This window comes from Bufo gargarizans, chromosome 5, assembly GCF_014858855.1.
Source record: "Bufo gargarizans isolate SCDJY-AF-19 chromosome 5, ASM1485885v1, whole genome shotgun sequence".
Taxonomy (NCBI): domain Eukaryota; kingdom Metazoa; phylum Chordata; class Amphibia; order Anura; family Bufonidae; genus Bufo; species Bufo gargarizans.
Genome location: NC_058084.1, coordinates 222,508,366 through 222,652,544, shown reverse-complemented (window position 1 = coordinate 222,652,544; position 144,179 = coordinate 222,508,366). Strand labels below are relative to the sequence as shown.

Sequence of the window (144,179 nt, the reverse complement as noted above, 5' to 3'; positions counted from 1 at the left end):
ATACCTTCTTTCAGCCGCGACTCTGCAGAGTTTCAAAGAAAAATGTTTAGATTTCTCACTTTACTATCATCCTCAGATAACAGACCTCCCCTCCACCCGTAGTGCCCATAAGTATAATGCCCTCTGTTTAATTATAATATATACTGGCCCCTCTGTGTTATTTTTTATTCTTAAAGGGAACCTGTCACCAGGATTTTGTGCATAGAGCTGGGGACATGGGCTGCTAGATGGCCACTAGCACATCCGCAATACCCAGTCCCCATAGCTCTCTGCGCTTTTATTGGGTTAAAAAACTGTTTTGATCCATATGCAAATGACCGGATATGAGTCCTGTATCCGGAGATGAGTCAAGCGGAAAGGAGCCCAGCACCGCCCCGCGTCCTCCGAATCTCCTCCTTGCTGGATGACGTCACAAAGCTGGAGCGCCGAAATCGCGTGATGCGCGAGCTAGCGCATGCGCAGTGTCGGCATCATGTTCATTCCCTGTACTGGCATCAGCACAGGGAACGAACTACGCATGCGCTAGCTCGCGCATCGCGAGATTTCAGCGCTCCAGCTCTGTGACGTCAGCCAGCAAGGAGGAGATTCGGAGGACGCGGGGCGGTGCTGGGCTCCTTTCCGCTTGACTCATATCAGGTCATTTGCATATGGATCAAAACTGTTTTTTAACACAATAAAAGCGCAGAGAGCTCTGGGGACTGGGTATTGCGGATGTGCTAGTGGCCATCTAGCAGCCCATGTCCCCAGCTCTATGCACAAAATCCTGGTGACAGGTTCCCTTTAATATTATAATGGCCCCCTCTGTATTAGGCTCCATTCACACGTCCGCAAAATGTGTCTGCATCCATTCCGCAATTGTGTGGAATGGGTGCGGGCCCATGCATTCTCTATGGGGACAGAATGGATGCGGAAAGCACACAGTGTGCTCTTCGCATCCGCATTTCCGGAGCGGCCTGCCGAACTTCCGGTCCGTGGCTCTGGAAAAAAATAGAACATGTGCTATTCTTGTCCGCAGCTGTGGACAAAAATAGGCTGTTCTATGGGGGTGCCGGCCGGGTGTATTGCGGATCCGCAAAACACTACGGACGTGTGAATGGACCAGAATAGTAATAATTATGGCGCTCTTCAGCCCCTCCAGCATACAGTCCCATGTAAAATACATCACTCCTTGCCTTCAGCCCCTCCAACATACAGTCCCATGTAAATAATATCACCCTTCCTCTCTTCGCTGCCTGCCTTGAGCTCCTTCAGCATACAGTCCCATGTAAAATAGATCACGCCCCGCCTTCAGCCCCTCCAAAATACAGTTCCATGTAAAATATAAACCTCCCCCAGCCTTCAGCCCTTCCAGCATACCGTCCCCATGTAAAATAATATCACCCCTTCAGCCTTCAGCCCCTCCAGCATACAGTCCCATGTAAAATACATCACTCTCTCTGCCTTCAGCCTCTCCAGCATACAGTCCCCTTGTAAATAATATCACTTCACCCCCCTCTCTTCAGACCCCTCTAACAGTCTCCAGTGTACAATGATTATTCCTCCTCCCTTCAGCCCCTGCAAAAAGCCCCCCCAAGTCCATATAACAGTCACTCTTCTCCTCCACAGACTTACCTATGGCTTCTGCCCCTCTCTCCAATAGCCTGCTCTGTTGAATTTCCGGCATATCTTGAGGCCCCGCCCCCTGTATGACGAGACTCCGCCTCTTTCCCGACATCATACCTCCCTAGAGCAAATCCATTCTAGCGCTCTACTGTCTCATAGGCTTCAGACCACTAGCCTGCAGCCTATATGAAGGATCGCATCAGGAGTTGGCAGATGGCAGTGCAGCACGGAGGTGATGATTAGGGTGTGCCCAGGCACCCCCGGCACACCCCGTGCGCACGCCTATGCATCCAACAGTGATCGTCGGGGCCAGCAACATAGCCGGTACCTGCATTAAAGCACCAAGCGAGTGGCTTCCTGGGAAGGGTTAGGAGCGCCAGGACCAGAAACTCCTCACCACCGAGATCTGCACCCTCCCACCCCCTCTGTACAACACCAGCAGCTGGGACATACTGCATCAGCTAGAGAGGCCAGCGATCCAGCTCAGAACCCCCTCATGGAGTGAAGAGGCTACCATACCTGCAGCACAAGGGACTGTACTTTCAAGATGGCGCTTCCATGTCCATGCTAAAGTTCCACTCACTTCTCTCCACATAGAGACTTCATGAGCCAACAGTGACACCTAGTGGTGTATCACGGTATAACACCATCTACAAACCGGATTCCAAAAAAGTTGTGTCACAACCAGACAGCTGAGAAGCTCTGACAGAAGCCTTTCAGAACCTCCTCCTTGAGTTTTCTTTGTTGTGCTGTTCAGTTCCTCATCTCGTTAGCCTCTCTCAGCTGTCATGTAGTTGGACTGATTGCTTCCCTTTAAATTCCTCCCCATAATGCATTACTGGGCGGCTTATACTTCTTCCTGGAGTGTGTGTGCATGCTGATCCTATTTCCCAGTCTGCTACTAAGTTAAGTGCTGTACATTTATCTGTTATTTTCTGTTTGCTGGATCCCAGGTGACCCTGACGCCCTCCGTGTCTGGTGTAGGGAGCCGGTGGTCGTGTCCCCTCACTATTGTAGGGTGTTCAGGTGTTATATAGTCGAGGTACGTGGATATGCAACCATCCACCTCTGGGATTTTTGCATAGGCTGAGCAGCCAGGGAAAGTGCCAGGTTTTGTGCAGGGGTCTCCCTCTTGGTTCCTTAGCTTTGGATCCAGTGAGTCATATATGCATGTTGCATTGTCTTGTTTCCTGTACACCGTCCGTGACATTATAAGCCGCCAAAACCGTCTCAAGCATGGATCCGGTTTCACTTTTGGCTGAACGCTTCCAGGGTCTTTCATTGGAGGTAGCTGATCTCCGTAAGACTTTTTCTCAGCTTCAAGTGACCGGTTCAGCTGGCGTTCATGGAGTTTGTTCTGAGCCTAAGATCTCGCTCCCGGATACGTTCTCCGGGGGTAGTGAGAATTTTGTGCGTTTTAGAGAGGCTTGCAAACTCCACTTTCGCCTTCTTCCCCATTCCTCTGGTGATGAGGAAAAGAGGGTGGGGATCATTATATCGCTGCTCAGGGGTAACGCTCAGTCTAGGGCCTTTTCGCTGCCGGAGGGGGCCTGGCCTCTCCGTTCAGTGGATGAATTCTTTTTAGCCCTGGGTCAGATATATGATGATCCGGATCGTATTGCTCTGGCTGAGTCTAGACTACGTCTATTACGCCAGGGTAAACAATCCGCAGAGATATACTGCTCAGAATTTCGGAGATGGGCAGCTGATACTGGTTGAAATGATGCTGCACTCCGAAGTAAATTTTGCCATGGTCTTTCAGAGGGTTTGAAAGATGCATTTGCCTTTCATGAGAGGCCTATTTCCTTGGACTCTGCTATGTCTCAGGCCGTTCGTATTGACAGGCGTCTTAGAGAGAGAGGAGAGATATCTCCTTCCTGTCATACTCAGTCCCAGGACAGTGCAGCGGTTTCATTCTGTGCGCAGGGGTCTCGGTCGCTTTCAGCCCCTTCTGCAGCTGGGGTTGATTGCTTCTGACAATAGAAGATTCAGCTCGCATGGGAGGGTTTGTTTTTGTTAAAGGAGGTATAAATCATTTGGCAAATGTTTGTCCCTCTAGGAGATTCAGGCAGTTTTCTGGGAGTAATAAAGAAACAAACAGGAAAAAATCTTTTAAAAATGTTCCGTCTGTTACTATTGGCAGGGTTGAGGCGGATATTGAAGGTTTTCAGTTTGCTTGTAGTTCCCGTTTTGTCCTGCCTGCTAGGGTGGCGCTAGAGAGCAAGAGCATTTTTTGTGAGATTTTTGTGGATAGTGGAGCAGCTGTCAATCTCATTGATAATCAATTTGCAATAACTCATGGTTTCCAGGTGCGCACTTTGGGAAAGGATATTCCTGTTTTTGCTATTGATTCCGCTCCACTTTCTCAGAAATCATTAAAGGGCATAGTTCACAATATCCGTTTAATTGTGAGTGATGCTCATGTTGAGGATGTGTCATGTTTCGTCCTTAGCGGTTTGCCTACTCCTCTAGTGTTGGGGCTACCCTGGCTCACTAAACATAACCCCACCATTGATTGGCAAGCGAGGCAAATAAATGGTTGGAGTGACTTTTGCAGAGAGAATTGCCTCACGACATCTGTTTCTGAGGTTGCTACTAAGACTGTACCATCTTTTATCTCAGAATTTTTGGATGTCTTCTCTGAGAGTGGAGTTCAGGATTTGCCCCCGAACAGGGAGTACGATTGCCTTATTAATCTCATCCCAGGCGCCAAGCTGCCTAAATCTCGTTTATACAATCTTTCCCAACCTGAGAGGATCGCTATGCGTGCTTATATCTCTGAGAGTCTGAGAAAAGGACACATACGACCCTCGAAGTCACCTGTTGCCTCTGGTTTTTCCTTTGTTAAGAAAAAAGATGGTTCTTTAAGACCTTGTCTGGATTTCAGGAAGCTGAACAGTATCACTATTCGTGACCCTTATCCGCTTCCTCTGATCCCGGACCTGTTTAACCAGGTTGTTGGGGCTAAAGTATTTTCCAAATTAGATCTAAGAGGGGCATACAACCTGGTCAGGGTCAGAGAAGGAGACTGAATGGAAGACGGCCTTCAATACCCCTGAGGGCCATTTTGAGAATTTGGTAATGCCTTTTGGTTTGATGAATGCCCCAGCCGTTTTTCAGCATTTCGTGAACAGCATTTTTTATCACTTGATGGGAAAATTTGTATTAGTGTATTTGGATGACATTTTGATTTTTTCTCCTGATTTCAAAACTCATAAGGAACATTTACGTCAGGTCTTGCTCATCCTGCGGGAGAATAAATTATATGCAAAACTGGAAAAATGTGTGTTTGCGGTTCCAGAAATTCAATTTCTGGGGTTTCTTCTCTCCGCTTCTGGTTTTCGCATGGACCCCGAGAAGGTCCGCACTGTGCTTGAGTGGGAGCTTCCTGAGAATCAGAAGGCGCTGATGCGTTTTTTGGGCTTTGCCAATTATTACAGGAAGTTTATTTTGAATTATTCCTCTATTGTTAAACCACTCACTGATATGACCAGAAAGGGGGTAGATTTTTCTTCTTGGTCAGTAGAGGCGCGTAAGGCTTTTTCTAATATCAAGGAGAGTTTTGCTTCCGCTCTCAATCTGGTGCAACCTGATATTTCTTTACCCTTCATAGTTTAGGTTGATGCTTCTGAGGTGGGTGTGGGGGCGGTCTTGTCTCAGGGTTCCTCTCCTGCCAAATGGCGACCGTGTGCCTTTTTTCCTCGAAAAAACTCTCCTCCGCAGAGAGAAATTGCGATGTGGGAGAAAGGGAATTGTTAGCCATCAAGTTGGCTTTTGAGGAATGGCACCATTGGCTAGAGGGAGCCAGACACCCTATTACCGTATTTACTGATCATAAAAATCTGGCCTACTTGGAGTCAGCCAAGCGTCTGAGCCCGAGACAGGCCAGATGGTCTTTGTTCTTTTCTAGGTTTAATTTTGTTGTCACGTTCCGCCCTGGAGTTAAGAATGTGAAGGCAGATGCCCTGTCACGTTGTTTTCCGGGAGGCGGGAATTTTGAAGACCCGGGTCCCATTTTGGCTGAAGGTGTGGTGGTCTCTGCTCTTTTTTCTGAATTGGAGGCAGAGGTGCAGGCAGCCCAGTCAGAGGCTCCTGATCTTTGTCCTCCTGGGAGGTTGTTTGTGCCTCTCGCTTTAAGACACAAGATTTTTAAGAAACACCACGATACGGTCCTTGCTGGGCATCCGGGGGCAAGAGCCACACTGGATCTCATCACTCGGAGATTCTGGTGGCCTGCGCTTTGTAAGTCGGTTGAGGGTTTTGTGGCAGCCTGCGAGACTTGCGCTCGTGCCAAAGTCCCTCATTCACGGCCATCAGGTCCTCTCCTTCCCTTACCCATTCCTTCCCGTCCTTGGACACATCTGTCCATGGACTTCATAACGGACCTGCCTCGATCTTCGGGGAAGACTGTGATTCTGGTGGTGGTGGACCGTTTTAGCAAAATGGTGCATTTCATCCCTTTTCCTGGTTTGCCCAATTCTAAGACGCTGGCGCAGGCATTTATTGACCACATTGTCAAATTGCATGGTATTCCGTCAGACATAGTCTCTGATAGGGACACGCAGTTTGTTTCCAGATTCTGGAAGGCTTTCTGTTCTCGCTTGGGGGTTCGGTTGTCATTCTCTTCTGCTTTCCACCCGCAGTTGAATGGCCAGACAGAGCGCGTCAATCAGAATCTGGAGACATATCTGCGCTGTTTTGTGGCGGAGAATCAAGAGGATTGGTGTTCTTTTTTGTCCCTTGCTGAGTTTGCTTTAAATAACCGTCGTCAGGAGCCCTCTGATAAGTCACCATTTTTTGGTGCTTATGGGTTTCATCCGCAGTTTGGGACTTTCTCGGGAGAGGGGTCTTCTGGTTTACCTGATGAGGACAGATTCTCCTCGTCTTTGTCATCTATTTGGCAAAAGATTCAGGATAATCTAAAGAGCATGAGTGAGAGATATAAGCGTGTGGCAGATAAGAGATGTGTGCTTGGTCCGGACCTGAATGTTGGTGATCTGGTGTGGTTGTCTACCAAGAATATCAAATTGAAGGTTCCCTCCTGGAAGTTGGGTCCTAGGTTTATTGGGCCTTACAAAATCCTGTCTGTCATCAATCCTGTTGCCTACCGTCTTGATCTTCCTCAGACTTGGAAGATCCATAATGTTTTTCATAAGTCCTTATTGAAACCTTATGTTCAACCCATAATACCCTCGCCTTTGCCTCCTCCTCCGATTATGGTTGATGGGAATCTTGAATTTCAGGTCTCTAGGATTGTGGATTCTCGTCTTGTCCGCGGTTCTCTTCAATACCTTGTTCATTGGGAGGGTTATGGTCCTGAGGAGAGGATGTGGGTCCCAGTGACGGACATTAAGGCCTCTCGTCTCATCAGGGCTTTCCATAGGTCCCATCCTGAGAAGGTGGGCTCTGAGTGTCCGGAGTCCACTCGTAGAGGGAGGGGTACTGTCACAACCAGACAGCTGAGAAGCTCTGACAGAAGCCTTTCAGAACCTCCTCCTTGAGTTTTCTTTGTTGTGCTGTTCAGTTCCTCATCTCGTTAGCCTCTCTCAGCTGTCATGTAGTTGGACTGATTGCTTCCCTTTAAATTCCTCCCCATAATGCATTACTGGGCGGCTTATAATTCTTCCTGGAGTGTGTGTGCATGCTGATCCTATTTCCCAGTCTGCTACTAAATTAAGTGCTGTACATTTATCTGTTATTTTCTGTTTGCTGGATCCCAGGTGACCCTGACGCCCTCCGTGTCTGGTGTAGGGAGCCGGTGGTCGTGTCCCCTCACTATTGTAGGGTGTTCAGGTGTTATATAGTCGAGGTACGTGGATATGCAACCATCCATCTCTGGGATTTTTGCATAGGCTGAGTAGCCAGGGAAAGTGCCAGGTTTTGTGCAGGGGTTTCCCTCTTGGTTCCTTAGCTTTGGATCCAGTGAGTCATATATGCATGTTGCATTGTCTTGTTTCCTGTACACCGTCCGTGACATGTTGGGACACTAAACAAATTGTGAATAAAAACTGAATGCAATGATGTGGAAATGGCAAATGTCAATATTTTATTTGTAATAGAACGTAGATGACAGATCAAACGTTTAATCCGAGTAAATGTATCATTTTAACCACCTCCCGACCGCTGTACGCACGGATGCGTCCGGGAGGTGGTTGTTTAGTTCCTCCTGGACGCATCGGCGCGTCCTCTCGCGAGACGCGAGATTACGTCACAGCCGGCCCGCGCATGCGCATCGCGGGCCGGCATTTCGCAGAAGACTATTTCGTCAGCAGCCTGCCGGCCACGATCATTGGCTGGCAGGCTGCTGATTTTTAAAAAATCCAATCAGCAGCCATATAACCCCACATATTAGTAAATATGATGGGGTTATATGGCTGCTGTGCTCCTCTGCTCCTTCTTTTGGTCGGTTGGTTCCAGCAGAGGAGCAGAGGAGCACATCTTTACTGTGAGTACCCACCACACCACATTTAGCCCCCAGATCACCCCAATTAACCCTTTGATCACCCCTTTTATCCCCCCCTGTCAATCACTAGTGAAAGGAAAAAAGTGATCAGTGCAAACTGTCACTTTTTTTTTTCACTGTTATTGACCGTTAGGTTTTAGGTATAGTTTAGGTCCCTTGGTTAGGTAGTTAGCGATCAGTTAGCGCCCAGCCCACCGCACCGCAGTCCGTTATTCGCTGATTAGCGTATCGCTAATCAGCATTTGTACTTTTATAGTATCTGAAAGTGATCAAAACTGATCACGGTCAGATCTATAATAGTACTAGTGTCACTTTAGTTCGCCCTCCACCCAAAACGCAGTGTTTGCCCGATCAGGCCTGATCGGTCGCCCACACGTGCGTTCGCCCACACCCGCCCCACCGCAGTGACAAAAATTTTTTTTTTTTTGATCACTGCACATTCACTTTACACGCACTGCGGCGATAAAAAAATCAGTTTTGATATTTTTTATCAACCGCAGCAGCCTCCGGTACTTCGCTAGCCTCCCCTTTGTAAGACAGGCTTGCTTTTTTTTTCTTGGGTAGTCTCAGGGAATACCCCTAAATTTAGTTGCCCACATGTCAAACAGGGGGTATTCCTCTGAAGAGGCCTACAGGCTTCTGACCCAGTCGGATGAGGAGTGGGAACCCTCATCTGATGAATCCAGCGGGTCAGAATACGAACCTGTAGAAAGCAGTGGCTCTCTGACCCAAAGTTCGGACGAGGAGGCTGAGGTCCCTGATAGCACCAGGCGTACCCGGCCCCGTGTCGCTAGACCGCAGGTTGCGCAGGATCCGCTTCAAGAGCAGCAGAGTGGGGCTGGTGCTGTCGGATTACGTGGTGAGGCATACACCAGCAGCCCAGCCCTTCCTGGACCTAGTACCAGCACTGCCGTACAACCTGGTGAAGTAGCGAGCACCAGAAGGGCAGTTGAAGCTGGTACGGTGGCACGTGCAGTAGTGACCCCGTCGCAGCCACCGCAAAGACGTGCCCGTAGAGCCCCTAGAATCCCAGAGGTGCTGGCAAACCCTGATTGGCAGTCCCCAACTTCAGCCGCACCCGTAGTTTTCCCTTTCACCGCCCAGTCTGGAGTTCGGGTTGAGACGGCTCAGATCGGTTCGGCCCTGGGATTTTTTGAGCTGTTCTTGACTGCGGAGCTTTTAGACTTAGTCGTGGCAGAGACAAACCGGTATGCCACACAATTTATCACCGCTAACCCGGAAAGCTTTTATGCCCAGCCTTTCCGGTGGAAACCAGTCCAAGTTTCCGAATTTAAAACTTTTCTGGGCCTCCTCCTCAACATGGGCCTGACAAAAAAACATGAATTGCGGTCATATTGGTCCACGAACCCAATTCATCACATGCCCATGTTCTCTGCTGCTATGTCCAGGACACGATTTGAGGTCATCCTGCGTTTCCTGCACTTTAGCGACAACACCGCCTCCCGTCCCAGGGGCCACCCTGCTTTTGACCGGCTCCACAAAATTCGGCCCCTCATAGACCATTTCAACCAGAAATTTGCAGATATTTATACCCCTGAGCAAAACATCTGCATAGACGAGTCCCTAATACATTTTACCGGGCGCCTTGGCTTCAAACAATACATCCCAAGCAAGCGCGCCCGGTATGGGGTCAAATTGTATAAGCTCTGTGAAAGGGCCACAGGCTATACCCACAAATTTCGGGTCTATGAGGGAAAAGATCAGACCCTGGAGCCGGTCGGTTGCCCTGACTACCTGGGGAGCAGTGGGAAGACAGTTTGGGACTTGGTGTCACCCTTATTCGGCAAGGGGTACCATCTTTATGTGGACAATTTCTACACAAGTGTGGCCCTCTTTAGGCATTTGTTTCTAGAACGGATTGGCGCCTGTGGTACCGCGCGAACTAGTCGCGCGGGCTTCCCCCAACGGCTCGTTACCACCCGTCTTGCAAGGGGGCAGAGGGCCGCACTGTGTAACGAAGAACTGCTCGCGGTGAAATGGAGAGACAAGCGTGACGTTTACATGCTCTCCTCCATTCACGCAGACACGACAATACAAATTGAGCGAGCAACCCGTGTCATTGAAAAGCCCCTCTCAGTCCACGACTATAACCTCCACATGGGAGGGGTCGACTTCAATGACCAGATGTTGGCTCCGTATTTAGTTTCCCGACGCACCAGACGCTGGTATAAGAAGGTGTCTGTATATTTAATTCAATTGGCTCTGTACAATAGTTTTGTTCTCTACAGTAAGGCTGGGAGAACTGGATCCTTCCTCAAATTTCAGGAAGAGATCATCGCGAACCTCCTGTATCCAGGAGGTTCCGTGGCCCCATCCACCAGTGTAGTTAGCCGTCTACACGAGCGACACTTCCCCAGTGTCGTTGCTGGTACCTCAAACCGACCGCCACCCCGAAAAAAATGTCGTGTCTGTAGCAGGAGTGGAATAAGGCGTGACACCCGTTATTTCTGTCCTGACTGTCCCGACCACCCTGCCCTATGCTTAGGGGAGTGTTTCCGAAAGTACCACACACAGGTACACCTAGCATAGGGATCACATCTCACCAGGATAGGCACACAGGGCTATTAGGGCCCATTCACTCACAGCTGCTGCAAACGTCTCCTTTCACATGGGACAAAGTGCATAACGCACTTCGCCACATCTTTGGGCGATTTGCGCTTTGCACATTGACCCATGGGGAAGGAGAGGTTTGTTCTATAAAGGTAAAAAAAAAAAAAAAAAAAAAAAAAAAAAAACAGGTAAGCAAACAGGTTAATGTTTAGTTCCAAAAGTTAAAGTTACATGTTCTGTTCCAAAGTTAATAAAATTATTGCGTTGTGGCCTGTTTTTTTTTTTTTTTTTTTTGTCTTTTTACCTTCCAGGTGGACCAACCGATCTACTAGCTGCAGCACCGATGTGCATTCTGACAGAAGCATTGCGCTGCTGTCAGATTACACGCAAGTCGGTGTATGCGGCGCTGCAAGACGGGATTTTCTCCTCTGCAGTGACAGATACGTTTGCCAAGGCATACGAGCTGAGGAGGAGGCGGCGTTCCTATGCTTTGGCAAGCATTTTGTATATATATATATATATAAAAAAAAAAAATCCCGGCAATGATTTATTCATCCACATCGATTGATGTGAATGGAGAAATCTGGTTTGCCAGGGCATAAGAGCTAAGTGGGTATGGATGTAGGGCGGAGCTCCTATGTCCTGGCAGACGCCTTTCCCCTCCATTTTTTTTTTTGGCAGAGATTTTTTCATCCACATTGATCGAAGCGAATGAAGAAATCTGTGCCGTTCATTTTTTTCTTTCAGCCCAGAGGCTGAACGGAAAAAAAAATCTCATTACCTGTATGCTCAATATGAGGAGAATAGCAGAAACTCCTAATGCTGGCCATACATGCAATGATTGCGGAGACCCTCAAATGCCAGGGCAGTACAAACACCCCACAACTGACCCCATTTTGGAAAGAAGACACCCCAAGGTATTTGCTGAGGGGCATATTGAGTCCATGAAAGATTGAAATTTTTGTCCTAAGTTAGCGGAAAGTGAGACTTTGTGAGAAAAAACAAAAAAAAAATCAATTTCCGCTAACTTATGCGAAAAAAAAAAAAATTCTATGAACTTGCCAGGCCCCTCATTGGATACCTTGGGGTGTCTTCTTTCCAAAGTGGGGTCACATGTGGGGTATTTATACTGCCCTGGCTTTTTAGGGGCCCTAAAGCGTGAGAAGAAGTCTGGGATCCAAATGTCTAAAAATGCCCTCCTAAAAGGAATTTGGGCCCCTTTGCGCATCTAGGCTGCAAAAAAGTGTGACACATCTGGTATCGCCGTACTCAGAAGAAGTTGGGGAATGTGTTTTGGGGTGTCATTTTACATATACCCATGCTGGGTGAGAAAAATATCTTGGTCAAATGCCAACTTTGTATAAAAAAATGGGAAAAGTTGTCGTTTGCCAAGATATTTCTCTCACCCAGCATGGGTATATGTAAAATGACACCCCAAAACACATTCCCCAACTTCTCCTGAGTACGGCGATACCAGATGTGTGACACTTTTTTGATGCCAAGGTGGGCAAAGGGGCGCATATTCCAAAGTGCACCTTTCGTATTTCACCGGTCATTTTTTACAGATTTTGGTTGCAAAGTACTTCTCACACATATGGGCCCCTAAATTGCCAGGGCAGTATAACTACGCCACAAGTGACCCCATTTTGGAAAGAAGACACCCCAAGGTATTCTGTGAGGGGCATGGCGAGTTCCTAGAATTTTTTATTTTTTGTCGCAAGTTAGTGGAATATGAGACTTTGTAAGGAAAAAAGAGAAAAAAAAAAAAATCATCATTTTCCGCTAACTTGTGACAAAAAATAAAAAATTCTAGGAACTCGCCGTGCCCTTCACGGAATACCTTGGGGTGTCTTCTTTCCAAAATGGGGTCACTTGTGGCGTAGTTATACTGCCCTGGCAATTTAGGGGCCCAAATGTGTGAGAAGTACCTTGCAATCAAAATGTGTAAAAAATGCCCTGCAAAATCCGAAAGGTGCACTTTGGAATATGTGCCCCTTTGCCCACCTTGGCAGCAAAAAAGTGTGACACATCTGGTATCGCCGTACTCAGGAGAAGTTGGGGAATGTGTTTTGGGGTGTCATTTTACATATACCCATGCTGGGTGAGAAAAATATCTTGGTCAAATGCCAACTTTGTATAAAAAAATGGGAAAAGTTGTCTTTTGCCAAGATATTTCTCTCACCCAGCATGGGTATATGTAAAATGACACCCCAAAACACATTCCCCAACTTCTCCTGAGTACGGCGATACCACATGTGTGACACTTTTTTGCTGCCAAGGTGGGCAAAGGGGCGCATATTCCAAAGTGCACCTTTCGGATTTCACCGGTCATTTCTTACACATTTTGATTGCAAAGTTCTTCTCACACATTTGGGCCCCTAAATTGCCAGGGCAGTATAACTACGCCACAAGTGACCCCATTTTGGAAAGAAGACACCCCAAGGTATTCTGTGAGGGGCATGGCGAGTTCCTAGAATTTTTTATTTTTTGTCGCAAGTTAGTGGAATATGAGACTTTGTAAGAAAAAAAAAAAAAAATCATCATCATTTTCCGCTAACTTGTGACAAAAAATAAAAAGTTCTATGAACTCACTATGCCCATCAGCGAATACCTTAGGGTGTCTACTTTCCGAAATGGGGTCATTTGTGGGGTAGTTATACTGTTTGGGCATTGTAGAACCTCAGGAAACATGACAAGTGCTCAGAAAATCAGAGCCGTTTCAAAAAGCGGAAATTCACATTTTTGTACCATAGTTTGTAAATGCTATAACTTTTACCCAAACCATTTTTTTTTTGCCCAAACATTTTTTTTTTATCAGAGACATGTAGAACTATAAATTTAGCGAAAAATTTATATATGGATGTCGTTTGTTTTGCAAAATTTCACAGCTGAAAGTGAAAAATGTCATTTTTTTGCAAAAAAATCGTTATATTTTGATTAATAACAAAAAAAGTAAAAATGTCAGCAGCAATAAAATACCACCAAATGAAAGCTCCATTAGTGAGAAGAAAAGGAGGTAAAATTCATTTGGGTGGTAAGTTGCATGACCGAGCGATAAACGGTGAAAGGAGTGTAGTGCCGAAGTGTAAAAAGTGGCCTGGTCATGAAGGGGGTTTCACCTAGCGGGGCTGAAGTGGTTAAAGGAAAAATACGTTGATTCAAATTTTCACGGTGTCAACAAATCCCCAAAAAGTTGGGACAAGTAGCAATAAGAGGCTGGAAAAAGTAAATTTGAGCATAACGAAGAGCTGGAAGACCAATTAACACTAATTAGGTCAATTGGCAACATGATTGGGTATAAAAAGAGCTTCTCAGAGTGGCAATGTCTCTCAGAAGCCAAGATGGGTAGAGGATCACCAATTCCCACAATGTTGCGCAGAAAGATAGTGGAGCAATATCAGAAAGGTGTTACCCAGCGAAAAATTGCAAAGACTTTGCATCTATCATCATCAACATCATCCGAAGATTCAGAGAATGTGGAACATTCTCTGTGCGTAAGGGGCAAGGCTGTAAAACCATACTGGATGCCCGTGATCTCCGGGCATCCACCTACTGAGGAGGAGGTGAAGCGAGTCATCTCTGAATCCCACAATCGCAAAACACCGGGGCCAGACGGCCTAACGGCAGAATATTATAAGATATTAGCTCCAGAGATTATTCCAACCATGGCCACGATATACTAGCAAATATACAAAGAGGGGGTGGAGGTAGATAGTTTTACAGAATCGAGGGTGATAGTGCTTCCCAAGCTAAGATTATTGCAAATAGGATGCAAACCTTTATCCCGACCTTAATCCACCCCACCCAGATAGGTTTCACCCAAGGGAGGCACGCGGTTCATAATGTCCGCAGAGTAGTGGCAGCAACGGTTGCGGCACAGGACCCCACACGACCACAAATACTCCTTCTCAGCTTAGACGCCGAGAAGGCTTTCGACACAGTGTCCCTCTCCCCCATCTTGTTTAATCTGTCCCTGGATCCGCTCCTGTACCATCTTCACTCCACGCATAGCTTTCGTAGGGTGGTGATAGGTAACACAGAATTAAGAGCGGCGGCATTTGCGGACAATGTCCTGCTGATGATCTCCGATCCTGAAAATTCACTGTACGCTTTGTTAACTGAGATCCGGGATATTGGTGTATTATCAGGATATACCATTAACTTGGACAAAACAGAAGCACTGCTAGTGAGCGGACCCAGGAGACCGATGTGGACAAGGGCCTTCCCATTTTCATGGAAAGATGAGTCCATAACATACCTAGGGGTCTCTATCCCTAAAAAGCCATCCCAAATATATAACTGCAACATAGGACCATATCTCTCCTCTCTGGAGTCGACCCTGGCGAGCTGGAAGCATTTCACACTTTCCTATTTAGGGAGGTCAAATCTACTTAAGATGTCAGAGTTTCCCAAGCTATTGTATATACTCCAGATGCCTATCTGCCTTCGGCCTAAAGACGGGAAAAGGATAAACTACCTGTATAGAACATTTGTCTGGAATGGGAGGCGCCCTAGAATAGCTTGGCACACACTGCGACAACCAAAACTAAATGGGGGCCTAAACTTCCCTGATACCAGACTGTACAACAATGCGGCTCTAATGCGAGTGGTGTGGGACTGGTTGCATTCTACGTCAAAATATACTCTGGCTACGCTAGATCAAGCCTTTGTTCCACATATTGCGTTATTGAACCTACTGCATCTCTCGTTTGGGGATCTTCCACAAGCGGTTAAAACGAACCCCCTACTCATGACGACATGGAGGGTGTGGTACAGGGCAAGAGGTCTGTGCATCTTTTTTTTTCGGTGCATCTGACGTTAGTAAGGAATCCCACCTTTTCAGAACGGATCTTCCCACCCCACATTTAAATGCTGGCAATCGCACGGCATCACTAGCATTGACAAACTCATCAGCGCGCAAACACGAATGGTTAAACGGCTCCAGGACCTGCAGAAGGAATACCCACATATAGTTTTCCCCTTTTTCTCGTACTTACAAGCGAAAAATTATATCACTAGAGTCATTTTCGCCATGGCGGACTCCGAATGGAGCCCATATTTTAGACGATGGTTCTCGAACCTCAATAAGGGGAAGAAACAGATTTAATCAAAGTACCAGTTCCTCCATGTACCAATTGACTAGTCCGCATCTACAGCCCCTATGACTAGATGGCAGGCGGAAGTGCCGCAGGCTACCCCATTAACGATACTCCAGGCATTGGAGTTCTCATACAAACATTTACCTGTAGCAAGATACACAGTAATGATCCTACAAATCTGCCACAGGTCCTATCTGACGCCGAGACGGGGGTTTAGAATGGGCATATACGATTCCAACAATTGTTTTAAATGTGGGGATTCGGATGCAGGACTTTACCACTGTCTATGGGACTGCCCAATGATGCAACAGTTCTGGGACAAAGTCATCACCTTCACTAACACACACTTAACCACTTTTACCCCGCACGACCCGCTTTGGGCGCTGTTCGGTTATTTAGATAGGATAAATATAACTGTACCCCAGGGTGTAGGAAGTTGCTACATTTTGTGGCAGTAGCAGGAACTAAGGCGATCCTACAAGTCTGGATACAACCCACAATTCCCCCCTTCAGATTGTTCTTGGAGAAACTCTCCTATATCATGCGTATGGACTGGGTGGAGGCCTCGCATCAAAAAGACAAAAAAGTGGACCACTTCTTTCAGGTGTGGGAAAGTTTTATTAATATTCTGCCGTTGCACGTCCGTAAGGCCATACACAAATGCTTTTTAGGGACTACTTGGTTCCTGCAACAGACGGTATTGGGCGAACTACTGGTTATACTGTCATGAGCTGGGGGAGGGGGGGGCCACAGCGTCCAGATACTCCCGAGCATCTAGGTTCTTGTTTTGGTTTCTTTTTTTTCCCCCTTATCTGTTTGTGTTGTTCTATACATTACTTTCACGAGATATCACTGCTCATTAGGTCAGAGAAGATTTCACTGCTTTGACCCTGGGAGCCCACTAGGGACTGTATCTGGTTAGTATGTTCTGGTTTTCTTGGGGATATCTCCCGTAATATTTTACGGAGATGATTGTCTGATACTGTTAGTTTCGTTGGACTTCTGTTACTATCCGTATGTTCATGGAAAAGGCATTTCACAAATAATCATTTGCCACCAGGGTGACCCTCCTGTCCAAGCCCCTATGCCGGATATTATTAATGGCGGTGAGACATCGCTCTTGTTTGTATGTTTATTCATTTAAAATTAATAAAAAACAATACAAAAAAATAAAATTAAAAATTAAAAATTGTGCACTGCACCCACAAAAACACATTTGCTGTAGATCGCTGATTTAAAAAAACAGTTCTTGATAAGATTTCTCCTTGATCTCTCCCTCACAGCAACTGCAGCCTCTCCCTACACTAATCCGAGCAGAGTGACGGGCGGCGCTACGTGACTCCAGCTTAAATAGATTCTGGGTCACATGCTGCAGTTGGCCAATCACAGCCATGCCAATAGTAGGCTTTGCAGCCTTTCAAAATGCGCCATAAAAATTGCCGAACACCGAACCCGAACTTTTAATGTTCGGGTTTGGATCCGGGTGCCAAAAACCCTAAAGTTCGCTCAACTCTACTGCTGGATCCTCCTGCCAACACTCAACTGCTGGCATAGGGGCTTGGATAGGAGGTTCACCCTGGAGGCAAATGATCCCTTCATGGAGCGCATGGGGGTTAATTCCACGTGATCCCCCGTGTACAGAATAAGGCGGGCCTGGGGCAGGGTCAGGATAGGGGCGTTTTACAGACCTATGGCCTACGAACAGCTCCTTGCCGGCTTCCTCATCTGGCATGAAGCCACTGCCGCGCTCGATGGAGAACCATAGGACGGTCACTTGGTGTCTCTCCAGCTGTGGATTCCCCGGCCGTGGATGGTCCAGGACTTTTTGTAGTCCCACATCATCTGGGTGTGGGCTGTCAACTCCGGTGGAACCATAGGGTTCAGCGGGGCATCAGGCTGGCTCTTCCTGGGCTTCTGAGTTGATGCTCCAGCCGCTTCACTTGTGAGAGTCTCACTCTCCCAGGGCGGATTGAACTTCGGGCTCATCTCTCCCACGTTAGGCTGCAGAGGTCGTGCCATCTTATCTTCTTCTTGGCTACTGCAAACTGGTAAGGGAAGAGGAGTCTTAGGGGTGGAATCTTCTCTTCCTGCCATTGCACTGGGAAGTTCCCGGTGAGCAGGGCTGTCATTTCATGCTCTTGGGCTGGGCAGTTCTGTGTTTTCCCGCTCTTGTGGTACAAAAAGAACATACGCCATCACAGACAAAGAATCCTGCGCCTGTTGCTCCACAATAAACATAGTAAATACATTTTTAGGGGGTTCTTTGACAATTATGTAGGCCTGTAGCTTAGAGGCACACAAGTAAATCCTGTTCGTGACACCAAAATTGCAATGGACGCCTCCCCCCAGGGCCCTCTCTATAACGTGACCCAGGTGTAGGAATGCTGAGTGGTATAGTGCGGCATAAAATGTCTCTTTATGTGTATCACGGTGCGCCTACCTGGATACGGCTGGACCCCAGGCTTTGGCTCCAAAGAAATAAATAGAGAGAATAATTGAGGGATTTGAAGAAATAACTTGAGTCCAGACCTTGAGATGCAGTTCGATGGCAGCTTTACTTGAAAAAACATTTCTTCAAACAGTTTCAAGCTTTCTCTTGGTTCTAGCAGGCTTTAGCATTAAACTAGCAGGCAAACTCAACTCTGCTATATCTCTGTTCCTCTCTGACTCTGCTATACTGACAGGCTGGCTGTATAACTCAGCTTCTTCTGTATGCTGCACTTCTTCTCTGTAGTCTGACTCTAGGTTATGCCAGGGAATTTTCCTCCTGGCTTCTGAGGCTTCAAGCTTAGGCCTCCGTGTCCACCAGTATATCTTTTTACTGCCTAAATAAAGTACGCTAAAATTATTTTTATTAAATTGAATATTAAAATTATCTGCAACAAATTAGGCTTGGTAGGGTGAGGGGGGATATCTCAGACTGATGATGCTGATCCCTACAATCATCCCTACCACTAGAACTCCAAAATGTAAGGAGTCAATAATGTGTAGCGTGTTCCTCAACCAGCATGGGGCGAGATTATGACATCCATACATATGTACCTGATTGAAACAGTGAGTAATGTGACAGGTCTCCTGTAAAGGAGACACTGCACACCACACAATGTCAGGTAACACTAGTAGGATAGTCCAACCCTCAGCCGGTAATTAGAACACAGAAACAGGCCACTAGGCTCCTACAGTCAGCAAGTAGTCTGTAGCTGTAACAACAGAAATAATTTGCTCGACGCGTTTCTCTTGTCCAACTTGTTTGTTGGTTCATCAGGAGCAAGTTAATAAGACCACTGTTGTCACTGCATGTCACCCCCTTTTGTGGAGAGGCACGAAAGAAAGCTTTTTGAATTTTGTTTCAAGATTGAACATCAACTCTCTGGGTCTATTTTTTACATCAGAAATTGATGAAAAACGGCTCACCTTTCTGGATCTTACGATTGAGATTGACCCTTCGGGTCATATTGCAACGAAAGTGTTCCGAAAACTGACGGCCACGAATGCCCTCTTGAGATGGGAGAGTGGACATCCTTACCCGCTCAAGAGGGGCATTCCAAAGGGGCAATATCTCAGGATGAGACGTAATTGCTCCCAGTGGTCCGATTTTAAGGCCTCGGCTGATGACCTTAAAAAAACGGTTTACAGATAAAGGTTATCCGAAACCTATTCTGAAGGAAGCATATCAACATGCAGCAGCATGTAATAGAGAAGAACTTTTGCATCCTAGGAACAGAACATCTGAAGAGGCACAGATACGAATTATTGGTACTTTCGATACAGCAAGCAGCGAGATACGCAGGTTACTCACTGAAAATTGGGACATTCTTAAAACTGATCCGGATGTTGGTCACCTGGTAGGCAGTAGCCCTATGATTACATATAGACGAGGGGGCAATATCAGGAGTTCTAGTGGTAGGGATGATTGTAGGGATCAGCATCATCAGTCTGAGATATCCCCCCTCATCCTACCAAGCCTAATTTGTTGCAGATAATTTTAATATTCAATTTAATAAAAATAATTTTAGTGTACTTTATTTAGGCAGTAAAAAGATATACATTGAGTTAGTACGTAAACGATACTGTGAACAATTAGTTAATTCTACTCCATGTCCACCAGAGCAAAGGGTGTTCTGGCTGGCATGGGCACGTCCAGAAGAGACATGCCCCTGCACACCCTTCCCCTGTCTAGGGAAGACCTAGAAACTAACTAACTGGTCCCCACCCTTCCTGCAGGAAGTAGGACTAGCCCACTTCTCTCCAGAGGGGGGGTTTAGAATGGAATGGAAAGTTCCATTCTATCTAAGATAGCTCTGCTATGTTTGCTGCCACCTGCTGGTGAACTAGGCACATTACATGTAATAAACAGTTACATAACAAGATTAAGAATGCACAGTGTCGAGGACATGGAAATAAATAAATAAATAAGATGACATGATGTTAGACCAATAAAGACAGTAGCAGGGTGCAGGAGTGGTAACACCACTCTGAGGTGTTACAATAGTAGAGTTTCAGCTGCAGCACTCATGGGTGAATCGTTCTGCGGAACAGCACCACCAGCGGGTGGGCCTTCATGTGTGCCGAGTTGCACTGTTTTGAGCACTTCACCAAAATGGCCAGCTCTGAAGACGCCTTCATCAGTGTTACTATCCCACTTCTATGCTTTCTTGATAAAACGCTTTAGGAGATAATGGATGAGGTGGTGGCACATGAGAAAGGGGAGGAAGAACAGGGATCATTTCCCGGTTATTAGGCCAGTCATCCACAAGTTGCGCGGAGGGTGGGTTCCTGCACCAACAGAACTGTCCAGCCAGGGCACTGGTTTGGAGTATGAGGAGGATGGTGATGATGGGGAATAGTGTTCATAGCAGGGTGACAGCCAAACCAGCTCACAGGCATCACTGAGGTGTGGGTTCTCGTTACTTCTGGGCAGCCTGGCACACATGAGCGAGTACATGCTGCAGTGCCTGTGCAATGACCGCCGAATTGTCCTGATTGTTATCATTGCTAATTACTAAGTGGCCACCCTGGTGGATCCCCACTACAAGGACAACGTGCCATCCGTACTTCCGTCAATATAACGTGATTGGAAGATGCGTGAATACAAACGCGTGCTGGTAAACGCACCACAATGACATTCCCAGCTGCGGGCAGGGGCTCAGTGGAAGCACGAGGCGAAGGAGGAGAAGGATATCTCCAACGCAGCTGGGGCACCGGCACCACCTCAGAAGAGAGGGTTAAAATGGCCAAAATGTGGTAAAGCTTTATCAGCACTCCACAACATCCAGCACCACCATCTGATACGGACCATCTTAGCAGGAGACAGCGTTTCAGCAACATGGTGGAAGAGTACGTGTGGAAACGTCTGCATGTACTGACTGATGTGTCTGCCCCATTTATCTTCTGGGTCTTGAAATTGGACACATGGCCTGAGCTTGCTCTTTATGCCTTGGAGGTGCTGGCTTGCCCTGCGGCAAGTGTATTGTCCAAACGTGTTTAGCAAGAAAGGGGGTGTGATCATGGACAGGCGCATTCACCGGACAGCCAATGTGGACAAGCTTACATTCATTAAAATGAACCACGCATGGATCCCACAGGAGTTGTCCGTACCTTGGGCAGAGGAAAGAAATACACCGGCCGCAGCCATTCATTGTTATACTCTAGCGCAGTTTGTTCACTCTGTTTGCCATTTCCCAATGTTTTGGGGCCTCCCCAAATAAAAAAATTAAAATTAAGAAATGTATGAGGTGTTAGTCCTGGGCTAGACTGTAACTTTGTTTAAGAGCTAATGATTGATTTGAACTCTTCAGGGATAGCTATTGGCTAGAATAATACATACAACCTAATGTAGTATTGTGGACTGCAGCTGTGTATTATGATGGAGTCATTCGTACGTGTCTGTGGGTCTACTGTATTCCCCTCATCATAAATTCCCCCTATCAAAGCTAGGGTGGGTCCATACATTGATTTTGTGGCAGTTTTTTGATCCAAAGAAAGAAGGCTTTGGAAAAGAATGAAACATGCAAAATATGCCTCATTCACACATCAGTGTTTGGTCAGTGATTTCCATCAGTGATTTTGAGCCAAAACCAGGTGCGGCTCTAAACACAGAACATGTGCAGATCTTCCCCTTATACCTTATGTCTGTGGAGGCTCCAATCCTGGTTTTGGCTCACAATCACTGATCAAATCGTTGACCTAAACACAGACGTGTGAATGATGCTTTATACTTCTCCTTCCTGCTGATCCACAAAAAATGTGTCACAAAAACCTGTGTGTGAACCCATCCCTAGGCTGGGTTTATACTTTGTAGTATTTGTTGCAGTTAAAAAAAATGCAATAAACACCACATGCCTTCTTACCACAATTTTCCTGATGCAGTAATTGCCACCTCTGTAACAACCTTATAGCAAATTACTGCATTGCAAAATCATACCCTTTTTTAACAATGTGTGTTCATACTTCAGCCTGTCCGCAGCATGTAAATCCGGTCTTACAAATCAGTAAAATCCTATGAAATAGTTATTTTTGAGTTTATTTCAATGTTATACAATTAGGCCCCTTTCACACAAGCGAGGTTTTCCGTGTGGGTGCAATGTGTGACGTGAACGCATAGCACCCGCACTGAATCCTGAACCATTCATTCCAATGGGTCTGTGTACCAGCGTTTTTTTCACACATCAGTTCTGCGTTGCGTGATAAACGCAGCATGTTCTATATTGTGCGCTTTTCACGCAGCTCTGGCCCCATATAAGTGAATGGGGCTTCAGTGAAAAACACATTGCATCCGCAAGCAAGTGCAGATGCAATGCGCTTTTCACTGATGGTCGCTAGGAGATGTTGTTTGTAAACCTTCAGCATTGCACTCGCACGGAAAAAACTGACTGAACTTGCTTGCAAAATGGTGCGAGTTTCACTGAACGCATCTGGACACACTCGTGTGAAAGAGGCCTTACTGATTGATACTGGGAGGGGCCGTGGGAAGGCGCAGAGATTACAAAGGAGCACATGTGAGCATTGGTTGCAGGGTGTGTCTGCTTTACTACTTTCCTCTTGTGATCATGGAGTTAGGTGACCCAGCAACAGCATCTGAAACTTCAGGACAGCAAATGAAAGATGAACTGTCTGATAAGTGTCAAAAACTCTTCTTGGAGTTTTTAGAGGAGTAAGTCCGGGTCATTGTAATAGTATTGAAGACATTACTGATTTTTATTATGTTGTACTTCAGTATTGGAGTTTGTGTGGGGCCATGGCTGGTATAGCATTGCATTGTGTTATATTATGCTTCAGGCCTCATGCACACAAATGGTTTTTTTGCTGTCTGCAAAAAAACGGTTTCTGTTGTTCCGTGATCTGTGTCCGTTTTTTCTTCCGTGAGTCTTCCTTGATTTTTGGAGGATCCACGGTCATGAAAAATGAAAAAAAAATCTGTCAAGTTTGCCTTTGAAATGATAGGAAAAAACGGACACGGATCACGGACGTGGATGCCCATCTTGTGTGCATCTGTGATTTTTCACGGACCCATTGACTTGAATGGGTCCGTGAACCATTGGCTGTGAAAAAAATAGGACAGGTCCTATTTTTTTTCACGGACTGGAAACACGGATCGCGGACGCGGATGCCAAACGGTGCATTTTCTGTTTTTTCTTTTTTCCAACGGACCCATTGAAAGTCATTGGGTCCGTGAAGAAAAACGGAACAACGGCCGCGGATGCACACAATGGTTGTGTGCATGAGGCCTCACTCACATGTTAGTGTTTGGTCAGTGATTTTGAACCAAAACCAGGTGCGGCTCTAAACGCAGAGCAGGTGCAGAGTTTTCTCTTATACCTTATATCTATGGGGCTCCATTCCTGGTTTTGGCTCACAATCACTGATGGAAATCGCTGACCAAAACGCTGATGTGTGACTGAGGCTTTATGGTGAATTTAACCCCATACTGATCAGTCGGTTTTGAGCCTTTGGCCGAATGCACACAGACGTGAGCGGTCCGTGGTATCCTGGCCTGACATCCTGCTGAGAGCAGGAGCGCACAGCGGCATTGGTTGCTATGATGCCGTGCGCTTCATGCCGCCGCTCCACTACAGTATTACATTTGTATAGATCATACCACTGTATTACTGTAGTGGAGCGGCGGCATGAAGCGTCATAGCAACCAATGATGCCGTGCACTCCTGCTGTCAGCAGGATGCCAGGCTGGGATACCACGGACCTCTCACGGCCATGTTCCACAGCTGTGTGCATTCGGCCTTACTGTCCATCTATGTAGCTGCATAAGGGCTTGTTTTTTGCAGGACAAGTTGTAGTTCTTAATGGTCCCATTTTGGGGTACACTAACTTATAGTTTTTGCCTAATAAATTTAGCAGCATCCATTTTTTAGCATGACTAACATAACTTGATTCTCTTATGCTCTACAAAAACCTTTAAAAAATAAAAAAAATTCTTGCATCGCCACATCTCAAGAACCATAACTTTTCTTTCTATGGAGATCTGTGAGGGCTTAATTTTTGCTGAACTCTGTTTTTATTGATATCATTTTGGAGTATGTAACACTTTTTGTTAGTTGTTTTTTTCTTTCTGTTTTTATTGGTGGCTAATAATAATAAAAAAGCTAGTGTGTGTGTGTGTGTGTGTGTGATAGTGTGTGTGTGTGTGTGTGTGTGTGTGTGTGTGTGTGTGTGTGTGTGATAGAGAGTGTGTGTGTGTGATAGAGAGTGTGTGTGTGATAGAGAGTGTGTGTGTGATAGAGAGTGTGTGTGTGTGATAGAGAGTGTGTGTGTGTGATAGAGAGTGTGTGTGTGTGATAGAGAGTGTGTGTGTGTGATAGAGAGTGTGTGTGTGTGATAGAGAGTGTGTGTGTGTGATAGAGAGTGTGTGTGTGTGATAGAGAGTGTGTGTGTGTGATAGAGAGTGTGTGTGTGTGATAGAGAGTGTGTGTGTGTGTGATAGAGAGTGTGTGTGTGTGATAGAGAGTGTGTGTGTGTGATAGAGAGTGTGTGTGTGTGATAGAGAGTGTGTGTGTGTGTGTGTTAGAGAGTGTGTGTGTGTGTGTGTTAGAGAGTGTGTGTGTGTGTGTGATAGAGAGTGTGTGTGTGTGTGTGATAGAGAGTGTGTGTGTGTGTGTGATAGAGAGTGTGTGTGTGTGTGTGATAGAGAGTGTGTGTGTGTGTGTGATAGAGAGTGTGTGTGTGTGTGATAGAGAGTGTGTGTGTGTGTGATAGAGAGTGTGTGTGTGTGTGATAGAGAGTGTGTGTGTGTGTGATAGAGAGTGTGTGTGTGTGCGATAGAGAGTGTGTGTGTGTGCGATAGAGAGAGTGTTATTTTGGACACACCTTCTCATTCAAAGAGTTTTCTTTATTTTCATGAATATAAAAATTGTAGATTCACACTGAAGGCATCAAAACTATGAATTAACACATGTGGAATTATATACATAACAAAAAAGTGTGAAACATCTGAAGATGTCATATTCTAGGTTCTTCAAAGTAGCCACGTTTTGCTTTGATTACTGCTTTGCACACTCTTGGCATTCTCTTGTTGAGCTTCAAGAGATAGTCACCTGAAATGGTTTTCACTTCACAGGTGTGCCCTGTCAGGTTTAATAAGTGGGATTTATTGCCTTCTAAATGGGGTTGGGACCATCAGTTGCGTTGTGGAGAAGTCAGGTGGATACATAGCTGATAGTCCTACTGAATAGACTGTTAGAATTTGTATTATGGCAAGAAAAAAGCAGCTAAGTAAAGAAAAACGAGTGGCCATCATTACTTTAAGAAATGAAGGTCAGTCAGTCCGAAAAATTGGGAAAACTTTGAAAGTGTCCCCAAGTGCAGTCATAAAAACCATCAAGCGCTACAAACAAACTGCCTCACATGCAGACCGCCCCAGGAAAGGAAGACCAAGAGTCACCTCTGCTGCGGAGGATAAGTTCATCCGAGTCACCAGCCTCAGAAATCGCAGGTTAACAGCTGCTCAGATTAGAGACCAGGTCAATGCCACACAGAGTTCTAGCAGCAGACACATCTCTAGAACAACTGTTAAGAGGAGACACTGTGAATCAGGCAGGGGCGAAGCTAAAGGCTCATGGGCCCTGGTGCAAGAGTTCAGCTTGAGCCCCCCTTCCCTCAAACTTTCGTGCTGCATGAGGCAAAAATTGAAACTGCACCCCCCCTCCTCCATACTAAATTCTTAACCTAACCCCTTCTGTCCAGCCAGAGGTGTAACTTGCATACACTTTCTATAATACCAGTGTCTTCTTATGTGGCACAAGGGTCTTTGGGCCCCTCAGGCTCCTGGGCCTGGTAGCGACTGCTACCTCTGCAACCCCTATAGCTACGCCCCTGCCCATAGCATAGGTATGATTGTTGCATTTTAATGTAGCAAACAAGTAGGCGATGATCAGAAATGATCATCCCCATTGCCAATCACTACCTGCTTTATCGGCCCATGTAAAAGGCACTTAATTATCTGCGGATGTTGTGAACTCCCAAGTTACCCAATACCAGTTTCTAATGCATAGGATTCAATAGTAATATGATTACCAGTATGGATCTTCAGCCTATTAATACATACTGTATAGAGCTAAAGTTGATCGCCGGTATCTACCAACTGTGTGCCCCAGTTGCAGGAGATCTCATTTATCAGACTGAAGAACACGGAGGGTTAACTTGCCTGTAGATACAATACAGCATGGAAATATCAGTCATAAAAAAGCCAAATTTAAAAAGGGATTTCTTGGTTTAGAAGATCTATTTTAGAATGGTATTTGAGGGACATAAACTTAATTAGGAAGGATCGCCATTCAGGAACCTCATTTTCAGGTGGGTCCAGCATATCTAAACATTACACAAATGGTCCATGGTTTCAGTGAGGATTGCATAATGTTTCATTTCTCCTGAGGTGGCGCTACAGGGTAACACATACTCCCTCTTAGGTTTCCCATACAGATGATCATTTGGGGTTTCAAAAGAAGGACACTCTGATCATCTTCTCATCATTTGAGCCTTCTAGCAAGAAGGGTGTGTTCAAAGTGGGCAACCAATAGATCTACCTTCAGAGCTCCTACAGGGTTTGTCACCCTTCTGGAAAACATGATATAATATGAGGAACATCTGCCATTCATGGCAGCATTGTAATAGGTCCTAAGTCTTGCTGGAGACATGTACCGGACTGCAGACTTGGTTCTCTCTGGAAAATCCACTTAATCCTGACTAAGCACCATTAAAACCATTCCACACAGCGATGATACATTCCAGGAGGGGGCTACATTTCCACTTCCTACACAGCTGTGCCATGTGTCTTGTATTCTGCTACACACGACATGCACAGTAGTAATGACACTGCTGCCCTGCAAAGCACAGACCACTGAGTTTACTAAGGTACCAGAGGATGAGAAGGAAGAGCCTAAGCTTATGGACAATGAATGGCTTGTGTAATAAGTCCACCCTGATGTAGACACATGGTGGGACATTGGCATCAGAGTAGAGACACTGTCACGACTAGACAGTCTCAAAACTCACCTCGCTGCCGCCAGCCACCGCACGTCCGCACTGCCACGGCAGCTACGCCACTGCTGCCGCCTGCTTCCAAGTGTCTGACTGGGAGCCGGAAATGCGTGGAAACCACGCCTCCGGCTCCTCCTCACTCAGTCAGACCCGGCTCACTCAATGTTGCGGCCGCCCCCTCTGACAGCCTGCGATGCGCCGTGCGCACTGACCCCGGGGCGGGCCCTGGCCTGGATTTTGAATAGGAGGTGGTGGGGGGGCCCGGTCGCAATTGCGACTGCTGCGACCCCTGTAGCTACGCCACTGGAATCAGGCCTTCATGGTAGAATATCTGCTAGGAAACCACTGCTAAGGACAGGCAACAAGCAGAAGAGACTTGTTTGGGCTAAAGAACACAAGGAATGGACATTAGACCAGCGGAAATCTGTGCTTTGGTCTGATTAGTCCAAATTTAAGATCTTTGGTTCCAACCACCGTGTCTTTGTGCGACGCAGAAAAGGTGAATGGATGGACTCTACATGCTTGGTTCCCACCGTGAAGCATGGAGGAGGAGGTGTGGGGGTGCTTTGCTGGTGACACTGTTGGGGATTTATTCAAAATTGAAGGCATACTGAACCAGCATGGCTACCGAAGCATCTTGCAGCGGCATGCTATTCCATCCGGTTTGCGTTTAGTTGGACCATCATTTATTTTTCAACAGGACAATGACCCCAAACACACCTCCAGGCTGTGTAAGGGCTATTTGACCATGAAGGAGAGTGATGGGGTGCTGCGCCAGATGACCTGGCCTCCACAGTCACCGGACCTGAACCCAATCGAGATGGTTTGGGGTGAGCTGGACCGCAGAGTGAAGGCAAAAGGGCCAACAAGTGCTAAGCATCTCTGGGAACTCTGTTAAGACTGTTGGAAGACCATTTCAGGTGACTACCTCTTGAAGCGCATCAAGAGAATGCCAAGAGTGTGCAAAGCAGAAATCAAAGCAAAAGGTGGCTACTTTGAAGAACCTAGAATATGACATATTCAGTTGTTTCACACTTTTTTGTTATGTATATAATTCCACGTGTTCATTCATAGTTTTGATGCCTTCAGTGTGAATCTACAATTTTCATAGTCATGAAAAAAAAGAAAACTCTCTTTGAATGAGAAGGTGTGTCCAAACTTTTGGTCTGTACTGTATCTCTATCTCATCATTAAGTGCAGAGTGGGTCTTTAATTGTCGAGACTAGATAACAGAGCAAAATATTTTTTCAGACAGTCTCTTATAACTTTCATAAGTCTTCTTCAATTTTGTACACATGGCCTTTAATTGATCTTCATTATAGCCTGATCCATATGCTGCATCCATACATTGTTTAGTCTTTTCCCACAAACTGGATAAGTTATTACAGATCTCAATTTTGTTAGGAGGGCCTCTTTCATTCTTAATGAGGGTCTGGAAATCCTTTTAGCTGCATCTTACATTTCCATTTGTTACACAGCAGCTACCTCTAGTGGTTAGTTCAGTCTTTCTGACACCCTGCCAACATGGTAAGCTACTGAAAGGCAGTCACATGACCTACTGCAGGTGTTTTTGAGTTAAGCCTTGCGATGTATCAATATGATGGGCTCTTCCCTGTAACTTGATAGCAGGCAGATGATATTTGTCTCAGAAAAACGGGGCTGAATGCAGTTCCTTGTTTGTATGAAAACTGCAATTTCTAGAAGCTTCTGCGATCCTCAATGAATGCAGTGCAGAGCAGGATATGATGAAAAAGTCTCACAAGCGGTGCAATTACACTCCACTGCAGCAAGCAGGAGACTAATGATGATGTCTTCTTACTTGGAGGATGGGAATATTCTATCCTTAGCAAGAGAAGACTACTAAGGCAATTCTTTTACTGTTGCGTTTCAAAAGTCAGCTATAAACAATCACGCACCTGTGTAGAGCAATCTCTATGCGCATGGAAGTGACTTGTTTGAATTTGACTTTCTCTACTTACATCAAGTAGGCTTTTAATCCAGAGAATAAATTACAAGATGTTGCAGGGTAATCCAGATGGTAAAAGAATTATGCCAACATTAACTCGTAACTCAGAAGATTGATGCTGCTACTCAGAAAGCTGGGCACACTATGAGCAAGTCATCATTGGGAAAACAGGGAGTGGCTAGGCTAAACTATCTAGAGGCCTGAAAATGGGGGGGGGGGGGGGGCGTATATACCAATACACAGTGCAGGATACTGGAACAGAACACTGAGGGCCGCACTTCAAGAAGAGTGGGATTCCATATATCAGCAGACAAGAAGTTGACTTGTGAACAGCATGAGACGTCATTGTCAAGCTGTAATTGATGCTCAAGGCCACATGACAAGTTGAGGCATTGACATTTTTTGTGGGCATATAACCACCACTGTTTGAGAGGAGGACATCACCTTTGTATACTTCTGCTTAAATGTCCTACTTTTATTATATAATATCACTGTAGCGTGACCTTTTTATGTTTTCTAGAAGTGAGGTTGACCTAACGGAGGACAAAATGGATCTACCAATAAGAGTAATCCAGCTTTCTGGTCTCAAACAGCCTATTTCACCAAGTCTGCAGTGTTTTAATATTTCACTTATAATAAACTCACTTTAATTCCATTATAGATGCAAAGGTAAAGATGGAGGAAACCTGTATGTATCTGCAGCTGAGGAGTTAATTCGACCAGAAAGAAATACATTGGTGGTAAATTTTACAGACATTGAATATTACAACCAGCAGCTTGCTACCACAATCCAAGAGGAATATTATAGGTATTTTTTTATTTTATGTAATTACTCATTAATGCATAGCACAATTAATTTACAGCTAGGGCAGTACTTACTTTAAAGGTGGTTTTTAATCTCTTAAAGTGATGGCATATTGTTTGCTTCTCTGACAGATGTAAGATGTGTAGTCAAATGATAAACTGTAATGTGCTTGCATGTGTAATACAATTTTTTTCATTCTCTTCATTCCCTAATAGAGTATATCCCCATCTGTGCCGAGCTGTTAGAAACTTTGTTAGACAGATTGGGAACGTACCACTCAATAAAGAGTTCTATGTTGCATTTTCAGACTTTCCTGCAAGACAGAAGTAAGATTTTATTTACTAATACATTTTTTCAACAATTTCTGGAAGGCAGATTTTGCTTGACTGGTTTATTTACACCATGTCCCCTTTGAAGCCCCCCTGATGCACCCCTAGAGTAGAAACTCCATGAAAGTGACCCCATTTTGGAAACTACAGGATAAGGTGGCAGTTTTGTTGGGACTATTTTTAGGGTACATATGATTTTTGGTTGCTCTATATTACCTTTTTGTGAGGCAAGGTTACCAAATTTCATATCCATTTGCCATAAACTGTTGAACACCTAAAGGGTTAATAAAGTTTGTAAAATCAGTTTTAAATACCTTGAGCGGTGTCGTTTCTTAGATGGGGTCACTTTTATGGAGCTTCTACTCTAGGGGTGCATCAGGGTTTATTCAAATGGGACATGGTGCCCAAAAAAAAGATATCAAACAAAATCTGCCTTCCAGAAACCATACGGCGTTCCTTTCCTTCTGCGCCCTGCTGTTTGGTCATACAACAGTTTTACGACCACATATGGGGTGTTTCTGTAAACTGCAGAATCAGGGTACTAAATATTAAGTGGTGTTTGGCTGTTAAACCTTGCTTTGTTACTGGAAAAAAACTGTTTAAAATTGAAAATTTGCCAAAAAATATCTGTTTTCGCACAGTTTTTATTAAAATTTTGGGACAGTGTTCATCTGAGGGGTTAGGTCATGGGGTATTTTTATAGAGCAGATACTTACGGACGCGACAATATGTCTACTTTTTAAAAAAATTATTTAGGTTTGACACTATTTTTATAAACAAAAAACATTTTAGTATATCCATAGTCTTTTTTTTTTTTTTTCTTTTTTTTTTTTTGCCATTATCTTAGCTATGACTTTTTTTGATTGCATGTATAAAATAATAATATTTTAGAAAAATAAGTTTTATTTTATTTGTCTCAAGTCTGAGAGCTAAAATTTTATTTTTTCGATTGTCAATGGCTAAATGGAATTAAAGTTGGCAAAGGGCATTATAAATTTAGTACTCCATGGAAGTGTGGTACTCCCTGAAGCAAACAATAATGCAGAAGCCCGGATGATCGGGGCATGTGTCACACTGAGTGGTGGTGTCCTTCCGTATCACTCTCCTGTGACACACTCTGCACCTTTTTTGGGTCTGTCCCTTCTTTCCAGTATGGGGGACCACACCTGGAAAGTATTGGTCAGGGACGATCCGGGCGCCTCCAGTTCCAGGTACTACAGCCTGCTCTTTCCTGGTCAGAAAAGATCAGGGCCTTGAGGACTGCCTCATAGAAGTACAGGAATTTTCCTGTGTTGCCAGCGCTCTGGGACAGCACAAAAGAGTTGTACAAGGCAACCTGTACCAAGTAGACCGCAACTTTTTTTGTACCATGCCTGGGTTTTGCGCATGGTGTTATATGGCTTGAGGACTTGATCAGAGAGATCAACTTCTCCCATATACCGATTGTAGTCGACGATGCAATCTGGCTTGAGGACTGTTTCCGTGGTACCTCGCGCAGGGACAGGGTTGATGCCGTTACCGTGAATTGTGGACAGTGCAAGGACATCCCTCTTGTCCTTATATCTGACCAGCAACAGGTTTCCACTGGTAAGGGCACAGGTCTCACCCCTGCGGATAAGTACCTGGAGGGGGTGGGTAGGGAGGCCACGTTGATTTTTCTGCACGGTCCCACAAGCGGACGTGGATCTGGCGGCGAGGGACTGATACAAGGGGATACTAGAATAAAAGTTATCCACGTACAGGTGGTAACCCTTATCTAGCAGTGGGTGCATAAGGTCCCACACAAGTTTCCCGCTAACGCCCAGAGTGGGGGGACATTCTGGGGGTTCAATATGGGAATCTCGCCCCTCGTACACACAAAACTTGTAAGTGTACCCTGAGGTACTCTCACATAATTTGTACAGCTTCACGCCATACCTCGCTCTCTTAGAGGGAACATACTGGTGGAAAATGAGTCTCCCCTTGAAAGCAATGAGAGACTAATCAACCGTGACCTCCCTTCCAGGTACATAGGCCTCCCAAAATTTGGCTCCAAAGTGATCTATGACCGGCCTGATTTTGTACAGGCGGTCATAGGCAGGATCACCTTGGGGGGGACATGCTGTATGATCTGCATAATGCAGGAATTTCTGGATGGTCTCAAACCAGGTACGTGTCATGGCCATACTGTAAAGTGGGGTCTGGTAAAGGACGTCCCCACTCCAGTAATGCCTGACACTGGTTTTTTTGACTAGGCCCATGTGCAGCACGAGTCCCCAAAACGTTCTAATCTCTGCTGCACTGACCAGAGTCCAGCCACCAGCCCTAGACAAAAAGGAGCCTTGGTGTTGAGCAATGAACTCTAGGGCGAACACGTTTGTTTGCTCCACAATCAGATTCACAGAGTGGTCACTGAAAAATAGACTAAAATAGTCATATTCAGTGAAGCCCACTGTGGGAATCTGGATTCCTGCTTGGCCAACAAAATTGGGAATCACAGGCTCAAAATGCTCTAGTGTACACCAGACAAGTTCACCGGTAGGGGGTTCCGGTGGACTTAACTGGTGGGCTGGAAAACTGCTATGAGCCTCAGAGGTTCCCTAGCATGGTGGTCCCCTTGCTCCGCCGCCTAGGGGGCTCATCATTGCTAGATTAGGAGGACGCGGATGACAAAAGGAAGCATCTGGCGGGCCATAGGGGGGAGTGCGTGCGTGGAAATCTTTATTTAGTGTGTGTGTGGGGGCACAGGTGTTCGCGGACTTATCCCTAAAACTAACAAAAAAATAAAAAGGCCAAAATATGTAAAAAAAAAAAAAAAAAGAAAATAAAAACTTCAAACTCTCTGATCAGCCATCTGAAGCTGATCAGCGGTGGGGTGTGTGATGCACTAACAGTGGCCGGATGCTAAGAGTGTCGGCCACAGTCAGCGTACGTAGAAAAAAAAAAAAAAACTTGCGTCCAAAAAAAAGTGTGTGTGTGTGGGGGGGGAGCTGCAGCACCCCTGGGGGGTCTAGGGTCACACAGCTGTGCTGTGTACCTACCCCAGACACCCGATTAGGGTGATGCAACAGTTAAAACTTTTCAACTTTTTTTTTTTTAAACTAAACTTTCCCTGAATATCCCTGCCTAACCTAACCTGTCCCTAACCTTTCCCTAAATACATTTTAGTGCCAGATGGCACTGTGGAGGGTCAGAAGGAGAGGTGCTGGGCACCAATGGGGGTGCTGGGTCTGGAGATCCGATGCAGCCTCCTCTCTCCTCTCTCCTCTCTCCAAAGAGGTAAAGGAGAGCTGCAATAATTTGAACCTCCCGCCCGCCCTGCAGCCAATCAGAAGCGATCCTGAGAAGGTGATGTCGCAATCACCTCTCTGGATCGCAGGATGGTGATTGGTGGTGTGATAGTACACCACCAATCGCCATCCTGTTCCGGGTTATTGGAAACGCCTGCGGTTTGCTGCGATCGCTGATACGGGGGTGCCTGCTGATTTTATTTCAGCCGGCACCCAGTTCCGATCACCGCACGGCGATGATCGGAACTACACATAACGTACCGGTACGTCATGTGTCCCTAAGGGGTTAAGATAAAAATAGAGCAATAATGAGTTTTTTTTTTTTTGTTTTTTTTTTAAAAAGGTCTGGAGATCAGAGATAAGGAGTGATCAGCTGAACATCCTGATTTGGGGGGGGATAAATATAAGCACAGCTTGCTACCTGAGAATATCAAGACTACTGTGTAAGAGAGAGGGGCTGGATATTTTTAGTAAAGACAGATTTTTACAAAAAAATTGCTTAAAAGGAGTATAATGCAATAATATGCCCCCAAAAGGTACCTATAGCCATTAATGCAGAAAAAAATTGCCCAGATATAAATTTATTAAATATGTATTTTTTTTTTTCTCTAATAGGATACGAGAACTTGGTTCTTTAAAAATTGGAACTTTGCTTCGTATTAGTGGTCAAGTTGTGAGGACTCATCCAGTTCACCCCGAACTTGTCAGTGGCACATTTCTATGTATGGATTGCCAATCCGTAGTAAAAGATGTGGAACAACAGTTTAAATATACTCAGCCAACTATATGTAAAAATCCAGTTTGTGCCAACCGCCGCAGGTTTACGCTGGATGCAAATAAGTCACGATTTGTTGATTTCCAGAAGGTACACTTTTTTTTGTTTTTGTTTTTCCATTTTTTTTTTTTTTTTTAACCTTCAAGTTCCAGCTGTTCAGGTTTTTAGCCAACAATACGCAACACAGGTTTAAACACTGTAATTTAAGTTTAGATTAAAGTTATATTTTACAAGTAAAATATTTCATTAGTTCCTAAAAAACATATGCTAATCGTTAATTAATTTCAATGAACCTGCTGTGGTGGCTCTCCTTCAAAATTTTGGACTCAACCCATCAAGAGGTGTACACCTTACTCTAGTTAGAAGGAATGACCGTTAAGTGAAGACTGCTAACATGGTTGTAATAACAATGCAGTGTTTCTATGGTCTGAAGGCTTGACATGTTAGAAACGGTAGAAAGATGATCACAAATAAGGAAATATTTTATTGCAAAGATGGTAAAGACTCAATCTCAAACTATTATACATTTTGGACTTTGAAAGCCATGTTGCTACGGCAGTATTTCAAATTCGAACAAGAGTATAACTAATATGGTAAATGGAGACATCTAGAGGCTTCTCTATAGATTACATTATTGGTTTGTTGGTGTGAAATCCTATTCTGTTCACTTTTTGAAATATAATTTTATATTAGAATTTATGTACTGCTGTATATTTTTGTTATTTTAAAATTTAACTTCCTGATTTCTTAGGTGAGAATTCAAGAAACACAAGCAGAGTTACCTCGTGGTGCTATTCCACGGAGCGTTGAAGTTATACTTCGTGCAGAAGCCGTTGAATCTGCAATGGCGGGAGATCGCTGTGATTTTACAGGCACATTGATTGTTATACCAGATGTCGCTGCGCTATCAGTAGGAGGTATATTTTCACATTTATTTTGAATCGGAAAAAATGAGCGTAAGGTGCAATCATTTGTCTTTGAGGAAAACGTATCTAATAATCAACTATTCTAATACTAGGATAGGTAATCAGTAGGGATAAGCGAATCCGGACCACCACGTTCGGTAAGTGACTAAGCATGTGGGCAGTTGTAAGTAATTGCAGTATTGGCTGCCGCACCATGTGGCAATGCATGCATAAATGCTGGTTTACATGGGGCACTGCCATTCTGCTCTGACTAGTGTAGGGACAGGACACTGAAGCAGGCAGGGAGAGTATTAGGCTTTTATTAGTTTTAAAAAGTGTGCTAGCGAACTGTAGGTATTGTTGATGGGTGTCATACAGAACCTTTGCACCAGTGAGACAGAAATACCATACTAAGGCCAAATGCATACAGCTGTGGAACATGGACGTGAGCGGTCCGTGGTATCCCGGCCTGGCGTTCTGCTGACAGCAGGAGCGCACGGAGTCATTGGCTGCTATGACGCCGTGCACTTCATGGCACCGCTGCACTAAAGTAATACACTCATATGATCTATACGATTGTATTACTGTAGTGCAGCGGCATGAAGCGCACGCCGTCATAGCAACCAATTACTCCGGGATGCCAGGCCGGGATACCGCGGACCACTCTTGTCCGTGTTCCACAGCCGTGTGCATTCGGCCTTAAGCTGTTCAGTCTGTTGGGCTTTTGGCATATTTCTTTTGGTGTAATCCTACTCTTTTGCACCAGTCACAGGGAAATATATAGTTAATCAGTATGTTAATTGTGTGGGTGAGACATACTAATTTTGTCCTACCTCCCCCAACACCTCTTTTGCATCCGTGACACATCTGTCCGGCAATTTAATGGGTGATTGTAACTAAATGAGCAGAGCTTCAACTAGGGGTTGTGGTTTTGGTAGAGCTCCTGATGCAGGGGGAGGATGTTGTCTATCTGTGCTAGCTATGCGACCAAATAAAACTCCTCCCCTGGTACACGCAGGAGACAGGATGTTACATTTTGTAGGCCCGAATACCGATGTACGAATTGTGAGGCCAGAACTAGTAGAGGTGGCAGTAGATTGGATGTCTGACAGTGCCTCCAGTTCCTTCACATTGTCTTCCACCCGGTCTACTACTGAAGGCACAGAGTTGGCAACGGCAGCCCACGGGCATCTGTCAACACCTTGCATATCAGCCAAGCAGTCTGAGCCCCAAGTCATGCAGCAGTCACTTATGCTTTTTGATGACTCTACTGGTGGGGTTTCTATGGGCCATTAACCTAGCCCTGCCCCAGAAGTTGAAGAGATTGCATGCACTGATGCCCAACCACTTATGTTTGAAGATGTGAGAGAACTACCGCAGCACGTCTCTAATGATGAAACACAGGTGTCAACTGCTGGGGCTTTCTGCAGTGTGCATACCAGCCATGATGGCAGTGGTGAGAAGTGTGTGGAAGATTATGGGGCGGATGATGAGGTCCTAGACCATACATGGCATCCAGGTCAGGCCAGTGACATGTGCAGTTTGGAGGAAGAGGAGAGGGGCATGCAGCATCAGCCGCACAGCAAAAGAGAGAGCAGGGTGCAAAAGCAGAGTGGCCGTCCCCCAACCAATATGCCTGCTACTGCCAAACATGCCAAGAGACATGGCACACCAAAGCCGGTGCATAGGAGTTCCCTGGCCAGGACACCGAACATTGGTGGTTTGCACTCTCTGCAGTCAGAGCCTGAAGCGAGGCATAAATGTTGTCAACCTGAGCACCACCTGCATGATCCAGCATCTAACTGCAAAGCACAATCTACAGTGGAGTAGTCACCTCAGGAACCATGAAAGATCCGAGGCTACTCCTGCTCACTCTTCTGCTGCAATCTTAGCCTCTTCCTCCCCCTCTGGAGCCACAGGCGCACCTGCCACTCTGAAAACAGAGTATATGGTAACCACACCACCACAGTCACCCAGCATGTCCACACTGTGCCATGGAAGCGTTCAGCTGTACATCCAACAAACAATGGCGCGAAAGAGGAAGTACCCCCCCTACCCACACGTGAGCTATGGCCCTGAATGCCAGCATTTCAAAACTGCTGGCCTTTTAAATGCTGCCATTCCATCTGACAGAGACAGACAGTTTTAAAAACGTAATGCCATCTATGTTATGTGGTTCCCACCAGCCACTACTTTTCAAGGCGGGCTATCCCTTCCCTGCACGAACAAGTGGCGGGAAAAATCAGGTGTGCTCTGCGCATGGCCATTAGTGGCAAAGTCTACATAATCCGCTTTCTCCTCTACCACCACCTCATAATGTCAGCGCAATATCTGCACCACCAACTTCAGCACAGCCAGAGGGAAATTAAAGTAGGCTGTTCTGAAACTCATGTTTGGGGGGGGGGGGGGGGAAGACCTCACACTGTGCAGGAACTTTGGGCAGGCATGGAAGGACAGATCGATGAGTGGTAGGTGCCGCTGAGCCTCAAGCCCGGCCTGGTGGTGTGTGACAATAAGCAAAATCTCTGGTGCTAACCGGTTTGACGCACATCCCTTGCCTTGCGCATTTGCTGAACTTGGAGGTGCAGAGGTTCCTGAAGAAGTACCCCGATATGTCAGAGCTGCTGCAGAAAGTGAGGCCCATCTGTGTGCTCTTTCATTGTTTTCACCTTGCTGCTGCTCGCCTGTCTGCGCTGCAGCGTAACTTTGGCCTTCCCAGTCACTGCCTCATATGTGACATACCCACAAGCTGGAACCCCACCTTACACATGCTGGAGAGATTATGTGAGCAGAAGCAGGTGATTAGTGGAGTTTCAGCTGCAGCACGCATTTCATCACCAATGAGTGGGTCTCCCATTGTTATACTCCAGCTCAGTTTGTGCATTCTCTTTGCCATTTCCAAATGTTTTTAGGCCTCCAAAACAAACAATAATAAAATAAATAATAATAAAACAAAATAAAAAAAGGTTGTTGACCTCCTCTTCTGCCTGCACCACCACGTCCGCCTGCACCACCACATCTGCCTACTCCTCCACTGGAACCTTTTGCCTCCAGGCTCAAGATTATTTCTTATATTGGCAGAGTAGAGAAGTATCCCATGCACACCAATGGCTAGGTGTGAACTAGCACAGTTTGAGCGTTATCTTTGCTATTTCACAATGTTTTGGGGCCTCCATAAACCAAAAAGGAAATAAATAAAACAAACAAAAAAAATAAGTTGGTGGCTTCTTCCTCCGCCTGCACCGCTGCCTCCTCCACTGGGACCTCAGTCTCCAGGCTCAAGACGATTTATGTCTTATATTGGCAGAGTAGAGAAGTATACCAGGGGCACCTATCCATTGTTGTACTCCAGCGCAGTTTGTAAGTTTTTTTGGTGGTCGACAATTAACGACCCCACCAAAAAATCAAGAAATGTAATTAGACCCATTTTGAATCCATCCAACTAATGCGGGAGAGGAAATTATTTAAATAAGTGTTGGCTTCACTTGCCGCCTCTTTCACCTACACCACAGTGTCCACAGCCTCCTCAACTTCCTACTCCATTTGGACCTCCGCATCTTGGTTCAAGATGTGTTTTGTTTTTTTTCCATTTTAAGTCCTTTTCCTATCCACATTTGTTTACAAGGCAATTGTACTGCTTTTACGCCTACTTTGGACCCCTTTGTAGCCTGCTAGCCCTTTCTATGACTTTGTTTACAGTCATTTTTAATGCCCCAAAGTTCGGGTCCCCTGTGACTTCAATGGGGTTTGTTCTGAACCCGAATCGACCTTTAAAACAAAGTTTGGCTGAACCCCTCGAACCAGGACATCCAGCGGTGGTCTTATCCCTAGTAATCAGTATCTGTTGGGGATCCAACATCCAGGACCAGATCCGCTATTTTGAGAAGGCATCGGCACTCCTATGAGCATCGTGGCCTTCTCTGTGCTTACAAAGCACAGTGCTGTACATTGTATAATATCCTTTCTAGGTATCGTGCTCAGCCCCATTGATCGATGATTCACTTCTGATACTGATGACCTATTCTGAGTAAAATCTTGGAAAACTCCTTTAAGTTAATTCACAGGTTTCTGTTTTGCTCTTTGAAAATGTTATGGCTTTATCCACCTCAACAGTTTTCTTTTCTAATTACTCCAATCAAGACTATATGAAAAGTTTTGTTTGAGAAATAAGAACTTGATTGCGAATAGAGATGAGCGAATCAAAGCTGATAAATGGGATTTGCACAGAAGCCGAATTTCCTTGCGCTTCGTGGTAACAAATCACAATTTTTTCCTAAAATGGCTGCTGCACATGTGAGGACATGGAAAAAGGAACTCTGGGAAGGTGGGATCACCCATAATGCCATGCATGCAGCCAGCCAGTCCCGTGATGTCACGGCCCTATAAATGTCGTCAGCCATCTTAGATTCTGCCATTAACCAGTGTACTTAGTACAGGGAGAGACATGAGCAGGCACTAGGACAGTTCTAGAAAAAAAACTTTTGTGCTAAAAAAAAAAAGATTTACAAGTGAAGGGAAAGATTATGCAAGGTGTAGGGAAAGGATAGGGAGGAATCATTCCACAGCATTTATGTTGAATAGGGTTCAGCAGGGGAGTTTACAGCCTGGGTATTAGGAACATTCCTATTACACCTTGCAGCACTGACTGGGGAAATAAATTGCCATTATACAGCTCTCTAATTCCAGCAAACCATTCTTTTTAGAGTGTAAGTGCTGATTGATAGAGGCAATAACCGGGTTTATTACAAGGAAATATTTCTAAGTCTTATGTGCTCTTGTGCGGTGAAGTTATGTTCTAAAGTGTTTTTTTGGCTTTTATTAGTGGGGGGGGGGGGAGGCTTAGTAGTAGAGTTGAGAAGACACCTGGATGTACGGGTTCGGCCGAACTTCACAAAAAAGTTTGAGTTTGGGACCCGAACTTGACCTGGACCTGAACCCCATTGAAGTCAATGGTAACTTGAACTTTTGAGCACTAAAATGGCTGTAAAAATGTAATGGAAAGGGCTAGAGGGCTGCAAATGCCAGCAAAATGTGGTTAAGAGCACTGCAAGTGCTCTGCAAACATGGATAAGGAAATGACTTTAAATAACATAAAATATGTAGAAATAAAAAATAATAATTTTGATCTAGGAGGACAAGGTCCATATAGAGTAGGAGGTTGAGGTGGTGGTGTAGGTGGAAGCAGCAGTGGAGGAGGAGGAGGTAGCCTAAAAACATTGGGAAATATAACCTGTGATAAACCCCTCCAGTCGTGCTAAACGCTCGTTCAGACAATACACTGGCTACAGGGCAGGCCAGCACTTCCAAGACGTAAAGGGCAAGCTCAGGCCATGTGCCCAATTTGGAGACCCAGAAGTTGAAGGGAGCAGACCCATCATTCAGTACGTGTAGGCGTGTGCACACATACTGCTCCACCATGTTGCATGTCCCTGTGATGTCCACGATCCAATTGGATATCTTTTCTATCAACTTTTGATGTTCTTTTATGCGCCTACCATATCTATCACGGGTGGCGGGGAATCTGTTCCAGTCCAGAGAGGGAGCCTGAGAAAGGGATACCACATCCAAGGGAGGTCAATGGATGAAATTAAATGTAATAGAGCGGAAATGTGGGACAAAGTATTGAAGCATAATTACCCACTCCCAACTCGGTGAGGTAGTGCCGATAAATAACAATACAGGACTATTAAGATGCCCTGTTATTGGAATGATTAATAAAAAATTATAGGGAATGTCACTGGTATTTTGGATTTGGAAACGTTAGCCAGGAGAGGCCCTTCTGCCGCTTTGTTGACTCTAGATAACTTCTGCCAAATCGCACGTCCCTGTGACATCCACCATCCATTTGGATATCTTCTCAATCAACTTTTTATGTTCTTTTCTGAGCCTACCATGTTGATCAGGGTTCCACGCCGGAGAGGGAGTGTGAGAAAGAGAGACCACATCCAAGGGAGATAAATGGATGACATTTTATTTTGATCAAGTATGGGGAAAGTTATTGAGACGCAAATGTGGGACAACTTGTTAAAGTTTAAGCATTGAATGAAAGAGGTGGCGTGCATTAAGTGAAGAAGAATTTCAGAATTTTGTTTCCCTGTCACCTATGCAGAGCAGGGGTTTATTCACATCCAAAATTTTAAAATGTTAACCCAAGAATGTAACAGAAAAATGTGTGAAATTTATTAACCTGTCCACTTGGTAGAACAGGGGTCTGACAGAAAAAAATTGTTTAACGTCACGCGAAAATGTAAACGAAAAATTAGTGAAATTTATTGAGCTGTCAACTAGGTAGAGGGGTATATTACACCCAAAAATTGGTGAATTTCACCTGAAAATGTAACAAAGTAGTGAAATAACATAAAATTGGGTGCAAATAAAAAGGTGGCAGTCCATATGGAGTAGGAATTTGGAGAGGCAGTGGATGTAGCGGTATAGGTGGAAGCAGCGTTGGAGGACGAGGTAGCCATCCAGGTTTTCGGTTTTAATTTAATGAAAAAAAAAAATTAAGGTACACTCCAAAAGAGTGTAAAATATCCAAAATACAAGAATGAGCAATTGCGCTGCAGTACAACAATGTCTGGTTAAGGCCGGTATACATGTCTATTCTGCACAAGGTAAGGACAAGTTCTGTGGCATCCATGCCTGGTTCATTTTAATGAACGTGAGCTTGTCCACATTGGCTGTGTGATAACGCCCCCTGCCGTGCTACACACGTTCAGGTAATAAACTGGCTGCAGGGCAGGCCAGCACTTCCAAGGCCTAAATGGCAAGCTCAGGCCATGTGCCCAATTTGGAGACCCTGAAGTTGAAGGGGGCAGACACATCATTCAGTACGTGTAGGCGTGTGCACACATACTGCTCCACTATGTTGGTAAAATGCTACCTCCTGCTAAGACGTTCCATGTCAGCTGGTGGTGCTGGTTGCTGTGGCTAGTGATGAGCGGCAGGGGTTATATTAAAATTTGCGATATTTCGCGAATATTTTGCAGCAAATTTATTGAATATTCGCAAATTCGAATATTCGTTATATTCTACGATATTTTTTTTTTAACTCGAGGTTGCCTTAATGTCCCATTCAATATTAAGGCTATGTGGTAGGAGGGTGCCCATCTCGTATATCCACTCTGCTTCTCTTTTATTTATTTGTTTTACAGGGTTACCCCCTCTCCAATGTCTACGCACCATTTCAACAGCACAGAATCTTAAACCAGTGGGATTTTTTTATGCACTTTTTTAAAATGGGCCGAAACACTGAGTCTCTAGACCTTTCTTAATGGATCACATATTTTATAGTATTTGTATTTGGCATGGTACAGAGACCACGCTTAAGGATTTTATCATATACATCAATAATAATGCCTGGAACATTGTGTTCACTGAGAATGCCAGTAAGAATGTGATCCAATTTTTTGGACCTGGAAATTGCGGTTGAACAAGGGAAAATAAAAACTAAAACCTATTTTAAACCGACAGATCGCAACTGTTACATTGATAGGCGTTGCCACTATAGACCTTGGATCCAGAATGTTCCTAAAGGGCAAGTACAGCGAATTAAACGCAACTGCACTGAAGTTGACGATTTTGAAATACAAAGTAACCTAATCCTTGAAAGGTTTAAGGAAAAAGTATATGAGATGGATCTGCTGTGTAAACAAAGGGAGGAAGTAAGATACAACAGTCTAACAAATAAAGATGAAGGAATTAGTGACAAACATAAAGAGGAACAATGGTGATAGGTTTAAATTTGCTTTCTCCACCACCTATTCTGTTCATTGCCCTCATATTAGGGAAATAATAAACAAAAATTGGAATGTTCTTAAGAATGATGGTGTAATAGGCATGTTAATTCCAGATAAACCCCCCTTTATATTTAAATGAGCACCAACTGTAAGGAATAAAATAGTACATGGGTGTTCTAACAAAGAACATGGTGCGGATTTTGTATGGGGTGCAACAATAGGGCCAAGGAAGACCAAAGAAACATCAATAAAAGTATGGTGATATCAACATCAAAACAGGAGTGTAAAATAAAAGGGAACCTTTCATGCGAAACAGCGGGGGTTTTCCACTAGTTAGAGTGCCCCTGTAAATTGCAGTATATTGGTCGAACTTTAAGAAAATTAAAAACCTGTATAGCCGAACATGTCTGAAACATTAAGAAAGGTCTAGCGACTCAGTGTTTCGGCCCATTTTAAAAGTGCATACAAAAAATCCCACTGGTTTAAGATTCTGTGCTGTTGAATTGGTGCGTAGACATTGGAGAGGGGGTAACCCTGTAAAACAAATAATATAAAAGAGAAGCAGAGTGGATATGAGATGGGCACCCTCCTACCACATGGTCTTAATATTGAATAGGACATTAAGGCAGCCTGTATGTCGTCATGTGCAAGCTGCTTAGATTATGCAAATATCCAAATTATTTTCCATGCGAAATTGCGGACGTGTGAATGGAACCTAAGGCGAAACCCGGGTCGGGCGCGTTTTATATGAATAAGCTTTTTACTTCGTGAATTTTGTAAGTACAATAAATTGTAAATTTACTTTACCACTTGGGTATTGCGCCATGTGCTTTTCTTTGTGAAGGTACTGGTGTCATTTTTGTTTTGGTTGGTGGCAAGACGCTGCAGGAGAGGTCCAGAGGAGTGGACTGTGAACAGCTATCTTTTGGATCGAGTGTTGAGTCTGCACTGTCTTAACTGCTGGAATTAGCGCGGTCCCTGAAATTGCTTGTGGATTATATATTCTAAAGCCCTGTCTGCCATGTATTAGTGGCAAAAGAAAAATATATTTTCAGCGTTGCACTTATATGTTAAAAAGTCTTGTATAGTGTAAAAGTGGAAAAAATAAGGGCCTATTTGCCGTTCAGTGGTGCAGTTATATAGTAGACATTTTTTGCGGTGAAAATTTCTATGTGAAACAGGCTTTTTTTGGGGAAAATTGATTGGTGATTGTAGACTTTGTTTTGTATGAAACAAATTCCATTATCCTTTCATTGCTGACATTTTTTATTTCAAACATGATTATTTTGGGAGGAAAATTGATAGGCGATTTATAGACCTCCTTTTGCTGTATGGACCGAATTGCATCATCGTGGGTCCTGCAGTAAACCTAATGGAGACTCTTATCACAACACACCAGCAGACTTTGCCTTTACCATCTATTCACAATTAAGTAAGTTGAAAGTAGGTTGAAAATATTCATATGTTTTTATCTACTCCGTCTGCATGCGATCTCCACAGCACACAAGACCTGACGGGAAAGTCTCTGCTTTGGAGTCAAAGTCCAGATTCTTAACATCAGGCGTTCCATCAGAATTGTGTGTAACATTCTTGCTCCCTGTGCAAAGCCATAACAAAAGGACTCCATAGGCATACACATCAGAGGAAGCTAAAGCTGGTTGCCCCAATTTTAATTCAGGAGCAGTAAACAGCGGGCAGCCAATAGAGGTGGATGAACTCCGCTGTTCTGTATCTCTTGTGAAGTCAATGTCTCCAACTATGCCCCTCCCACGATTTACTGCAAATATATATTTTTTTCATGTAGAAATCCAAGAATTATGTTGGAGGCATGTAGTGTATGCAAGCCATGTGCAAGCCCCTCTCCTCATTCTCACACTGTTTTGCACCTGGTTTGCCTGGGCGAACGAAGTCACACAGGGGAGGAACTACTCCGTGTCCTTCAGCAAACTGAAAATCGATCAGACCCTGAACCAGCAGGTGGTGGCATACTTGGAATGCACACTGCCAGCCATCATTGAAGATCGACTGGACTACTGGACAGCTAAACAAAATTTGTGGCCGCAACTGGCAGAGTTTGCCCTAGAAAAGCTGTCCTGCACAGCCAGTAGTGTGGAATCAGATCATGTGTTTAATGCAGAGGGGGCCATAGTTACCCCAAAGAGAACTCTCCTGTCCACCCTAGATGTGGAGAGACTGACCTTTTGTCAAGGTGAATCGGGCGTGGATCAGCCAGGATTTCCACCCACAAATGCCTGATGCATCTGTCTATATCATCCATTGTGCCACACCAACATTTTGACAAGAGACCGGTTTCTTCTCGCTACCTGCCTCAGCTACTATTCTGATGCTGCCACCCTCCTGATTCCACACATCTGATGCCAAGTGCTCCTTCTTTCACCCAGCATCTTCAGCTGGTACTGGTACTGCCATCCACCTCTACACTACACTGTCACCTTGCCACTCTGTGGCCTCCTGATGCTGCTGCCACCTCACCACTTCATGGCTGGGCCACTATTTGGCCTTTTTTGCTTGGCTGACATAATTTATTTGACCCTTCTTCTAATCTGTCAGAAGGAAGGAAAAATGAGACTCGCAACGGATTCTCTGTGTAGCAGCTGTAAGGCCTGTATGGTCCCATTAGAATTGGCTTATGATTTGGTGGCCAAAAGCAGGAGTGGGTACAAAACACAGAAGATATGCAAAAATTCTGTTCAAGTGTCCTCTGTTTTGGATCCACTCCAATATATATATATATATATATATATATATATATATATATATATATATATATATATATATATATATATATATATATATATATATATATATATATATATATATATATATATATATATATATATATATATATATATGTATGTATATATACAGACGTGGACAAAATTGTTGGTACCCTTTGGTCAATGAAAGAAAAAGTCACAATGGTCACAGAAATAACTTTAATCTGACAAAAGTAATAATAAATTAAAATTCTATAAATGTTAACCAATGAAAGTCAGACATTGTTTTTCAACCATGCTTCAACAGAATTATGTAAAAAAATAAACTCATGAAACAGGCATGGACAAAAATGATGGTACCCCTAGAAAACACAGAACATAATGTGACCAAAGGGACATGTTAATTCAAGGTGTGTCCACTAATTAGCATCACAGGTGTCTACAACCTTGTAATCAGCCATTGGGCCTATATATATGGCTCCAGGTAATCACTGTGTTGTTTGGTGATATGGTGTGTACCACACTCGACATGGACCAGAGGAAGCAAAGGAAAGAGCTGTCTCAAGAGATCAGAAAGAAAATTATAGACAAGCATGTTAAAGGTAAAGGCTATAAGACCATCTCCAAGCAACTAGATGTTCCTGTGAGTACAGTTGCACATATTATTCATAAGTTTAAGATCCATGGGACTGTAGCCAACCTCCCTGGACGTGGCCGCAGGAGGAAAATTGATGACAAATCTAAGAGACGGATAATCCGAATGGTAACAAAAGAGCCTAGAAAGACTTCTAAAGAGATTCAAGGTGAACTTCATGCTCAAGGAACATCAGTGTCAGATCGCACCATCCGTCGTTGTTTGAGCCAAAGTGGACTACATGGGAGACGACCAAGGAGGACACCATTGTTGAAAACGAATCATAAAAAAGCAAGACTGGAATATGCCAAACTACATGTTGACAAGCCACAAAGCTTCTGGGAGAATGTCCTGTGGACAGATGAGACAAAAATCGAAGTTTTTGCCAAGGCACATCAGCTGTATGTTCACAGACGAAAAAATGAAGCATATCAAGAAAAGAACACTGTCCCTACTGTGAAACATGGAGGAGGCTCTGTTATGTTCTGGGGCTGCTTTGCTGCGTCTGGCACAGGGTGTCTTGAATCTGTGCAGGGTACAATGAAATCTCAAGACTATCAAGGAATTCTAGAGAGAAATGTACTAGCCAGTGTCAGAAAGCTTGGTCTCAGTCGCAGGTCATGGGTCTTGCAACAGGACAATGACCCAAAACACACCGCTAAAAACACCCAAGAATGGCTAAGAGGAAAAAATTGGACTATTCTAAAGTGGCCTTCTATGAGCCCTGACCTCAATCCTATTGAGCATCTTTGGAAGGAGCTGAAACATGCAGTCTGGAAAAGGCACCCTTCAAACCGGACACAACTGGAGCAGTTTGCTCATGAGGAGTGGGCCAAAATACCTGCTGAGAGGTGCAGATGTCTCATTGACAGTTACAGGAAGCGTTTGATTGCAGTGATTGCCTCAAAAGGTTGCGCAACAAAATATTAAGTTAGGGGTACCATCATTTTTGTCCATGCCTGTTTCATGAGTTTATTTTTTTACATAATTCTGTTGAAGCATGGTTGAAAAACAATGTCTGACTTTCATTGGTTAACATTTATAGAATTTTAATTTATTATTACTTTTGTCAGATTAAAGTTATTTCTGTGACCATTGTGACTTTTTCTTTCATTGACCAAAGGGTACCAACAATTTTGTCCACGTCTGTATATATATATATATATATATATATATATATATATATATATATATATATATATATATATATATATATATATATATAATTTTTTTTTTTTTTTTTCTTTGCATTAGCAATACTGATGGATTACTGATCAAATGCTGACCGGGTGAAGGCGGAAGCTCCACAGACGGATTTTTTTTTTTTTTTTTTGTGGGTTATTGTTTTGATGGATCAGAGGAAGGGCACAATAATCGGTGACGTCAACGCAAACTTACTGCTGACACCCTCTCCACTCTGTCGGGGAACTCTACTTGTATAAGTGTTTTTAATAGAACAGGTGCTGTAGACCTCTATGTGGAAGCAGCTGAAGACTGTGTAAAAGGAGTGCGCTTCTTGGCGCTAACATCAACCTATAAGGCTAAATTCATACTTTTGAGTTATATGGTCAGTTTTGGCCCCGTGACTGCCCAAATAAGTAAAGTGTGCAGTGGTTCTAAGAGCGATGCCTGTCATCTGCATGTAATACGGACTCACAGCATTATTTCACTACAAAGAAGACTCCCTTTGCATGTTACTGCAAGGCACATTGTTCTACATCACTATAAAGGCACTCTGCAGCCAAAAAATAGCTGTTATATAAAGGAATTCTGCGCAAATATATTAGGCTCAAACCAAATTTGAAAAAAGAAAATTGTCAAACCGGCAAATGGATATTTTTTTTTTCAATAATTTGCTAATCTCTAATTGCAAAAGTAGATATAGCCCTTAAAGGGAGCCTGTTACCACATAATGCAGTAGTTGCAGTATCTCAGATTAGGGTACTTTATAAAATTGTTTATTTAATGTCCTGATTAACCATATAGTTGTGTATGGATCAGTTAGGATTAACCATACTGACTCCACCCTTGTAGGAAGCTAGTTTATTGACTTGGGTCCTACTCTAGTTAAAGGGACTCTGTCACCACTTTCTAACCCCCACTTTTAAAACTATAGTTCTGTCCATGGAGCCCCTGTGATTTCAATGGTGTTGTTATATGCGAAATCCGCAGGCTCGTTTTGATAAAAAAAGCTTTTATCTAACCTGTCAGTCATGAGGATAAGGTGCCCAGGGCGTTTCTCCTGGTCTGAACATGCCGCCAGCCGCCGCCGCCGTTGGTGCCCAGCTCCTCCTCTGCCTTGAATTTGCGCCGCCTGAATGTCAAGAAATACGCCTCCGGCTCTCCCTCAGTCCCCCCTCCTTCTTTTCTAAGATCCCGCTCGTGCGGCAGTGTTCGCGTTATCGGGAGGTTGAGCGAAGTGCGCATGCGCATGCGCACTTCGCTCAATGAGGCTGAATCGTAAAGTCTGCACGGGCGCATCAGGCACAGGCCTGTGCGCACGCGCGAAATTTTGGAAAAGGAGGGGGGACTGAGGGAGAGCCGGAGGCGTATTTCTTGACATTCAGGCGGCGCAAATTCAAGGCAGAGGAGGAGCTGGGCACCAACGGCGGCGGCGGCTGGCGGCATGTTCAGACCAGGAGAAACGCCCTGGGCACCTTATCCTCATGACTGACAGGTTAGATAAAAGCTTTTTTTATCAAAACGAGCCTGCGGATTTCGCATATAACAACACCATTGAAATCACAGGGGCTCCATGGACAGAACTATAGTTTTAAAAGTGGGGGTTAGAAAGTGGTGACAGAGTCCCTTTAAGTAAGGCCTCATGCACACAGCCTTACCATGTTTTGCGGTTCGCAAATCACTGATCCATAAAGATTGATTGAGAACGGGCTTGTGCATTTTGCGTTAAACAAAAGATATGACCCACAATAGATCAGTCCTTTCCTTGTCTGTGATACGAACAGGAATAGGGCATTTTTTTTTTTTTTAAGTCAATGGGGACCTGAACTTTTGAGCACTAAAATGGCTGTAAAAATGTCATGGAAAGGGCTAGAGGGCTGCAAATGGCATCAAAATGTGGTTAAGAGCATGGCAAGTGCTCTGCAAACAAATGTGGATAGGGAAATTAATTAAAATAACATAAAATGGGTAAAAATAAAAAATAATCTCTGCTCTAGGAGGACGAGGTCTATATGGAGTAGCAGGTTGAGAAGGCGGTGGAAGCGGTGGTGAAGGAGGAGGAGGTAGCCTACACTGCTTTTTGGTTTTACTTTTTTTTTTTTTTTTTTTTATTAGGGTACACCACAAAACATTGGAAAATATAACCTGTGATAACCCCCTCCAGTCATAATAAACACACGTTCAGACAATACACTGGCTGCAGGACAGGCCAGCACCTCCAAGGGGTAAAGGGCAAGCTCAGGCCATGTGCCCAATTTGGAGACCCAGAAGTTGCAGGTGCTGACCGCTGTCGGTCAATTCGTGTAAGCGTGTGCACACCTAGTGCCCCACCATGTCGCACGTCCCGTGATGTTCACGATCCAATTTGAGATCTGCTCTATCAACTTTCGATGCTCTTTTTTATGCGCCTACCATGGTGATCACGGGTGGCGGGGAATCGGGGTTCCAGGCCAGAGAGGGAGTGTGAGAAAGAGAGACCACATCCAAGGTAGGATTCATTTTTTCAAATTTAAAATTATAGAGTTGAAATATGGGAGAAATTATTAAAGCGTAAAAGTGTGACAACTTTTCAAAGTTTAAGCAATGAATAAAAGTATGTGGCGCACATTTAATTACTGAATATATTAAATTTTATTCCCTGTCAGCTATGCATAGCAGGTGTTTATTCACGTCTAAAATTGCATAATGTCAATCCAAGAATGTAACAGAAAAATTATTGAAATTTATTAAGCTGTCAACTAGGTAGAGGAGGGGGTAAATTACACCCAAAAATTTGTGACTTTCACCAGAATATATCTGACAATTTTTTTTTTTTAACCTGTCTACTAGGTATAGCAGTGGTACTATACACCCAAAAATTGGTTCATTTTCACCCGAAAATTTTAATGACAAAGTAGTAAAATTATATAAAATAAAATACGTACAAATATTTGTTTTATGAGGTGGAGTTCCATATGAAGTAGGAGTTTGAGGCGGTGTAGGTGGAAGCGGCGGTGGAGGAGGACTAGGTAGCCAACACAGGTTTTTGGTTTTAATTTGATTTTTTTACACACTCTAAAAGAGTGTGAAATATCCAAAGTACAAGAATGGGCAATTGCGCTGCAGTATAACAATGGCTGGTTAGTGCCAGTATACATGTCTATTCTGCACAAGGTATGGACAAGTCCTGAGGGATCCATGCCTGGTTCATTTTTATGAACGTGAGCTTGTCCACATTGGCTGTGGACAGGCGGCTGCACTTGTCTGTGATGACACCCCCTGCCGTGCTGAATACAAGTTCAGATAATACACTGGCTGCAGGGCAGGCCAGCACCTCCAAGGCGTAAAGGGAAAGCTCAGGCCATGTGCCCAATTTAAAGACCCAGAAGTTGAAGGGGGCAGACCCGTCATTTAGTATGTGTAGGCATGTGCACACATACTGCTCCACCATGTTGGTGAAATGCTGCCTCCTGCTAAGACGTTCCATATCAGCTGGTGGTGCTGGTTGTTGTGGCGTGCTGACAAAGCTTTTTCCACATTTCGGCCATGCTAACCCTGCCTTCTGAGGTGCTGGCAGTGCCCCAGCTGCGTTGGCAACCTCTTCCTCGTCCTCTGCCTTCGCCTTGTGCTTCCACTGTGCCCCCGCTGTCAGGTGGGAATGCCACCAGCAGCGCGTCTACCAGCGTATGCTTGTACTCGCGCATCTTACGATCACGCTCCAGTGAGGGAATTAAGAATGGTACGTTATCCTTGTAGCAGGGATCCAGCAGCATGGCCACCCAGTAATCAGCACAAGTTAGAATGTGGGCAAGTCGGTGCTCGTTGCGGAGACACTGTAGCATGTATCCTCTTCCATTGTGTACCTTGGGTTTGTGGGTGCAGGAACCCACCCTCAGAGACATTTGGGAATGACTGGCTGGAAACCCTACGAAATGATCCCTCTTCATCTTCCTCCTCCTGGGCCACATCCTCTTCAATCATTGCCAGGAGCATTTTTCAAGGAGGCATAGAAGTGGCCAGTGGGATAGTAACGTTGAGAACGGCGTTATCGGCACTGGCCATGTTGGAGTACTCGAAACAGCGCAACAAGGAACATGGGTCTCGCATGCAGGCCCAGTCATTCGTGGTGAAGTGGTGCTGTTCTGCTGAGCGACTCACCCGTGCGTGTTGCAGCTGAAACTCCACTATCTGGCCAGCATGGGCAAGGTGGAGTTCAACCTTGTGGGCACGTCGCATATGAGGCAGTGAGCAGGAAGGACGAAGTTACACTGCAGCACTGACAGGCGAGCAGCAGCAGGGTGACGACGCCGAAAGCGCGCACAGATGGCCTGCACTTTATGCAGCAGCTCTGACATATCGAGGTAAGTTTTAAGGAATCTCTGCACCACCAAATTCGGCACATGCGCCAGGCAAGGGAACAGGCTAGTCCCAGAGCTGCTACGAGATTTCGCCCATTATCGCACACCACCAGACCGGGCTTGAGGCTGAGGTTTGTCCCCCAAACAGATATGTTTTAAAACTTCCTGCTGTCGTTTACCCCTGGCTGTACTGAAGTTGGTGATGAAGGTGTTAAACTGACCAGATGAGGAGCTGGTAGAGGATGAGGAAGCAGAGTAGGAGCAGGAAGCAACAAGAGGCAAACTGAAGCGCCCTGCAATCCTCGGTGGTGGAAGGACATGCGCCAAACTGCTATCCGCCTTAGGCCCTGCCGCCACTGTATTTACCCAGTGTGCCGTTATGGAGATATAACGGCCCTGACCGTGTTTACTGGTCCACGTATCTGTAGTCAGGTGCACCTTGCCACAGATGGCACAGATGGCAAAATGGCTGTATTTCAAATGCCTGAATCAAACCCCTGTATGTAAACGGTGTATCTCACAGGGTCTGAACCAGTGTAGGTCTGAATTCAATATTGGTGCATAAAATGGCGGTATTTAAAATCTCTGAATCTAACCCAAATTAAGGCTGTATCTCACAATGACATCTGCATCAAAGGCTGCCAGCAATTTTATATTTTTTTTTTGCCCTAACGAGTGTTTAACAACTGGATTTGACATCAGTATATAAGCCTGTAATTTCACACGTGCTGATGCTTGCAAGGCCTACAAATTATATATTTTTTTTGTTGTTCTTGTTTTTGTCTAGTGTGTTTTTACAACCATCATTTTCTGGGGTTTTATTTCTAGCTTAAATTGCACACTGACTAATCCAGATGTTGTATATTGCCAAAAAAAGTGTTTTTTTGGTAACAGAATATGAAAGCTGTATATATTAAACTTGAATTTAACACTTGCAGATCAGGAAAATACTGTTGTTTTGGCAAGTGTGTTTTTAAAACCCCAGAAAATGATGAATGTATTTCTACCTTAAATTGCCCCCTGACTAAGCCAGATGTTGTAGATTGCCCCAAAAAAAATTGTGATTTGCAATGTCCCAAAAGCTCAGATGCAGTGCTGGTGCTCTGAGCTTGCATAAAATGGCCGCCGCCGCCCACCTAACTAGCAGAATTATAAGTTTTTTTTTTTTTTGTTTTTTTGGTCAATAGGCTTAGGGCAGGGTAAAACTATTGTGCCCTGCACCCACGCAACTATTTCTATGTGATCGCTGAGTTATATTCTCACCTATTCTCTCCCTGAAATCACAAGTCTAGCAGCATCTTCTACCTACACTTGTAACAGCAGAGTGACGTGCAGCGCTACGTGACTCAAGCTTATATAGAGCCTGCGTCACATGCTACACTGGCCAATCACAGCCATGCCATTAGTAGGCATGGCTGTGATGGTTTCTAAGGTCAGACAGTTAACCGCTTGTTGATTGGTTGCTCTGCAGCCTTTCAAAAAGCTCCAAGAAAGCACCAAATCCGAACTTTTACTGTAATGTTCGGCTCCAGGGTCCCAAAATCCTAAAGTTCGGTACGAACCCGAACTTTACAGTTCAGGTTAGCTCAACCCTAGTCAACATCAAAGCTGCAAAAAATAAAAATAAAATGTGGCTCAGATGAGGCCCCAAACATTTGTTTGCATTAAGTCATATGGAGTCTAGTGTTAGCTGAGGAAGAAAGGACCTACATGTTCTTACTCCTCAGTACACTAGACTGGAGTCCCAAAGAATTACTTACTGATAGATATTTGCATCACTAAAACAATCTACTCTATAGTACCAAGAAAGAAATGGCGGAATTGGAAGGTCCAGAATCTACAAGGCTGGGCACAGCAGTCAGTAATGTATTTGCAGTGAGAGGGACACTGCTAATATACCCTTCCAAACTTTGACAAGGCCTTGCCCAGCTGTATCTTAATCCTGCACCTCTCAGCTGGGAACTAGACATATTTTGCAAGAGCCTTTTTTTCCAGCCTACATTATGCATAAAGAGACTTTGGAAAGATTGCTCATATTCATACATTGCAATCTGGTAATATCTGCACTGAAAATTGTTTGACACTGTTTTAATACCGCTAGATGTACTACAACTACCATTCTGCACTTTAGTTATAAGAAAAAAAGTTTTTTTTTTTATTTTCTAAAATTGGCCTAGTCATTGACTCCAGCACTATTCATCGGCCATAACGCTAGGAACCTGACAATGTGCATTTGCCAATTCTGGTTTCTACAAGTGCCAAAGTGATTTAAAGAGGACCTTTCACCCCCAAAAAATAATTCAACTAAATACATAGCGTTACTTACATGCCCCCGGTATTGCTTAATCATGAATTCATTTTTCTTTGTGCCCCCGTTTGTCCGCGCTGCTCCCCAGAATATTTCCCGCCTTTTATGCCAATGAGCCATTCGGCTCAACTGGCGGGCGTGTCAATCTTCTCCCTGGCATGGAGCGCATCCAATCAGCGCGCTCCGCTCTTAGCCAGGGAGAAGACATTCCAGTTCTTGCGAGATTCTCCGGATAGATGAAATCGCTCCAGTTCTCACGAATCTCGCGAGAACTGGAACTTCTTCTCCCTGGCTAAGAGCGAGCGCGCTGATTGGATGCGCTCCGTGCCAGGGAGAAGAATGATTGCATGCCCGGGAGAACTTTTAACGCCAGCCCAGTGCAGCCGGGCTCATTAGCATACAAGGCGGGAAATATTCCGGGGGGGGGGGGGGCAGCGCGGACAAACGGGGGCAGAGAAAGAAAAATGAATTAATGATGAAGCAATACCGGGGGCATGTAAGTAACGCTATGTCTTTTAGTTTAATTATTTTTTTGGGGTGAAAGGTCCTCTTTAACAAATATTACACTGGAACTGTCATGTCACTCTAGTAATGCGTCAAAAACAAATTACAATATATTTCTTGCATCAAATATTCCTAACGGATTAAAGTTTGGAATTTGGTTGAGTGCTTTTAGAAAACCAAAGGTGAGCTTTCATATTTTCTACATTGGACATTTAATAAGTATTTAAATTCATAACTTAATCTTAAAATTCCATACCAAATTAATAGAACAATAAATCCACCCAGGAGAATAATAGAAAGTTCAGCAGCTCTCAAATGCCCTTCCTCCAGCTGTGAGCACAGATAACCCGAGTCAGGTAACTGGTAACTGAATGCAAAAAGATTTGAAGAAAATCCAGCTCCACTTGTATAAAGGAATATGCTTATTTTGCTTGCGATTAAAATCTCATCCATAGGCTACAAAAAATAGCAGTCTTGTCTACGTGTTTCGGGCTACCAGAGACAAATTTCAGCCCTTCCTCATGACAGTTAGACATAAAAAATGAGGCTTTTTAAAGGGGGAAAGTGTACCTGTTTCCACTAATTGTTTCCACAGGCATGTAACCTTCCCCAAGAAAAGGTACCACACCTTTAAAGCTCTTCTCATTAAAATTAAAAGAAAAAACACAGAAAAGCATTTGACCATACATATACATAAGGACTACTATGCAAAGAAAGAGAAAGGAGGAAATGCATATAATATTTATACTGGGTACACACTAATCATTTTACTAGACGGTGGTAAAGTGTGATAAAAAGTCACATTACAAAAAGGGAAAAATCTCCCAAAAAAGCTCAGAAAAAAAACACATGTAAAGTTTTGCGCTTAAAACTATAGAATATGATTTTATTGCTGCAAGATCAAATCCAGACGTTTGTTCAAACCGTCTGGTTGGCGTGTATTCAGAGCAAAAATCCAGAAGGACTCTCTATTTAATTTTCTTCCGTGATCTCTTCCACGTTTAGGCAAGAAACCTTTTTTTTTTTTAATTTTTTTTTTTATACCTTGTACCACCATGTCTGATGTGTCCCCACCATGGCAAATGGCAAAGTGCAGACTAGCTGCAGATACATTGCGATTTCCATGGTGGGGCACATAATATATGGGTGCAGCAAACAAATCTGTGATGTCCACACCTAAAACTCCCCTTGGTCCTAAGCCAGATTGGTTGCGTTCCCCCCCCCCCCTCTCTCTCCTCCTGATACATACTGGGGCTGACATAGTTCGCAATGGTAGGCGCTTTTATAGCTGCACATTGTATACCATCTGCGACTATGCCAGTCCATTCTCTGTCGTGTGCCAGGACAGGAAAGTGTTTTTTTTTTTTTTTGGTTTTTTTTTTTAATATGGCAAATTTGCAAATGCTCTGTGCTATATTGAGTCACAAAGAAATGTTTGTTTTTATTACTCCTGTCATTGGTAACAATATCATCTTTTTTATTTTTGTTACTTTTTTCTGTATTACATGGTAATTGTTTCTGTTGGGAATAGAGGAGAGAGCCCCTTGTAATAGTGGAAACCTGCTGTATAGCCTTTTCTACATGTTTGATGCCATAGGCTCTTTTGCCCAATCTATGGGAAATATTATTTGCTTCATCCATATAGCTTTTATCTTCCGTGCAATTCCTTCTTGAACTAATTAGTTCCCCTCTAGGGATATTGGCAGTTACATGTTTTGGATGGCACGAAGTTGCATATAGTGTGGTATTACCTGCCATGGGTTTCCTGTAAGTGCAGATAGAAATCCTGCTGGTGGAGGGATCCCCCCTCAGGCGCAAATCCAAGGAGAACATTTCCTGTATATCATGGTGAACACTAAATTAGATGGCGTTAACACAGGAGTTGATATAATCACAAAAGGAAGGTATGGCCGTCACATCGCTCGTCCAGATAAGGATCAGGTCATCGATGTAATGGCCATACCACCTGATGTGATGCCAGAAGGGGTGGGTGTTGATGAGGAGAAAACACCTCTCCCACCACGCCATAAAGATATTTGCAATGGAGGGAGAGAATTTAGCCCCCATCGACACCCCCGATACCTGAAGATAAAATTGGTTGTTGAACATGAAGAAGTTGCGCCTGAGGAGGAAGTCCACCACCACCAGGACATACTCCTGTAAACCTGCAGTAATATTCCCATATATTTTTAGGAACCAGGAGAGGGATTTTATGGCCAGTTCATGGGAAATGTTAGTATACAAAGACCCCACGTCTGCTGTGATCCACACATAATTCGAGGACCATTCCATATTATCAATGGTCTGTAAAACAGACGTGGTGTCTTTGAGAAAGCCAGGTATTAACGGTATAAGCGGCTGAAGTATGGAATCTACCCATTGTGATATTCATTCAGAAAAGGATCCAATGCCCGCCACAATTGGCCTAAAGGGCGGTGGAAAAGTATTTTTATGTGTTTTAGGGAGTGCATGGAATACTGGAATGATGGCATTTAACATAAATGTATTCTGATTCCTTATTGGTTAAGAAACCTGATTTAGTTCCCAAATCCAAAATATCCTGCAGTTTTTTCTGAAAGAGGGGGAGGGGGTTGTCTCGGAGAGCGACATATACTGTGGTGTCGCTTAACATGGATTCAATAAGGGTCTTGTAAAGACCACTATCCAGTACAACCACCCCACGCCCTTTGTCAGATTGTTTTATAACAATGTCCGCCCTAGATTTCATATCCTGGAGTGCCTTCTTTTCTTTTTTGGTAACGTTATGACACACAGGTGGATTCTGAGTAATCCGATCATGCAGCAAAACCAAATCCCGTTCCACTAATTCTTGGTATCGATCCAGTGCTGGGGATCTGGATTGAATAGGATAGAAATCCCGATTCTTAGTATGGAAATGCACTGACCTATTATTCAGTTCCAGATCCCCCAGGACTGTATTCAACTCCTGTAGTTCACATGCTTGCATGATTTCATGAAAAGACATGCATCTTATATTGCTGTAGCTTACATTATCACAAAGAACTGGATCCCTTGTGCATGCAACAGGGTGATCAGCGTCCTCAGTCTCCACCACATGAACCTCATCACCACCCACCTGGAAATGCCGGTGGAGAGTGAGGGCGCGGGCCAGCCTGTTAACATCCAGAAGCATCCTATACAGATCGAATTGACAAGTGGGAGAAAAGGTTAAACCTTGTTTCAAAATACTGATGTCATTCACAGATAGCACTGAGGCGGATAAATTGATTACTTCAAGTTCATCCTGTCCTTTTTGTATCTCGCTGGATACCGGCGGTTTTCCGTGTTTTTGACCCACCCTCCGTTTTTTTAAACCGCTTTGTATGAAGCAGGTTCTTGTCTTTGTGAAGTCCCCAGCAATGACTAGGTAAGATCCTGTTCAGAATCAATAGAATCCAAGTCCGTTGAACTTAAAAGCGTGGTGGGAGAGGTGTTTTCTCCTCATCGACACCCACCCCTTCTGGCATCACATCAGGTGGTATGGCCGTTACATCGATGACCTGATCCTTATCTGGACGGGCGATGTGATGGCCATAACTTCCTTTTGTGATTATATCAACTCCTGTGTGAACGCTATCTCATTTAGCGTTCACCATGATATACAGGAAAATTCCTTCTTGGATTTGTGCCTGAGGGGGGGGATCCCTCCACCAGCAGGATTTCTACCTGCTCTTACAGGAAACCCATGGAAGGTAATACCACACTATATGCAACATCGTGCCATCCAAAACATGTAACTTCCAATATCCCTAGAGGGGAACTAATTTGTGCAAGGAGGAATTGCACGGAAGATAAAAGCTATATGGATGAAGCAAATAATATTTCCCATAGATTGGGCAAAAGAGCCTATGGCATCAAACATGTAGAAAAGGCTATACAGCAGGTTTCTGCTATTACGAGGGGCTCTCTCCTCTATTCCAAACAAACAACTACCATGTAATAGAGAAAAAAGTAACAATAAAAATAAAAAGGATGATATTGTTACCAATGACAGGAGTAACAAAAATAAAAATGTCTTTGTGACTCAATATAGCACAGAGTATTTGCAAATTTGCCATATTATAAAAAACACTTTCCTGTCCTGGCACATGACAGAAAATGGACTGGCATAGTCGCAGATGGTATACAATGTGCAGCTAGAAAAGCGCCTACCATTGTGAACTATCTCAGCCCCAGTATGTATCAGGAGGAGAAAAAATCGCAACCAATCTGGCTTGGGCCCAAGGGGAGTTTTTAGGTGTGGACATCACAGATGTATTTGCTGCACCTATGTTAATATCATCTGTAACACAACCAATACTGTTTATTTAATTACATGTAAAACATGCAACATTCAATATGTAGATTGTACCATCCATGCAATTAAGTCCAAGATACGGAAACACATCTCTGATGTGCCCCACCATAGCAATCGCAATGTATCTGCAGCTAGTCTGCACTTTGCTATTTGCCATGGTGGGGACACATCAGATATGGCAGTACAAGGTATAGAAAAAGTTTTCTTGCCTAAACGTGGAGGAGATCACAGAAGAAAATTATTAAATAGAGAGTCCTTCTGGATTTTTGCTCTGAATACACGCCAACCAGACGGTTTGAACAAATGTCTGGATTTGATCTTGCAGCAATAAAATCATATTCTATAGCGCAAAACTTTTTTACATGTGGTTTTTTTCTGAGAATACTTTTGGGAGATTTTTTTTCCCTTTTTGTAATTTGACTTTTTATCACACTTTACCACCGTCTAGTAAAATAATTAGTGTGCACCCAGTATAAATATTATATGCATTTCCTCATTTCTCTCTCTTTGCATAGTAGTCCTTATTATGTATATGTATGGTCAAATGCTTTTCTGTGTTTTTTCTTTTAATTTTAATGAGAAGAGCTTTAAAGGTGTGGTACCTTTTTCTTGGGGAAGGTTACATGCCTGTGGAAACAGGTGCACTTCTCCCTTTTAAAAGGCCTCATTTTTAATGTCTAACTGTCATGAGGAAGGGCTGAAATTTGTCTCTGGTAGCCTGAAACGCGTAGACAAGACTATTTTTTTGTAACCTATGGATGACATTTTATCGCAAGCAAAGTAAGCATATTCCTTTATACACGTGGAACTGGATTTTCTTCAAATCCACCCAGTACCAATAAAAACTAGAGCTCACCCCACAAAAAACAAGACCTCAACTATCTCTGTAGTTGAAACAATACACTTGAGAACAAGATTGTTAGTACCTTAACGTTAAATAACAAAAAAACACAGTGGTTGCTAAAATAACTTGTGATAAGTTATAATAAAAATTTACTGAAAATCGGCTAATAAAAATCAGACATTGCTTTTGAATTGTGGTTCAACACTGAACATCGCGCAAAGAAGCTAAGGAGAGAGTTGTCTCGGGAGATTGTAAAGCAAATTATAGACAAATAAGTTAATGGTAAAGGCTAGAAGACTATCTCCAAACAGCTTGATGTTCCTGTTACAACAGTTGTTCATATTATTAAGAAGTTTAAGGTCTACAGGACTGTAGCTCAACTCCCTGGACATGGCTGTAAGAGGAAATTTGATGGCAAATTGAAGAGACATTATATTCTGAATGGTAATGAAAGATCCCATAACAATTTCTAAAGAGATTAGAGGGGAACTCCAAGGTCAAGGTACATCAGTGTCAGATTGCACCATCTGTCGCAGATAAAGCGGAATAAATGGAAGGTAACTGAGGAGGAAACTGTAAATCATAGGGAGGCTGGAATTTGCCAAAATTCATACTGACAAGCCACAAAGCTTCTGGGAGAATGTCCTTTGGACATATGAGACAAAACTGGAGCTCTTTGACAAGTGAAATTGGCTCGATGTTCACAGATGCAAAAATGAAGCATACGAAGAAAAAAAAGATTGTACCTACTGTGAAACATGGAGACGTTTTTACCTTTTTTTTATAAAAAAAATACCTAAATTACAGAAAATTTTAAGCAATTCACTATTTTCTAAATATGAATTTTTCTGCTTTTATGGCAGATAGTGTTACTTACAAACAAACATACAAACAATAGTGGCTCACCGAAGCCCTCCTATGAACACTGTGCACTCCTCAGGAATTGCCCAACTCTGTAAGGAAAATAGTCAAAAATGGGCAACAATAAGATTTGGGCAACAATAAGATTTATTTATGCAATAAAATGTCAAAAAGTAAAATGGCAAAGATCATAAAATGCAGATTGTAAAATGTCACATAACCCTCATGCAAAAACAATAAATATAAAACACACTATTAATGACCTTCTCAATGAATATGGGGTGAACCGTCCAATGGCCACTATAGGGTACCTAATTAAGATAGGTGGCGTTAGTACAGTAGGTCCCAATTTGAAATCAACAGTCTGTACTGAGTGATTTAGAATGGTACATGGTACCGTGTTAATTTTTTGGTACAAATAACATAATATCTTTATTCTCTGGGTCAGTACGAGAATACTGACCCACTGCACAGGGGAGACATGCAGCGCTTGGACTAAGCCGCCATAAAAACGTGGCGGCCCAGCCTAAGGCACCTTAGTGACTGCAGTAAAAAGACGTATGGGTGGTCGCTAAGGGGTTAAAGAATTGGACCAATTGTGCAACATGAGATTAAAGGAGGGATTTGTAACATAAAACAAGCTCAAATTTATTCTGGGAGCACAGAGGAGGATACCAGCCTTCTACTGTGTCCCAAAGATACACAAAGATTTGAAGTCCCCACCAGGAAGACCCATAGTCTCGGGCATAGAATGCATTTCCTCTAATTTATCCAAATATATTGACCAATGGTTGCAACCATTGTTGAAAGGAATCCAGTCTTATATTAAAGACACGACTGAGATAATTAAAACTTTAGAAACACTAAATTGTGAGGAACGCTTCATAATGGGAACAATGGATGTGAGTTCACTGTATACAGTGATAGAACACGACCAGGGATTACAGGCCTTAAGAATCTCTTTCCTTGAGAATAAACAGTTACAGGAGGCGCAGACGGCCTTCCTCTTAGAAACAGTGAAATATATACTGTCCCATAACTATTTCATATTTGAGGGACACTTCTACTTAATGACCGGCACAGCCATGGGCACCAGATTCACCCCCAGCTATGCCAACTTGTTTTTGGCTCAATGGGAGAATGACATCAGTCCTAAGCTGGGGACGAGTCTGGTGCTCTGGCGCTGATACATCGATCCCATTTTATTTCTATGGCAGGATAGTAGAGAACTATTAAAAAAAATTTCTAGCTGAGCTCAATCATAACAATAGAAATTTAAAGTTCTCACCTGTGATGGAACATAATAAGGTTGTGTTTCTAGATCTTTATTTTTGAAGCTTCTATTTGAATGTTATCTGTAATACTCATACCAAATTGGTAGCAAGGAATAGCTACATACGCTACTCCAGCTGCCATTTGCTAAGATAGCTCACCAACATGCCGGTGAGCCAATTCAGACTGCTTAAACGCAATTGTTAGATAGAGGATCATTTTGAGGAAGAGGCGCATAAGCGGAGTCAATTATTTGGGGACAGAGAATACCCGGATAAAGTTATGAACAAAGCATTGGAGAAAGTCCGCAGTATGAATAGAGAGGAATTTTTTTTTTTCCGGCCAGGGACCCCTACAAAGTCAGATGAGACAATACGTCTAATATTACCGTTTTAATTCCCAACATCGACAGGTATCAAGGATAATTAACAAATACTGGCACTTTCTACTTGACGATAAACTTGTAGGACCATTACTTACAACAAGACCCCAAATTTCCTACACTAAGGCCGCTAATTTAGCTTCTAAACTAGCACCAACTGTTAAAAAAAAACGTTCAGATGGAGGAACAATTTCTAACTGGCTAAGGATGGACTGTTTCTTTAGATGTGGAAGATGCTCTAATTGCAGAGCTACTTCCTTTCCAAAACAAACAATTGAGGTTAAATCAAGACAAAATAACTTCACCTTGAACATCAGAGAAACTCTTGCTTGTGAATCCAAGAATGTGATCTATCTCTCAGAATGTAGTTGTCAAAAACAATACATTGGCCAAACTAAAAGACCTCTCAAGAAAAGAGTGATGGAACACATTGCAAATATTCGCAAGGGATATGAACTTCACCCCCTCCCCAAACATTTTAAACAATATCACGATTGTGACCCCTCCACTATGTCATTTATAGCTATGGAAAAGGTCAAAAAATCGTGGAGAGAAGGGAACCATATTATCAACATGTCCAGACGGGAGTCACTTAGAATATTTGAATTTGACATGCTTATGCCTAAGGGACACAATGCAGAGATGGAACGGTTTGTATTTCTCTAATTGGGGGGCTGTCCGGTGGTGATGTGGGATCCAGGTCTGGCTGTCTATCAGCACCTGGACCCTTCCTCCCGGCCGGATCTCCCATCCACGTTTTGTCTCTCCGTTGTCAGCCTGTTCATCTATTATGACATACCATCAAGTATAACCCATCTGGCATATATACATATACTCTTCTGTCGGACTGTCCTTTTAGGTTTCATTTCCCCATTGTTAAATTATCAATTTGAATATGAAACATTACTGAGGAAGAACTGCCTGGATTTTGTATATAAGCCTTTGTGAAGATCTGTCATTTTTATATAATTTTTATATAATTTGTATATCATTTTTATGTCTATTCATTTTTTTTATGCCTTTAATGTATTTTTTATATTTATCAATTTAGGGGTGTGTATGTTCATCCATTGATATGGATATTGTTTTAATATATTAACCATACTATGCATTACTATATAGGCTTTAATATACAAGCCATATACCACTGCCTAATAATATGACCATTGCATTTTGACTCCATGCCTTCTATCCCATCATTCCCTTGGGACCTACGGTAATCTGGTATAAATACATGGTATTCCTTGATTGCTCATACTGCCACTGAGGAAGGGGAGTAACCCTGAAACGCGTATGGCGGAAGTGTCCTAGCAAGCATCTACACCAACTAGGATCTTAAGCTGTAAGATATAGCAGCGATCGATCTATTCTACATCACAAACGGACATTCAAAAGAGTCTCCCATTGAAGCGCATGGTGGAACGCATCGTTATTACTTCACTTCCTATACCGGAAGTTCCAACTGAAACACACGGTGGTATGCATCATCTTTCCATTGAGACGCATCTTCCTGTTTGCCGGTCACTATCTGATCACATGGGATGCCACAATCTGACTGTGAGACCATACGGGACGCCATGCTAGGTCCTGGATGGCTGAGCAAGAAGCTGAATACCCGCCAGGGAGCGATAACGTACTACCACCTATTTTGCTCATATGGAATGTACCATTCTAGTCACTCAGTACAGACTCTGTTGATTTCAAATTGTGACCTATGGTACTAACGCCATTTATCTTAATTAGGTACCCTATAGTGGCCATTGCACTGTTCACCCCATATTGATTGGGATGGTCATTAATAGTGTGTTTTTATATTTATTGTTTTTGCATGCAACATTTTATGATCTACCTTTTGCCATTTTACTTTTTGGCATTTTATTGCATAAATAAATCTTATTGTTGCCCATAACACCCAGATATTTGAGTGCCCCTCCATTTTATTATTTCTTTCTTTTTTTTGAGATAGTGATACTTCACAAAATAGTTATTACTTTACATTTTCCATACAGGGAGTGCAAAATTATTAGGCAAGTTGTATTTTTGAGGATTAATTTTATTATTGAACAACAACCATGTTCTCAATGAACCCAAAAAACTCATTAATTTCAAAGCTGAATATTTTTGGAAGTACTTTTTAGTTTGTTTTTAGTTTTAGCTATTTTAGGGGGATATCTGTGTGTGCAGGTGACTATTACTGTGCATAATTATTAGGCAACTTAACAAAAAACAAATATATACCCATTTCAATTATTTTTTACCAGTGAAACCAATATAACATCTCAACATTCACAAATATACATTTCTGACATTCAAAAACAAAACAAAAACAAATCAGTGACCAATATAGCCACCTTTCTTTGCAAGGACACTCAAAAGCCTGCCATCCATGGATTCTGTCAGTGTTTTGATCTGTTCACCATCAACATTGCGTGCAGCAGCAAGCACAGCCTCCCAGACACTGTTCAGAGAGGTGTACTGTTTTCCCTCCTTGTAAATCTCACATTTGATGATGGACCACAGGTTCTCAATGGGGTTCAGATCAGGTGAACAAGGAGGCCATGTCATTAGATTTTCTTCTTTTATACCCTTTCTTGCCAGCCACGCTGTGGAGTACTTGGACACGTGTGATGGAGCATTGTCCTGCATGAAAATCATGTTTTTCTTGAAGGATGCAGACTTCTTCCTGTACCACTGCTTGAAGAAGGTGTCTTCCAGAAACTGGCAGTAGGACTGGGAGTTGAGCTTGACTCCATCCTCAACCCGAAAAGGCCCCACAAGCTCATCTTTGATGATACCAGCCCAAACCAGTACTCCACCTCCACCTTGCTGGCGTCTGAGTTGGACTGGAGCTCTCTGCCCTTTACCAATCCAGCCACGGGCCCATCCATCTGGCCCATCAAGACTCACTCTCATTTCATCAGTCCATAAAACCTTAGAAAAATCAGTCTTGAGATATTTCTTGGCCCAGTCTTGACGTTTCAGCTTGTGTGTCTTGTTCAGTGGTGGTCGTCTTTCAGCCTTTCTTACCTTGGCAATGTCTGAGTATTGCACACCTTGTGCTTTTGGGCACTCCAGTGATGTTGCAGCTCTAATATATGGCCAAACTGGTGGCAAGTGGCATCTTGGCAGCTGCACGCTTGATTTTTCTCAGTTCATGGGCAGTTATTTTGCGCCTTGGTTTTTCCACACGCTTCTTGCGACCCTGTTGACTATTTTGACTGAAACGCTTGATTGTTCGATCACACTTCAGAAGCTTTTTTTTTTTAAGAGTGCTGCATCCCTCTGCAAGATATCTCACTATTTTTGACTTTTCTGTACCTGTCAAGTCCTTCTTTTGACCCATTTTGCCAAAGGAAAGGAAGTTGCCTAATAATTATACACACCTGATATAGGGTGTTGATGTCATTAGACCACACCCCTTCTCATTACAGAGATGCACATCACCTAATATGCTTAATTGGTAGTAGGCTTTCGAGCCTATACAGCTTGGAGTAAGACGACATGCATAAAGAGGATGATGTGGTCAAAATACACATTTGCCTAATAATTCTGCACTCCCTGTATGTCGTCTTTACGTTTGCATCATTTTGTAAATGTTTTATTTTTTTACGACTTTTTAGAAGCAACTTTTCAAATTTTCAACAAAATTTCAAAAACTGTTTTATCACTACACATCCAGGCCATTTCCCCCTTCCTGACACAGCCTAATTTTGCAAAACTGACATTACCACAAAGTGACACATAACTTTGGAACACTTTTACTTATCCAAGCCATTGTGAGATTTTCGCGTGACACATTGTACTTCATGACAGTGGTAAATTTGAGTCGATATATTTAAAAATAATCAAAAATGTAATAAGTTTAAAAAAAAATGTAAGCTTTTAATTTCTCTGCTTTTAAAACAGTGATGCCTGATAAAATATTTATTAGTTGACATTTCCAAAATAATTCCAACATAAAGTAGACATATGAGGAATGTTTTATTTTTGTTTAGGACGTTAGAAGGCTTAGAATTGTAGAAGTAATAAAACATTTTAAGAATTTCCAAAACACACTTTTTTTAAGGACCAGTTCAGGTCTGAAGTCACTTTGTGGGGCTTATATAGTGGAAACCCCCCATAAATGACCCCATTGTAGAAACTACACCCCCTAACGTTACTTAAAACTGATTTTACATACTTTAACCCTTTTGGAGTTCCGCAAGAATTAAAGGAAACTGGAGGTGACATCTCTAAAGTTCACTTTTTTGGCAGATTTTCCAAACACATCGAGGGTTAACAGCCAAACAAAACTCAACACTTATTACCCTGATTCTGCGATTTACAGGAACACCCCACATGTGGTTGTAAACCGATGCAAGGGCACACGGCAGGGCGCCGAAGAAAAGGAGCGCTGTATGGTTTTTGGAAGGTAGATTTACCTGAACTGGTATTTAGCTGCCATTTCCCATTTGAATACCCTGATGCACCCTTACTGTAGAAACTCCCAAAAAGTGACCACATTTTGGAAACTAGGGGATAAGGTGTCAGTTTTAGTTGTACTATTTAAGGGGTATATCTAATTTTTTATTGCTCTATATTCCATTTTTTTGTCAGGCAAGGTAACCCAAATTTTTTTGTTTTGGAACTGTGTTTATTTTCTACAACATTTATCTGACAGGGTAGATCATGTGCTATTTTTATAGACCAAGTAGTTACGGACGCAATTATTTCAAATATGTCTACTTTCTTTGTTTCAGTTTTACATAATAAAGCATTTTTGGGGAAGGAAAATGTTTTTGTCTATTTTCTGAACGCCATATTTTTCGGGGGTTGTTTTTTGCAGGAAGAGTTGACATTTTTATTGTTTTGAAACCCCCAAAAATTTTGGCTCCATAGTCTGAGAGCCATAACTTTTTTTTTTTACTGATTGTCTTAGTCTTATTTTTTGCAGGATGAGGTGACTGTTTGCTACTATTTTGGGGGGGCATACATCTTTTTGATCGCTTGGTGTTGCACTTTGTGATGTTAGATGACAAAGTGTTTTATTTATTTTTTTTGTTTTTTATGGTGTTTACATGAGGGGTTAGGTGATATTTTTATGGAGCTGGTTGTTACGGACACGGCAATACCTAATGTGTGTGTGTGTGTATATGTATATGTGTGTATGTATGTGTATATAGATATAGATAGATATATATATATATATATCTATTATATTATATTATATTATATTATATTTAATTATTTCACTTCAACACAATAAATTGTTTTAATGTTCCGAGAGCTTTTTTTTTTTTGCAATTTTCTCATGTAGGGGCTTTTTATTTTTTTTTTTTTTTCAGGATGAGGGGAATGTTTTATTGGTACCATTTTGCGGGACATAGGCCTTTTTGATCACTTGGAGTTGCACTTTTTGTGATGTATGGAGTCAGTGCTTGGGGACACTGTCACGGCGGGGAGTGGGGGAAACCCCCCCCACCATGCGGTGTCAAAGGGTAAAAGGGAATCGGCCTGGCCAAAAGGAGTAATAAGGGATCAGGTCACCTCCTACAGCTTACCTAATCCTCTCCCTGACTCCTTACCGTATGAGTGGACCCCGATGGTAGGATGACTCATACTCAGGATTCCTAGAGACCCTAAGTCATCACTCGCCAAGGAGCAGGGAAGAGACTACCTGTTCATCCCAGTAATGGAGGAACAGGAGTCTCTATCTGAGGCCAGGCTGCAAGGAGAGGGGAACACATATAGCATAAGGAGATGGCAGGTAAGCAAAACCAATAACACACTTAACTGCACGGACACACTGACTGGAACCTGTGCACTAGTGCTGCTGTCCACACCAACATTAAAGGACACAGCACACCCCACAAACCATACTGGCACCCAGGACACCCATAGCTGCAATGAACATGAGACAGGGGAATGTCTAGTAAACAAGCTGGACACCATACACCACCAGACATGTAACTCCAAACTAGACATACCAACTCCCTGAACATAACCCACTCCATACAAATAGGGACAGGAAGGTAAGGAGACACCGGGATGACATTGACCACGAGGGTGGCCCTCACTGGACAGATGGAACACCCTGGACTGGAGCAGAGCTCCAGCACCAACCACAGCTGTAGTACAAGTGACCACACCCAGTCAGGGAGTTAACCCTTACAGCACCACACAGAGGGAGGCTACAACTTAAAGGGGAAGTGCACACATAAGCATACCAAGCATGTAACCACCAGCAACAGCATGTGTGGCAACCATGTCACGGAAATCACCCAGAAGGCTGAGACACTGCCACTGCATGCTCTTACAGCAACACGTTGCCGCTGGCAACCGCAAGTGTGGCAACAGTGTCACAGCGTACACCATAGGCCATGACAGACACCCAGTGTATTTAAATCTAATTTGGCCTCTATTTCTGGCAGGATTCGATCTCACAACCATCTACATTAAAGCCAAGAATATTAACCACTGCACTATAAAGCTGCATGGACAGTTAGTAAAAGAATTAAAAAATTAAAAATAAACTTCTGCTGTACAGGAATATATACTTAGTAGTAAGCATTTCTAGTATTCCTATACATCTGAAGTCTCGCATTCTTGGCGGTAATGTAGAAGATTGAGAGTTCGAATCCCATCAGAAATGTTTCAGAAATGGAGGCTAAATAAAAAAATTTATAATATATTTATTTTTTGTAATTATAAAATATTATCATTTTATATGTAAGACTTCTGCTGTATATCCTATACAGCAGAAGATAGAGATATAGAATATATTCGATGTATATGTATGTGTTTTTTTTTTTTTTTGTTTGTTTTTTGTAACTGGCCGTGCAGCTCTATATAGTGTAGTGGTTAAGATTCTTGGCTGTAATGTAGATGAGTTCCAATCCCACCAGAAACTTTTCTGAAAAAGAGGCTAAATTAGATTTTAAATACACTGGGTGTCCCCAAGAACTGACTCCATATATGGACATATCTATATATGGAGTTAGAGCAGGGACTCCTAAGCCAAACTAGAGTCCCAGACACCCTCCCCAATTTAGAGCAGGTTTAACTGTTTATCCTACTGACTTCCATTGTGCTTGGGTGCTCTGCAGAGCATCTGAGCATCGGGAAGTGTTCTACTCGAGAACCAGAGCACACAAGCGCTCTGGTGCTCGACCAACACTAGTGATCAATTAAATTAATCAATATAATTTTTTATTAATAAAAATTCATACACAGATACATGACTTGAGGAATAAAGATAAAAAGATTATACTTGCATACAATATTTTATATTGGGATATGGGATACGGAAACACCCCATATGTAGAGGTAAATTGCTGTGGGGGCACATGGCAGGAAGGAGCGTCATATGGCTTTTGCATAGCAGATTTTGATGAATTGATTTAGAGTGAATGTGGGGGTTCATTTTTTGTGGCATGAGGCATTGTTTTTATTGGTTCAATTTTAGGGTATATATGACTTTTTAATCATATATTTAATTTTTAATCGGTTATGCATTTTGTAAGGTAAGGTGATAAAAAAAAAATGACCTGGCATAGCTTTTATTTAATTTTTACAGCGTTCAGCTGATGGGGTATATCATGTGATATTTTTATAGAGCAGGTTGTTACGGATGTGGTAATACCTGATGTGTTTTTTTATTTTTTATATATATAATTAGTCATGGCCAAAAGTTTTGTGATGTAGTGAAAATATAATTAAACGCACTTCATACTTTTCAAAGGCTTTTATCGACAATTAAATGACATTTATGCAAAAAGTCAGTATTTGCAGTGTTGGCACTTCTTTTTCAGGACCTCTGCAATTCGACTGGGCACGGTCTCAATCAACTTCTGGCCAATTCCTGACTAATGGCAACCCATTCTTTCATAATCACTTCTTAGAGTTTGTCAGAATTAGTGGGTTTTTGTTTGTCTACCCGCCTCTTGAGGATTGACCACAAGTTCTCAATGGGATTAAGATCTGTGGAGTTTCCAGGCCATGGACCCAAGATGTCAGCATTTTGGTCCCCGAGCCACTTGGTTATCACTTGCCTTATGGCACGGTGCTCAATCGCGCTGGAAAATGCATTGTTCTTCACCAAACTGTTGTTGGATTGTTGGAAGAAGTTGCTGTTGGAGGGTGTTTTAGTACCATTCTTTATTCATGGCTGTGTTTTGGGGTAAAATTGTGAGTGAGCCCACTCCCTTGGATGAGAAGCAACCCCACACATGAATGGTCTCAGGATGCTTTACTGTTGGCATGACACAGGACTGATGGTAGCGCTCACCTTTTCTTCTCCAGACAAGCCTTTTTCCTGATGCCCCAAACAATCGAAAAGAGGCTTCATCAGAGAATATGACTTTGCCCCAGTCCTAAGCAGTTCATTCACCATATTTTCTGCAGTAGATCAATCTGTCCCTGATTTATTTTTTATTTTTCTGGAGAGAAGTGGCTTCTTTGCTGCCCTTCTTGACACCAGGCCATCTTCCAAAAGTCTTCGCCTCACTGTGCGTGCAGATGCGCTCACACCTGCCTGCTGCCATTCCTGAGCAAGCTCTGCACTGGTGGCACTCTGATCCCACAGCTGAATCCTCTTTAGGAGACTATCCTGGCGCTTGCTGGACTTTCTTGGACGCCCTGAAGCCTTCTTAACAAGAATTGAACCTCTTTCCTTGAAGTTCTATAGATGATCCTATAAATTGTTGATTTGAGGTGCAATCTTAGTAGCCACAATATCCTTGCTTGTGAAGCCATTTTTATGCAACGCAATGATGGCTGCACATTTTTCTTTGCAGGTCACCATGGTTAACAATGGAAGAACAATGATTTCAAGCATCACCCTCCTTTTTAACAGGTCAAGTCTGCCATTTTAACCCAATCAGCCTGACATACTGATCTCCAGCCTTGTGCTCGTCAAGATTCTCACCTGAGTTAACAAGACTATTACTGAAATGATCTCAGCAGGTCCTTTAATGACGGCAATGATTAAGTTAATTTTCATGGCAAGAAGAACTATGCAATTCATCTGATCACTCTTCATAACATTCTGGAGTATATGCAAATTGCTATTATAAAAACTTAAGCAGCAACTTTTCCAATATTTATGTAATTCTCAAAACTTTTGGCCATGACTGTATATATGTCTTAGGTAGGGTCAAATTTTTTCTGGGATGAGATGACTGGTACCCTTTTGACCAGAATAGGGCAGAGTTTATATTTATTTTTTATGGCGTTCTCCTGACTGGGTGGATCATGTTATCATTTTATAGTGTCGGTCAATACTGACGTGGCGATACTGAATGTCTACTTTCCTACAGTGTAATATACTTACAGCCTGCCTACCTCTGAGACCCAGGGGGCTTGGTCTCACAGGCTTACTTGGAAGGCAGCACAATTCCTATGGAAGGCATTAGTCTGCATTCCCAACCATAACGTCCCTGTCACTGCAGTGCAGGCACCTGATGGGCACAAGGACTCTCCACAAACATTGCACATGCTGCGGTCAGCATTGATCGTGGCACAGCTAGGGATAATGCGCAGTATTTTCACCGATGCCAGTAAATACAGCAGGGGTTCAACTAACTGGAACAGCCAGACCCGTGCTGCTGATCGGGTGGGTGCAAGAGCGCTGAGATTTAAGGCACAGTCCGCAGCGCCATACAGCTACAGCGCTGGTATCCTACCGGTTAAAGAGGTGATCCCATGAAACATTAGGGAGAATTTATCAAGCCCTGCCTTCTAGAATTATGGCTTTATTATATCTTTCATTTTTTTACTCCATTCGCTCCAGTTTTAAAAAATTAGATTGGAAAGTGGAGGTGTTTAGCCTGTCTAACTGATTGATTGTGCACTCTAACTCGAGGTGATAGGGTGTAGAAGGTGGAGTAGCATCTCAAAGCAGAAGTGTTAGACATAAAAATTGGTGATGAGCAGCATAGGCAATATTCAAATTCACAATATTTTGCAAATTTTAGCTGAATATTCATCCAAAATTCATGATTGGCGATTTTTGCAATGTACAATGCACATATTGTGTGCGCAATTCCATTACCTAAAACCTATAACAAACAATTGCACAAAGGCTACATGCCAAAAGCCAGGTATGTGCAAGCCAACAACCTATCAATGAGAGAGGTACAGTCAATGGCAGCTTTGTGCACTAAGACATTCAAAACCAACTCTCTATCCACATAGACTTGAAAGCCAGGGAGCCTCAAAGTTGCTAGAATTTTGTTGGATGGCTTGGGGGATTTGTGCACATAGATCATTATCATTAGGCCTCATGCACGCGGCCGTTGGGCGGCCGTGGCTATATTGTGGCCCACAAATGGCGGGTCGGCAATCCACGGCTGCCAACCATGTGTAACCAGCAACATGGATGCGGACTCATTCACTTGACTGGGTTCGCAATTCCGAAGATGCGGAATGGAGTCCTGGAACACCGGAAGCACTACGGAGTGCTTCCGTGGTGTTTTTCTGCTTTTCCGTACCACAAATAAATATAGCAATATAGCATGTCACCTTTCTTTTGCACTGCTAACAGACCACAGACCCAATAAAGTTGAATGGGTTCGGCCCGCTGCACGGATGTTCCGTGCATTGGGCACCGCAATTGCGTTGCCCAATGCATGGTACTGCCTCACAACGGCAGTGTATGAGATTTTTATTTTTTTGGGGGGGCTTCCCAGCCAACTTTTCTCACTGCTTAGGAGTAGGGATGAGCGAACCCGAACTGTATAGTTCGGGTTCGTACCGAATTTTGGGGTGTCTGTGACACGGACCCGAACATTTTCGTAAAAGTCCGGGTTCGGTGTTCGTCGCTTTCTTGGCGCTTTTTGAAAGGCTGCAAAGCAGCCAATCAACAAGCGTCATACTACTTGCCCCAAGAGGCCATCACAGCCATGCCTACTATTGGCATGGCTGTGATTGGCCAGTGCAGCATGTGACCCAGCCTCTATTTAAGCTGGAGTCACGTAGCGCCGCCCGTCACTCTGCTCTGATCAGTGTAGGGAGAGGTTGCAGCTGCGACGTTAGGGCGAGATTAGGCAGTGATTAACTCATCCAAAAGACCTCATTCAGTGATCGATCTGCAGCTGTGGATCATTGAACTGCTGATATTCAACTGCTCACTGTTTTTAGGCTACCCAGAGCGTTTTTCATTCACTTTTTTCAGGGGTGATCGGCAGCCATTTTGTGTCTTGTGGTGCGCCAGCACAAGCTGCCACCAAGTGCATTTAACCCTCAATAGTGTGGTTGTTTTTTGGCTAAATCCTACATCAGGGTCAAGCTGTCACACCAAGTGCATTTAACCATTAATAGCGTGGTTATTTTTTGGCCATATACTACATCAGGGGCAAGCTGAGCCCGTCACCAAGTGCATTTAACCCTCAATAGTGTGGTTGGTCAAGCTGTCGCACCAAGTGCATTTAACCATCAATAGTGTGGCTATTTTTTGGCCATATCCCAGTCTAATTCTGTCTGTAAACCTATACCTGTCACCCAGCGCCTAAATAGGCCTCAAATTTATAGTCGGCTAAATCTGTGGTTATTGCTGTGGCTAGGCAAGTTATTTAGTGTCCGTCAAAGCACAGTTTTTGTTCTGGGTTGAAATACAATTCCCAATTTACCAATTCTCTAAATTAGTGGTTTCTGCTGTATCAGGCCTACTTTAAATTTATCCCTAAAAGGGTATATTAGATTCAAGGTGCAGATAGGGTAATTCTCAATAACTTCACACACACGCTACTGTGCATATCCCAGTCTAATTCTGTCTGTAAACGTATACCTGTCACCCAGCGCCTAAATAATAGGCCTCAAATTTATAGTCGGCTAAATCTGTGGTTACTGCTGTGCCTGTATTAGTGTAATACGGTACCTAAATAGCCAGATAGTGTTAGGTGTCTGTTATCTCCCACCCAGTATTCTGCAGAAAGCGCACAGATGGCGCCTGAAAACCAAGCCCATCAGTCTGTCACATCACCCCCATGCATACCAGGGAAACTGTCTGAGCCTCAAGTTATGCAGCAGTCTCTTATGCTGTTTGAAGACTCCGCTGGCAGGGTTTCCCAAGGGCATCCACCTAGCCCTTCCCCAGCGGTGGAAGACATAGAATGCACTGATGCACAACCACTTATGTTTCCTGATGATAAGGACATGGGAATACCACCTCAGCACGTCTCTAATGATGACAAAACACAGGTGCCAACTGCTGCGTCTTTCGGCAGTGTGCAGACTGAACAGGAGGTCAGGGTTCAAGACTGGGTGGAAGACGATGCAGGGGACGATGAGGTCCTAGACCCCACATGGAATGAAGGTCGTGCCACTGACTTTCACAGTTCGGAGGAAGAGGCAGTGGTGAGACCGAGCCAACAGCGTAGCAAAAGAGGGAGCAGTGGGCAAATGCAGAACACCCGCTGCCAAGAGACTCCGCCTGCTACTGACTGCCGCCATCTGGGACCGAGCACCCCAAAGGCAGCTTCAAGGAGTTCCCTGGCATGGCACTTCTTCAAACAATGTGCTGACGACAAGACCCGAGTGGTTTGCACGCTGTGCCATCAGAGCCTGAAGCGAGGCATTAACGTTCTGAACCTTAGCACAACCTGCATCACCAGGCACCTGCATGCAAAGCATGAACTGCAGTGGAGTAAACACCTTAAAAACAAGGAAGTCACTCAGGCTCCCCCTGCTACCTCTTCTGCTGCTGCCGCCTCGGCCTCTTCCTCCGCCTCTGGAGGAACGTTGGCACCTGCTGCCCAGCAGGGGATGTACCACCAACACCACCACCTCCGTCACCAAGCATCTCCACCATGTCACACGGCAGCGTTCAGCTCTCCATCTCACAAACATTTGAGAGAAAGCGTAAATTCCCACCTAGCCACCCTCTATCCCTGGCCCTGAATGCCAGCATTTCTAAACTACTGGCCTAGGAAATGCTGGCATTTAGGCTGGTGGACACAGCTTCAAACAGCTCATGTCGCTTGCTGTCCCACAGTATGTTGTTCCCAGCCGCCACTACTTCTCCAAGAGAGCCGTGCCTTCCCTGCACAACCAAGTATCCAATAAAATCAAGTGTGCACTGCGCAACGCCATCTGTGGCAAGGTCCACCTAACCACAGATACGTGGACCAGTAAGCATGGCCAGGGACGCTATATCTCCCTAACTGCACACTGGGTAAATGTAGTGGCAGCTGGGCCCCAGGTGGAGAGCTGTTTGGCGCACGTCCTTCCGCCGCCAAGGATCGCAGGGCAACATTCTTTGCCTCCTGTTGCCACCTCCTCCTACTCAGCTTCCTCCTCCTCTTCTTCCACCTGCTCATCCAGTCAGCCACACACCTTCACCACCAACTTCAGCACAGCCCGGGGTAAACGTCAGCAGGCCATTCTGAAACTCATATGTTTGAGGAACAGGCCCCACACCGCACAGGAGTTGTGGCGGGGTATAGAACAACAGACCGACGAGTGGTTGCTGCCAGTGAGCCTCAAGCCCGGCCTGGTGGTGTGCGATAATGGGCGAAATCTCATTGCAGCTCTGGGACTAGCCGGTTCGACGCGCATGTGCTGAATTTGGTGTTGCAGAAGTTCATTCACAACTACCCTGACATGTCAGAGCTGCTGCATAAAGTGCGGGCCATCTGTTCGCGCTTCCGGCGTTCACATCCTGCCGCTGCTCGCTTGTCTGCGCTACAGCGTAACTTAGGCCTTCCCGCTCACCGCCTCATATGCGACGTGCCCACCAGGTGGAACTCCACCTTGCACATGCTGGACAGACTGTGCGAGCAACAGCAGGCCATATTGGAGTTTCAGCTGCAGCACGCACGGGTCAGTCGCACTGCGGAACAGCACCACTTCACCACCAATGACTGGGCCTCCATGCGAGACCTGTGTGCCCTGTTGCGCTGTTTCGAGTACTCCACCAACATGGCCAGTGGTGATGACGCCGTTATCAGCGTTACAATACCACTGCTATGTCTCCTTGAGAAAACACTTAGGGCGATGATGGAAGAGGAGGTGGCCCAGGAGGAGGAGGAGGAGGAGGAGGAAGAGGGGTCATTTTTAGCACTTTCAGGCCAGTCTCTTCAAAGTGACTCAGAGGGAGTTTTTTTGCAACAGCAGAGGCCAGGTACAAATGTGGCCAGCCAGGGCCCACTACTGGAGGACGAGGAGGAGGAGGATGAGGATGAAGCATGGTCACAGCAGGGTGGCACCCAACACAGCTCGGGCCCATCACTGGTGCGTGGCTGGAGAGAAACGCAGGACGATGACGATACGCCTCTCACAGAGGACAGCTTGTCCTTACCCCTGGGCAGCCTGGCACACATGAGCGACTACATGCTGCAGTACCTGCGCAACGACAGAGTTGCCCACATTTTAATGTGTGCGGACCACTGGGTTGCCACCCTGCTGGATCCACGGTACAAAGACAATGTGCCCACCTTACTTCCTGCACTGGAGCGTGATGGGAAGATGCGCGAGTACAAGCGCACGTTGGTAGATGCTCTACTGAGAGCATTCCCAAATGTCACAGGGGAACAAGTGGAAGCCCATGGCCAAGGCACAGGAGGAGCAAGAGGTCGCCAAGGCAGCTGTGTCACGGCCAGCTCCTCTGAGGGCAGGGTTAGCATGGCAGAGATGTGGAAAAGTTTTGTCAACACGCCACAGCTAACTGCACCACCACCTGATACGCAACGTGTTAGCAGGAGGCAACATTTCACTAACATGGTGGAACAGTAGGTGTGCACACCCCTCCACGTACTGACTGATGGTTCGGCCTTATTTAACTTCTGGGTCTCCAAATTTTCCACGTGGCCAGAGCTAGCCTTTTATGCCTTGGAGGTGCTGGCCTGCCCGGCGGCCAGCGTTTTGTCTGAACGTGTATTCAGCACGGCAGGGGGCGTCATTACAAACGCAGCCGTCTGTCTACAGCCAATGTGGACAAGCTGACGTTCATAAAAATGAACCAGGCATGGATCCCACAGGATCTGTCCATCCCTTGTGCAGATTAGACATTAACTACATCCCCTTAACCATATATTATTGTACACCAGGGCACTTCCTCATTCAATCCTCTTTTTATTTTCATTTTACCATTTATATTGCGAGGCAACCCAAAGTTGAATGAACCTCTCCTCTGTCTGGGTGCCGGGGCCTAAATGTGACAATGGACTGTTACACTGGTTGGTGACGTGAAGCATGATTCTCTGCTATGACATGCAGACTGATTCTCTGCTGACTTGAAGCCAGATTCTCTGTTGCGGGACCTCTCTCCTCTGCCTGGGTGCCTGGGCCAAAATATATGACAATGGACTGTTACAGTGTTGGGTGACGTGAAGCCAGATTCTCTGCTATGGGACCTCTCTCTCCAATTGATATTGGTTAATTTTAATTTTTTATATTTATTTTAATTCATTTCCCTATCCACATTTGTTTGCAGGGGATTTACCTACATGTTGCTGCCTTTTGCAGCCCTTTTAGCTCTTTCCTGGGCTGTTTTACAGCCTTTTTAGTGCCGAAAAGTTTGGGTCCCCATTGACTTCAATGGGGTTCGCGTTCGGGACGAAGTTCGGGTCGGGTTCGGATCCCGAACCCGAACATTTCCGGGAAGTTCAGCCGAACTTTGCTAACCCGAACATCCAGGTGTTCGCTTAACTCTACTTAGGAGGGCTGCATAAAAACTTTCAGTTTTCTAATTGTACAAACCTTTATTTTCAATAATCTTTCTATACTGTTCCGTCATATAAACTCATTTACATAAACATGAGCATATGGGAAAGGCATGCAAATTAGCAGAATCTGCCTAGTTTTTCAGCTGAAACACTATTTGCATGTCTTTCTAATATTCCCGTGTTTATGCAAATTAGTTGACATGACAAAACGGTATAGAAAGGTTATTGAATATAAATGTTAGGACAATTAGCATCCCCAAATTTTTTTTTAAAATTTGTCACCCTAATTAGAGATAAGCTAATCGAAGCTAAGTGGAATTCGATCCGAATTTCAGGAAAAATTTGATACGCTCCGAATGTGAATTTCCTCACACTCCGTGGTAACGAATTGCAATTTTCCTAAAATGACGACGGCGACTACACGTGTGAGGACATGGGGAAAGAAATTCTGGGAAGGCGGGATCACCCAGATTGACATGCCTGCATGCAGCCAATCAGCAGCCAGACCTGTGATGTCACAGCCCTATAAATACGTCAGCCATCTTAGAGTCAGACATTTTCTAGCGTTCAGAGTGCAGGGACAGACATGTGGAAAAACGATTGTGGGGGGGGGGGAGATAGAAAAATCTGTTAGTGTAGGGAAAGGATAGGAATAATTTCGCAGCATCTTAGTGCAGGGAGATACGTCAGAAGGCGATAGGAACATTGATAGGAAAGTGATTTATAAGTGCAGGGAACGATTATTTGAGGATCCAAATAGTCATTAGACAGCTGTGTCATTGCAGCTTTTTGTTGGGTTGCAAGTGTTATGTTGAAAATCCTTTAGTGGCTTATAGCTTAGTATCTTATTCAGTACGACAAGAAAAATAAACTCATTTCACTTCTGCAGTTATTTCTGGTCAAAGTGTATAGGGGCATATTTCAGTTAATACAATTTTTATATATATATACACGCACTGCACTGTTGCAGTTATTGCTGGTGAAAGCATATAGGGACATTTTTCAGTAAAAATGGAAAATATTGTGACACACTGAGAGGTTTGGTCTGGGAAAACAGGTATTTTTCTCCAAGCTTGTACTGCTGGGCTTATTTGCAGCCAGACGAGGTCAAATACCGGACTTGATTTTAAATGCCAGTCCGGGTTTTGGCAGCACCTGGCTGTCCTTAAATAGGCAGCTGGGCTCAGAAGCCATGTCTGTGTTGGGATCTGGGAGTCTTGTGTCTGGATAAAGGCTTGCTACCTGTTTGGCGTGAAAACAGGTTGCTGCTGCTATCAGCAAGGACTCTTTGAGGAAGAATTGCCGCATGGTGTGAATTGCCACCAGCAGAGCAGGGTGACTTTTTGTTTGATTGACTTCTTGTTTTGTCACTTGCCTAAAGTGTGAATAAAACGTTGAACTGTTTGATCCAAAGAACTTGTTGTTGCCTATATACTGCGTACGCTAATCCTGTCTACCAGAGAGAGTCCCCACAATATATACGCACTGCACTGTTGCAGTTATTTCTGTTGAAAGTGTAAAGGGGGCACATTTCAGTAAAAAAAAGAAAAATATGTACGCATTTCACTTCTGCAGTTATTTCTGGTAAAAGTGTATATGGTCGTATTTCAGTACAACAAGAAAAATATATTTTCTGTGCATTTCTGCAGTTAATTGTGGTGAAGGTGTTTAGTGGACTATTTTAGTACAAAAAGAAAAATATATTTGTTGCTTTTAGGGGTGTTTTAATTTCTGTTTAATTTGTGTAGTTCAGCTTAAAATATGTCAGGCAGAGAAGTGCCAGGCCATACACAGAGGAGTGGCAGAGACCTGAATGTTTCAGGCGCAAGCAGAGGTCGCAGCAGAGTAAGGGGGCGTGGCAGCAGGAGTCGCAGCGAGAGGCCTGAGCTCCCGGTATCATCAAGCGGTTGTGACTTGACCTCAACCCAGCAGTTCTTGACTGGTTAACTTTGTCACCCACGTCATCCCACGTGACATCAGACACCCCCATCCAACAGTCAGTGGGTTCGTCAGACAAAACCCTTAGTTGGCATGGCCCGGGAGCAGGCCCTGTGCCCTCACCTGTCCTCAACCTGCCTCGGTCCTTTGCTGGTCCCTCAGCCACAGAAGTATTGTATGCTGTGGGCTCAGCTCCTCTATACAGCGAGGATGAGCTGCTAGAGGACAGTCAGCAGTTACTGCCCAGCCAAGATCTGGAGGAGACATCCTCTGCATCCTCCACTAGGTGGGCAAGTTGTGGCAGGCGCAGCACTATGAAGTTTGCTGTGGCATTACAGGAATTCTGATATCTCTGACTTTTAGTCTAACCAGACTGTCTATCACTCTGTAATTACTCTAGCACCATTTTATGGAAACAGTAGGTTTAAAGAGCACACCAAAAGCTTGAAATAACTTCTTTATTAACTTCAACTTTTTTTTCATATAACACTGCCGCCTCCGCTGCAGATAGTCCTTGTACAAATCATGTGTTGCATAAAGATTCATAAAATGGCTGTATGCATAAGATGGTGGATATATTTCTCCAGTATCTGTACTCTCACTTTTTAAGTTATTTAAGCACTCTGATGGGTATATCTGAGGTCTAACTAATAGTTCTACTTGCTGAATTTGGTCGCAATTTGCAGTATGCAGTTAGCAGTAACTATTTGCAGATTGGTTGAGTATGATCTTCTATGGTTGTATGTAATTTGGATTGCCATATGGAATTTGGTTGCAATTTGAATATGTAGTTTTCAATTGTTGGAACTGTAAATAAACACACACATAACTGGTTCAGTATAACAATTCTAATTGCTATATTAACAGTAGGAACATTATAACTGTTTTAAATACTTATTTTTGCCTCTCTGCTTCCATAAAAACACAGCTCTTAGTGGAGTGAATGTCTGTTCAGTTTCTCCTCTGGTGTAATGATTCAAGCAGGTCCTGCTAGGGGAATTTCCCACACAAGCTATGTGTGAGGCTGGCTGTAATTGGTCAAAACTCCTGGGCTGTGTGAGGCTGGCTGGCTGACAGTTTAACTCTATGCTTTTTCTGCTGTGTCATTGAGCTTACCTCACATTCATATAATGAATCTTAAAGGCATATTATATTTTCTGCTTCTGTGAGCACACTATATAACAGTTATGACATCCAAACATGAAGTCACTGTAAAAACTCTGCTTTTGTCTTTAACACACAAACATAGGAACTATATTAAGGTTATTGGCAGGTTTAGCTGTATAAACAAATAAGCTCTATTAGCAAACTAGGACAGGTCTTAGCTGGCCAGCTACAAAAGTAGTGATGAGGAGAGTGGTGCCGGAGCTTGTGTAAAGCTCCTGACCCAGAGACTGTTGAGGAGGACATCAGTGAAGTGCAGACAATACTTGATGATCATGATGAAGCCGATCGCACTTGGGAGCTGGGTGCAGAATGGGCTTCAATCGTCATCAGGAGAAGAGGGAGGCAGCTTGCCTGTGAGGCAGCGGCTGAGCCAGCTGTGCAGTACCAAGGCTGGGAGTCAGCAGGGTGGCAGCAGTTGAAGGTCAGGAACCAAACCTGCTCGGGGTAGACCACCTGCTTCACAGCAGCCTACTTGGCTGGGAAGTAGTGGTGCAAGGGGTTCATGGAGGAAGTGGCTGTAGCAGTCAGTAAGTGCGGACTGTTGGGGGGGGGGGGGGGGGGAATCGCCTACTTGGCGGTGTGGCAGTTTTTTTACTAAGCTGCCAGAGGAGGTTAATGTGGCCACATGTAGAATATGTGGGCAGAAGGTGAAGCGTGGCCAGGGTGCCATAGTTCTGCTTCTGCACCGTTGGATGCGTGCACCCATACTGTTGTCTCTTGACAATCGCTATTAGGAGGAGGAGCAGGAGCATCTGGACCAGCAGAAAATGGGAATGACAGTCGCCATGCAGTGGCCTGGGTGAACCGTGGCTCAGAATGTGGTGATGCAGCAGTAGGCTGGATCACCAGTGGTGCCCACCCGGTTTCAGCCAGTTAATCTCCACCACTAGAGTTGAGCAAACACCTAGATGTTCAGGGAGTCTGGCCAAACTTTTAAAAAAAAAGATCGGGTTCGGACCCTAACTTGATCCGGACTTGGGCCCGAACCCCATTGAAGTCAATGGGGATCCGAACTTCACTTTATTTTCCGCTATAACGGAAAATAATAGTATTAGCTTTTTCAGATCCGAGTTTCAGAACTCTTAGCCCGCCAGCTTTTACCATACCAGCTGGTGGAGTGTGAGGCCTTCAAAAAAAATTGTTGCTATTGGGACACCACAGTGGAAGGTACCCGGACAATATTTTTTTTCTAATAAGGCAATCCCAAACCTCTACTGAGTGATTGAAAAGGAAGTCATGGCATCTCTGGCATACAGTGTTGGGGCAAGGGTCCATCTGACGACTGATACCTGGTCTGCAAAGCACGGTCAGGGCAGGTATATCGCCTACACTGCGCATTGGGTCAACCTGCTGACGGCTGCCAAGCATGGAATGCGTGGCTCTGCAGCGGAGTTGGTGACACCGCCACGACTTGCAGGCAGGCCTACTGCCACCTCCTCTACTCCTCCTACTCCATCCTCTTCCATAACCTCCTCGGCTGAGTCCTCTTCTGCTGCGGCGTCTGGCTGCACATCAACTGAACCTCCCCAGCTTACCAGGGGCTATTCCACATCCCGTCTTGGGGTTGACTTGCCTGAAAGCAGAGAGCCACACCGGACCAGCACTCCTGTCCGCCCTGATTGCACAGGTGGATCAGTGGCTGACCCCACACAAACTGGAGATCGGCAAAGTGGTGTGTGACAATGGAAGCAATTTGTTGGCAGCATTGAATTTGTGCAAGTTGTCACGTGCCGTGCATGGCACATGTGTTGAATCTCATCGTACAACGCTTTGTGTCTAAGTACCCAGGCTTACAGGACGTCCTCAAGCAGGCCAGGAAGGTGTGTGGCCATTTCAGGCGTTCCTACACGGCCATGGCGCACTTTGCAGACATTCAGCGCCGAAACAACATGACAGTGAGGCGCTTGATTTGCGACAGCCCGACACATTGGAATTCAACACTCCTAATGTTCGACCGCCAGCTCTAACAAGAAAAAGCCGTCAACGAGTATTTGTATGACCGGGGTGCTAGGACAGCCTCTGCGAAGCTGGGAATTTTTTTGCCACGTTACTGGACGCTCATGCGCAATGCCTGTAGGTTCATGCGTCCTTTTTGAGGAGGTGACAAACCTAGTCAGTCGCACCGAAGGCACCATCAGCGACCTCATCCCATTTTGTTTTTTTCCTGGAGCGTGCCCTGCGAAGAGTGCTGGATCAGGCTGTAGATGAGCGTGAAGAGGAAGAGTTGTGGTCGCCATCACCACTAGAAACAGCCTTGTCATCATCGCTTGCCGGACCTGCGGCAACGCTGCAAGAGGAGTATGAGGAAGAGGAGTCAGAGGAGGAATGTGGCTTTGAGGAGGAGGAAGACAAACCACAGCAGGCATCCCAGGGTGCTTGTTGTTGTCACCTATCTGGGACCCGTGGTCTCGTATGTTGCTGGGAGGAAGAACAGACAGTCAATGACATCAGTGAGGAGGAGGAACGGGAAATGAGTAGCTCGGCAACCAACCTTGTGCAAATGGGGTCTTTCATGCTGTCATGTCTGAGGGACTCTCGTATAAGGATGAAGGAGAACAACCTGTACTGGGTGGCCACGCTACTAGACCCCCGTATAAGCAGAAAGTGGCAGAAATGTTACCAAATTACCAGAAGTCAGAAAGGATGCAGCAGTTCAAAACCAAACTAAAAAATATGCTTTACACAGCTTATAAGTGGGATGTCACAGCACAATGGGAATTTAACTGGGGAAGAGGTGAAAGTAATCCTCCTCCTAACACGGCGGCAAGGACAGGACGCTTTACAGATGTGTTGTTGATGGAGGACATGCAGAGCTTTTTCAGTCCTACACATCGCCACAGCCCTTCGGGATCCAGCCTTAGAGAACGACTTGACCGACAGGTGGCAGACTACCTCGCCTTATGTGCAGATATCGACACTCTCTCTGAGGAGCGATGAACCCCTTGACTACTGGGTGTGCAGGCTTGACCTGTGGCCTGAGCTTTCCCAGTTTGCAATAGAACTTCTGGCCTGCCCCACTTCAAGTGTCCTGTCAGAAAGGACCTTCAGTGCAGAAGGAGGCATTGTCACTTACAAAAGAAGTCGCCTCGGTCAAAAAAGTGTTGATTACCTCACCTTCATTAAGATGAATGAGGCATGGATCCCGAAGGGACTGACAGTAGGGGATACGTTTAACTAATAAAAGGCCTGATGACATGCCTTGGCCTCAAAATGGTCCCCACACTGCTGTATTTAATGTCTGCATACCGGATGACTTTCGTGAATTCTCTGCCACCAACTAGGGTTCAAGCCGCAATGTTTTAGTTACCTTTCTGCCTTGAAAACATCCATTTTTCTGGCCGCTGCTACAGCAGCGGCTGCAACAATAAGATTGTTTTTCAGGCATGTGTACATGCCTAATTTTTCTGGCCTCTGGTGTTGCACTGTGGCTGCAAAAACAAAACAAAAAAAAGGCACATACAAGTGTCAATTCCCCTTTCGTGATCGTTACCTTGTTGTGGTGAAGGGGCTTGCGTATCACAATGAAGCGATCATCACCTCTGAGTGTGTTGGCAATGTTGCCATAACCCAGATAAGGCTGTTGCTTCATTATGATCAGACCAAAAGCGATCGGGACGGCTGAATGTTTTTTCATAGAAAAAACGTATTTTTTTTTATTTATCTTTTTTAAGTTGGGTGGGTTCTTAATACATAAAATAAAAAAATTATAATAAAGTCTCTTAATAGTTTATTAGAAATAATGCAGACAATTTAAAAAATCCCCAACAATTCCAAAACAAATCAAGTACAAAGCTCAGAGCTAAATTATTCCAGGATGTCATAATGGTTCATTAATTCGACAATAATTTATCAATTTGACACACATCCCCGGATAGGGGACGTAACAGGGATTGAACTGATAGGAATAGGACTAGTTAAGACACCACTCATATAGGGTGTCACAGCACATTGCTCCGTGCACGCGCAGTGCCCCAACTCGGGAGTAAGAGGACCAACCAAGCTGCTTTTTCCATCTCCCGGTTCCTAAAATCAATTCAGTTTGGTGTATCAGAGTTTGGTTTGTCACTGTGAAGGCAGTCGAAGATACCCGGCCTAAATTTTTTTTCACAAAAGGCAATCCCACCCTGATATGGGACGTAATGGGGATTAAACTGATTAGAATAGTACTACAGAAAATAGCACTCGTATCGGGTGTGACAGTAAATTGCACGGCGCAAACGCAGTGACCGTGGCATGGATTCAAACAAAGGGGAGGGAGCCAGCAATTTTTTAACCATCGCCCCGTTCAAAAAATCTATTTAATAAATGGACCCCAGATTGGGGACGTAACAGGGATTAAACTGATGAGAAGAGAGAACTATAGAAAATAGCACTCATATCGGGTGGGACAGTAAATTGCACGGCACAGACGCAGTGACCGTGGATTCAAACAAAGGGGAGGGAGCCAGCGTTTTTTTAACCATCTCCCAATTGGAAAAATCAATTCAATTCACCTTTCCGGGACCCTTGGTGTTGTACGTGGCTGGGTGGAGGAAGAAACCTTCAATGACATCAACGGGACATGGCTAGCTTGGTATCTAACCTTATGCAAATGGGAAGTTTGTGTTTGGGCAAATGGACTATTTGTGGTGGTTTGCGGTGCATTAAAAGGGGAGTTTGGTCTGTCAATGTCTGTGAAGCGGGCATAACCCTTACACTACCTGATCGATACAACATCATACCTGATCGTATACACACACTGGATGTTTTAAACCACGTTGTTCAAAAAAAAATTGGGATTGTTAGGTGATTTATGCCCTTTATGGATTAAAATCCAACTCTGCGTCAACTATGTAATTTACCATGGATCCCCCTCCGGCATGCCACAGTCCAGGTGTTAGTCCCCTTGAAACAACTTTTCCATCACTATTGTGGCCAGAAAGAGTCCCTGTGGGTTTTAAAATTTTGCCTGTCCATTGAAGTCAATGGCGGTTCGCCCGTTCGAACATTTGCGAAAATTCGCGAACTGAAAATTTTATGTTTGACATCTCTAGTGGTGCCCACCCGGTTTCAGCCAGTTAAGGCTCCACCACCTCAGCCAAAGGGAGTGGTCTGTCATTCTCATCTTCTGCTGGTCCAGATGCTCCTGCTCCTCCTCCGAATGGCGATTGCCAAGAGACAACAGTATGGGTGCACGCATCCAACGGTGCAGAAGCAGAACGTGCTCCTGTCCAAGTTGCTGGTGCTGCAGTCCCTCCCTTTCCAAGTGATGGCTTGTGCCAAGCCGAGGTGGAGAGTCCAGAGCCGTCATTTCTTTGCGAAAGAGGCAGTACCAACCCTGCACAAATATGTAGAACAAAGTCCTTGAGCCTGTCGGTGTGTGCCAAAGTGCATGGCAGTGCCAACGTGTGGAGCTTTAACTACAATCAGGGACAGTACATGTCCTTTACGGCCTACTGGGTGAATTTGGTTCCTGCACAGCCACACCAGCAACTTGGCCAGGTCACGCCACTTCCGCCTCCATGTTGTCACGCCCTTGGTCCTGTGACAATGTCTGCCTTTGCCTCCTCATCCTTTACCGTGTCTTCAGCCTCCACTGCAGGGACAAGTCACAATGCACCTCCAGCATACCACATCTGCAGGGCTCGGCGGTGTCACGCCGTTCTGCACCTAGTTTGCCTTGGAGAACGGAGTCACAAAGGGGAGGAACTGCTCTGTGTGATGCATCAAGAAATTGAATCCTGTTTTTCTCCGCATCAACTGAAAATCAGAACCATGCTGACCAACAATGGGAAAAACAATGGCACAAGTGTTCAATCTGGTTGTCAAGCGATTCCCAAAGTCTTCCACCCATTTGCAAGGCCAGTAAACTTTACATGCAGTTTATCCCCTCATACACCGCAAAGCACACCCTCCTTGAGCTGCAGCGGCAGAACGGCATCCCCCCAACATAGGCTGCTATGTGACGTTTCCACCCGTTGGACTGACTATACGAACAGAGAAAGGCCATCAACTATTTCTTGATGATGCAAGCGGCTAGGAGTACTCCACTGTGTAACTTCGATGGCAGCCAGTGGAAGCTCATGCGTGACACCTGCTGTTTGCTCAGGCCCTTTTGAGGAGGCCACATTATTTGTCAGTCACCAGGACTATGGAATGAACGTCATTCCACTGCTTCATGTCTTGGAACAGATGCTAGTAACTATGGCTGGTCAGGGGATAGGAGATGTGGCGCCTTGATCTCACAGCCACATGAGCCCTGTGGGGGCTGGACTGGAATAGGAGGAGGACATTGGAGCACAGGCAATGTGTAGCAGAAGCAGCCAGAGGAGCCAGGGTGATGAGGAAAACGAGACAGAGGACCTGGACACAGAGTAGCAGTATGCAGTGGATATTGAGGCAGGGAGTCCCTCAGAGTCACTTGCACAAATGGCCCAATGCATGTTCGCTTGCGTAGTGACAGCCGAATTGTTAACATTCGGCAGAGGGGTGACTTCTGGCTCTACACCTTGTTTGACCCTTGAACCGGGCCAGAATGGGGGCCTCTTTTACACCCACCGAATGGGAGGACAAACTGAACTACTACAGAGACATCGTATGTAGTCAGTTGGCCACTAACTATCGTGCGCCATCATCCATCCTCTCGCAGGTCTGACCGGGGGGCCCTCTGCGCTCACATTCCACTGCTATGGTGCTGGGATGGGGTGGGGCGGCAGTATCAGTTCCATCAGCAGCAGCCTGAGTCTACAGTCACTTATGAGTAGCTTTCTTCAACTGCATAGTGAAGAATCTACTCACCAGAAGCAGCAGGTAGACCTGGAGCAGGTGTTGGCCTACTTGGACAGCATCCTGAAACCCAACATTGAATATCAGCTGGACTACTGGGTAGCAAAACTGGATTTGTGGCTGCAACTAGCAGAGTTTGCCCTGGAAAAGCTGTCCTGCCCAGCCAGTAGTGTGGCATCAGTGTGGGTTTTTAGTGCGGTGGGGGCAATAGTTACCCCAAGGAGAACTCTCCTGTCCAACCAAAATGGGGAGAGACTTACCTTTTTTGTCTAAATTAGTTGAGCGAACACCTGGATGTTCGGGTTCGAGAAGTTCGGCGAACTTCCTGGAAATGTTCGGGATCCGAACCCGACCCGAACTTCGTCCCGAACCCCATTGAAGTCAATCGGGACCCGGACTTTTCGGCACTAAAAAGGCTGTAAAACAGCCCAGGAAAGGGCTAGAGGGCTGCAAAAGGCAGCAAAATGTAGTTAAATCCCCTGCAAACAAATGTGGATAGGGAAATGAATAAAAATAAAAATTAACCAATATCAATAGGAGAGAGTTCCCATTGCAGAGAATCAGGCTTCATGTCACCCAACACTGGAACAGGCCACTATCAGATATTTTTAGGCCCCGGCACCCAGACAGAGATCCCATAGCAGAGATTCGATTCAGGCTTCATGTCGGAGCGGAGATTCAGGCTTCATGTCGGAGCGGAGATTGTTCCCCTGTGACATTTGGGAATGCTCTCAGTAGTGCATCTACCAATGTGCGCTTGTACTTTGCACATTTTCCTATCGCGCTCCAGTGCAGGAAGTAAGGTGGGCACATTGTCTTTGTACCGGGGATCCAGCAGGGTGGCAACCCAGTAGTCCGCACACGTTAAAATGTGGGCAACTCTGCTGTCGTTGCGCAGGCACTGCAGCATTTAGTCGCTCATGTGTGCCAGGCTGCCCAGAGGCAAGGACAAGTTGTCCTCTGTGGGAGGCGCATCCTCATCGTCCTGCGTTTCCCCCCCAGCCACGCACCAGTGATGGGCCCGAGCTGTGTTGGGTGCCACCCTGCTGTGAACATGCTTCGTCCTTGTCGTCCTCCTCGTCCTCCTCTCTCCGCTCTAAGTGTTTTCTCAAGGAGACATAGAAGTGGTATTGTAACGCTGATAACGGCGTCATCGCCACTGGCCATGTTGGAGTACTCGAAACAGCGCAACAGGGCACACAGGTCTCGCATGGAGGCCCAGTCATTGGTGGTGAAGTGGTGCTGTTCCGCAGTGCGACTGACCGGTCCATGCTGCAGCTGAAACTCCACTATGGCCTGTTGCTGCTCGCACAGTCTGTCCAGCATGTGCAAGGTGGAGTTCCACCTGGTGGGCACGTCGCATATGAGGCGGTGAGCGGGAAGGCCGAAGTTACGCTGTAGCACAGACAGGCGAGCAGCGGCAGGATGTGAACGACTGAAGCGCGAACAGACGGCCCGCACTTTATGCAGCAGCTCTGACATGTCGGGGTAGTTATGAATAAACTTCTGCACCACCAAATTCAGCACATGCGCCAGAGCTGCAACGAGATTTCGCCCATTATCGCACACCACCAGGCCGGGCTTGAGGCTCACCGGCAGCAACCACTCGTCGGTCTGTTGTTCTATACCCCGCCACAACTCCTGTGCGGTGTGGGGCCTGTCCCCCAAACATATAAGTTTCAGAATGGCCTGCTGACGTTTACCCTGGGCTGTGCTGAAGTTGGTGGTGAAGGTGTGTGACTGACTGGATGAGCAGGTGGAAGAAGAGGAGGAGGAAGCTGAGTAGGAGGAGGCAAAGAATGTTGCCCTGCGATCCTTGGCGGAAGGACGTGCGCCAAACAGCTCTCCGCCTGGGGCCCAGCCGCCACTACATTTACCCAGTGTGCAGTTAGGGAGATATAGCATCCCTGGCCGTGCTTACTGGTCCACGTATCTGTGGTTAGGTGGACCTTGCCACAGATGGCGTTGCGCAGTGAACACTTGATTTTATCGGATACTTGGTTGCGCAGGGAAGGCACGGCTCTCTTGGAGAAGTAGTGGCAGCTGGGAACAACATACTTTGGGACAGCAAGCGACATGAGTTGTTTGAAGCTGTCTGTGTCCACCAGCCTGAATGATAGCATTTCATAGGCCAGTATTTTAGAAATGCTGGCATTCAGGGCCAGGGATCGAGGGTGCCTAGGTGGGAATTTACGCTTTCTCTCAAACGTTTGTGAGATGGAGAGCTGAACACTGCCGTGTGACATGGTGGAGATGCTTGATGACGGAGGTGGTGGTGTTGGTGGTACATCCCCTGTTTGCTGGGCGGCAGGTGCCAACCTTCCTGCAGAGGAAGAGGCCGAGGTGGCAGCAGCAGAGAGGTAGCAGGGGGAGCCAGAGTTGCTTGTTTACTCCACTGCAGTTCATGCTTTGCATGCAGGTGCCTGGTCATGCAAGTTGTGCTAAGGGTCAGAACGTTAATGCCTCGCTTCATGCTCTGATGGCACAGCGTGCAAACTACTCGGGTCTTGTCGTCAGCACATTGTTTGAAGAATGCCATGCCAGGGAACTCCTTGAAGCTGCCTTTGGGGTGCTCGGTCCCAGATGGCGGTGGTCAGTAGCAGGCAGAGTCTCTTGGCGGCGGGTGTTCTGCTTTTGCCCACTGCCCCCTTTTTTTGCTACGCTGTTGGCTCGGTCTCGCCACTGCCTCTTCCTCCGAACTGTGAAAGTCAGTGGCATGACCTTCATTCCATGTGGGGTCTAGGACCTCATCGTCCCCTGCATCGTCTTCCACCCAGTCTTGATCCCTGACCTCCTGTTCAGTCTGCACACTGCAGAAAGACGCAGCAGTTGGCACCTGTGTTTCGTCATCATCAGAGACATGCTGAGGTGGTATTCCCATGTCCCTCATCAGGAAACATAAGTGGTTGTGCGTCAGTGCATTCTATGTCTTCCACCGCTGGGGAAGGGCTAGGTGGATGCCCGTGGGAAACCCTGCCAGTGGAGTCTTCAAACAGCATAAGAGACTGCTGCATAACTTGAGGCTCAGACAGTTTCCCTGATATGCATGGGGGTGATGTGACAGACTGATGGGCTTGGTTTTCAGGCGCCATCTGTGCGCTTTCTGCAGAAGACTGGGTGGGAGATAATGTGAACGTGCTGGATCCACTGTCGGCCACCCAATTGACTAATTCCTGTACCTGCTCAGGCCTTACCATCCTTAGAACGGCATTGGACCCCACCAAATATCGCTGTAAATTATGGCGGCTACTGGGACCTGAGGTAGTTGGTACACTAGGACGTGTGGCTGTGGCAGAACGTCCACGTCCTCTCCCAGCACCAGAGGGTCCACTAACACCACCACAACCATGTCCGAGTCCGCGTCCCTTACTAGATGTTTTCCTCATTATTACCGTTCACCACAATAAGAAAAAAAATATTTGGTCCAATGTATTGAATTCAAATTCAGGCCTTTTTGTTTACAGATGCCTAACACTATCTATCTGGCTATCTATTTACACTAATACAGGCACAGCAGTAACGACAGATTAAGGCTACTTTCACACTAGCGTTCAGAGTGGATCCGTCTGAGTCGGATCCGCTCATATAATGCAGACGGTGGCTCCCTTCAGAACGGATCCGTCTGCATTATATTGTTAAAAATTTTCTAAGTGTGAAAGTAACCTGAACGGATCCGTCCAGACTTTACATTGAAAGTCAATGGGGGACGGATTCATTTGAAGATTGAGCCATAGTGTGTCATCTTCAAACGGATCCGTCCCCATTGACTTGCATTGTAAGTCTGGATGGATCCGCTTGCCTCCGCACGGCCAGGCGGACACCCGAACGCTGTAAGCAGCGTTCAGGTGTCCGCCTGCTGAGCGGAGCGGAGGCTGAACGCTGCCAGACTGATGCATTGAAACGGAGCTCACAAGCGGACACCCGAACGTTAGTGTGAAAGTAGCCTTAGCTGCATATAAATTGTAGGCCTAGTATTTAGGCCCTGGATGACAGGTATACGTTTGCGGACAGAATTAGACTTGGAAATGCACGGTAGCGTGTGAAGTTGAGGATGACCCTATCCGCACCTTCAATCTAATATACCCTTTTATGGATAGATTTAAAGTTGGCCTGATACAGCAGAAACCACTGATTTAGGGAATTGCTAAGTTGGGAATTGTATTTCAACCCAGAACAAAAATATATCCTTTGCCAGACAGCAGACAGTATTACAATTGGCTAGCCACAGCTGAAACACCAGATTTAGGGTACTGCTTATTTTGGCAATTGTATTTCATCCCTCAATAAAATGGCAAGCACAGCCAAGCCCCTGATGTAGGATATAGCAAAAAAAAAAAAAACACACACTATTGATGGTTAAATGGACTTGGTGGCAGCTTGTGCTGGCGCACCACAAGACACAAAATGGCCGCCGATCACCCCAGAAAAAAGTGACTGAAAAACGCTCTGGGCAGCCTAAAAACAGTGAGCAATTGAATAGCAGAAGATGAATGATTCACAGCTGTAGATCGATCACTTCATTAAGTGTTTTTGCTGAGTAAATCCCTGTCTAGTGCCTAATCTCGCCCTAACAGCAGCTGCATCCTCTCCCTACACTGATCAGCGCAGAGTGACGTGCGGCGCTACGTGACTCCAGCTTAAATAGAGGCTGGGTCACATGCTGCACTGGCCAATCACAGCCATGCCAATAGTAGTCATGGCTGTGATGGCCTCTTGGGGCAAGTAGTATGACACTTGTTGATTGGCTGCTTTGCAGCCTTTCAAAAAGCGCCAAGAAAGCACCGAACCCGGACTTTTACGAAAATGTTCGGGTCCGTGTCGCTGACACCCCAAAATTTGGTACGAACCCAAACTATACAGTTCGGGTTCGCTCTTTCCTAGTCAAGATGAATCGGGCGTGAATCGGCCAGGATTTCCAACCACCAATTCCTGATGCATCAGACTAGATCATCCATGGTGTCACACCAATGCTTTGATAATAGACCGGTTTCTTCTGGCTATCTGCCTCAGCTACTACTCTGATGCTGCAACCGCCTGATGCCACACATCTGATGCTAAGTGCTCCTTATTTCACCCATCTTTATCAGCGGGTACTGGTATTGCCACCCACTCTGTTACCGGGTCACTTTGTGGTCTCCTGATGCAGCTGCTGCTGCTATATCCAAACTATGTCACCTTTCCACGCTGTAGTTTCCTGATGCTGCCGCCACCTTCAAACTATGTAAACTTGACACTATGTTGTCTTCTCTTGCTGCTGCCATATTTACACTAGGTCACCTTGCCACTCTGCAGTATCCTGCTGCTGCAGCCATCTCCACATTGTCACCTTGCTGCTCTGTGGCCTCCTGATGCTGCCGTCACCTTCAGACTCTGTCAACGTGCCATTCTGTGGTCTCCTCATGCTACTACCACCTCGCCACTATGTCATAGGGCCACTCTGTGGACTTCTCATGCTGTTCCCACCCTCCCCACTTTGACTGGGCCACTATTTTGCTTTTCAGCCTGGCTGACATGATTTATTTGACCTTTCTTCTGATATGTCAGAAGGAAGGAAAAATGCGATTCATAACTGATCCTGTCTGTGTAGTAGCTGTAAGGCCTGTATGGTCCCATCAGAATTTGCTTATGATTTGGCAGAAAAAACACAGAAGACATGCAAATATTCCATTCACATGTCATCTGTTTTACATCCATTTTTTTTATTCATTTTTGTGGGCATTAGCAATACTGATGGATTTTTAAGCAAATACTGACAGAGTGAAGGTGTATGCTCCACAGACGAGATCCGTTTTTTTTGTGGGTTATTGTTCTGATGGATCAGAGGAGGGTCAAATTAATCAGCGACGTCAACAGAAACTTACTGCCGACACCCTCTCCACTCTGTCCGGGGGGGGCTCTACTTGTATAAGCGTTTAATAGAACAGGTTCTGTAGACATCTATGTGGAATTAGCTGGCGACAGCGTAAAAGGAGTGTGCTTCTACTTTATGCTAACATCAACCTGTAAGGCTATGTTCCTACTTGAGTTGAATTTTTTAAACATTTGCTCATCTCTAACCCTAATGATGATAATCTAGGTGTGCACATCCCCCAAGCCACCCAACTCGAATCAAGCAATTTTTCAGACTTTTTGGCTCAGTCAGATGAATGTCTCATTGCACACAAGGCTACCATTGTAAGGTATATAGCCTTTAAGTGATTGTCTGTCTGTTATGTTTATTGTGAGTTATAGGTAATTATTTTCAAAATAAAATATAGCATCTATAAAAATAAATTGATGGGTAGAAAAATACTAGTAATAAGTTGATTAATGATAGATAAAACAATAACTATAAAAAGAAAAGGTATGGATGATGGCATAATAAAGATTAAGAGTAGCTATATACAAATCCCTAGTGGACCCTATTTTGGTATGGGTATACAAACGCAACTAGAAAAAGCCCTAGGGCTAGGTACCCAAACTTGACCCAGATAATCTTTCCCTATAAAACATAACCTTCACTGAAATCTATTAAAACTGCTTTGTGAGCTAAATCAAAGGGTTAAAATTCTGCTATAACCAGTCCGTGTACCAATTGTGTTTTGTGTGGTACTTGATTAGTAGCTGGCAGGGATTTTCACTATCCTCATGATGCTGCCATATCAATGTAATCAGTCTTAAGTTGGTATTAAACATGACCATGTTTACCAGTTTTAATATCGCATTAAAGAATTAATTGTCAATCGAAAGGCATCATCTATATTGCTCAGTGTCCTTGTCCCAAAATTGATATGGGCAAAACAATACAAGCGTTTAGGCAACGCATCTGCCAACACGTCGGCAGTATAAATACTAAAGCAGACACTGCCATATCCAGACATGTGAGACTTTTCCATGACAGTAATCCCAGGTGTCTGAGATTTTGGGGTATATGCAAAAAGTCAATTGAGAAAAGGAAACTTTGATAGAATCCTATTACAGGAAGAAACAAAGTGGATCTACAAACTGGATAGTCTAAGTCCAAAAGGCCTAAATGAGGGCTTTACTTGTGCATCATTCTTGTAAATGCTGAAGACCACTTTTCAATATGTAATAATAAAATATTAGAAGTAAGCAATGTGTGTTGCCCATAGATGGCCTGCATATATTTTTGCCTCATGTATATTAATAATCATGAGAGAGCTGGTACTGTCGTATACTCACCTGGGGTCCTCCTTGATATTTTGCTCTACATTGCATTAAATTCGAACACCACAATAATACCAATAATACAAACACCACCAACCTCTACTGCTTTTTGCGCATTATTATATACCTTATTACCACTTATGAAGTTTGCACTTTTGTAAGCACTGTGCATTTCCTCTGACTGAGGCCAATGTCTGACTGTATTAAACTCACCAACTCACTAATAAGTGTCCAGCACTGGTGTAATTTCAGCGCGTGATACAGATGCGCAGGACATGTACTAAAGATAGCAATGGCTGTCGGCATTCAGTTCCCTCAGGTTCTTGCGCACATATTCTCTGCGCATGACTCCTTTACATGCGGGAAAATTTCTAAGTTCCGCTACGGCCTCTTTTTTCGATCTTCTGCGCAGGACGTGCGCAGTATTCACTTACACTCGGCCGGATCTTCAAGTCCTGGCGCAGGAGCACATGAAGTAATGTGGTTGGTTTGACTATTTGTCCATGTGCACACTTGGGATTGGCATCATGTCATATGGCACACCTCCCCAGCAGATCGTTATTGGTGGAGTGTTGGGGAGGAGATATAGTTTAGAGCGATGTTATAGGTGCATCCCATAGTGTTTTTTTCAGACACGGCACGTCTTTCTAAACAAATGGATTATATCCTTGTCAATAAAACAAGTAGGCTATTTATACTTGGTTTGCAACGCCCTCACTCATTGCTGCCCAATACCCCTGATGAAGCCAGTTTAGCTGGTGAAACATGTCGGGGGGGGGGGGGGAGGGAGGGAGGGAGGGGGGGCACAGGCGCAGTTAGTAGGTTTTAGTTGTCTGTTTCCAGTCCAGTGTCTCACAGCTCGCAGATATGTAACCAGTGTATGGTGTTACATTATCAATAGTGAGTTTATCAATTGCCAGTGAACAGAACTGGTAAACATGGTTATGTTTAGTACCAACTTAAGACTGATTACATTGATATATGGTAGCATCATGGGGATAGTGCACATCCCTGCCAGCTACTAATTAAGTACCACACAAACACAATTGGTACACGGACTGGTTATAGCTGAATTTTAACCCTTTGATTTCGCTAACAAAGCAGTTTAAATAGGTTTCAGTAAAGGTAAGGGTACTTTCATACTTGCGACAGAGGATTCCAGCAGGCAGTTGTGTCGCCACAACTGCCTGCCGAATCCGGCAATCCGGACGCAAACGGATGGCATTTGTCAGACTGATTCGGAGGCAGATCAGTCTGGCAAATGCATTGAAATATTGGATCAGTCTCTCCAGTGTCATCTGGCAAAACTGATTCGGTATTTATTTATTTTTTGGCATTTTTAAATGTCTGCGCATGAACAGACCGGAAAACCGGATCAGTTTTGCCGAAACAACACTTAATGCCGGCACTAATACATTTAAATGGAAATTAATGCCGGGGTCGGCATTCCAGCAAGTGTTCAGGATTTTTGTCCGGAGAGAAAACTGCAGCATGCTGTGGTATTTTATCCAGCAAAAAAAACGTAAGAGGGCCTGAACTGATGCATTCTAATGCATCCTGAACAGAATTCTCTTCATTCAGAATGCATTAGAATAAAACTGATCAGTGTGCTGGGAGTTTCACCACAGCTGGAGTGCCAAAGGTTGCTGATCTCTGCCCTAGTGTGATGAGCTGGTTACTTCTGAGAATGCAACAACTTCTCTGCATGTCGGTAGAAATGCTGACTGAGTATGAGATGAGAGAGACAGTGTTACTATAACTGCTGAGGATCAGGAGGGGGTGCTATACTAATAGTATTGGAAAATCTAGGGATATGGGAACTATAATAGTCTGGGTGAATGTAAAAAATGTTTATACTGTAGTTTACTCTACCCCATATTTAGCAACAATATTTTTTTATTGGACAACCCTTTTAATTTATTGAATTCTATTTCTAGATGCACGAATGGAGACTGGAGCCAAAGTATCAGGTGGTGAAGGGTTTAATTCTGAAGGAGTTCAGGGACTAAAAGCCTTGGGAGTCAGAGACTTATCTTATAGACTGGCCTTTTTAGCCTGTTATGTGGGCGCTACAAACCCACGGGTAAGCATACAAGAGTGCAGAATGTGACTTTCTTATAAACTATATTTGCATAAAATGATCACTAAGTATTTTTTCCACAGTTTGGGGGTAAAGATTTGAGGGATGAAGATCAAACTGCAGAAAGTATAAAAAATCAAATGACTGTTCAAGAATGGGAAAAAGTATTTGAGATGAGTCAAGACAAAACCTTGTACCATAATTTATGCACAAGTCTGTTTCCCACAATACATGGTATGGTCTCTAATTTTTGTTTGTAAAGTTTTCACTTGGCACTTGAGCTATCGACTTATATTTGCCATTATATAAGAATTCATAAGTGGCAGATAATGAAGGGGGTCTTATCCCCAATCACTATTGTGTTTTCTGAAGACTGGCTCTCAAATAGTTTGTCTTCTATAGTCAGGTGCACACACTTTCATTTTTATAAAGGTTTTGAATGTGTGAGTGTAAATCTTATACCTTATCTGACCTAGAATTTGCTTGGCTGTGCTCTGCCTGTTGGTCAGAATGATTCTTGACATTATCCTCTGAACCTTTTCATTAACCATCCACAGGATCCGCTATAGTTGGTGGTTTTTCCTCAGTCACACTATACTCTGGCACTAATCAACAATGTTATAAGTATGCAATCACCTCCACTTGCTAGTTAACTAACATGAAGGAATAATACTGGCTTGGTGTCTGGGAGCAGTTTTTCAGTTCAGTCCTAAATATGTTGTCCCACAATAAAAATTCTACGTTTTTAATTGCATGTGATTTAAAAGATAAGCATAACAACTGAGTAATAAAATAAAAAAGGAATCTGTATAGCACCACCTGCTGTTTTTTCTTATCTTTGTCCTGCTCACTGATTTACATCCTCAGTATTTTTTTTTTACACTCATCATGGGATAACCCTTTTAAGCATTGCTGCTTCCAAACATGTTGCTTGTGTGTACTTCTGTTTATGCTCTTCCAGCCATGTCCTCTTGTATGCATACATGGGTTGTTTTCCACTATGTCCTGTGTGGCTCACCTACAAGGTCCATCACTTCCTGCCAAAGGTATAAGCCTATCTCTGAGTGGTGAAATTTCATGGCAGGATACCTGCCACATTTGAAAGATGTATCAAAGACCTGTGCACACAGGGAGTTGTCTCCTCCTTATTGCAGCACCTTCCCTTGTGGTACCCCAGACCTCTCAAGTACATATGTGCAATGAGCAGGACACTAGTACAATGCAGTGGGTCAGAATATATGTGTATAAGTTTATAGTTTGTTTGTGATGCCAATTACAGCTTGCGCAGGTACTGTAGCAGGGCCCTTTAAGATGTTGTAACTCACATACCAGGTGAGGAATGCCAGAGGAGGATAATGTCTCTGTATAGCAGATATGGTAGTGTCAACGGTGTCTCCTACCTTGGTACGGCTGGACTCCTGGATCCTGGCTCACTTGCAATAAATTGAGTCTTGTTAATAGGAGTAATTGAGGAACTTTGGTAGCAGTAAATAAGATCCAAACAGGTAATATGATCCACCTTGTCTTTACTGAATGGCAGTTTTAAATCCATACAAGTTACAGCAATAGTCTTGGGTCCCAGAAGGTATAGGCAATGTATGGCAGGGGTCAGTGTCTCTTCTGCTTCTATACTATGTGCCTGGAGAATCTGGCAGGTATTCATCTTCTGCTCTGTCTGTCTTCTGCTTAGTATGGGCCTAACTAGCTGAGGAGGAATTTGGCTTCTCCTGGACTCTAGGTATTTACTCACAGCTTGGCTCACAGGGAATGCTTCTTCCTTAAGGCTGGAGATGGCTGCTTCTCTTGTCAACCAGCTGAGGCTAATGGCTCAGGATGGGAAGAGTGATCTTTGCCTCAGCCGAGGCTCCATCCTGTCTTGGGATCCCTGTTTCTGGGAGCTCCTCCCAACACAACCTTCCCCTTGCAAGGAGAGCTGGACAAAACTGGCTCTAACTGGGTTTTCCCTCCCTTGCTGCAGGGCGTGGGAAACTCCACTTCCCTTAAGCAGGAGGGAACATACCGGAACTGGAATGTTCCATTCCGAATAGCCATAACATTAAAACTATGCCTACCAACGATGCCGCCACCTGCTGGTAGACCTGAAACATTACAAAGGAAAATATAACATTTAAAATGGTTTCTACTGCACAGTAGTGAATGACATGAGGTAATCGCATCAGCTCACAATATTAATGCTCTTAGCAGATTGTAGCGGGGTAAAAGCGTTAGCAACCCCACTCTGGGATGTTACATATGCAACATACCACATTACATAAATAATCCTGCTAGTCAGCATTAATGCAAGCTACACATTTAAAGAGAACATGTCACCACTCAATTCAATGCAATATGTAGGCAGCATTAAGAACTGAGCAGATTGAAATATAGTTTTGTGGGAAAAGGTTAGGAAAACCTGTAATTTACTTAGTTAAATCTCTGGTCTTTCTGTTCTTGGTTGTATGTGAATTGCATCTCATCACTTATGGCATATCCTGTGTCCCTGAAAACAAAAATAGATGTGTCTGATTTTTATTTTTTTCCTTTTGAGGCATTTGGTACTTGACGAGATTATTTTAGTCTTGATTATCATCATTTCTCAGCTCACAATAAATGGTAATGAGGTGCTGTCAGTGTATTGAGCAATAGACATTTATTAGTTATAATGTTTGTTCATTCATCATGGTTTTCCAATTTGTCAGTAAAAAAATGTTGGCTGTCTGTGATTTTGGGTTAAGTCGTCCAGAAAAAATAAAAATTCTAGTTGGCAACCCTGTGATAGGTGTGCATAGGGGCAGTCTTAGAAGGGTTCTGTATTTTATTTTATTTTTTAAACTGGTGATCTATCCTCTGGATAGATCATCAGTATCTGATCAGCGGGGGTCCGACACCTGGGACCTCTGCCGATCAGCTGTTTGAGAAGTCAGCGGTACTGGCAGTAGAGCCATAGCCTTCTCGCTGTTTACTGCAGGCCCAGTGACGTCACAACTAGTATCAATGGCCTGAGTGGGGTTAAGCTCTGTTTACTTGAATAGACCTTAGCAATTCGCATACAACTCCATTGCTATGTTTCTGCCTCCATTGCCATATTTCAGCCCTGATTATCAAGCCCCATGCCATATTTCAGCCCCCATATCAGCTTCCATTGCCATGTTTCAATTTCCATGCCTCTCATCAGTCACAGAACACAAAACAAAAAAAAAAACACTTGCCTCTCCTGCTCCCGGATGCCGCCGCTCCTCACCTACATTGCGATCCTCTTCATCCTGCTATTGACTGTACTGTGAACCATCGCGCACAGCGCAAGGTCACGGAGTGTCCTCACGCTGTGCGCAGCCACTGCACAGCCGACGACCAGGAAGCTGTGAGTACATAGCCTTCACCACTTCCCGGTCCTCCGGTACTATTGAGCGCTTCCATCACGGAAGTGCTCATTAGTATTCACCCCATAAGACTCAGGGGTATTCCCCCCCCCCCCCCCCGCTTTTGGTCTTATGGGGTGAAAAATATGGGTAAGTAGCAAACACTTAAAGCTATACTAAAGCTAATGTCATGTAACAGTTCACTTCTGTGAAGTAACTATTGCAGCATGGGTAATCATAACCCGCAGCAACAGTGCTTTATGCACAGAATACATGGTTGCACTTTGTTTTAACCCTCTTATAAGTTGTTGTTGGATCTGATAAATTGCAGTTTCACATATTTCCTTTAAAAGTAATGCTTGATTACTAATGTTAGTTATTAGGCTACACATGTTAGTTTTATTTGAACTTGTAATGTTGCATTTGTCATTGAGGCATTTGTTCTTATGATACACTTGAGTTAAATTTTTATTTTGATTTTTTTACATAGAACATCTAATTTGTATTATAATTATTTTTAATGGGCTGCTTTTAATTTTGACTTTGCTATGGTTTCTTAGGAAATGATGAAATAAAGAGAGGTGTACTTTTAATGTTATTTGGAGGTGTACCTAAAAAAACAATGGAAGGTACTTCTCTGAGGGGCGACATTAATGTGTGCATTATTGGAGATCCAAGTACATCTAAGAGCCAATTTCTAAAGTAAGAATTTAACACTATATTTTTGAATGAAGTTTTAGTCTGCTAGATTTTGCTCCTACAGGTTCACTGAGCTAACAACTTCAATGTGAAGTGCTTTGTGCACAGAGCTGTTACACAATCCCTTCCCTCTGCTTTGAGTGACAGTTGGATTGGTCTACTGGTTGGATAAGCAGTGAGGACATATTAACTATGGTAGACTGTTCCCCATATTGAATATTTTATATTAGTCTATTTTAAGGCTCCTGTAAACAGGGTTTCTTTTCTGCATTTTTAAAAGCGTTGAAAACACAATAAAAAAATTGTACCATTTTGGTCATATTTGCAATTTTTTTCACTGCTTCACAACCCCAGACATATCTGTGCATCCAACATGCATATTTCTACCTCAAATAAAAGTTTGAAGATTTATATTTTATTTTATTTATTTCATGATATGGTAAATTAAATGCTGCCACTAACATTTTTTAAATTGTCCCACAAAAAAATAAGTCCTCATCTTGCTATATGAACAAAAAAGTAAGTCTTAGTTTTTGGAAGATGGTGAGAAAAAAATAAAAAAAAAAACTTAAATTTGGTTAGCTCCTTAAGGATTTAAAGGCTATGTAAACCTTGGGGGAATTTTTTATTTTATTTTTTATTACTGCATTGCACTGTCTTTTCCATCATTTGGGGAGCTGACGGGCTCCTTATCTCTGCTCTCTGACATTATAAACACTCATTATAGCTCAGTTCTTATCTTACTGATAAGAATGTGTCTTAAATAAGTGTTTATGACCTCTTAGTAGTTTAGAGATGAGGGTAATTAGATGACTGGCACAAAGCAAAAGTGAAAGTACCAGTGACCCTTTTAGGCTAGATCTGTTTCAGGGCTCTCACAAGCGGATCAGTTCAGCCCCAATGCATTCTGAATGGATAAGGATCCGTTCAGAATGCATCAATTTGGCTGCGTTTGGTCTCCGTTGTGTTTTTTAGATGGTCACTAAAACGCAGCTTGCAGCGTTTTGGTGACCGTCTGACTATAAGGAGCCAAACGGATCCGTCCTGACTTACAATGTAAGTCAATGGGGACGGATCCGTTTTTCACTGACACAATATGGTGCAATTGAAAACGGATCTGTCACCCTATGACTTTCAATGTAAGTTAAGACGGATCTGTTTTATCGTAAACTTTTTTTTTTCAAGGAATAATGCAAACGGATCCGTTCTGAATGGATTCAAACATTTGCATTATTGGTGCGGATACAAGACGGATCCGCACCGAACGCATGTGTGAAAGTAGCCTAAGAAAAACAGTTGGCTCAATATTTTTAATAAAGCCCAATTGAAAATCATTTTTAGCCAAAAATGAGTAAAATGCAATCGTAAACAAAGCCTTGCACTGACCCCCAAATAAGGCAAAACTGAAAGGGAAAAATGTATTTATTGAGGTGTTTTTTTCTTGCAATTTACACAAAGTATGCATGCTTTGCAGAACATTTTATCAAATTTTTAAATACTTTTTTTTTATGCCTTGTTTGACAAATGGTCGTGGGAAATGCATTTACATGCTCAGAATTTTGTATTTATTTTTTGTTTGTTTTTTAAGTTAAACTGCACAATCTTTTAGGTGGCATAAACTTATTTTTGTTTTGGTTTCTGATTATGTTCTTTCCCCTATATGGTTACGGGGCTGCCTGCTGGCCTGAGTAGCTAACAGCATTCTGAGATATCCTTTACTGCAGCCACATAAGAACCTGTATTCTGTACATGTTCGCTGACTTCGAGAGATTTCTATGAAAATGTTTTCTAAGCATGCTATGTCTCCTATGCTGAAGTCATTGTGCAGGGTGGTGTAAGAGGATTTGGCCATCTCTGGCATTCCAGCCGTTCTGTTACTGCAACACCAAGCATGCTCCATTTACGCATGTGGGAGTTTCAAGAACAACCAAGCAAATCTACATGCTAGGAGTTGTAGTTTCACCAGGTACAAAGGCGCTCCTGAAATGAAAACTGCAACATTTTAGGTGTTTGTTTTTTAATCCCCTAAGGATGCTACCTAGCTTGGTACTTAAATTGATCCTGTAATTTTGAACATGATGATGAAGCCACAGGCTGTCCTGAATATTTTGCTAAACTGTTAGGCCTCTTTCACACGGGCGTCACGTGTGAGGATGTGGGTGCGTTGTGGGAAAATGTGCAATTTTTCATACCCAGACCCAAACCCAGACTTCTTCACAAAAGTTCGTGTTTGGGATCGGTGTTGTGTAAATTTTATTATTTTCCCTTATAACATGGTTATAAGGGAAAATAATAGCATTCTTAATATAGAATACTAAGTAAATGAGGGATGAGGGGTAAAAAAAAAAATACCAAATTTAACTCGCCTCATCCACTTGTTCGCGCAGCCCGGCTTGTCTTCTTTCTTCTTCATTGAGGAATTGGGGAAAAGGACCTTTTGGTGATGTCACTGCGCTCATCACATGGTCCATCACCATGGTGATGGATCATGTGATGGACCATGTGATGAGCGCAGTGACGACACCAAAGGTCCTTTTCTCCCAGGTCCTCGAAGAAGAATAAAAGACAAGCTGGGCTCCGTGAACAAGTGGATGAGGCGAGTTAAATTTTGTATATATTTTTTATTTATTTTTTTACCCCTCCATCCCTCATTTACTTAGCATTCTGTATTAAGAATGCTATTATTTTCCCTTATAACTATGTTGTAAGGGAAAATAATAAAGATCGGGTCCCCATCCCGATCGTCACCTAGCAACCATGCGTGTGAAAATCGCACCGCATCTGCACTTGTTTCGGATGCTTGCGATTTTCACGCAGCCCCATTCACTTCTATGGGACCTGTGTTGCGTGAAAAACTATAGAATGCTGCCATTTTCACACAACGCACAAGTAATGCGTAAAAATCACTGCTCATGTGCACAGCCCCGTAGAAATGAATGGGTCCGGATTCAGTGCTGGTGCAATGCATTCACCTCACGCGTTGCACCAGCACGGAAAACTCGCCCGTGTGAAAGGGGCCTTAGTGTCCCTCATATCACTACTAGAGATGACTGATGGAGATGAACAAATCAGTCATCCCTTTAAGCAGAGGTCTATACTGGAGACGGTTCCCCCAAAGCGGGGGGGGTGTTCCACTTGCTGCTTGACTGACAGATTTGGACATCTTGGTCAGGATCTAACAATCTTAGAAATCTTAGAGTTGGGAATTAACAGTGTAAAACCTCCTTTTACTTTTACATTTAGCTGTATCCGGATTTTGGAAGCTTGGAATGCCAAAGCCTATATATTGATCTGCTATAAAACCAGAGATATGAGTAGCTAAAGCAGATATTAAGATAGTAGGGACCCACCTAATAAATTCCACAAAATGTTAAAAATGCTGTTGTTGTTGTTTTTTTTTTTTTTTGCTTTTAATCCTGCTTAATTTAAAATGTAATACACTATATGTACCCCAAAATGGTTCCTAACAAACCTACAGCTAATCCTGCAAAATTTAAGAGAAAAAAAAGAAAAAAAAATTAAGGAAAAAAATTTGACTGCTGGAACACACAGGTTAATGGTTACTAGTCCTTATGGCTAAAAAGGTCACTAAAGGGTTAAAAATTGTGGCCCCGAGTCTTTGCCCAACAAGATAACTTGCTTTAATGTAATTTAGGTTGAAATCAAAATTCCTAATTAATAAACATAACTTAAAATAAATATAAAATGCAAACATAATAAACTTGCCAATAGGTCAAATTGTTATGTCCTCACTTTGTAAAAATCCAGCAGCTCCTAATGTCAGATATTCTTTATTTGGGAATGTTTATAAAACAAATCAGTCACTATACATACTCCATAAAGTATATATAGAGGAAGATGGCTATATTTACTCCAGCAACGCACACGCCCGCCAGCTACAGTATGTGGTGCATGCACATTGAAGCCAGATGTTGTGACTGGGCATATACCAGAAATGTGTTTGATCTGCACATGTGCAAGGGGATGGTGTTTGCTGTGATGGGGGGGGGGGGGGGGGGGGGAGGATGTCAGTCAAGGTGTAGTTGGTGGGGTTCCAGCAATAAATGCTTTACTTCAAGGGGGAAAGCTCAGCCCCCTTTGACTTGAAAAAGCTATGGATTAAACCTTGAGAGCAACATGAGCAAATTGAAGGTACTATTGTCAGTTTAGATCCCAAAAACTAGCTGACAGGTTCTCTAGCAGGGCAATCTACAGCATTTTTGAAACTGTCATATTTCCTCGGTCCAAACAGCGACCTGGGTTGCATTTAACCCTTTGGATTATAATCTGTCTGCTGCTGAAATGGAACTTGAAGGTAATTCAATTAGTAATTAAGTTGTTTTTTGTTTTGTTTTTGTTGACTCTGGACTGTCTATACATAATTCTGGCAGAAAATACATTAGTGCATGTTAAAAACATTACCATTTTTCATTTCTTCGGCAGGCATGTGGAAGAATTTAGTCCACGAGCAGTGTACACCAGTGGGAAAGCTAGCAGTGCTGCTGGTCTGACCGCTGCTGTTATAAAGGATGAAGAATCTCATGAATTTGTCATTGAAGCTGGAGCATTGATGCTTGCAGATAATGTATGTGGTTAATCCAAAAGAGAACTCTGCACTCCTTGTAGTTCAATCTATGCAGTGATTTTATTGTGAAGGCAATCCAATCTGTATTGTATTGGTTCATTCTCACAAGGACCTTTTTTAACCACCTCCGGACCGCCTAACGCAGGATCGCGTTCCGAAGGCGGCTCACTGAGGCACAGTCACGCATCGGCACGTCATCTCGCGAGGTGCTGTCACTTATTAACCCCTTATTAACACCTGATAACCCCATATAGACTCCCTGATCACCCCCCTATGATTGATCACCCCCCTGTCATTGATTTCCCTCCTGTAAGGCTCCATTCAGACGTCCGTATGTGTTTTACGGATCCATGGATAGGATCAGCAAAACACATACGGACGTCTGAATGGAGCCTTACAGGGGGGTGATCAATGACGGGGTGGTGATCACCCCCCTGTCATTGATCACCCCCCCCTGTAACGCTCCATTCAGTAATTCTTTTTGGCACAAGTTAGCAGAAATTGATTTTTTTTTTTTTTTTTTTTTTTTCCTTACAAAGTCTCATATTCCACTAACTTGTGACAAAAAATAAAATCTCACATGAACTCACCATACCCCTCACGGAATCCAAATGCGTAAAATTTTTTAGACATTTATATTCCAGACTTCTCATGCTTTAGGGCCCCTAAAATGCCAGGGCAGTATAAATACCCCACATGTGACCCCATTTCGGGTATTCGCTGAGGGGCATATTGAGTCCATGAAAGATTGAACGTTTTGTCCCAAGTTAGCGGAAAGGGAGACTTTGTGAGAAAAAACAAAATCTATTTCCGCTAACTTGTGCCAAAAAAACAAACTTTTATGAACTCGCCATGCCCCTCATTGAATACCTTGGGGCGTCTTCTTTCCAAAATGGGGTCACATGTGGGGTATTTATACTGCCCTGGCATTTTAGGGGCCCTAATGCGTGAGAAGAAGTCTGGGATCCAAATATCTAAAAATGCCCTCCTAAAGGAATTTGGGCCCCTTTGCGCATCTAGGCTGCAAGAAAGTGTCAAACGTGGTATCGCCATACTCAGAAGTAGGGCTATGTGTTTTGGGGTGTCTTTTTACATATACCCATGCTGGGTGAGATAAATATCTCTCTATAATGACAACTTTGTATTAAAAAAAAATGGGAAAAGTTGACTTTTAGAGAGATTTCTCTCACCCAGCATGGGTATATGTAAAAATACACCCCAAAACACATTGCCCTACTTCTTCAGAGTACAGCGATACCACATGTGACACTTTTTTGCAGCCTAGGTGGGCAAAGGGGCCCACATTCTAAAGAGCACTTTTAGGATTTCACAGGGCATTTTTTACACATTTTGATTACTACCTCTCACTCATTAGGGCCCCTAAAATGCCAGGGCAGTATAAGTACCCCACAAGTGAACCCATTTTGGAAAGAACACACCCCAAGGTATTCCGTGAGGGGGATAGCGAGTTCCTAGAATTTTAAAATTTTTTGTCACAAGTTAGTGGAAAATGATGATTTATTTTTAATTTTTTCTTACAAAGTTTCATATTCCACTAACTTGTGACAAAAAAAAAACTTCCATGAACTCACTATGTCCATCACGAAGTACCTTGGGATGTCTTCTTTCCAAAATGGGGTCACATGTGGGTTAGTTATACTGCCCTGGCATTTTAGGGGCCCTAATGCGCGAGAAGTAGTTTGAAATCAAAATGTGTAAAAAAATGCCCTGTGAAATCCTAAAGGTGCTCTTTGGAATGTGGGCCCCTTTGCCCACCTAGGCTGCAAAAAAGTGTCACACATGTGGTATCGCCGTACTCAGGAGAAGTTGGGCAATGTGCTTTGGGGTGTCTTTTTACATATACCCATGCTGGGTGAGAGAAATATTTCTCTAAAAGACAACTTTTCCCATTTTTTTTATACAAAGTTGTCATTTGACAGAGATATTTATCTCACCCAGCATGGGCATGTGTAAAAAGACACCCCAAAACACATTCCCCAACTTCTCCTGAGTACGGCGATACCACATGTGTGACACTTTTTTGCAGCAAAGGGGTCCACATTCTATAGAGCACCTTTAGGATTTCACAGGGCATTTTTTACACATTTTGATTTCAAACTACTTCTCACGCATTAGGGCCCCTAAAATTCCAGGGCAGTATAACTACCCCACATGTGACCCCATTTTGGAAAGAAGACATCCTAAGGTACTTCATAGTGAGTTCATGGAAGTTTTTATTTTTTGTCACAAGTTAGTGGAATATGAGACTTTGCAAGGAAAAAAAAAAATCCACATTTTCCGCTAACTTGTGACAAAAAATAAAATGTTCTATGAACTCACTATGCCCATCAGCGAAAATCTTAGGGTGTCTACTTTCCGAAATGGGGTAATTTGTGGGGGTTTTCTACTGTCTGGGCATTGTAGAACCTCAGGAAACATGACAGGTGCTCAGAAAGTCAGAGCTGCTTCAAAAAGCGGAAATTCACATTTTTGTACCATAGTTTGTAAACTCTATAACTTTTACCCAAACCGTTTTATTTTTTTACCCAAACATTTTTTTTAATCAAAGACCTGTAGAACAATATATTTAGAGAAAAATTTATATAGAAATGTAGTTTTTGTTTGAAAAATTTTACAAAGTGAAAAATGTTGATTAATAACAAAAAAAAAGTTATAATGTCAGCAGCAATGAAATACCACCAAATGAAAGCTCTAAATGAGGTAAAATTCATTTGGCTGGTAAGTTGCATGACCGAGCAATAAACAGTGAAAGTAGTGTAGTGCAGAATTGTAAAAAGTGGTCTGGTCATTAAGGGTGTTTAAGCTAGGGGAGCTGTGGTGGTTAAGAGCAATTTATTACTGCGGTAACATTTCTATGATGTCTTCTTTTTGTCCGGTTCAGGGTGTTTGTTGCATTGATGAGTTTGACAAAATGGATCTGAAGGATCAGGTAGCTATACATGAAGCTATGGAGCAACAGACCATATCAATCACAAAAGCTGGGGTGAAGGTAGGAGATTTTGTAGGTTAAAGAAACTCGTTAAAGAGGGCTTGTCATCATATAAAAAAAAAAATGTGAAAGGTTTTTATATGGGCTAAATAGAACTTTATTTAGCATGGCATTATTTTATCTGCTTGTAAACTCCCAACACACACACACACACACACACACACACACACATTCATGCTCATTAGACAAATTTTAAATGGTTACCTGCAATGGTAGCAATCATTTTGCTTCTCTGCAAGAGGACATTTCTTGCCCCCTTTGATTAGAATCCTGCCTCATCACGATCTTGCAAGATCTGCAAATCTGCGAGACAACGTTGTTTACTAGTTTGTGTGGTAGCAGTGGCAATATCTCACTCATGACTGAGTAAGATCATGTAAAGTTAGTAGACAGAGTGATCACACTGAATAGACTGTGTCGGAGTGGGGAAGAAACCTCCACCTTACCGAGAAGCAAAATAGTCACCATATTTGTGGGTTGCATTTAAAATTTGTATTTTCCAAATGCCCCCCCATCGGCACGACAGGAGGAAGGATACCCCGCCCCCCCAGGGACAGGAAACAACGTGGAGATCTTTAAATACTCCCCTCCCCTTACCTGCTCCAGTTGTTTCCTGTCCCACTGGTACTAGCGTGGAGATCCACCTGTGGGAGTCCTTTGTCCTACAGAAGACCGCCGGCAGTTCGGATAGTATCGGGGGAGCAGGATCGCGGGGTTGCGGTGTGGCCCTCCCTGTCTCTCAGGCGCAAGTCCTCCGGTGAAGGCAGCTCCGGGCAGTGCTTCCTGAGTACAACTCTCGCGAGAGGAGGTGCGGGTCACGTGAGGGCAAGCTCACAGGCGCAGAATAGTGACGTCTTTCCCCTAGACAATGAGCATTTAAAAATTGCGGGAATCGGCAGCGTCCTGAGATGCAGCCTATAACATGTCTGCATCAGGAGAGGACGCAATGCACAGACCCACGGATCCATCCAAGACCGGCAGCCCGGTAAGCTACCCTCCTCTGGAGGGAGATGAAAAATGCTTGAGGTAGCCTGTGTCACTGAGGAGTCAGATTCTTACCTTTCTTTACTGCACTGGATAAGGGACTGTACCTCTCCCTTTTTAATAAACTAGGCAGCCCCTTTTATTAAGCAAGCACTCTGACCTATATCTATAGGTCAGGGAAGCTCAGAAGTCCACAGAATCTCAGCGAGTCAAAAAATGCTCCATTTGTAAAAAAGCCTTACCGTCAGGTTATAAGAAACCACTCTGTTCAAAGTGTATGGAAAAAATTGTTTCGGAAGAGTCCCCTTCCTTATTGGACAACATTAAAAATATAATAAAGGAGGAAGTAAGCAGTGCTGTGGATCAAAAACTAGCCACCACGTCTCAAAAACCTTCTACTTCCATGACCGAGATGTCCGCTACTTTAGAGTCTGAATGTCAGGAAGAGAATTTAGATGAAGGGGAGCTCCTCTCTGGGTCTGAGTCACTTTCCTCTGAGGACAAATCAGGGAGGCCACTCTGCTCCATAGAGGACACCGAAGCCTTGTTGAAAACTATTAGAGCAACCCTAAACTTGGAGAAGTCTAAACAATCCAAAACTATACAGGATTTGATGTTTAAAGGCTTAGGAGAAAAGAGGAAAAGGGTGTTTCCCCTCCACTCTATTACAAAATTAATTAGTAAGGAATGTGCCGATCTGGAAAAAAGACAGCGTCTCTAGGGTCCTGAAAAGGAAATATCCCTTTTCGGAGGAAGATACGTCCTTTTGGGATAAATGTCCTAGAGTGGATGCCACGGTAGCAAAGATTACAAAGAAATCGGCGTTACCCTTTGAGGATTTGAGTCTGTCGGGTATATAAAGCAAATGCTTTATATAAAATATAAAATAAAATAAATTATCGGGTCAAAAGAAAAATTATGCAAACTATATTGACCTGTGAGATGGACATAAACATCTCCAGAAGAGTTCAATCGAGAACCTGATTATTTTTGCGCAATCAGTAAAACAGGGTACAAGTGTCCATGCAAAAATATAAATGGTTTATTATACAAGGCATACTAGTTTAAAATACAAACAAAAATAAATAAAAATAAATTTCAATAATATACAATGATATGCAGTACCCAGAATTCACCACTATGATACCAACAAAACACTACTCAACCAACACAAGAATATTATGCAATACAGCTTTAAATTTGTGAGAGATATACTATCAATGGATTATGTGGTAAACTCAATCAAGAAGATGACAGATACGAGCCCTTGCTCCGTCCAAAAATGATGACCAATCTTCAGATAATGGTAGTATTGCAACAAAACTCATAAATTATTGGCTTGATATCAAACTAGGGAATACAAAGATTCCCAACAGAGTTTCTCCAATATTGTCCCCTTTATTCAGTTATATGCATCGTAACTGAAATCAGAGAAAATACTGATGTAGCAACTAACGTTACACGTCCGCAAATGAGCGGGTATCTGGCTAAGTATCAAGCCAATTAATTTAGATCAATACTACATAAAAACAAAATATACATTACCCAAGGGTCAAGTGATGTGCAGAGTCTTGGGGCAGCCAGCTCTCAAAAGTATCTGGTTTCTTAACCCAAAACTTATCAGATGAACACACCCTCCGAATTTGGAACTTTCCAATCATTGTTGGATGGGTGTGTGCATTGATGAGGAGCATGATGTCATAATACTACCCAGAATGCACTTTTGCTACTGATGTAGTAATAACTGCTCATATCTAGGTGGCACTGTTGTATAAGCAATAAGCATCATACCATTAAATGTTAACTCATACATGCCTGATATTTTCAATACTTTACACCTCTGACATCTGGAGGACTTGTCTTAGGGCCGTAGGACAAACTTTGATACATGAATGTATACTTTGAGGAACATCTAGACAATTCTCACACTGTGGAATTTATGTCCAGATAGGAAAAACAATGAAGCCTCAGAATCTGCAGGTGCGGTGTATCTTCTAACTTTCTAAATGTATAATATATTGTTACAATAACACTAGCTTTTGAACAGCACCGTAATATTCTCATGGAATTACTTTGGCCTACATGAAACTTCATACAAAACAGTGAATATAAATCAACATTGCTCTTAAAGGCAATGAATACCCATTATAACTAAAATAAGTAAATATAACTGTTTAACCTTATGGAAAAGCACAACAGTGTTGTAGAAAAATTAATAGTTGTAATCAGCTTGCATCAAAGTTTGTGTAGGGAAAAAGATAAATCCATTCTTCCTTAGCTGCAGTTAGCGACAGACCCAGGTGCTACCATCTTGATTGAATTCTTGCTGAGCACTCTCCCCGACTTGCTCAGTGTGTTCACTTTTATTTACTAACAAAAGGTGTAAAAGGAGCTGGCCCAAGACAAGGATGCAGGAAGTGATGACATACAGGAAGTGATGACATAGGAAGACAAGACACCATCATTTAGAATAACCTAGCCAGCTAACAAACACATGTATACAATAATCTCCCATTTCCACTGGCGCAAACTTTATCCAGTCTTGCTCAGTGATCAATGCCAGATAAAGTTACTATGATCCACATGCAGGTTTATTTACAGTACAGCGTCATTATCTCCAGCGGCTGATCAGGCGCACTAGAGACAACAAATGCATGTTCCTTTCGTTTATATTGTTCTCTTAACAAATGCATCCACGCCAAGCCAATAAATCCGAGTCTTGCGTGGGGGCCCTAGCCGGCGGCAATACATGAGCCAACAAAACACTGCTCTGCTGAACACATCAGTCCCCCACATCCCAGTGCTTAGCACATGGACCATTCGCCGATGGAGACCCCTGCGCCCAGCAGCTGTGACAGGACATACACGGGAAGATATCCACTCCAATAGTTTACCCTGACACTGAGAGACATAATGACAATACACAATATATTAAATACACATCCTAATAAAATGTCCACAACAACAGGTCCCCTAAAAGACTCTATAGATAAGAGAAGGGAGGCCCTACTAAAAATCCTGGGAGGCTTCCATGTCCATCCTTAGACCTAGCGTAGCCTCAACCTATACAGCCAGGTCCATGTCCATCTGGTTAAATCAGCTAGAAGAACACCTAGTAACAGGAACCCCTAGAGAGGCTATTTTAGCATCGCTGCCAGTACTTAAGCAGGCGGCAATTTTTTTTTGCTGATGCTTCGGTCGACTCTAAAAAACTAGTAGTCAGATCAGCAGCCCTCTCAAATTCCACCAGAAGGGCGGTGTGGCTTAGGTCTTGGTCAGGTGATGCGGCATCTAAAAAACAAGCTTTGCGGCATCCCCTGCGAAGGTGATAGGGTGTTCAGGTCAGTCCTGGATGACATCCTAGAAAAAGCCACAGACAAAAAGAAGGTATTTCCCTCTGAAGAAAGGAATTTTCGTCAAAGACTTTTTTCCTACATCTTGGGGCAGACAAGACCAGAAAACAAAAGATTTTTCTTCCCGGTGGCGTTCGGGAAGAGGAAGGAGAGGTTTTTTTTTTTTTTTTTTGTTCAACCCCTCAGACTCCTCCCAAAAGTCATAAAAACAATGGCGCCAGAAGCAAGGTAGGAGGAAGGCTAAAATATTTCCTCCTAGCCTGGGAGAATATTTCCAATTCCCCTTGGGTGTTGGACGTAGTCTCATCAGGCCTAAAACTGGTATTTCTCCTCTCTTCCCAAGGATGTGTTTCACATTAATAAAAAAGCCAATCCAGTTCAATCGTTAATCTTAGATCAGATAAAGATCCTTTTACAAAAGGAAGCTATAGTGTTAGTTCCCCCAGAAGAGCAAGGAACAGGTTATTATTCTCCTATATTTCTAGTCCGAAAACCAAACTGCTCGTACAGAGCCATTATAAACTTAAAAGGACTGAACCAACATCTACTTTATAAACGCTTCAAGATGGAGAGCATAAAATCCACGATAAATCTATTAAAAAAAAACATCTTTATGGCAACCCTAGATCTCACTGACGCGTACTACCATATTCCAATCTGCAGAGAACACCAGAGATTCCTCAGATTTGCAGTACAACAAAACTCGGTAGTACACCATTTTCAATTCCAAGTCCTTCCTTTCTTCATTACGTCCACAGCAAGGGTCTTCTCCAAAGTGATGGCAGAGGTGATGGCAGACCTTCATCTAAAAGGTATATTAGTTGTCCCTTACTTAGACGACTTCCTGATAGCAGCAGGATCAGAGAGTCTTCTGTTAAAACACAGTTAGTGAAACACAACCTAACTGATCTGCGATGGCTAATAAATATGGAAAAATCAGACCTCCGTCCAAGAGAAAATTCAAACTATCAAGCAGGAATGTACTCTATTCCACAGCAGATCGAGATTGACAATCGGGTCAATAATGGAAATCTTGGGTCTGATGTCCTCAACTATCCCAGCAGTGAAGTGGGCCCAGGCTCACTCGCTAACTCTTCAGTCGTTCATGCTCAGAAGGTGGAAAAAGAGCATAGCTTCACTATAGCTGAAGTTAAAAGTCCCTCAGTATGTAGGAGATTCCTTAAATTGGTGGTTTATCAACAAGAATCTAAACACAGGCGTTCCGTGGCAACAAACAAATGTAGTCACTATTACTACAGATGCCAGCAAAAACGGCTGAGGAGCCTTTACAGACAGATCCGTAGTACAGGGTGGCTGGCAAGCACATCTAAACCTAGCCTCTTCCAACCTGAAGGAGTTAACCGCAGTCTGGGAAGCCTTGAAGGCCCTTCACTCAGATCTGCGGAAAAGAAATAAGAATACTCTCAGACAATACCACAGCTGTGGCCTATCTGAACAGGCAGGGAGGCACAAGAAGCCCATCCTTAGCGAAGGTCACAAGATAAATTTTCCAGTGGGCAGAAAGGAGCATACTGTCAATATCAGCGGTTCACATAAGGGGAGAAGACAACACAGTCGCGGACTTTCTCAGCAGGGATGTCTTAAAGGAAGGGGAATGGTCCTTAAACCCAAGAATATTCCATCAGATAACACAAAGATGGTTCCTTCCAGAAGTAGATCTGTTCGCCACGCGTCAAAACAGACAAACAGAAAAGTTTGGCTCTCTAGCCTATACAGATCACCCACTCATCGTGGACTCTCTCTCCCACCCATGGCCAAAAGTGAACTTGTATGCCTTCCCTCCTTTTGCGTTAATCCCCAGAGTGCTGCAAAAGGTGCTACAGGAGAACCACAGGCTGATCCTAATTGCACCTTACTGGCCCAAGAGATTGTGGTTTCCTCTCCTAGTGAGGATGTCAGCAGGAGACATGTGGCTACTACCAGACATCCCGGATCTCCTTCATCAAGGCCCAGTATGGCATCCCAGGACAATGCAACTTCAATTAGCAGCATGGAGACTGAGCGGGAGATATTAAAGGAAAAGGGCCTCTCGGACGCGGTAATTTCCACAATTCTTTACAGCAGCAAAAAGGTGACATCTAAGATTCATGACAGAATCTGGCAGTCTTTCAGAAAATGTACAGGTGGTGATACCAGAGGTCCCCTTGTAATCACTAAGGTCCGAGATTTTCTCCAGTCAGGACTACAGAAGGGGCTAAGAGTCAGCACTATAAAGGTCCACACATCGGCTTTGAGTGCCTTACTTGATATACAATTGGCATAGGTAGACCTTAAAAAATTTGTGAAAGGGGCTCGAAGAAAACAACCAATAGTCCCCCCTTGGGACTTGAATCTAGTATTGGCTGCCTTTATCAGGACTTTTGAGCCCTTAGCTGAAATATCACTAAAGTTACTTACCTTTAAGACGGTTTTCTTAATAGCTATCACCACGGCTAGAAGGGTGGGGGGAAATCCAGGCCTTTTCGTGCAGACCTCCCTACCTATCCATCAAGGATGATAGGAAAGTACTGAAACATTCTCCCTCTTTTTTTTGCCTAAGGTGGTCTCTAAGTTCCACTGTCTACAGGAAGTGTCCTTCCCTTCCTTTGGGTCCCCATCAGGCAGTCAAGAGAAAAGACTGTTCCATAACCTGGATGTGAGAAGAGCGGTACTTGCCTACCTAAAGACTACAGAAGATCTCAGAAAAACGGAGAGACTGTTTATTCAATTTGCAGGTCCAAATAAGGGGAACATGGCAAGCAAAACATCTGTTAGTCGATGGATCAGATCTGCAATCTTGACTTGTTATGACTTAAAAGAGGATCCTCCTCTGGCGGGCCTGAAGGCCCACTCAACCCGATCTGAATAAGCGGATGTTCCGATTTGCCAGGCAGCCACCTGGTCGTCACCTTCCACTTTCTTTAGACATTACCAGTTAGAAGTGTTAAATAACAGGGAGTTATCATTTGCTCGCCCCCCCCCCCCCCCCGATATAGGGTTCCTCTGTTATTCCTCCTGCCGTGCCACTGGGGGGGGGGGGGGGGGGCATTTGGAAAGATTTAAATTACTTACCGGTAATTGTTTTTCCTCTAGCTTCCACCGCAGCACAGGGAATTTCCCACCCAGAAGTTATTCAAACTTTTTTGTTTAAAAAAAAAGTTTTTTTTGTCATTTCTTGGAAAGTATCCTTGTCTAATTTCAATAACACATAAAGATTAATATTATCGCATGTTGGGGGAGTATTTAAAGATCTCCACGTTGTTTCCTGTCCCTGGGGAGGCGGGGAATCCTCCCTCCTGTCGTGCCGCTGTGGGGGCTAGAGGAAAAACCAATTACCGGTAAGTAATTGAAATCATTGGGCACCATAAGTTCAGTGGTCTATATCTGAAGAAGGTGGGGGTACTGACAGATAAAATATGATCAAGGAAGCCTGTAAATTGTTAAATTTTTTTTTAATATGGTGACAGGGCCTCTTCAAATATATCAATCAACATTTGTATTTTCAATGGAAATTGGGGAAAAATAGGTTGCACAAGCAGTGTAATATGAGCATAGGAACCAGGCTGGTGGAAGGTTCTGCATAACTTTTCATTTGCAATGAAGCTAGTATATTGTATATGGGCAATACTATGTCACAATACCAGCATCTGCAAATACCAATGTTACGTGTTGCCTCCCTCTGACTGTGTTGTCGTGTCGGCTGGCTGCACGTTCCCGAGCTTACGGCGGCAGACTGCCGCCTGTGTAGGCTGGTTGCTCAGCGCTGCGTGCTGGTGACTGTTCGGTGGTGTGCGCAATCAATGTACTTTTCTCTCATCTTGAGTATGATCTCCTAGAGGGTATTTCTGGACGGTTGCTATTAGCAACATCCAGTACTGCAGTTTTTGGTACTGCTGCTTGTTTTCTCTGACCTGCTTGTAGTACCTGTAAGGAATATTCTTTACATTCCCCCTTATGTGTACCCCTGGTACAAGACTTCAGTTTTCAGCTTGGTTTGATTCTTATCTAGCGCTAGAGAGAGAGAGATAATGAAGCACGACACACTTCTGTGCAGTTCAAAATCACTCTGAGTTTTATTGATCTCATGAGACATATATAGTCCAAAATGACATGATGTTTAAGTTAACCAGTAACACGCGTCTTAGTCAGCTACGCATTTAAGTTATCTTATCGTTTATTAGAGTACAAGGCTATATATGATATGTGAGCAAAACCTCTTAGTAGCAGCTTTTCAAGAACTTTGACCGCTACGTGTTCCTGTGTGCGTAATGTATTAATGTATAGATCATGATGAAATATAAGCTTATATAAAAATAGGCTTTGGACTGTAATAGAACCCTTCAATCCTCTTTAAAACCCATTTACATATATCTATATAATGTGGGTTTTTCATTTTGTTCCTTTCTAGTTCTTCCTTAGTTTGCTTGTAAGCCTTTAGATATTCCATATACCCTTCAGGAGTATAATCCTCAGGCTTTAAGGTTGTGTTTGCCTCTTCTACCTCTACCCGAGTATAGAGGAATGTTGAGAGTACCCCTCTTTCGGCCACATTTTTACATATGGTAAGAAGGGAGGGCACACACTGTAGACAACAGCAGAGACACACTATTGCAGCGATCACGGCGAGTACCACTCCTAGGACATACCTTATTTGACCAAAGTCAGGTATCCAGTCAAAAAGCCAGTCCTACCAACCTTGGTCAACATCTTGTTTTATATGTTTTATCATCTCTTCTAATTGGCCTATTTTATCTTTTATTCCACTGGAGTGATCTGATAAATTGAAACAACACATCCCTGGAACGCTGAGCATCCTATACCATGTTGGAGCAATAAATAATCAATAGTTGCCCTATTCTGCAAGATAGATTTTTCATATGATTGTATATCCAGCAGAATATCTTGCAGAACTGCACTAGTGACATTTATCTGTTGTATCATACAACAGGCAAGTTTTGATATTGTCCTGTGGTTATATATGGCCAACCCTGGTACCCCTATCAAAGATACCCCCTTAACTCATGTATTCTGCTCTAGAGAGGAGATTCACATTATAATCACAATTTTCTGGTAACTGTAGGGAAGTGTCTCTTGTGTGTCGCGTCTGCATTGCTGGGACTAGTGGTATCATTGCTAATGTCAACCTAGCTATTGTACAGGGTCCCTCTGTAATATTGGCTGGTATGTACGTGTAACTAGTATTTCCACAGGCCAATAACCATCCTGTTGGTAGAGGTACATGTTTGTCTAGGGATGGTACTATTTTTGTAATATTATATTGCATATTCTTTTCTGATACTATATTTTTACAGTTACCTAGATCTCTATCACAAATATTTGGCTTAGTCTTGTTCTGCATTTTTGCTTGTATGCAGGGAGGCAATAATGTCTCATCACATTATAACATATTTCTGCCGCTGTAACAAGACCTGTGATTATTTCTATCATATTACTTTGTAGAGTCTTATATATAGGACAGTCATAACGAGCATGATAAGGATTTACATATCCATATTTAACATCATTATCCTGTAAATCTGTGTCATTCGCTTGGGAACGTTGGAGCCCCGTCCATACATCTACTGGGGTGGGGACTGCAATTATCAAGGCACTACATTTCAGCCATCTCAAGGTATTTATCTTCTTCGAGGACAAGGCTGTCTGCCTCCGTTAGTACCTCTCGTCCTTCTTCAAGGCCAGGGCTGTCTGCCTCCGTTTCCTGCCTCCTCTCTTTCTCTCACAAGCTTCACTCGGGTGGCGTGGATCCAAATTGGAGATTGTTCAGTCAGCACAGCTGTTCTGGTTACTGCAACCATGGTAGTAGGTGGGCCATATATGAAATCACCTTGAGCTCTTCCTTTCTTCAGTGTTTCGACCACCACCTCATCCCCTATCCTGTATGGGTGGGTGGGTTCCTGTGGAAAAGAGGGAGACTTACAAGCAACTTTTTTCCTCAGTATTGTTAAGTACCTGTATTAATTTGCTGACATAGTCTTCCCAAATCTGGTCTGTTGCCTTCCTGTACCACTAGGGGGTGACTTGCCCAAGGAGTTGGAAAGGGCCTACCCATAAAGATTTCAATGCTGTTATGTCCTACTCTGTGCAAATGTGCTATTAAGATGGAAGCACTGTGTTGGGGGAATGCATAACTTCCCCTCTTTTCAGACTAATTCTAATTCTATCTTAGGATTTTTCTGCAATACTGGATAACACCAGTCATGCTGTTCCTGTTCAGTGGCATACCACTGAAGATCAGTAAGTATTTGCAACATCTCAGGGGTTGCATTTGGCCACTCATTTCGCCACCCTATCTGTCAGCGCATTGCCCTGTGAGACATGATCCTTACCATCTGTTGCCGTAAATCCTCTCCTCTGCCAAATCATACCACGGTCCCACACTACCCCATGTGTGCACCTACTCTCAGTATAGATGGTTACAGGTCTATCAGTATGTAGAATACATGCTCTAGTGAGTGCCATGAGCTCAGCTGCCTGCTGTGTTGAGTGTGGATGTCCTTGAGTAGGCCTACAACATCATGAGTGGTGTGCAAAATGGTGTAATGTCACATTGTGAAAGGAGTTGCCAACTCTACCATCATAGCACAGGCTGCAAGACAACACAGACATGCCGGCATCCCTTGAACAGGGGTGGGCATTACCTTTGAGAAAAATACACAAGGACGCAACATGCCTCTGTTTTCTTGTCAGTAAACCCGCCATGGTTTTACAATTTTGGAGTGCAAACATGTGGAAGGGCATATTATAGTCAGGGAGGTCCAGCCCTGGACTCGACATGAGTAAACATTTCAGATAATCAAATGCATTGTACATTTCAGAAGACCTTTCAATAAAATCTGGATTTTCGTCCAGAGTGGCTTGCCTCAAAACATTGTCATAAATAGGAGCAATCAGGAATCCATTGTCTACAGTAGTTTATCATACCATTGAAAGACAACATTTCTTTCTTTCTTGGCGTGCGGGGTGACCAGACCCGCAATAGACTGGACTCTTTCTGCGCTGATTCTCCTTTCACCTTTTGTGAGGACAAAGCCTAAGTATTCAACCTGCATTTTACACCATTGCATTTTCTCAAGTGTCACTTTGTGACCACATCCTGACAATCATTATAACAGTGATAAACCATCCTGAATGCTGGCCTCCGCTGACAAGCTACACAGTAACAAATCATCGACATATTGCAGCAGCATAGAACCTTGGGGGGGGGGGGGTACCATGGTTTTAACGTGGCTTGGAGGACCATGCTGTACACTACAGGTGAATCAGCATATCCCTGGGGCATTCTGCACCAGGTCAGTTGTCGTCCGTCAAAGGAAAAAGCAAAAAGTAGTCTGGTTATCTTATCAACTGGGATAGAAAAGAATGCATTTTTCAGATCTATCACACTGAACCAAACAGTCTGCAGGAATGGCAGATAATAATTAAGTGACATCAGGTACAACAGGGGCTATAGGCACAATGATGTTGTTGATGGCCCTTAAATCCTGTACAAAGCAGATAGTACCATCTGCCTTTGTCACTGGATTCAGTGAAATCGCCTCTTCCAGGATTCCCTTTTGTAGGAATTCTTTTATCATTGGTCTAAGTCCATCAAGTTCCTCTTTTTTTGACAGCGGGTATAGTTTCTGATATACTGAGATAACACCTGGTTTCACAGTAGCTATGTAAGGTGTGCAATCTATGAATGCAGGATTAATGTTGTTAAGTTCTGGGTGGTCCTGCATGTTTGCAAGAATCAGTGGCCCTGGTGTAGAGATTGGAATGAGACCTGAGTGTACTCTTATGCCCTGATTCTTTGCTAATACCTGCAAGTCAAGCTTAATGAACAAATCCCTCCCTAACAGACTGACTGGGCAATCTAGTATAATGCTAAATACATGATCTGTGATGTATTCCCTGTCCATGGTTTTGAGTGGTAGTGAGTCAGTTTTGAAAGGTTTTATCAAAACCCCATTAATTCACATAGAAGGCTCAGATTCTCTTTCCACCCACTCTTTAGTCACCCCTTTTAGTCGGATGCTGCGGTCATCCTTCTGTCTGTTAGTAATGTGCCAGCTGCCCATAAGAACAGAGCTCAGATGTTAAGCACAACACTTAACATGTAACACGTAACTGCAAACATTGAAACAAACAGATTTGACAATACAGACATGAACACACAAAGGGCCCATAAAAACTTTTCATTGACTTCAATAAAAACATGTACAGCTTGATCAATGCTGTTGGCACCAATAAAACCCAAAAACTTCCAAGAAAAAAAAAAAAATTCTCAATGTGCATATTATATGAAAACAAATACCGTATTCCATACATATTTTTCATGTACTCATTTCACAAACCGCTCATAACCTTGCCCTCACACATAAAAACTGAATTGCACACACGGCTCTGCTCTTATATTTTTAACTCCACTACAACTAAAAGCCACACCCATTCACATTCCACTGAATCATGTATCCTCCAACACAGTCAAACAATTTCTTTCTTTGTTTCATTCCAAAACTTGCAGCACAGACAAACACAGCTTTCCTGGAAACAGATATCCACACCACACCCAGAATTGCTAATACAGTATGTTGCTGCGTTTTCCAATGTCTTCTGGTTTTCACTCTGTGATTAATCAACTCTTATAAGAAGACAATATACATGTTATAATCATACAGTCATTTTGTTAAACGCTGGATTCCCACATTACACTGCTTGGAAAAGAAAATGACCGAACAATTCTTCGTCTTGTATAATGTATTACACATCACTTACTCTGCATGATGTCCTGCCCGCTTCCCTTATCTCAGGAATGTGTTTGTGTGAAGGCGGGGGAAGTGGATCTCTATAGCTCACACTAGATACATACAATACTTATCCATTAACTGATGCTGTCTGAAGTCCACGTGGAGACGTTCTGTTTTACTGTAAGCATTAGTCTATCAGATTGTTATTAAATATGGAAATAATTAGACTGTCATTCTGGAGAACCGGTAGCCCTGCCTCCAATTTCCAGCAAATCCATAAATCTCCTCCAGAAATCAGTAACGCTTTCTGAGGGTTTTTGCTTACATGCTACAGCTACTGGGAGTGAAGACTTTTGTTTAAATACCTCTATCATATGTCCTTCTCTTTTATTTTCTGCATATAATCCATATCCCATGAAGGGTCAGGTTCAAAATACGGCCAGGCGGCAGTGTCGTCTAAGCATAGACCCTTGACCATGTCCATGTGATATATGCTATTGTCTCCTTCCCTGGGAAAGGAGTCTACCGCTTCCATTGCCTCCGTCCACCCTGCCAAATTATCTACCCATGAGTTAACAAGGTAATATTTTGTAGGACTGACTCGGGCAACATATTGTTTACATGTTTCTCCAGGTTCTGGTTTAGGGTATTCTATCTTAGATGTTTTACTATCCATTATCAAAACTTATTTTCTTACAAAAAGAATTCAAAACAGTAATAGCAAAAAACAAAACAGAATGTTAGTCTTGGGACGACAGCTGTATACTTACGACCCAGCCTGTCACTTCCCCTTATATAACTGTTTTTAGACAAAACAACTTATCATGCAAAACTTCTACAATTATATTTTTAAGAATCAAATCAAGCTGAAAAACCTTCTGTTCCCTGAACAGATCTTTTACGGGGCTCCCTGAGCCCTCTGAAGTGCATTTTTCTTGTTACTGGACTTCCCTGAGCCCTAAAGCAAAAACTCCCTGAGTTATGCTTACTGTATCCCTGAAACAGTACTTTACTCGAAGTCTATCTAAGGGTCCCTTATGTACTTACTTGAATTGAGATGTGGCCAGTGCCCCCGGAATGGCCCGAGGACAAAAAATCGGTGTCTCTTCTCACCAAACCTGAGGATGACCTTCCCAATCCCGGACGAGACCCCAAGTTGTAAGGAAAATTCTTTACGTTCCCCCTTATGTGTACCCCTGGTACAAGACTTCAGTTTTCAGCTTGGTTTGATTCTTATCTAGCGCTAGAGAGAGAGATAATGAAGCACGACACACTTCTGTGCAGTTCAAAATCACTCTGAGTTTTATTGATCTCATGAGACATATATAGTCCAAAATGACATGATGTTTAAGTTAACCAGTAACACGCATCTTAGTCAGCTATGCATTTAAGTTATCTTATTGTTTATTAGAGTCCAAGGCTATATATTATATGTGAGCAAAACCTCTTAGTAGCAGCTTTTCAAGAACTTTGACCGCTACGTGTTCCTGTGTGCGTAATGTATTAATGTATAGATCATGATGAAATATAAGCTTATATAGAAATAGGCTTTGGACTGTAATAGAACCCTTCAGTACCTCCCATTTGGTTCTGAAAGGGTTAACTCCCCTCTGAGGTTCCGTGGGTGTGTCCTTGCAGGTGCGCTCAATATCTGGCTATTGTGCCTGTGAGAGTGGAGTTTTTTGGTCAGTCTTTTGTTTTGTTCCTGGTTATGATGTGTTTGCCCCTTGCTACTGACCCTTGGGGTCCCTGCTGCCGTTCATGTCTGTCCATGTTTGTGTGGTATTCCTTGTTCTGCATTGATGTTTCCGTTTAGTTGCTATGTTTTGTTTTGCCTGGTTTGGTCTCAATCTGTATTTGCGTCCGTGTGCCTAGCAGAGCGTATCTGCGTCTGTTCCTGTTTATGTCTTTCCTTGCCTGTTCTGCTCATGTCTGTGGTAGTCCTCACTGCTCCTAGTGTTCTGTTCTATCTGTCTTGCAGTGCCTTACTGCTGCTGCTCGTGGAAGTGGATTCCTGTGTTCCCCGGAGGGGGAATGCCCAGTCTGTCTTTGTCATGTCTGTCTGTCTAGTTTCTGTTCTTGCTATGCCTGGGTTATGTTATTATCTTTATTCTGAATTGTATTGCCTGTCTTTGCCTGCTTAATGTACTGCAGGTACCTTTTGGTACCTTCTAGTTTGTTTCCTGCTGCCACTGGCTGGTTTATGCTCTGGAGTCGTACCTGGCAACTACCGACTGCTAATCTATCCTCACCATCTGAGGCTCTAATGAAGTCTAGGTAGTTACTTAGTTGCGCCCCTCCGGAGTATGGCTAGTCGGTGGCACAGTTAGTCTTCCTGCTGCTCTGTAGCAGTACATTGGGGTTTCCTGTGTTTCAATTGTCTCTGGTATTTCGGTCATGCCTGATGTCGCAGAGGCTTGTTATGAGTCTCCGATTCATGACAACCAGCAGTCTGTCCTCGGTTATAGCCTGCCACATACTAGTGAGAAGTCCCACCAGTTCTAGCAGTCTTGTCATAGACTCTTCTATCCACAGCCTTCTCTAGATTGCCCTCTTAGTAGAGTCTCGGTAGTCTCTGTTGTCTACTGTAGAGCAGATTCTTATAGCACTGTCACTAGAAAGCTCTGCCTCCTCCTGGACTTCAATCTGAATTTCAGAAAAAACTTGATTCTCAATGTAGCTGAATTTCTAGGGTTTGATGTCACCACGCCGGCCGGTGTTAATTTCGCGCCAGACCTTCAAGCAAGATGGCAGTGGGTGGCCCATCACAAACATGAATCGTTTTTTTTTCAATTTTACACTTTAGTATTCCTATGAGATGCTGTGATCAGCTATGAACATGGCATCTGAGGGGTACAATGGGGAGGAAAGGGGGGTTGGCTAATGTTGTGATTTTTTAATATTTTATTTTTTATCTTTTTTGTAAAATTCAGCGAAGCAGCCAAATCAAATTCTACAAAACTTCACTCAGCTCTAATAACGGTGACAAACTACTGTTACAGCTAATACAGCAGGATGCAGGGTGCATTGACATATGTGATGTCAGACTAAAATAACAGACTGCAATGTTTCCTCTCTTAGGTTCTGTTCACACTTGTTGTGAAGAAAATGTTTGGTGTATGCACAGGGAAAGCTTACAGTACATATATAAAACATATCCATAGTCTTCCATGGACCCAGCAGATGACGACATAAAGTTGGCCAGTGCCTCTGCGTATTTTTTTTTTTTGTACATTAAGTCTGCTGTTTCCTATAAAGATGGCTTCAGTAGAAAACAGTACAAGTTATTTTTAAAGAGGTCCTGTCACCACAAAATGCAATGCATTCTAGAAGCACCATATTATAGAGAAGGAGGAGCTGAGTCGAATGATAACACCACCCCCTGTAGCTTTTTACAGGAAGCGAAAAAAAAAAACTGATATAAATTAATACATTAGGGGTTTTACTGAATCTTGTCTCACAAATGTACATCAATCTGCTCAGCTTCTGCTCTGTAACATTGTACTTTCAGATTGCACTTCATTTTGTGGTGACAAGTAGTGATGAGCGAACTTCTGTTTTAAGTTCGGCGTCTAAAGTTCGGCTTCCGGTTAGCGGAGAATCCCGATATGGATTCCGAATAACGTTGTGGTCCGTGGTAGCGGAATCAATAATTGATTCCGCTACCACGGACCACAACGGAATTCTGAATCGATATCGGGATTCTCCGCTAACCGGAAGCCGAACTTTAGATGCCGAACTTAAAACAGAAGTTCGCTCATCACTAGTGACAAGTTCTCTTTAAAATTGCAGTCAAAGCCAACCTCTCCCTTTTACAAAGGTATGCATTGGGAAATACTCTTGATGTGCGGTTCAGAGAGAATATTAAAAATAATCGATCAGACTCTAACAGTGTATTTTTCAAGTTAGATTAAATGCACTTGTGGAAATTCATTTTTGTAAGCCAGCATTCCACAATCACGAAATTTGCGTCCATGGAAACTGATGCAACAGATATTCCCTGTTCAATAATGCAGAATATGCTGGCATTACATAAGGAACAAGACGTGCAGAAATAATTGTTATTTTTATGAACACTTTTTGAACTCCCTTTTTTTTCTAAACTGTTCCAAAATTATGAGCATTTCATAATATATGCTTATAATGGTTTCATAGAGCTCAAGTACATTGACTTCCATACAGCCAGCTATGAAGAAAAATGCTGCAAGTGTTCTGGTTGCTTGCAGCTCTCATGAAAAGGAAATGACTGGTAGACCTATACCCCCCCTGAACTCAATTGCAGTCAAAATTGTATCATATCAAAAACATTTGTTGGTACAGAGTGCAATAATCATAAAATATGCATCTTCATGACTTAATCAGTCAGCCATTATGATTGTCACTGCACTTGTACACAGCTAACTAATATGATGGCACTAGAGAGGAGCGTATTGGCCCTCAGATTCAATTTGGATTTTTTTTTTTTTTTTACCCGAATAGAATGTGCCCCAGCTGCCCTGAAAAGTCATATATGGCACTCTGAGGTCTCCTAGGACTGTATCCAACCCCTCTCAAGCTCTTTAATGCATAGGCAGCATTAGTAATGTCAAGGTGATATAGCTGTGGGTAAATGGGCGGTGGTGGGTGGTAACAATAAGCCTGTCTAGACAGGCTACACTGTCAGATGTTTATTTATTTGCTTTTCTTTCCATTAAAAAGTCCAAAAATTCTCTTTGGCAGATGCTTTCTAAAGTCTTTTGATCTGTCAGATTGCCATTTGAATGATCTCTATGAAACAAATTGCAAAAATGTAGGATTAGGTAGAAACTGAAGACAACAAATTTGATTCACTCATCTCTAGATGGTACCTTTACTATCATTTATATAGACTTGTAGAAAATGGAATGATTAAAGCTCTGGATACTGTCCTCCATTCTTTGTCATGTTCGTGCATACTGCATGATTTTTTAACTCTGTACCTGCTTGATAGGTTCTTTCCACCTCTATGGCCGTGTGAAAGGAAGAGGTGGATTTGGAGCTCTAACATAAAAATGGAGCTCTAATCCTTTTAAAGTATGTTGTAAAACTGGTCAGGACAGAAGTTTGGAGATAAAAACTACATGGTGTTAAGTGGACGTTGACTTTAAAGTATGGCTGAAACTGTTAAAAAAAGCACTTTCAATATATGACTCAAGAAAGTGAATCTGATTTAAATAAGTTACTGTAGTCTTATTTTGTAGATTTCTAGTGGTGTTAGAATGTTTTGAGGCTTATTGTCCCAGTATTAGTGTTGAGCGCGAATATTCGAATTGCAATTTTTTTTTCTCGAATATCGCAATTTCGAGATTTCGCGAATATTTAGAGTATCGTTCTATATATTTGCTAAATCGAATATTCGATTTTTATTTTTTTTACTGCTCCAGTCAGTGCCCGTTGCTGCTTCTGCCGACTTCCGTGCTCATGGAGCGTCCCCATCACCATGGGAACGTCTCCATATACTAGAATGTACTGTCGGATTTGAGAATTACGCTGAAATCGGGATTCGATTAATTCAAGTTATAATAATAGAATTGCGATTTCAACTTAACACTGCTATATTCCATATTCGTTCATTCTAGCCTAATATGTAATATAGCAGTGATAAGTTGTAATCGCAGTCCGATTAATTCAAGTTTTAATAATCGAATTGCGATTTCGACTTTTTACGTATATTCTTAATATTGCTCTAACTTCGTCTTTTAGAATATTCGTAATATTCTAAAAGACGAAGTTAGAGCAATATTAAGAATATACGTAAAAACTTGAAATCGCAATTCGATTATTTCAAGTTATAATAATCGTATTGCGATTTCAACTTTACACTGCTATATTCTATATTCGTTTATTCTAGCCTAATATGGAATATAGCAGTGCTAAGTTGAAATTGCAATTTGATTAATTCACCTTATAATAATTGAAATAGCGATTTCAACTTTTTACGTATATTCTTAATGCTCTAACTTCGTCTTTTAGAATATTCGTAATATTCTAAAAGACGAAGTTAGAGCAATAAAACGAATATTCTAAAAGACGAAGTTAGAGCAATATTGAGAATATTCGTAAAATACACATATAGATTGTAATTTAGCTAATATACTAATATAGTATTTTTTTAATAGTGTACATATTTTACAAAACTTAAGTTCATCAGAGACAACAAAAATTTGAGAAAAAAAGATTATAGCACTATATTAGCTAAATTACAATCTATATGTGTATTTTATGAAAATTCGTAATATTGCTCTAACTTCGTCTTTTAGAATATTACGAATATTCTAAAAGACGAAGTTAGAGCAATATTAAGAATATTCGTAAAATACACATATAGCCTAGCCATAGTCAATTAGTCATAGGAACGTTGCCTAAGAAAAGGAAAAAATCGCAATACGCGATTAATTAAATCGCATATTAATCGCGATAATTGGAATATTTACGAATATTCAATTTCGACGAATATAACACGAATATTCAATTGAATATTCGCGAAATATCGCAAAATCGAATATGGCACCTCCCGCTCATCACTACCCAGTATATCTAAAACAGCCAACTTACTGTTGTGATTTTTGTTTTAGATATTCACTCATCCATTTTTACCCTTTTTCTCTGTGATCATAATTTTCTTGATTTAAAATTGTATTTGCAATTTTGTAATATGTTCATATAAAATGAATTTTATGTTGTTGACCTAGACTCTATGTAATATGGTTAAAAAACCATTCCAAACTGACTATATCCACCTTTTTTTTTTTTTTTTGTTTGTTGTAAGGCCACATTAAATGCTCGTACATCCATCTTGGCAGCAGCAAATCCTGTTGGTGGAAGATATGAACGATCAAAGTCACTGAAGCACAATGTAAATCTTTCAGCTCCAATAATGTCCAGATTTGACCTTTTCTTTATTCTAGTGGATGAATGCAATGAGGTAAATACTTTAAAACAAAAATAAAATAAAAATATTTGACATTTTCAGACTCTGAAACTTCTTTAGAACAGATAACCCCAGATTGGAAAGTTGACTGTGTACATTTGTGATATTTAAAGAGCTATTTAGTATTTGATGACATAGAATGTCTCAAATTATAGCATAATAAAAAAAAATGCAGTTAGATTGTGTTTCTTTTCCTCCCAGATATTTCTTGGGTAGTGTAATTAGAACAAAAATAATAATAATTAAAATGCTTTTTATATATAGTGTATATTCTATTTTGTTACACTATGCTATGAAGTACAGTACATATAATAGGCTGATCTAGAAATAATATCAGATACATTTCCAGGACAAATATCTCATGTCCTGGGGATTAGCTACAATGTATTGCCATAGGTATATTCTATAAACCTGGAGAAGAGGTTATTTAGTTCACAGAGCATTACCAAGACGGGATAATATAATCTCCTCTTCTCAGCTAAGAGGAGAACTAGGCTTGTAGGTTCAGCATCTTTTCTTCTATAAATGAAAAAATATATATATTCTGGATACATTAGACATCCCATTTTTTTCCCATTGTTTGTTTGGGTTTCATGTTTAGGTAACAGACTATGCTATAGCACGAAGGATTGTTGATTTACATGCAAGAAATGAGGAGTCTATAGAGAGAGTGTATTCAATTGAAGACGTGCAGAGGTATTTGCTGTTTGCTCGTCAATTCCAGCCAAAAGTGAGTTATTAGTATTTGCTTTTCACTTTAACAATAATTGAAAGGTCTCTTAATTGTATACAGGATAATGAGATAAGATAATTATGCACCCAGGCATCCTATACAATATACAAGAAACTGATTCTTCAAATCAGGCCAAGTAGTTGCATTGCTCTATGGTCCAGTTCTGATGCTCACTTGCTGATTGTAGGCTCTGTAAGTGATGGGCATAATGCGACAGACGTTCACAGCTGACTAATCCTAGGGGGTTGGTTGTTTTGGAGCAATACTCCTGGTTAATGAAGGTTAGTTTTGGGACCTAAGCTGGCATCTAGATTCTAGAAAGTAAGACCCCTGGCTATGTGTATGAGTCATACAGACCCAACATATGTAAGCTGTTTATGCCGTTTTTAATGTGAAGTAATATTGTGCGTTTTTGTTTTTTGTATATTTCAATGATGGGTTTTTACTTGCCTTCAAGAATATTTCTGTGATGGGCAGCAATCTGTGTGGGCACTGCGACCAGTCTGCAGCTGCACGGCACCATACACAGCAACTGCATGTTCTGGTACATTTATATTATATGCAGGAATAATTTCTCCAGCAGTTTATGCTCCTGTAGCACTTGAGTGATTGATTGGGCCAGCTTTCATTCTCGGTGTGAATCATTGAGCCTTGTGCAACCTTGATATGGTCACCTATCAATTTGTTGTTCTTCCGTGGACCCAGTTATGAAATATATGGAGTACTGCATACCAGGCACACCCAATTTTTTTTTTTTTTTTTTTTTTTTTTTTATGTTCTGACCCAGTCACATAGCCATCAAAGTTTGACCATTTAAGTCTCGCACCCTTCCTTGCCCAATGTTCCTGCTTCAAAAACATGTATTTTTCGATAGCTGACTGTTCACTATCTTATCTATTTCCTACCCCTAGGGAAGCTTTCAATGTTATTCACTTCACCTGTCAGCAGTTTTAATGTTCTAGATTATTACTGTGATATTGGTAGTTTTGGATAGTTGTGTCAGAGGTTTTCTGGTGTGGGTGTATATATGTACTGTATACGTATATCTGTTATTTGTTAAATTATTTTAGTCCTGTTCATGTGAAATGTGGTGTTTTTTGCAATATAAAGATCATAAAGGAAGCAGAAGAGTTCATTGTGGAACAATACCGCCGCCTTAGACAGCGTGATTGTAGTGGAGTGACAAAATCTGCATGGAGAATTACAGTCAGACAGCTTGAAAGTTTGATCAGATTGTCTGAAAGCATGGCTCGCATGCACTGCTCAGATGAGGTAAGGTATTGCTGAGCCTGAAATATAGAAAAACTGCATATAATACACCACCATCATATTTGTATCTAAAATACAATGTAAGATAGTGTGGCTCATAAGATACTGTACATCCTCTGTCATTGACATGGGACCAGATGTTCAAAAAGCTCGACATGTATCTTTTCACACTTCAGGTTCACCCAAAGCATGTGAAAGAAGCCTTCAGGCTGCTGAACAAATCAATAATCCGTGTGGATACACCGGATGTTAGCTTCAATCCAGGTGAAGATGAGAAGAACATGGAAGGTATGTTTATATTCCATTTTTATATTCCAAAATGTAATGGGCACACACACATTTTACAGAGCTATTTATTTGGGGGGAAAAAAAGGTGTCAAATTATCAATGTTTTTAGCATTTTTTTTTCTTTGTAAATGGCAACATTTTCTGCTGAACTAATAATTAACCCCTTCAGGACTAATAAAACTGGGGAACTGGAATTAGTGATGTGTGAGGAGGACAATAAATGTATGAGTAAAAATCAAATAAAAGCCGCCAAACTAGAGACCGAGAGATTAATTGCCAAAGAGAGCAAAACTAACCCTAAAATATTCTTCAATTATATAAATGGTAAAAAGTATAAATCTGAAGGTGTCGGCCCTCTACAGAGCAATGCGGGGGAAGTTGCAGAGAGTGACAAGGAGAAGGCAAAGCTATGAAATATTTTTTTCTCCACTGTATTCACTAAGGAAAATAAACTGTCAGATGAAATGCAGAATGTAAAAGTAAATCTGGATAGATTAGAGGCATGGGCAGAGAAGTGGCAGATGAGGTTTAACACTGGCAAATGTAAAGTTATGCACATGGGAAGGAATAATGCAAATCACCCGTACATACTAAATAGTAAAATACTGGGTAACACTGACATGGAAAAGGACCTAGGAATTTTAATAAACCGCAAACGAAGCAGTAAAAACCAGTGTCAGGCAGCTGCTGCCAAGGCCAATAAGATAATGGGTTGCATCATAAGGGGCATAGATGCCCGTGATGAGAACATAGTCCTACCACTTTACAAATCACTAGTCAGACCACACATGGAGTATTGTGTACAGTTCTGGGCTCCTGTGAACAAGGCAGACATAGTAGAGCAGGAGAGGGTTCAGAGGATGGAAACTAAAGTAATAACTGGAATGGGGCAACTACAGTTCCCTGAAAGATTATCAACATTAGGGTTATTCACTTTAGAAAAAAGACGACTGAGGGTAGATCTAATTACTATGTATAAATATATCAGGGGACAGAACAGGGATCTCTCCAATCATCTATTTATCCCCAGGACTGTGACGAGGGGACACCCTCTGTGTCTGGAGGAAAGAAGGTTTGTACACAAACGTAGAAAAGGATTCTTTACGGTAAGAGCAGTGAGACTATGGAACTCTCTGCCTGAGGAGGTGGTGATGGGGAGTACAATAAAAGAATTCAAGAGAGGCTTGGATGAATTTCTGGAGTGTAATAATTTTACAGGCTATAGCTTCTAGAGAGGGGTTGTTGATTCAAGGTGTTATTCTGATTGCCTGATTAGGAATTTTTCTAACTAAAATGGGGGAAATTGGCTTGTACCCCACAGTTTTTTATATATATATATATTTTTTTTTTACTTCCTCTGGATCAACTTGCAGTATAACAGGCCGAACTGAAGGGACAAATGTATTTTTTCGGCCTTATACACTATGTTAGTAGAGATGTCGCGAACATAAAATTTTCCATTTGCGAACACGAAATTCCGCAAATGTTCAGGAACGGGCGAACCGCCATAGACTTCAATAGGCAGGCGAATTTTAAAACCCACAGGGACTCTTTCTGGCCACAATAGTGAAGGAAAAGTTGTTTCAAGGGGACTAACACCTGGACTGTGGCATGCCAGAGGGGGATCCATGGCAAAACTCCGATGAAAAATTCCGTAGTTGACGCAGAGTCGGGTTTTAATCTATAAAGGGCATAAATCACCTAACATTCCTAAATTGTTTGGAATAACGTGCTTTAAACCATCAGGTATGATGTTATATCGATCAGGTAGTGTGAGGGTTACGCCCACTTCACAGTGACAGACCAAACTGTGATGGACCAAACTCCCCGTTTAACGCACCGCAAACAGTCCATTTGCACAACAGCAAACTCCCCATTTGCACAAGGTTGGATACCAAGCTAGCCATGTCCCGTTCCTTGTCCTCACTGATGTCATTGAAGGTCTCTTCCTCCACCCAGCCACGTACAACACTAAGGGTCCCCAAAAGGTGACAACAAGCCCCCTGGGACGCCTTCTGTGGTTGGTCTTCCACCTTCCTCCTCTGACTCCTCTTCAGAATCCTCTCTGCGTTGCCGCAGGTCCAGCAATTGACGACAAGGCTGCTTCTGGTGGTGATGGTGACCACAATTCTTCCTCTTCATGCTCATCTACGGCCTGATCCAGCACTTTTCGCAGGGCACGCTCCAGAAAAAAAGCATTTGGGATGAGGTCGATGATGTTGCCTTGGGTTTGACTGACCAGGTTTGTCACCTCCGCAAAAGGACGCATGAGTGTTCAGTAACGTGGTTGAAAAATACCCAGCTCCGCAGAGGCTGTCCCTTTTTTTTTTTTTTTCTCTTCATTTACTTTTATTTTTATTTAAAAAAGGGGCCGGTGTATGGAATAGATTTTAGGAACCGGGAGATGGAAATAAACGGTTGGTCGGTCCTCTTACTAACAATCTGGGGCACGGCGCGTGCGCCGTGCAATGTACTGTGCCACCCTATATGAGTGGTGTGTGAAGTAGTACTAGTCTTATCAGTTTAATCCCTGTTACGTCCCCTATAAGGGGACATGTATCAAAGAGATTTTTAGACAACTGCAAAGAGTTGTCAATAGTTGACACACTCATGACATAATTTTATTCCTCTATGCGTCAATCTTGGTGTAGTGATGACTGTGCTCGTGCGCACGTTTGGGAGATTGCAGGTGATGGCAGTTTTTCAAAGCCTATGGTCGTGCTGAGGTAGTTCAGTGACAGTCAAGTGACCCAGAAAACAATGATTCTGCAGTGTGGGCCCATTGTTGGCCTTGTAGGCTTTAATGATCACCTTAGATGATCACAAAGAAAATGACTGTTTTTTTTTTCTATGCAAAATTATCCAGCTGATCGCTTTTGGTCTGTTCACAATGAAGCAACGACCTTATCATCTGGGGTGTGCCAACATAGCCAACATGCTCAGAGGTGATCGCTTCATTGTGATACGCAAGCCCCTTGACCACAACAAGATAACTATCACGCAGGGGGGTTGACACATGTATGTGCCTTTTTTTTTTTTTTTTTTTTTTGCAGCCACAGTGCAGCACCAGAGGCATGTACACATGCCTGAAAAATTAGGTATTGTTGTGGCCTGGAAAAATTGATGTTTTCCAGGCAGAAAGTGCACGAAAACATTGCGGCTTGAACCCTAGTTGGTCGCGGAGAAGTCACGTAAGTCATTCGGCATGCAGAGATTAAATACAGCAGCGTGTGGACCATTTTTAGCCCAAGGCATCTCATCAGGCCTTTTTTAGTCAAATGCATCACCCACGGTCAGTCCCTTCGCGATCAATTCCTCATTCATCTTAATAAAGGTGAGGTGATCTAGACTTTTTTGATCTAGGTGACTTCTCTTCTCAGTGACAATACCTCCTGCTGCGCTGAAGGTCCTTTCTGACAGGACACTGGAAGCGGGGCAGGCCAGAAGTTCTATCGCAAATTGGGATAGCTCAGTCCACAGGTCAAGCCTGCACACCCAGTAGTCAAGGGGTTCATCGCTCCTCAGTGTGTCGATATCTGCAGTTAAGGCGAGGTAGTCTGCTACCTGTCGGTTGAGTCGTTTTGAGGGTGGACCCCGAAGGGCTGTAGCGATGCGTAGGACTTTAGTGGCAGATATGAGTGGTGGGCACAGTACAGTTTATGGGCCTGACACACACTGGCAGGCAACTGCAATTATATTACAGATAAAAAAAATTGTATTACTTTATCTGCAAGGTTCTGTGCCACCAGATATGAGTGGTGGGCACTGGCAGTGGGCACAGTACAGTCTGTGGGCCTGACACACACTGGCAGGCAACTGCAATTATATTAGATACATTTTTTTTTTTACTTTTGTATCTGCAAGGTACTGTGCCACCAGATATGAGGAGTGGTGGGCAGTGGGCACAGTACGGTCTGCTGGCAGGCAACTGTAAAATATTTTATATATATATATATATATATATATATATATATATATATATATATATATACACACAGACTGATGTACTAGCCCTAAGAAGGGCTTTTTGGGGTGCTGTCAGGGCACTGTTCTTACAGCAGAGGAGTCTTTGAGGACTGGAGTGGACACAGAACACTGGCCTAGCTAACTATTTCCCTATTAATTCAGCACCTGCTCTAACTAACACTGCAGCTTCAGAATGAATCTAAGATGGATGCTGTCCTTTCTTTTTGATAGGAGGTGGAAGGGTCTGGGAGGGAGGGTATGCTGATTGACTGACTGGAATGTGTCTGCTGACTGAGGTACAGGGTCAAAGTTTGCTCAATGATGACGTATAGGGGGCGGACCGAACATCACATATGTTGGCCCGCCGCGGCGAACAAGCGATGTTCGCCGGCGAATAGTTTGGGCCATCTCTGTATGTTAGTTTGTTTTATGGGACAACACTGATGATATGGCACATTACTATGTTACTAGGACCCTGCCATTTTTCAACTTAAGTACCAGGCCGTTTTTTTTTTATTTGACATGTCACTTTATGTGGTAATAACTTTGGAATGCTTGGATAAGTCAAAGTCATTCTGAGGTTGTTTCCTTGTGACACATTGTACTTCATAATAATGGTAAATTTCAGTCACTATGTTTTTTATTTAAAAAAAAAGTACAAACCACCCAGTTCAGCTCTGAGGTCACTTTGTGGGGCTTACATAATCAGGTGCCCCTCCCTCCATTTTAGTTTATTTTTATTTATTTTTTATATGAAGAGGCTACGGTGCTTCATGAGCGCCAGTTTCTTCCTAGGCCATATGACCTCTTCAGACAAAAAAAATACCCCAAATTGCATCCTAAACTGAAAAACTTGGTCGCCAAATTTAAAATGCATATAATTATAATAAAAAAGAAATGGAGAATACAGCACCACATACCTCTTACATCCAGTGACATCTCCTGTCATGTAGACCTTCTCTTTCCTCTTCTCCATTTGACCCAGACCACCATGGCAAATTCAGCCACATCTTGTCTCTACAGTTTGTAACAGACACGTTCGATTATTCAATTTTTCAATCAACCTCCCCATCCTGGTGTCCCCACAGTGTCATCCTGCTGCCACTCAATACTGTGCCCATTGTGCTCCCCAATGCCCCAGATACTATACTGCTGAAAAAAATATAGTGACCCTAATAGACATAATTGGAGTCATTTATCAAACTGGTGTAAAGTAGAACTGTATTTCCAAAAGAGCTGTCAAAAATGAATGGTGGAACCTGATTGGCTGCTATGGGCAACTAAGCCAGTTCTGCTTTACAACAGTTTGATAAATTACCCCAAAAGTTCCTATAGTGTCCACAGCAGCTATAATGTCCCCTAGAGTGCCCCCAGTAATAACCCCCTATATTGTGCTCCAGGCAATAATCCTTGTATAGTGTCCCCAAAAATAATAGACTTGCCCCTACAGTGCCTTTCCAATAGCAACACCCCATATAGCAATTTCCACCACACTGCCCACAGATAGTAGTTTGCCCCCACACAGTAATTTCCCCTACATAGTAATTTGCCCCACACTGCCCCTACATAGTAATTTCAACCACACTGCCCCAGATAGTAATTTCCCCACCTAGCAATTTCCCCGCGCTGCCGCCACATAGCAATTTCCAACATAATAAACTCCAGTGGTCATAATTAACTTGTTTCTCAGGGGAATTTAGATTTTTTATTTTTTTTTTTTTATTTGGAGGGGGGGGCTAGTGGGCATCCCAGCGGTCAGACCCTCAGTGATTAGACCCTTCATTCTTTTTCGTATGGATAGGGGTATGAGTTTGTAAAAAAAAATCATAAAATCTAGTTGTCTGTATTAGGTGCATTCAAGACACAGCAAATGTTTAGGAGCTGTGCTATTTCTGTGGAAAAAAGCCAGGTTTTTTGAAAAAATATTCCTGGATATCCCAAATTTCACACCAACCAATTTTTACTCCTCTTGCAAATTATAAAATATAACTATTAATAATTATCTACCATAGGGGAGGAAGACAACCCCACCGTCAATAACATAGAAGAAGCTATGGAAACAAACAAACCTGAAGAAACCAAAGAGAAATCGGATCAAAGTGTTCAATTTAAAATGTCTTTTACAGAGTACAAACAAATCTCTAACTTGCTTGTTTTCTACATGCAAAAGATGGAAGAGTGTAAGTTAAACCGAAAGGTTATTTTCAAACATGTTTGTTTTAAAAGGAGAAAATGGCATAAACCAGTGTCAGATATATGTATACTTCAAAGTTTCTTATGTTGGTTTCCATGTTAAATATTTCCAATACTTAATATTATATAAAAAAACAAAACAGGAGTGAGGTTTGGGGTGGAATGTTTTTCAAAAAGGGTGGGTTCACAGGGATTGGCCATAGTGGAACCTCTGTGTGATGGAAAAACAAAGCAACATGCAGTTTTACTGCAAACTGACCTATTTTTTAATTGTTAAAACTGCTGTTTATCTGAAACTTCATGACCCTTAACAATCCATATGAACATTTTTCTAATTTTCTCTAAAGCTTCATGTTGGTGAGGTTTTTGGCATATGGGCTCATCCTCACATAAACTGATGCAGTTTATTTTTACAGCTGAAGAAGACTGCCATCTGACAAAAAGTGACCTGGTCAATTGGTACCTAAAGGAAATTGAAAGTGACATTGAAACTGAAACCGAACTAATACTGCGAAAACGTTTAATTGAAAAAGTAATTTACAGGCTAATTAATTATGTAAGTATCATTGTACTGTTACACAAGAAACCTTCATTGGTGTAAAATGTTTTATTTCTTTTGGATTACTGTGTATCAAGAGATTAAAAAAATAGTCTAGATTGTAGGTTCTTGACATGAGGAATATACCCCCCAAAAGAAATACTCCATGTTCCCCCAGGAATACTCCCACGGTCTCCCATATAGTGTATGATCATAGCCTTTTGCTCCTTTCAGTATTTTGATATATTTTCAGTAGATGGCATTAAAACCTAAGTCTAGTCTACAAGAGGATGTAAAGTTTGAATGATTAGAAGATCTCCTATGTTGGAGCAATTAATGTACTATTTTCACAGCTACTTCAATCTATAAACTTAAAGGGTTATTCTGCTTTTTATTTCTCATTTATTTCTTTATAAAGTTGAAAACCACTCTATTTTCTAATAAACATGCGTTTAAACTTCTTCCCATGTACAATGAGTGCAGCTGAGCTCTGTTTGCTATAGAACACAGGTCAGTCCTGTGTAATGCATTCATAGCACAAGATGGGATTGTCATTTGACCCCTATACCTGGTCTCTGCCAGGTCTCAAACTCGTGATCTGATTACATCTGAAACATAGATGTCGGAGCAGCTCTTTTGGCCCCTAGTCTATGTAAGAATTTTCTTTACCTAAAAAACCTCAATAGTATTTCTCACATGCAAAATGTGCTGTGTCATCCTTGTATATATCTACATGCCAGTATATTACAGGTAAACAAATGGAAAGTAAAGCTTTTAGTAAAATTAATGTTACTAACAAATCCACTACAAAAGTAATAAACCTACACAACTACAGTTACATTGGAATATTGGTACCCAGAACTGTAAAACTGTAGTACACGGGCATCTCATTAGTTATGAGCAGTAAATGGTGGAAATAAACATGTTGCAATTTATTTTTTCATTTAAGACTTAATGACAGTCAATCGTCTTTTAGGTCCTCAGTGTTGGAAAACTGTCAAACGCATGAAAAATGTGTTGAAAATATGAGCTGTATTTTGTAAGTGGATTATCCTTAGATCAGACACACACGAAAGAGTTGAATGCAATAAACTTGCAGCACGTGTCGGTGAGAGATCCCATTCTGCCCTCTACTCCTCTAATAATTTATAACAGGGATGCCCAACCTGCGGCCCGCCAGATGTTCCAAACCTACAACTCCCAGCATGCCTGGACAGCCTACAACAATAAGCCTACAATAGGGCATTGTGAGCGTTTTAGTTTTACAATAGCTGGAGGGCCGCAGGTTGGGCTGTGGAACCCTTAGTCCTGAAATATATTGTATTTTACAGACAGCATTATAAATATAATGCTGTGCGATCCTGTCAGAGGAGCGGAGATTAAAACAGGACTTCACTGACACATCGTATTCATCTTGCTTGTGCATGTCAGGCTTTAGGATTGCTGTCTTTTGGACTTTTGTTTCTTGTCACATCAAAAAACAGCACTTCTGTGACGTGTGGCAGCACCTTAAAAGAAAGTCATAGCTGACTACATTAAAACATTGGGGTTTTTATATGGTGCAATGACTTTAATCTGGGGATATTTAATTATTAGGAGCTTGCAGTACAACATGATTGGAGTTTGAACTGGTCCTATAGTAAGTAGTATGTGTTGGAGCTTAAATAATCAGTGTTAACAGATGCACAGGTTGCAATGTAAACTTTGTGATGGAAGCATCCCTTTAAGATCATATCTTTTTGAAGAGGATTTGGCTTTTTTTTTTTTTTTTTTTTGTCATGGCATTATGTCATCTGTTTCTGGGATCACATATTTGAATAGCTGTCAAGTATGGGTTTTCTTCACGCTGATGCATTTGAGTGAACTGTTGCTAAAGTACGGTTTGTGAATCAATTTCTTAAGCCCTGCTGCCAAAAATACCATAGACTTCAATACTAAACTATTGCAGTCTATAGTATAAGTGATCAAAAGATTGCATGTTCATTACTTAGTCTCAAAGTCCAAACTACTGTGTTGTATAGATCTATTCCAAATGGAAAAATTACATCTTTATGATCCCATCAGAATATGGTAATGCCCAAAAAACATGTTTACAAAGGTTTTCATTAATTTTTAAGTATGGAATCTTAGTAGAAATTGTATAATTGTGGCATTGTCATACATGTACTGCCCTGCAGAATAAGGGTGTCAGTTATCTAATCTAATGTTGTAAAATAAAACTAAAAAAAATTTCAGAAGTGCCCTTTTTCATCCCACTAAAAACGTCTTTTACCATTTTTCAGTCCAATGTATGGCAAATCAAATAGCGCCATTTAAAAAATATATATAATTGTCCTGCAAAAAATAAGCCCTTGTGAACAGAAAAGAAAAAAATGTTTTAGCCCTTTGGAAGCCGGAGAGGCATAGTCCTTAAGGGGTTAACAGTTAACTTTGTTAAAGGGAGTCTGTTCACAATTTTACATATTTCAAACTGCTTACACTACACTGTGGGACACACATACAGATAATAAATGGTACCTGTGTTTGGCTTTTCTGCATATGTAAAGCTCCAAAAATGAACTTTTGAAGGTATATGCAAATGAGGATCGCAAGTGCCCAGGGGCCCCTGGTACTCGTGGATAACTCTTTCCCTGTTTAGCTTTCAGCCAGCCCAGTGTCCTTCTGATGCCGCACTCCTGTGTCTTAAATCCTGCAAACATCACCACCAGTCCCAGGTAGTGTACAGCGCATGCCTGGGCCCAGCGGAGATGTGTGCAGGCGTGGTAGAGTTAAATCAGGAGGATATTGGGCTGGCTGGAAGCTAAACAGGGGAGGCGTTATCCACAAGTAACTCTGGGGGAGGGGACTGGCCACTTGCAATGATAAACACCGCCCCTGGACATTTACAATCCTCATTTGCATATACAATCAAAGTTTGTTTTTGGAGCTTTACAGATGCAGAAAAAAACTAAGAAAATTACCATTTGTTTTCTGTATATGTGTCCCACAGTGCAGTTTAAGCAGTTTGAGACATGTAGTTGCTGACATTATTTAACAACATGGTATCACCTACATACAAGCAGCCATAATATATATCACGTCGAAAAAATATGGCTGCCTCTCTCTAGGTGATGAATAAGTAAGAATGCCAAAAAGTATAGTGAAAATATATATAAAATATAGTGAAGTAGTTCTTGTAATACATAATGCTTATAATCTACCATGTCTTATCAGTGTGCCTCATGTGTTTACCCAGCATATCTATTTCATGTAACCCTATTTCAAACTGAATTCCAGAGGTCACATGACATTGTGTTAGGCTACTTTCACACTTGCGGCAGCGTGATCCGGCAAACTGATTGCATTTTAAGACTGATCAGGATCCTGATCAGTCTTAAAATTGCATTGCAAGAATGGATCAGTCTGTCTGTTTGTCATATGGACAAATGATCAGTTTAGATTTTTTTTTCACATTTTTACCGGATCTGAGCATGCGCAGACCGGAAGGACGGATCCGGCATTCTGGTATTTTGAAAGCCGGATCTGGCACTAATACATTCCTATGGAAAAAAAATATGCCAGATCCGGCATTCAGACAAATCTTCATTTTTTTGGGCCGGAGATAAAACCGTAGCATGCTACGGTTTTATCTTTTGCCCGATCAGTCAAAACGACTGAACTGAAGACATCCTGATGCATCCTGAACGGATTTCTCTCCATTCAAAATGCATGGGGGTAAAACGGATCAGTTCTTTTCTGGTATAGAGCCCCTAGGATGGAACTCTATGCCGGAAATGAGAAACGCTAGTGTGAAAGTACCCTTAAATGACTTGACCATGTTTTAGTCATTTTCAGTTTGCCCATGGTTGCATTATACAGGACTGGTCTATGGACTAAACCATTCTACTGTACATACTGGGGTCAGTTGATTTGATATAACTGTATTAAAAAGTATGCTCATGTACCTTTCCTGTATTGGAAAATTATTTTCTACTATGTGCTATTATACTGTATATGGAGTTGACTGCATATTGGTAGTATTTGAGAACTGTATGTTGGTATTTAGGCATTATGTGGCACTGCTACTTAGGGGTTGTGTCGCTCCAGCAAGTGGAGAGGGTTAATACAAGCCACTTACTAATGTATTGTTGATAACCATATTGCTTTCTGTGCTGGCTGGCCGACACTTTTTCCTGTAGTGTGCAAGCATGGCTAACACTGGAGTACAGGGTGGTCGTAACCATGGAAATAAGCAGTGTAAAATGTGATGAAAAAAATGAATCCAGCCAGCAAAGAAGTCAATATGGACATTAACAATACATTAGTAAGTGCCATGTATTATTTTTCTCAACCATGATAAATGCCACTTTAAGGCTACTTTCACACTCGTGTTTGGTGCGGATCCGTCATGGATCTGCACAAACGCATTCGTTCAGATAATACAACCGCATGCATCCATTCAGAATGGAATTATTTGTATTATCTTTAACATGGCCAAAATTGATCCGTCTTGAACACCATTGAAAGTCAATGGGGGACGGATCTGTTTTCTATTGTGCCATATTGTGTCAGTGAAAACTGATCCGTCCCAATTGACTTACATTGTGTGCCAGGACAGATCCGTTTGGCTCAGTTTCGTCAGACTGACACCAAAACGCTGCAAGCAGCGTTTTGGTGTCCGCCTCCAAATCAGAATGGAGACGGAACGGAGCCAAACTAAGCCAAACTGATGCATTCTGAGTGGATTCATTCAGAATGCATTAAGGGCAAACTGATCCATTTTGGACCGCTTGTGAGATCCCTGAATAGATCTCTCAAACGGAAAGCCAAAACGCCAGTGTGAAAGTAGCCTAAGTTCTATACATTTATATGATTTGTTTCAATGTATAGTGGTGGCGGCAGCAGCAGCATCACTGTGTACTGCTATTTAAGGCCACTAAAGTAATGTTTTCTACATATGGCTCTGTAATGGTACTTGGGCATTGACAAATACTACATGGGGTGAGAGGGAAAGTATATGTTAACACTTGTGTGCCAAGCTGAATACATACCCTCATGTATCACAGATTTTTCCTTGTCCTGGTCATAGCAGCTTTATAGTAGTAAACGTGATGGATAAAAATGTTAGTTAAAGGGAACCTGTCACCGGGATTTTGTATATAGAGCTGAGGACATGGGTTGCTAGATGGCCGCTAGCATATCCGCAATACCCAGTCCCCAAAGCTCTGTGTGCTTTTATTGTGTAAAAAAACCAATTTGATACATATGCAAATTAACCTGAGATGAGTCCTGTACGTGAGATGAGTCAGGGACAGGACTCATCTCAGGTTAATTTGCATATGTATCAAATCAGTTTTTTTAGCACAATAAAAGCACACAGAGCTATGGGGACGGGGTATTGCGGATGTGCTAGCAGCCATCTAGCAACCCATGTCCTCAGCTCTATACACTAAATCCTGGTGACAGGTTCCCTTTAAAGAGATTTTCTTGTATAATTATTTTCAGGCAATGTTTGTTTATTTACTTTTTTTTTATTTTATTTTTTAAGGATCATATTTTAATAGAACTCAGTAAATGTGATTTAAAATCGATAGATGACAAAGCTGATATGGATGAAGCTTCGAAGGAAAACTCAATTTTGGTGGTCAACCCAAATTATGTTTTAGAAGACTAAGACAGTATTGTGAAGATAAGGTCTCTTCAGTATTGTTTTACTGCATTTTGTAAACTGATTATTTAAAATAAAGAATTATTTATTCTGCATTCTCATTTTTATGCCCAATATTTTTTTTATTTTTTTATAGAAACCATGAGGTGTCTTGCACACAATCTATATAGATTGTTAGGATCTGTTTAGAAAAAAAGTGATGTTTTTTGCATGCAAGCTAATTTTTTTCTGTTATTGCATTGTGTGCTTTTTTTCCGTTTTGATTGCATCCATTTTTCACAAGCGTAAAGAAAAACTGAAGGACAAAGGCGCTTTCACATGAGTGTGTCCCTTGCAGAAATCTCACTCCACGTGAGAGAGGGATCGTGCATTCTAGACTTAGGAAGCACATGGCATTATTCATGATTGATAATTCTGTGTGACTTTTCTGTTACAGAATTATATGGACATAAAGCGATCAGTATAGTTACCGAAAGGTCATGCAGAGACACTCCGCATTATCAGTCATGATGATGTAGTGCGCTTCTATAGTCCCGACCACACGATCCCTCTCACACAGAGAATGATTCCTGCAAGGGAGACTCTTGTGTGAAAGAGCCCCAACAATCTACATCTTCTGGTAACCATCTGTGAAAAGCGCATTGTATCTGCATGCCTTCTATTTTTTAATGCAAGCCCCATTCACTTCTATGCAGCTAGAGTTGT

General features: G+C 43.1%; 1 protein-coding gene across 1 annotated transcript; it reads left to right on the top strand.

Moving 5' to 3' along the window:
• Window positions 1-22,784: 22,784 nt before the first annotated feature.
• Window positions 22,785-143,480, top strand: LOC122939065 (maternal DNA replication licensing factor mcm6). Its single transcript, XM_044295011.1, has 17 exons — window positions 22,785-22,888; window positions 29,853-29,999; window positions 30,212-30,322; window positions 34,210-34,459; window positions 35,121-35,286; window positions 97,009-97,154; window positions 97,235-97,385; window positions 101,071-101,212; window positions 105,653-105,794; window positions 108,697-108,804; window positions 128,679-128,834; window positions 129,442-129,570; window positions 130,684-130,845; window positions 131,019-131,130; window positions 137,109-137,276; window positions 137,706-137,845; window positions 143,355-143,480. Exons 1-17 carry the CDS (start codon window positions 22,785-22,787, stop codon window positions 143,478-143,480), a joined length of 2,460 nt encoding a protein of 819 aa, XP_044150946.1.
• Window positions 143,481-144,179: the final 699 nt, after the last annotated feature.

What these genes read in the sequence shown, in the direction of transcription:
- LOC122939065 (XM_044295011.1), top strand. Translation starts at nt 22,785, where the DNA reads ATGGAGTTAGGTGACCCAGCAACAGCATCTGAAACTTCAGGACAGCAA. An exon ending in TCTGTTTCCCACAATACATG is followed by an intron (nt 97,386 to 101,070) that starts GTATGGTCTCTA and finishes ATGGTTTCTTAG; the next exon opens with GAAATGATGAAATAAAGAGA. An exon ending in AGATGAGAAGAACATGGAAG is followed by an intron (nt 131,131 to 137,108) that starts GTATGTTTATAT and finishes TATCTACCATAG; the next exon opens with GGGAGGAAGACAACCCCACC.